Genomic DNA, 144179 nt, shown 5'->3' with positions numbered 1-144179 from the left:
TATCTCTCCTAGTTGTGTGTTTAAAGATGCTTGGAAAGCTACGCAAAACGTAAGTTATTCCAAGTTGTGTGAGTAGTGGTGTGAGTCTCTAGTGATCCATTCTTGCAGTCCCAAAGTAGGATTGCCTTTTAGTTGACTTAATAAACTTTGAGTAAAGATTTTCTTTTCTCAGTTTAAGGCCAAAAGGGTTGATCTAGGAATGATTGTGGGCAGGCTTTGGTTTTATAAGTACTTCCGACCCAAATAAGGAATGCCTGATTTGACATCTAAAGCCAGGCCTTGTTTAGTTTCATACGTTGGGTGTAGGTGAAATAATGCATTATTTTAGCTATTTCTATCATAATGCAAACCAATATTTCTAACTCCCTCTGTCATGCATAGGTGCTTTGGATAATAGCAGTGTATGGTTATCTGCAAGTCTTTTGTCTGGCCAACCCCATACTGAACTGAGAGCAAAAACACTTTGCCATTTAGAGGCAGTGTGTTTGGTGTAAGAGTTTTCCTATACTGTGTTAGGAGCAGAGATGGTTGAAACAGAAATTTGGTCCCCTACAGCTGTTAATATAGCACTTGGTATTTAATGACAAGCTTGGTCCTGTGTCAGAGAAATGAATTATTACATCTTCTTGGCAACTTTTCACTAGATTGTTCTCCATTTCCTCTTTATCCCAACCTTTCTACCAGGTGTCAGCCTAACGCAGGAATAACAATCCCTGCTGGTGAGACTCAGGGTGATAAATGTTTCCAAGAGCAGAAGCGGTGCTTTCCTCTAATTGTGCATAAAGAGGAGCATCGTTTCTTGGGCTAGGTTCCAGGTACTTTTTTTTTTTTTTTTCTGTGGCATTTGGAGTAGTTAAAGAAACAGCTCCTTCTTGCTGACCCACACTTCGGACCAACACGTGGTTTCTAGTCTTAAAGTAATGGGAATTCTTAGTAGTAGCTGTGAGGAGCAGAATTGAGGCAATGAGAGAGCAAGTGTGCAGGCATTAAGCTTTTGATCACTGTAAAGGCATGGAAGCAACAGCCACTTGGAAGARTAAGGAGGCAGTGCATTGCTGTCTGTGTTCAGGTTTCAGTTCAYGAACAGCAGGAGGAGGTTTGCTTATCACAAATGTTCAGTTCACACCAGACTCTTAGATTTCCCAGCAGAAATGATATGAGGCGAACTGAGCCAGCGTTTCCGCAGTGTAGCAACGTGATGAGCCTAAATGGCAAAACACTTGCACTGTTGAATATTTAAATGGGTTTCAACTACTTGTTACTTTGGGAAAGGGGGGGGGCGAAATCCCTCAGCATGTTTTATGTTGTTTTTCTCATGACTGTGAAACAAACTAATCAGTGGGTGACACACAGGAAATCCGAGCAGAAAGAGGATTTGGTCAAGGGCTCTTTGTAGGATTATTTTGCCTGTGTCACTAGCTAAAATCTAGTCCAATTGCTTATGTATAACCTGTTTTGTCACAGATGATTGGTGGCTTGTAGTAAATTAGTTTGTGGGAAGCAGGTCTCAGTACAGTTTTCTTGGATCAGATCTGTCAGGTTCATTGGTAGTCCCTGCAACAGAGCTAGGAACAGAATGAGCTTCAGAGCTTGAAATGACTTCTTTTTTGTCAGTCCACTGAACCTTAACTGAGGAAATCTTATACTGTCATTGCTTAGGCTGGTTCTTCTCTGTGTAGATAGGACTGTAGTCCTAACTGTCTGTCATGAATCTCATTTAAAACTGGCTTGCAGAATCACAGCCTTATTAGCAGAATTGTCAGAAGCATAAATGCACAGTTCCTACAGCACATCTAAAGATCTTTTGTCTACAAGAAATGTAATGTAACAGGCGTATCAGGATAGTCACAAGTGCCTTTTGCATACATGTGTGAAGGCATAGAGCTGATTACTGACTTAGGCCATTAAGCTTAGACTTTAAGCTTTTTGGGCGGGAGGAAAGTGTGAGATCACTTAGCTGAGCTAGAATCTGCCCCAATGAAAAAGAATTTGCATATACAGACATGTCTTATGGTATGCCATTTCAATTAGGAAAATAAGGAAAGTCCCAGTAAGTGGGAGGCAAAGTTTCCTGTTTACACAATGCCATAAGAGGAATAGCTGTATCTGTCGTTTCACCACTAGAACAGATGGACCCAAACTCTTTCCATTCCCTGAACACCACTGAATTTGGGGATAGTTCAGATTTGGATTGGGACCCAAAGGCTGAAATGTGGACCCTGTTGCTAATCAACAGTAGCCTGATTAAAAGGAGATCAGGAGAAATAGTTTGTACTCAGCAGGCCCTTTGTCGTTCACATTTAAAACTTCACTTTTGAGTGCTTCTTATAATAGGTTTTTATTACTATTTTCATTCATAATAACCCTTTTGAAAGCTTCAATAAATACATTAATTGAAACATAGTAACAACTCAGTCACTTGCATTAAGGGTTAGCAGCAGCTTCCAGCACAGCAAAGAGATGCACAGAGGTTGTAAGGTTATCTCTGAACAGTTTAGCTGATGACCTAAGGTCAACACAAAGTAACTTTTAAAAGTTTACAACAGGTAATGGTTCTGGGCTTCTTTACCAACAGTGTAAGTTAACATAATGCAAGGAACTTTTGTAGAGACAACATCTAGTGGGTAAATGAGGTTGATTGCAGTGGTATTCAAATCAAATATATTCTCATTTTATTTTCTTTCTAGAAAGCAATGTTGCCTTCATAACATTTGTCAGGATAATAGTAGGAGTTGGACTCTAGATGCTACCTCTGACTGGGTTTTACTATTTATTATTAAAATGCTATGAATGAAAGATGTAGGGCATGTATTTAACTACACAGGAATTTTGAAGCCAGACTGAAAAATCTAGTGCTATCTCAAATACTTATCTGCTTAAGCTGCTTTAGAAAAAGATGAAAAGCTCTAGTAAAATGTAAATATTAAAGAATCTGCTCTGAAAGAGTTCATCCTGTAATACAGAAACTGGTACCTGCCCAGCAATATGGCAGCTAACATTTTGTTTAAAACCCAACTTTAGAAAAAGCAGGGGGCTTTGCAGTGTTAATTTTCCAAAAAAAAAAATCAATTTCTCATGAAGAAATGAGTGATTGAAAACTGGACTTTTTAAAATTTGAGTTTCAGTTAAAATAATGCTTGTGGAAAACTTAATTCTTTCTTATTTTCACTGAAATTTTCTAAATAAGAAAAGCATTTTAAACCACTTTTAACTGGAATGAAGATTTTTGTAGAGGAATGGGACTTTGTGTTCTCCAGAACTCAAATGCAAGCATCTAATAAAGCTTCTCTAATGGTTCAAATCCAGCCCATCTTCTTTTGCATACCTTTCTTCATCCTTCCAACAAAACCTACAAAACCAAACCAAGGAGATGTATTTCTGGTCTCTCTGGTTTTGATAAAGGTATATTATGTTAAAAGCAAAGTCCCTTTCAAAGTTCTTCTCAGTGTGCGTGAAAAAAACAAATGAACGGAAAACCCTCTAGTTTTGTTGCCAACTGTTAACAAGAAAATTGCAGAGAGATACCATGCCCTTAGCTCTTAAATGGAATCATATGAGATTATTCTTCTTTCTTTAACCTGACTCCAGCTCATCCCCCAAGATCAGGCGTTTGACAGATGATATTTCAGTTACTCCAAATTTCTCTGCTGCTCCTAGTCTTTGACTGTCAGTTCTGGACTTTCTTCAAGAGGTAAACTTCTTCTCAGTGACAGATTAAAAGTGTATCATCTTATTCTTGTTCTTCTTTTCAATTTAAGGTATAGTCTGTGGGCTCTAGCTGAAAGTACTGTCTTTGAGTAAAGCCAGGAGTCATTTCAAAAGTACCAGCTTTCCTATTTGCTGGGAGGGGCAATGTAAGTGATTTTAATAACCACTGAATAAATTAATTAAAATAAAAAGCAAGTGAAACCTTCCACATTTTGAGTGACAGAAGAAAATACTGATAGCAAACTTTGTTTGACATCTGCTGAACAATTGGTAGATCTCTTCACAGGTGACTTGAGGGAATCAAGTTTGATCTCTTGTGGTATCCATAATATATTTTACATTGGCCAAGATCCTTGCAAACACAGACCCAAAGTGTGAATGTGAGTGTGCACATGTACATGCAAGGAGTGGAGAAATTAGGTTTAAACAATAATCTGCTACCACCTTAAAGATAACAGCAGAAATAAGCAGATGCAATTTGTTACTCTTGCATTGCTGACACGATTATCATGGAATGCTATGGGCAAAGACAGCAACGAGCTCAATTCCTCTGCCAACTGTTTTGTGTCTTGAGGGAATGTGTTGTTTCACTGAGTTGACTGAGCTAAGCCATTTTGCAGTATATATGATACTTCCCTCAGATCTGAGCACTTAATGACCACATTGGAGGTTATGTTTTTGCTGTTGTGCTCATTCTGTAGCATCATAACCACGCTTCCCTGTGTAGGGAAATAATTCTGAATCTTCACCCACAGCAATACCATGGATTTGTATGTTCCATATGTTCAGCTACCATACAATTCAGAAACAGAGACAAGAAGAGCTCTGAGCAGCAGTGGTATTTGGAGATTGCCGACAGGAAAATGAGAGATGCTGGAACATGAGAATGCTGACAAATTATAATTCAAAGAATTTTTTTAACTCATGGGTTGTTAACATTTATAAAAGGAACTTGACACCTACGGTTTTAGTTGTTAGAGTAGTCACACAGACTAATGTATAGATAGTCTCATTTATTTAGATGTCTAGATAAACCACTCAGGAGAAAGATGATAGTCTGTAACCTCTGCTGTCTCCTTCAGATTCCTTTATATTTGTACTCTTTTTCTGTCCTCCCTCTGTGATCTGTCTACTACTGCTGGCACAGAAGTCGTACTAGCTCAGCATGAGTGTGATGTTCCTTCCTGAAGCTGGTCCAAGTCAGAAAAAAAAGATCTCATGATACCAGTGTGAGATTTATCTCTTTTAGCTAAACTCTGCTCTGCTAGTTCAAAAACCCTGTGGTTCTTCTGAGGTTAAGCTCTAACATTAAGGACAGTTGGCTACCAACAGCTTATTGCGGTGAAGGTACCTAATACTCAAGACTATTTAAAAAGGGGCAGGGGGAGGGTGTGGCTGTGCAGAGAGACATAGGTTGTACATAGCATATGGCTTGCATGTGCATATAGACAGAGAACTTTGTCTTTGAATTATACTTCCCAAGTTTTTGTCGCTTTTGTTAAAAATATCATCTTTAACTTCTGAGCAGCCTGTTTTCTAAGCTCTGCTTCTCTTTTTCATCTCCCCCAAAAGGAGATAAAATAGTTTGCAGTTTAGAAGAATATTTTTACATGTAGGGGTGTGCAGACAGGCCTCTGACTTCTAACCTCTGTTTTTTTTTGAAGATTGTACTATTGACTCTAGGCTGAAAGACTTTTCTTTGTGTATAGCATACTATTAAATGATATGCTTGCTAACTGTGGTAAATATGATAGTGAGAACACACTGACTTTGTTAAAGTTAATGACCTAAGTCATTACCACTTAACATACCTTTTGAAGTTCACTCAATTGAATTAACTGTGATGTTGAAGAATGCTGAGTGCATTGGTTCTAGATGTCCTGCAGCAGTCTTAACCTGGGCTGGAATGATGAAACAGTATCTTCTGAGACAGCTTGAATTTGCTAGGGGGTATCTGATGCTTTTCGATATCTTTTGTAGTTTGCTAGTGCACTATTTAATTAAGAGATACTTCTAAAAATGATGAGAAGAAGTTGTATATTTTCCATGCCATAAAGTTTGTGAATTTGTGTGTTGTTTTGGGGGAGGATTTTTTGGTTTGGTTGTTTTTTTTGTTGTTTTTGTTACAGAAACATACATACTTTTCCCCCTGAAACATGTGCTATTTTATTTGTTTTGTTTTAGTCATACCAGGTACTTCCTGTGTGACCTTCAGCAAATCATTTTAATAGCTTCCTGTTTGAGATCATTGTCTGTAAAGAAGCATGTAATAAATAGCTGTCTGAAATATTTAAAGGACCTTTGATATCACCTACGCTGAGTAACTCTGAAGGCCTCATCTCATTTAAAGTATTTATCTTGGAAGCTCACCTGTGATGGAGAATAGTGGTGGTGTTCCTGTTTTACAGAGCTAATGAAAGGCCATGTAACTTGATTAGGGTTTAATAAGACATTCATAAGACAAGAGGGAGCAAGGACATGAAAACAGATTATCCAAGTCTCAGATTAGCACTCTAACCATTGGATCATCCATCTGGCGTCCCTACCTTCCAGGTTAGCAAGGTTCAATGAACTAATATTTGTGATGTGTTTATGATAGGATGTAATAAAAGTGCAGAGATAGAAAGTGTACATAATATGCCAGCAGCCAGTGAATAATGTGCAGCCCTGTGCTAATAAACTGTGCCCAGAATTCACAAGAAGTCCCTGTAGTATTTTAATGTGTTCAGTGGATAGTGCACCAAGCAGACAAAGTGTGTTTTAAGTCTGTCTTAATCTAAGAAGAAAATGCTGAGAAAACGCCCTAGCGCAATTAACAATGTTAACATATTGTAAGCCTCTTTTTTTTTTTAATGCTTGTCTGAAATTTCTTCCCTTGATGCCTGTTGTTCAGTGCTCAGGTTCAATAATCAGAGTGCCAGCTTCCTCCACAGCCTGACAACTTGGAGTGCAACTCAGAGATTTATCTTCATAGTGCAGTCTTTTCCCCTGCAATGAGATACATGCTAAATAATGTAGGACTGTGCAATTTATTTATATTCTCTCAGTGAAATCAGAACTGTACCATAATCAGGACTTTCAAGTGTCAATTCATTTCTCATTGTAGAAGTTCAGGGCTTCACAGCTCCCCTGGAAATGAAATTTTATGCATGAGTAATTCGGAGGTGGAAAGTATCCCTGTTTATTTATTCACCCAAAAGGAAATGTTCTGGTCCAGGTTGAAAAGTTACAATGTGTGATTTAAAATGGAAAGGGAAAAAAATAAAAATCATTGGATCTGTTTGCATTCATCTGCATTTCAGAATGTCAAAGCTGACAGGTTGGGAACAATACCTAGCTTAACCCTCTCCTGAAACCTGAGGGCTTCTATTGATAAAATTAGAACACAGCAATCAATCTTCTGAATATAGATTGATTTCCTGCACAAAGTTCAATATAAGTCTTGCAAGTAAAGCTGGAGTACTGTAGGCTCCATGTTTCATCAGCATCCTTGGTTAATTGCTGAGAGTGGGTTTTTTTTCCAAGTTGATTGAACCATTAGAATTACACATGCAGGAATATGGCCAACTTTAGATTTTGAATGTTAATGATACTTTGGCTACTGGGAAAATCTTGAGTATGATCAGGAGACAGTATTGTCTTGCGATCAAGTTTTTCAGTGCTCCAAGCAACTGCAGATAGCTCAAGAGCTGCTAAAAGCAGCAGATCAAAAGTCGACCTCTTTCCCATCCCTAATAAGTAATGTTTTGCATGTCCTTAAGACTGCAAAACTTTTCCAGTGAAAGTTGCTCTCCTCATGCCCCTTACCTCAAAGAGAARTAGACAAGAAGAGGAAAATGGGCAAGAGCTAGAACTTAGGAGACCATCGTTCTAGACCTCTTTCTATAACAGATTTTTTTGTTTAATCTTGGCAAGTATACTTCATGTCTCCATGACTCTTATTTCGCCTTTATATAAATGAGTATCAGAGAGCTTTCTTTCTGTCCTTTCTGGGTACAGTTGTTGTGGCCCCAGAGATTAAATGGGGAGGGTAGCAACTTATGTTGAGACTGAGCCTCCTTCTCTCCCRCAACACAGGAAGGCAGTGCTCAGTTTGCATGGAGCTTGTTGCAGAACAGGGTCTTTGCTTTCAAGCTCTTTGGAAAAGAACAATCTGTTATTATATACAGAAGCCATCTCACTGTGACCTTTAGGGACCTATAGTAATATAAATATTGTTCTTTCAAAGGACGAGTTACGCAATCTGAAATGAGATTGAACTGTTCTTTGAAAGAAAAAAAGTGGAGAGCAAGCTACAGAGAGATGAGAAAAGGAAGCTATAAATATAGTGTGGAGAGATTCTGATTTTTCTGCCATAGGGTAAATTGGAATTAGAGCAGAAGCAAAAAGACTTGACCACTGTTCTTCATTTGATTTATTAATTTTTCCACTTGGTGACAGGGAAGCACCTGCAGTCCTGGTGCAAAGCACCTGGAAGCTTTGAACCTAGTTTTTTGGCTTCTTGTCTTAAAGTGGGTGCTTGTTATTTAATCCTTTTGAAAGGTGAAAGTGGGTAGAAAAATCTCACCCCTGCTGTCTGTAGCTACTGCAGGTGAGCACACTAGCATACGAAGTTTCCCAAATGGTTGTCAAGCCATCTGGCATATCTTTAATAGATAAGGCTGAATATGAGGACAAGTCTGGATTCTTGACAGAATTGCATTAAAGCATTACTTTAAGTAAATAAAAGACTTTTAAGCTGGTAACACCTTTCCCCCTCTCACTTCCTCCCTCCCTTCCTCCCTGCCTTTAACCCCACTTAATGACCAAGGGTCATAAGTAATGATCATTTGGATTTAGAGTCCTGATAGTGTTTTTATATAAATTAGCAATTGCCCCATCAATGGTGAAATATGATGTTCAGAACTGAGCAATAACAGATTAATTTGTAGTTTATACATCCTCTTTGGATACTTCACACAAATTATAAATATGACGCTGAGTACCCTAAATGGAACTCATAGTTGTGTTACTGATATGAAATAAAAAGAGGAATCAGTTGATGATCATAGATGTGTCCTAATAGATCATAATATACCCAAGAGAATATGTTTAGATAAATACGTTGCTGAGGCTTGTCTTTGAGGTATGCACATATTCTTAGGGTAACAGCACCAGAGCTGTTTGAAAAAGGAAAACGTACTGCAAAAGTAGAGCCAACATGTTATAAAGTACAAAAGACATTAATGTGAAGAGGCAGCCCTTTGCTGTCATAGTGCTTATGATCAGCTAAATGATTTATTTATATAGCATAATACAAATTGGAAGACAGATTCCCTGGCCTGAGAAGCTTACAGACTTGATAGTCTCCTGTTGGCCTTTTCTTTTTTCTTTCTTTTCCTTTTCTTTTTTTTTCCCCACTGCAACAAATTTACCTCTGGAAATAATTTCACCCATGCTCCTGGATCAAATTGCAACAACTTAAAATGCTGAAATGCATGAACCACCAGATAAGAACAGAAACTGCTGTTAAAAACCAGCTCTTAAAAAGGATCCACCTGTACAGCTTCCAGTTGCTAATCTTGTGTCTCTGGCTGATTCAATGGCAAAGATGCGTTTTTCTAGCAGTATGGTTAACTAAGCTATCCAGACAACACAGCGGGTGGCAGCTAATGACTCAGCCACATCTCTTGGGTGCCCAAACATCTAACTAGTTGCTGTTTAGTATTCCAAAACCAAATTTTGACAAGAGACCTCCAAGGAACTCAACTTGCCTGTTTTAATTTAAAGACCATTAAAGACCTCAGTTTGGTTCTGAATGTGAAAATTTGATTACCTTTAATTTCTACTGTGATGTATCACTTTAAGCCAGCAGTATAGCTTCTCTTTTCCGTGAGGACTCTGTGTTTCAGTAGCCTATAATAGTAACAATTAATACTCAGATTCCTAGGATGGGTTTGCTCTAATTTTAATAAAAGGCCTCAAAGGAAGGGTCAATGAACTGTAAGAAATCAATCTTTCATAAGCAGTCTTTGGTTCTCATTGAAATATTTATGAACGATAAAGCTATCTTGACAAGGCAGAGTTTGGCACGGAGGCCACTTGTGACAGCATGACAAGGTTTCATAACAGACTGTGTATAATTAAAGCAAGACTGTAGAATGAAAGCAGAAGGAGATGTGTCCATTTCATTACATAAGTCTTCAAGGAGCAGTAATCTGATATGACTGCGTATTGCAAGAGGCTTTTCTGCAGTTAAGTCTAATAAAGACTTCCCAAAGAACGTAACCACGAGCAAGTGCATAAAAACTACTCATTTAAATTTGTCTCTAGTATTTCTTAGTTTAATGGATGAGCAGAAAAGTTCCGAAGTAATAAGTGTATTTAACTTAATTTAAGCTTTGCATGAAGGGAGGGATGTATAGTTAGTTATTCTTTTACTTTTATTTGGTATAAAGTAAAATAGCTATCTTGTCTAGTTAAACTTCTGTGATATAGGGAAATGTTCCCTCTTTTAGAAGAAAGTTGCTCAAGTCACTCACTTGTTTTGTGGCTGAACTGGAGTTAGAAATCATGTTTTTTGGCCTCAGCTCTTGTAAATTCTCGTCGTGTGTTTTTTACAGACTTGTCCAGCTGTGTAAATGTGTATAATGAGATAGGCCAACAATTCTTCCTGTTGCAGCCCATAATCACTTATGCCCTGAAATTAAATGTATTTTGTCTTGTAAAAAGAAAGAAAAATATGGTTAATGGCTTTAAAATTTCCGTTCTCTTTAAAAATGTTACTCATCTACTGAGTTTCACAGACTAAATACAAACTGCATAAGGTATTCAGCTTAAATGTTGGAAAATGCTTGCCAGGCAAGTAAATAAGTAAAAGCCAACTACTCTTAACTACTTACTGGGAAAACCAATACTGCTCTGTAGTATGATTGCTGTACTTAGAGCTTCCTGAAAATATCTCTTCTTGTATGACATTTTGCACAGGATTCTTTTCCTGTGAAAGTCTGTTCAGTTTAATCTCAGATGTTAGATTCTCAAAGTAGCCATCTCTCAGCTCAAGAATTTCCCCAGTTGGCACCGGCAGCAGGCATTAAAAGATCTGGCTAACATCAGAGTGCCACACTGGGAGTCCAGGGAAAAAAAGGAAAGTTTAGGAAAGGTCTAATGCATATCTAATTATTTAGAGTTGCCCCAGTTGTGATCTTAAGAGTCATTACCAGCAGATAGATGGCCTGAGTGTTTGTATTGCCCACAGCAACTGTTTTGGTGCGTTAACTTTTATTTGCAATGAGATTTTGCATCTGATTTAGCATTTAATTTACTGGGAAAATCCTGGGAAAGTGCTTGTCATTTAAAAAAAAGCAATCTCCTGCCTTTGTCAACTCATCCACTGGATGGTATGTCTGAAGCGGGAGGTTGTTTTTTTCCTCTTGTCAGGCAATCAGGCGAAATGGTACTATGACTATACTTAATATTTAGCATTTCTATTTCTGTCATAAGGGAGGAGAACATCAACAGTATACATCAGAAAGTTAAGGGTATTTGTTAGGGAGGAAGGAGGTAACTGGCAAGATTGGGTAATACATAAAGGCAAGGTCCAGAATCATGTTTTGTCCCTAGGTTCACATCTGTTCCACAAAGCAGGGCACTGTTTTATTTTTAAACCTTTTTAAGTTGTTGCAACAGCTGTTTGTTTGCTCTGTATTCTCTTAGATCAATCCTGTCCTTGCACCATAAGGAAGCCCTTCTTCTACTTCATCAGCTTTCTCCCCTGCTCTGTACTCATCTTCTCCAAGTCAAACATTCCCTGAACCACTGTTTCTCTCCCTGRTTTCTGCTCCCACTCAGCACTGCACTCAGGCAAATGGATTGTTCCTCTCTCATAAGCATTGTGGGAAGTATGGCTTTGATCCAGGTTTAAATTGTAGTATTATTGATTAGAGGAATTGTATTAGCAACTAAAAAGCCTCACTTAAGTGGGCTTGGCTATCATGTAGTGTTTTTATTCCAGTGTTTCAGACTGATCTGTTCATCAGGAATTAATAAGATATGTGTTGTTTTACTTTGTTATTTTACTACTGAGTTTATATAAAAACAGCATTTCCAGAGCAGCTTTCTCATTACAAAAGTGATGTGTTGGTAGACCCTTAAATTTCTGAAGTTTCACTCTAACTTTTCTTCTTCCTTCACTCCCTCTTTAAGTATGCTGTTGGAGCCAGAAGATACCACCTAATCCCTCCTTCAGGAGGGGCTATTGCAAGCCATTAAGTTACAGTGGCTTTGCAAGTTACCACTTGCAAGCTGACCCACACTAACTGACCACAGTCATGTTTTCTGTACATTATAATGTGAGGTAAAATGCTTTAGGACAAACCACCACAAAAGTGAGACTGTGCCATTCATTTTCAGTGAAGACACTTGGTGCTCTGAGAAAGTCTGCTCAATAAGAGTCCTGTTGAGAAGTTGACTGGTTGATACAGTGTATATTTCTGGAGCTGATAAACAGAAAGCATTTTCGCACTCTTTGCCGCTGTAAATTTTGATTGATGCTAACAAGATTTTAAAATTCTTATTACTAGATTGACAGTTGTGGTTTTTCCTTGTGTCTCAAACACCAGACAGCCAGTGTTTGCAGCTACTTCACATTGATAGAAAACCTGAAAAGGTTTTAGGTCTGGAGAACTGAATCCTATATTTAAGCTTTGTCATTCTGGTTGCTAATGAGAGAAGACATAATGATAAATTTTGGTCAGAAGGGAGATGTGCATATCTTCAGTTGCAAGTTCTTACCATTTATTACTTAATTGAATGACATTATCCACAAAGGCTGTTGAAATCAATGCACAAAGGAGGGAAGGAGAAAGCTAGCTAAATTGCATTATAAAACACAATCTACATCACAACAGGAATACATTAATTCAGAGGAAAATTAGCAACCTTCTACTAACAGAATAATGAATAGTTGTAAAGGTTTATCATATTAAAAAAAATAGGAGAAGCCCTAATTGTGTTCATTAATTCACAACCTTACCACTGTTGTAAGAAAAAAATAAATGTGAACAAAGCAATAATCTGCCTTGTGTTCTTGGAAACGAGTGAAAATTCTGGTTATTCATTGCCATTATTTCAATGCATTCCATCTTAATTACAATGAGAAACACACAGAGAATAAAAGAGCCATTTCAGACTAGATAAAACTATTGCCTCCCTAAGCTTCTTAAACTTTATTCTTTCTGAGGTTTATTTTGTTCTTTTTCTTCCCTCTCCTCTTCATGTGTGGATGAATAAACTGCTAGGAATGTCCAGTACTCGGTCAGTTAGCAGTACCTTATATTTGACCTAGCTTTGCAGGGTTATAATCTAGCAAGAAGGTTTCTCCAAGTCTAAGTAGTATTTTAGTCTAAACTCACAGTACTTTATTGCTTGCTTCTTTTTTTGGTCATAATATGTAGCTGTAGGGCAGAGTTGATCTATAAAGTATTTATTTCTCTTTTTTTTTTTAAATTAAAATGTTATCATTTTCTGGTGAGTTCTAGTCAATGTATACCTCAAAATGTCTGTCTAGTATTTAGTCCTTATTCTATTATTTAATGTAATGATCTACTGGAGGACAACCAGTAACAATATTTTCTTTGTCTTTTGATGATCACAAAAGGTTAATTTACAATTAGATCTAGCCCGCTGCAGATAGTGTTGCGTGGTAATGCTGTACCAATGAGAAGGTGAGCTGCTGTAAGTCTCTATCCATTTTCAAAACAGTGCATCTGACTTGCCATTGCCATGCTGCAGGACATAATGAAGAGAGCCAGAGTCGAACTGCTACCTTTTCTCCCAACTGTTACAAGAAGACAATATCTCCAAATCCTAAAGCAAGAAAGAATCACTGCAGAGCATTTCTGAAATTCCACCTTATGAGTTAGGAATGAATCAGCTGAGTTGTTCTACTTTTCATCCTGCCTATCCAAAGGAACTCTGTTCTTCCTTATCCAGACAGACACTACCGTAATCCTCATATAACTGGGCCTCATGCCAGTAAATTCTTTAAGTGCACTGCTCCTGACTTGTGTGTTCATCACCCTTGTAACATGATTGATTTCAGTCATTGGCTCAGAAATGCTCTTTAAAATTGTCGTTGCTTAAGGGCACCGCTCAGGGAAAATAAAGGTGCAAATCATCCCCCAAAATAAAAAGGTCAACTAGTATTGAATTAGTTCATTTACAGAACTCAGTGGAATTAGCAATGTACTCTTAAATTGCTTCTTGATTGAGGACTTTTGCCTTATTAATTCTAAACAACCTGTGAACACCATTTAAGTCTAATAGAATAATGAGTGAGACTTCAGAGAGCATGCGCACATACTGTCCTACAGAAGGCAACAGGCTACTTGGTAATTTTGAAATGTACACGCACCAAGGGAGTGTCTGTAAAGCAGCAAGCACTTCGCTGTCTATAATGAGAATGTTTGTCCTGCTTTTGCCATGATAATGATTCAGAGGCTCAAGCTGATGAATTATCCTCAAATAGCCACAACCCAGATTTTTGTCATTATAATACTGTCAGTTCATGTTAGAARTAGAACATTTTAGTGCAGGCACAGCTATGCTCAACTTTGAGACCAGTCTGACCAGTGCAAGGGAAGGAAGGGTATGCCCATAGATTTCTTCCAAAAGAAAACCGATAGGATGTAATGTACCTTCTCCATGTGATTCCCTCCTCCTCCCACTAATGCAGTAGTTTTTCATCTAGTTTTCTCCTGGCTTGTTCCATTTGCTCCAGTGACTAAATCCTTAACTGTATCACAGTCTCCTGATATTCTCTGAGTTGTTCTTTGTCTTGTTTCTTGTTCTCCTTTCTTTCCTTTAGAAAGAAAGAAAAAAAGCTGTTTCCGTTTTGCTAATATTTAGCAAAAGTCTTTGTCCTTGCTGATCTCTGTGCACTGTCTCATCCCAGCTCTCACTGAACAGATAAAGGGCGCTGAGTAAACATATGGATTTTGCAAGTGTTGGCCAATTTAGGAGCCCTGCCAGCTTGCAGTATTATTTAATTTCTTCATGTTGTTTATTAATATATTGCTGCTGCTCTTTCTTCTTCCCCTCTCCTCCCCTTTCCTTACCCATCTTTCAAAGAAGAGAGGTCTGTCATCTTGGGTGTCTGGATCTCACTAGTTCAACCAAACATTGCATCTAGCTTTGCACACAGAAACGGTGAATTAACTGTGTGATATTGTTACTCTAATTTTTGTCTTTCCTCTGCTATCTTTGGAGACACTATTTGTCTCTCTGATCTAGAGTTGCATGTCTAAATTAGACTGTAAACTTCAGCTCTCGGAGCAGGACTTTTTTTTTTTTAATCTGCTCTGTAAAATACCTCAGAAAATTTCTGGTGCTRTTATGAATAGTAATGAGGATAATGAGGCAGTTTCCCCCTTTAGTGATAAAAAAGATCCTGAAAGTGTTGGGAAGCAATCAGAGGAGTTATTAGCTTCCTCTTGCAACTTATCCACAGTCAGCAAGAACATTCACTTGGCTCGTCAAGCAGTTGTGGAAGGGCACTGTCTCATTCCATTTGTTTCCCACCTCCCACATTTCTGTGGCATCAACACAACTGAGAGGATTGCCTCTCTATATGTCTTCACAGGTAACAACCCCCCCCTTTTTTTGATTTGATTTTATTTTTTCCCATAATGTCAAAAGACGTTTTCAGCCCTGCAGGGGACAGACAGCGTTACTGTCAGGTCTCATGTTGAGTTATTAATTTAACCAAAAATTTCAATTTCAGATAGCCTGAGGTTAGTCTTTTTCATTGGCAGCCCTCTCATCATTCCAAAAGTGTCCCTAGTAATAACCTTTGCCTGCCTCGTTACTTTTTTACATGCGTAATAGCACTGTGTACTGTAGGGTTAAAATAAGCATGGATAAAAATGGTGCACAGTTGTCTAGGATATTTTATAATGGTTCCTTCACCTGTTGAAAAAAAATGAACAGTAGTTTGTTCAGCATGCTACATATTCCTCAAGGAGTATTGGGAAAAAAAGCACTTTTTTCAAGACTACCATCCACTTTCTATACGTATCTATAATCTCTGTAAAATACTGTGTTGTGGGGTTTTAATGAGGCTGCTGTTGGCAAAGATCTTTTTCCAAGTGTGTTAGATGGCAGAGAGTGCTCAAAGGAAAAAAATAATCTGTGAAAGAAGAAATGCCAGGAAAAATCACTGCGCCTTCTTGTAAGTTAAATTTTAATTGAATTTATACGCAGCAAAACTGTTTTGCRCTCTTTCCCTCAGAATAAGGTTGGGAAAATGTACAGGGGCTTCATGACTCTGTATGACAGCCCCATATATTAGTTTGATCATAGCACATTCTTTAAACATCAACTGTTGCTTTCTAGAAAAGTTTGTAAATCAAGACTAAACTTAATGTATTTTTTTCCCTTGAATTTTAATRTTATTGGTGTTTTCATAACACCAGGATCTCTGTTGCTTATTGCCTACTCTGTCCTAGTTCCCTGAATCTGACCTCTGTAGATCGCCGTGATAGGCAGAAGGTTATGATAATGAGTAGCAAATAATTGCTAGAAGCGGACAAACTTCCAAGAAGCAAAACCAAATGTTTCCAGGTAATGAGAGGGGAAATACACGTATATATTTGAAATGGGGATAAAGAAACTGAGGGTCCCACTTTCAAAGGTGCTCATCATCCACAAATGGGATGACTCTTAAAAGACCTCAGCTTCTAATTAGCATCCTAAAAAAGTCAGATTTTTTAAAAAAGCTGTGTGCATCCCAACAACTCTCATTACTCACAAGAATGATAATAATTGTTCATATATTTTTTGGTGATGTGTCTCATGGGGAAGAGACTTGGATGCTGTGCTTTGGAAGGCGTGTAATATGTACTTCATGGGTTGTTAGTGAAAGTTGTGTTATCATATGGGGGAAAAACAGGTGTGGCTTTAAGGTGTGTTTATACCTTCCTAGTTGTGAGTTGCTTCAGGAGCTGCAAATGTAGATTTGACAACACGATAGGTTAAAATAAAAGCAGTTACAGCAGCCTGGTTTTGATTGCTTGAAAGAGGAAGAAAAAGAAGACATCTGTTTGTGGGGATGGCAATGCGGGGGGAAAAGTGTAAAACATTTTTTGTTTTTATTTTGTTTTAATGGAGTGTGACCACTCTGGATGCATCAAAGAGTAAATAGAAAAGACTGAGCATTTGCCGTTCTTCTTGAAAGAAGTTTGCTTTGGGGGAAAGGGTAAAATCAAAGCACAGCTAGTCAGGAAAGATAATGCCTGACTGATCAAGGAAATAGAGAAAACAGGAGGAGGGAAGTAGTGGTATGATGGTGAGAATAAAAATGTCATATTTGCTTTTCTCTTTCTAGGATGTCTCTGTCTGCATTAGGAAAATATTATATACGTATATAAATCATATAAAATATAAACATATATAAAACATAAGGAAAGAATGTGTGAGGAAGCTGTGACTACTCTAAATGTCATAGGTTTGAGAATTGATTTGATCTTCAAATTTCTAGGTCAATAACTTCAGTACAAAATCCTCTTCCTCCTCCTCCCTCTGTTGGAGCTGTATAGTTTATGTACTCTGTTTATCTTTATGTGCTGTTTTATAGAATCACAATTTATCATTTATATTTTATTTACAAGTGGTCAGTTGCTTTTTATATTTGTACTTGATTGCAACCAGTATGATATGAAATTAAATTCATGTTTTTACTTCTCCTTTCAATAATGGGTCTTCTCAGATCTCACTTTTCTAGCAATAGACCACAATTTTTATGAAAATATTCTTCAGAAATAATAAAAACAATAGTGAAGATAGAAGAGGAAACAACCCTGAAATAGGAACAATGGAGAAATGTTTCTAAATAGAATTCTATTTGATCAAAGATTGTCAGGGGTTACTTGGAACTCATTCAAACAGCAGAAAAGCTGAAAAGGTTTGTTTAGTTTTAAAGGTCTTCATTCTATCTTGTGAAAAGTCTTCATTCTATCTTGTGAACATGTGAACATACAACATGAGACTAAAGGGCTTAATTTCATCTCCACAAATTACTTTTTTTTAATCTCTCAGATTTTTTTAAAAGCTGCTATGAAAATCTGTCAGTCAATTTCACAAAAACTTGTTTTGTTTTTTTGATTTTTGGCTGTCCAGCTTTCTCCCTAGGAAAAGCATAGACAGTCCAGACTGTGTAACAAAAGACACCAGATAGCTGGGAGAGAATAAAGACTCCTTGTCTGCCTGATGAGACAATGATTTAGCCTGAGGTATTTTTAGATCAAGATTTCCGTATGCTTTTCTGAATTTATCTTCAAACAATCCACCTTAGTTCATTCGACTTGAACAGAAATAAGCTATATGTTGCTTGTTCTTAATGTCTTCTGTGACATTTTCTCATGTCACTTGGATGACTAATTCATTAGTTCCTCATGTAGCTTGCTTAATTGTTTACACTGCAGAGTCATGTGTGTTCACTCTTACGCTAAAGATCAAGTTTGACAAATTAGGCAGGTCTGTCTTGGCTTAGAAATGGCAGAACTCTTTCCAGGCAGCAATGTTCTGCATGACTTTGGCTCCAGTATTAAACTCAGCTGGTAGCGTGAAAGCAGGTAATTTCAAAATCATTCTAAGAGGATAAATTTCCAGAGAGATTTTCTGTCTTGGGAAAGATAAAAGCAAGAATAAAGGGCTTTACAAGACACACTTGCAAAACAAGCAAGAAAATCAAAATATTTCCATTAGAATCTGAAAGATTATTTTAATTCTCAYGTACTTTAGTAATTCCCATGCATTTTACATTCCTTATATCACTAGTTCTTACATTCACTATCCAAACAGGAATGAGATACTGCCACAGGTTARTGTAACACTGGATTAAACCCTATTTTTCAATAGGATGCTAGCATTTCAATTTCTTAATGACCCTTTGAGAATTTTACTGTGTGTACATTGTGTTAGGGAATCAAGAAAAGGAGAATGCTGTCTTGATTAAAAGTGTATTCATTCACATGTTAATCTTTTTTTTCAAATCAGCATTTTCATTTTTATGATACACTATGATTAAGAAACACTTATTTCTTCTGTTTTTTCCAAAACCTTAATATGTTTAATTCAGTGATCATTCTATTTAGCTACATGATAGACAACATACCAAAAGATGCAGGGCATTATTTCCTTAAATTGCTTGCTGCTTTGTTTTCTTTGCCAGCATTAGTTCAGCTGATGTGTTATTTAGGTTTTGAATTTTGTATTGAAAATATTTGCAGTGTCGTTGTGTACTGTCTCTCTCCATTTCCTTGGCTCAAGCAATCTCAGCATACTATCGGAAATGTTACCTAAAGCCTGCCAGGCTCCCTGTATCACAGTTAAAGGCCTCCCTTCTGTAGATTGGTAAACTTAGAAAATGTCTGGTACTTGCCCAAGGTAATACAGAAAATCCCTAGTGTGAGTACAAGACTAGGAACTCTGGCAGTGTGTGTGTCCACACTCTCCCTGACAGTTTACTGTTGCCAGCCTGTCTAATTGCATTTAATTCGTGAGTGATGCTAAAGCAGGCAGTTTGGATTACTTTCTTTTATTTGCTCGTGATGATCACCTGGTAAGATCTGAAAGACTGATGCCATTTGTTGCGTGTAGCACCAAGGCAGAGCTCTCTTCACCGTCTTCAAGCAATGACAAGAAGGACCTTTGAAGGAGCTTTACTAGAGCGGCAGATCTGTCTGAACTAGCTGCAGTGCAACTCCAGTTGTAGAAGTTTTAAGCCAGATGTGCTTTTGCTCTGTGTTTAGAATAAACCTTGTTATCTTCTGTTCTCTCCAGCTGACTCCCAAGGCCAGACTTTCAGTAAGGGTAGCCCTCTAGAAGAGCCTACAGGAGGAAAAGACTTTGTTTATCTGTTAAACCTTTTGGGAATGAAGTGCCACATGTCTAAAAGAGATTTTAGTGCTGTATTTATGTGTGTGCTGTTTTCCACTGCTGCCCGCTAGGGAACCTGATCTAGGAAGAAAATCAGTACTCAAGCTTGACAGGATATTGGGAAGAGGTTCATTCAGTTTTTAAAAAGAATCTCTGGGCTGAGCTAGCTTTCTAATTTTATCTTTATCTTTTCTTATGAAAAGGAACTGTAAAAAACCTCCAGCAATGTGAGCTAAAAGCAGATGAAAAAACAAACACAGCTTTTTGGGGGGGCTCTGGCTGCACTTTTCAAAAGGCTCGGACAATCTAGGTAGTCTGTGAACTTTCTTCTCACAGTGGCCTATGTGAGATGCTTCAAATAAAGGCAAAATACATGATACCAACATAGTTCACTTCTGCTAACTGTGCAGTTCTATATGGCAGGGAAAGATTTCCTCCATTTACCTCACTCTCAGCACCAGTTTGGGTAAGTCTCCTTACTGGAAAAAAACCTTGAAGGCCTTTTCAGTAGATTAAGTAGTGGGTAGGAGCATATTTTAATCTTTTAATGCCCATAAATATAAGGAGGAAAAATATTCCAAGTTCTGAATTAGTACTTTTGAAAGCATGTGAAAATATAGCTAATGTAGAATGACACAAGCTTTTCAAATGCAGCCCACAGTGTGTGTATATCATAAAGCTACAAAACTCAATGCCAGTGTTACCAACACTGAAAAACAGGAAAGAATGAGAAAAGGAAAGAAGAGCTAGAAATGAAGCCTTAGGACCAACTAAATCTCTATAATTTGTATTTTAACAAGAGTCTTCATAGTCTTTTTTAGAATGGAATAGAAGTTTTTCTACCCTGCCTTACAATTTATGCTTTACCGTCTCACATGAAAGTGTTTCAACTAATATGATTCATTCTTTTGAGCTGGACCTTGAATGTAAGTCTCTGGATTCTGTCCCTATCCATTTATAAATGTCTCGGGTTTCCTTGAACTTAGTTAGGTATGATGACTTCTTTTGTCCTTATTTTGTAAAAATTCATTTATCATTTGTTGCCTGGAATTGCTTTTACAATTTTGAACCGTAGCAGTTGCTCTGTCTCTCTCCAGTTAGCTATTGCCTTTTGTTATGCCTTTCTTAAAATGGTTACTTGATTCAGCAAAATTTGGGGAGGGGAGTATTTCAGCACTTTGTAACCAAAATGGTACTTTGCAGCTGCTTCTGTGTGTGGTGGTGTACTTTCAACTTGGTGTCTTTCACATGGCAATAGGAAATTTATGCTAGAGCCTAAGATAGCATCTTGGGATCTGTATGTGTGTGCGCTCTGGGCTGCTTCTGGTTTATTTTTTTGTCCAACCACAGAACTGTTTAGTGGAGCTACAGTGTTGGAATAGCATAGACTTAAACTTCTGACCAAGTCTGCAAGGCTATCCATACGTTGCTTTGAAACAGAGAAAACTCAGTTTCTGACTGGGTGCAGGAAGACTGTTAGCTGAAGAAATGTGTTCAGGAGTTGGGAAGTGATTCAGCAGAGCTGCCTAATGAATTCAAAAGTTAATTTGTAGCTGCCGGCTGCTGAAATAAAAGTTACAATGCACTAGATTCAGGGAAGAAGGGAGCTGAGTGACACCATGCAGCGCAAACACTCAGAGGACTTTGAATAAACATGATCAGTGTGGCCAGCAGAGGAAGCTAGACAGCCTCTAGAAGAAGTGGTAATGGACAATAACAGATTTAGGTGATTCTGCTTGGGCGTTTTCTGTGTGTCTATCCCATGTGTTTCAGCCTCTTTTCTGCTTTGGCTAAGAATTTGTAACTCCAATCTTACAACCTCCAGCACTGGTAGGTGGGAGTCTTTAAGAGCTGGAAATGGATGAAAGGAGAAAACTGCTTAGTTCTCATTATTTTTCTTTTTTTCATTTTATCCTACTGTTGATTTAAGCACCTACACTGGAAACTTGCCCTAACCCCATAGTCTGTAGCCAATACTCAGTGCTTGAATGCCAGTGTACGTCATGGTTTATAGAAACTCTGTCTTCAGTGAGCATTTTCAATGAAAAGAAAGATTTTATGTGGTTTCAACAGTTGGGGAATCAGATGTGGTTGTACATAAGGTCTTCAGTGCTTTTTATCTACTCAGTAGTCAGTCACTCCTTCATTAGCTCCTTTTTGCTTTTACCTTAGGATATAGAAAGGGGTAGTGAGTAGCAGACAAATCATGCATCTTATTCAGCAAAAAAGGATTTAAGTTTGCCCAAGCCCAGGAGAAAAAATTATTATTCCCACCCTTAAAATCACATTGCAGTCCTCACTGACACTATAATTACACTTAGCACTTTTACAGCCTTCACAATCTCTTAATAATCATTGCATTGCACCAGTGAGGTAGCTAAGTTATTAACCACAAGCTCAAGGTCACTCATTCAGTCAATAATGAAACCAGAACAAGCAATCAGCAATCCTTACATCAGAGAAGGGTTTTAAGAGTCATTTGATGGCCTTGGTACTAACCCTGGGTTTTTTCCTCAGCTCAGTCTTTGACCTGCTGGGTGACCTCAGGTGACCTATTTTGTGTGCAGCCACTGTTTCTCCTGTTTGCCTGGTCCATTTAAGAACAGTTACAGCGGGGACCATGCAACGTTTTTTCCACTGTGCCATCCCCAAATGGCTTTAATCTGGGCTGCATTACACAATGTTCTTGTTCTGGTTTTGTTTTGATTAGAGAAAAAAAAACAACCAACCAAAAAAAAAAAAAAACCCCCAAAACCCCACAGCCTTCAAACCCTTATAAGAAAGTAAGAAAATCAAGAGGCATTTGAGGCTGGGGGAAGTCAGGAAACTTCCTGGCTTCTTGCTGTGCAAAGAGCTACGTTGGTAGCTTTGGGCCCTGAGCTTAAATCACTGTCCCACTCCCCCCACACCATTTATTGCCTCATATTGTCCTCCACCAGTTGCGTTCTTCCTTAAGTGTACAGTAAGTAATTTGGATATATATTTCTGCATTTGCCTACATGCGGTCTCTTTGGTTTTAGGCTACAATGTAGGATTAAATGCCATTTTATGTTAGGGAAGTGGTGTGCTTCTGGGATTACTGAGGACTATGCCAGATGCTGACTCTTGTTTGTTTCCTTTTCCTCCCATTCCTTTCTTCCCCCCCTTTTAATAGCCCTCATGGCTGATGACCACTTTCTTTGTGGAACAGTTAAGTCACATTGTAGAGTGGTCGTGATAGCTGTTGGTGAACACTCCCTCTGTATATGGGTGCTAGCTCAAGTCTTGCAAATCAGTGAAGTCTTCTGACATAGAAGATTTTCTGGAGGGTGGGTTTTAATGAAATAGTGTTTTTATGTTATGTTTTAGGAGCTGTCTAGACGTATTTGCATGAGGCTTTTATAAATCATCTTCTGATTAATAACAATTAGAGATAAGCTAGCCTATAACTGGTTTATTACAGTGTTTCTTCTGACTTCCTTTAAAGCAGCTTAGTACCAATTCTTGCAGAACCTTTGGTCTGTTTGAATGCAGAGGTTCATATATCTATAAAATAGAATTTAAATGGTATCATAGTCCCCGGTTTTGTCCTCTGCATAAGGTATTATTTTTTACATTCAAAACCCCAAACTAGTTAGACTCTGAATTTTCTAATGTTTTACAGTACGATTCCTAGTACTTGAAGTCAACAAGGCAGCTTGGTGACATAGGGAACAATGGTTGTAACAACACCCAATATATTTGTTCATGCTGTACTGATGGTAGAGGTGCTCCTAGCCCTGCTGCTTTCCCTAGTCTTTTGGAAAATGTCGAATAATCAAATGGGCCATTTCTGTTCAATTGCTATAATTTATTGTCCCACTGAATCCAGATTTTCTGAATGCTGATGAAAAAAATACCTATCATACCAGCTCATGTCATTCTATTTTATGACCTTATTAAGCCTCATACTTTCTTAGCATGCAGTGACAATTACTGAGGTCTAGGACAGAACTTCTCTGCATCGACTGTGGCATGTGCACTTTCTCCTGTCATCTGTACAGGCTGAATGATTTAGGCCAAATGAGCAGTCCTGAGAGATATTTTTATACTCCTGACAGGATTATATAACAAGAGAAAGACCATTAACGAATACAAAGGAATAAGCAGAAGGGAGAAAGCAGGTGAAGAATGGGAAAGTAAATCTTTAGATCTGTCACTTCATAATAAAATACCTTCATGTTAAGATTTAATGAGCTGGTTATCCCACTAAAGAAGGAGGAAAATGCTGTCATCCTGCATTTCCCAGGGATTTTTGGCACAATACATATCTGCTTACCAAGGCCGGACTAGGAATACACACACACACAGAACAGTCTTTCTCATTAGTGTGGTGTTTCTGCCTCTAAAATCAACCTAGTACAGAAATGTTTGTGTCTGCAGGCAGAACAAAACTTGTGCTCTCTCTGCAGTGGTATAGTGAGAGTAAAAGACAAAGTTTTATTTTTATATACTCCCAGAAAGCTAATATTGCTTTCTCTATCATGAGAATTTCTTAGCTGTTGCATTCATTTCCGTACTAGAGCTACCCTTCTCATTAATTCTCTGGAAGAATTATCCTAGTAGCAGCATGCATAATTAAGAAGCAAGACTTGCCCTCATTCACAGGGAAGTTTGCTTTAATACTAGATTATTCAAAGTGCTTTAATATTTCTGCTATAAGGAGCTGAACTTTTTAAAGGACCTGCTTTAAAACTTATTTTGAACTCTGCATTCGTCAAGAAGCTTTTCTGTACTTACTAAATTTGGAATTTTTGAAGTGCTAATGTTTTATTCATATGTAAAAAAAGTTTATAGTGTGTTTGCCTATTATACATAAATGTAAGCCACACTGTTGAGGCAGCTGTCATGTGGTCATAGCCTATAAATACAGCCAGAACACACTGTTTTAGCCATATTATTTTTTTCAGCCTTTTCAGCTTCTTCTGTAAGTAAAATATGGCTTATTGCTTTATGATGTGCCTGGTAAAACTTTGTTGGTAAAGGTGTGTAGTGTAGATTGGGCAGAAWATGAACTTTTAAATGTAAAACCCAATTAAACTTCAGCAGTGAGTGGAAACTTGATAATTACAGTTACAGTTCCAAACCTTGTCCTACTAGTCACCATATGAGAAAGGTGGTCCTTGCTCTGAAGAGTTAAAATACTAAGAGATACACACACACGCGCACACACACACACGTACACTTACTTTTTGGAGGGTAGAGGAGATGGAAGTATTGCTGTATTCATCTTATTCAGCTGAGGCTCAAAAATATCAAATGACTCAATGTCACACAGAAAACATGGTGTAGCATTACGTCCGGCTGTCCTGAGTTCAATGTGCTAGCGCTGTTCTTCTCTTACTCTCTCTTTTTCAGTAGGTTTTACTTCCTTGAGCACAGGTATTCTACTCTCTGGGCTAGCCCGATAATACCTTTACACCCAGGAATTATTGGTGGATGCAAAGTGTCAAATCCTGTAAAATACTGTATTCAGTAAAGACAAATTCTGTAAAGTGTTGTATTCCGTAAAGATATCTCTCAGAAATTCTCCACAAAAAACCAACAGAGAGTGCAGAGTTCAGCAGGCCCAGGGCATGTCATCTGAACTGCTGCTAGGTCCYTCCTCTCTGATCTTTAAGTTGCTGCATGGGATGCTTTAAAGGGAGGTGAGGAGATGGTAGAGAAAGTTTTGTTTTCTTTATATTATGCATCACATATTTTGAAGCTAAGGATAGGAATGAAACTGATTGCAGCTGGGGGTTCATGCCTGACCATTTCGTACTTTTTCCTTTGAGAGGACAGAGTAGCTTGATCAAGCGCTAATGAGCATGTTCAGTTTTTTTCGGTGTGGCTTTTGCTCTTAGAGTAAGATTTGTGGATGTGATAGTGGTGGGGCTTGCATCATTTTTAAAACCTATCTTATATCCTAACACTCATGAGAGATTCTCCCATAGTGGAGAAAAAAAAAAGCAGCCAAGCTACTTCAGGGCAGATGATTTCAATGACATTGTCATAGCCACCTTAAATATGAAGTTCATTGTAGCAATTCCTAGCCAGCAGGTTGCTTTTTTTTATAAAAGAAGTCCCATAGAATCTTTTATTTTGGGGTGAAGCAAAGTGACAGGACTTCACAGCCCTCTGACAGCTTGCCTGGATTTCTGGAAGGCTGGAGCTTTCAAGTACATTAAGTTCCTGATGGTTTTAATTAAAACAGATAAAAGTCTGTAGTAATACTTTCCTTCCTTTCTGTAGAGGGGAAGAACCTAGCAATACAAATGCTTCAGCTATGGGAATTGCTAGGTTGTCAAATTGCTGGGTGTCAAACATAGTTAATCTCTGCAAAATCGAGCAGAACCTCATAAACTGGGCTTGGTTAGTTTCTTTGCTAACAAAGCTTTCCGTAGGAGTTAGGGTTGGCCACTGTTTGAGGTTTGAATCTGATAGTGGCTGCTGTTATTTGTTAAATAAAGCTGAAAGGATAAAAAATAAACCAAAATAAAGGCAAATAGCCTTGAAACTGAGGTAGATATTAGAGGGAATATTAACTATATAAAATCAAATCAGTATCTTACAGCTAAAACAGCGGGGAAAAAAAAAACAAAAAAAAGCACAAACCTTTTTAGCATAAGACAGATTGGGATTTATTGAGTTTAGTTTAAATTAGTCTGTGRTGTTTGTAACCAGGAGTAGTTCTCCCCAGTGCTGCCTCCTGTCACAACAGAAGGGTTTGAAGATTTGAGTAAGCAACCAAATGGCCGTAAAAGAAAACAGAAAACAAGCACATGCAGAGAGAGAATCTATTTCTCTCCTTATCTYTTCTCTATCCACCAACCAAAGCCACCCCTCCTACCACAAATTCTGTATTTGCTCCATTAACAGCTATTGGGAACATACTGTAACAGAATCTTCTGGTCTGTACAACAGGACCGTGGGGAAGTTTAATGTCACTGAACGAGTCAGTGGCCTGTGCAAGTGACCATCCATGACTGTAGCTGTGAAAGCAGCTCACTGCTTCATTGTTCCTTGTAGACTCTGAGATTCTTCCTTCTAAATTCTGTGAGGATAGAGAACAGGACTGGAAACAGGAAAATTGTATGCATTGAATATTCAGTTAAAACACTTCAGCTGCCCTGTAGATGAGTTATCCTTCCTTAGATGAGCATATGCTTATTTTACTAGATACTTGCTTTTCAGCCAGCCTTAAGTCTGTAGGAGGATAGGGGAAATTGTTATAAGCTATAGGAAATTATGCATTTTTACAATGATATTAAACTTCATAATGCTACAAAAATTCAATTTCTGTTGAACCTAGAAAATTGTTTTTGAACCTAGAAAATTATTTTGGGGCGGAAGATTTATAACCATTAACAAAATATTTCACTCAGCAGGAATTAAAAAAAATACATTTTTCCATAGTTGTAGGTGAATTTTTGGGACTGAACAGCTACTTTCTTTGTTTGACTTTCAGGATCTCATTTAAATGCTGTCAGTTTTTCAATTATTGCTGGTATGTTCAGGATGAAGAAGAAAAGCCTTTTAAAGTGATACTTGGTTAAATGCAGTCTTTTGGAATCGTTTACAAAATTGTTTGAAAATTGAATCCATGTTGCCTAGTAATTTCTGATATGCTTGACARTAGGTGAGTTTTGGTCTTTCCCTTGTGTTGAAAATATTAACTTAGTTTTTTTCATTTTCAGAATGGCTTCCCTTCCCTTAACTTCTTTCAGTGTTTCGTCAGTAGCAGAAATGTGAGAACTAGGCTGGTAAAATTAGACTCTTCCGCTATGTGACTGTCTCTCTCTGCAGAAGGGAATAGCTTTTTTCTGTTCTGATTTTCTTAGTAAACAAATGGATGCAGTGAAAGAAGGAAAGCAGGGTTAAGAGATTGTTCTTAATAAACTGTGATAGCATGTGTGCTTGGAGAAACAGTTCTTATAAGACCAGGTTTTAGACCAATCCAATGGTTCTGGCTAGGTTCTGCAGTCTTCTTGAGATGAATATTCTGTCTAAATTCATCCGTTATGTAGCTTTAGAAAAAGGAACCTCTCTACTATCAATACTAGCTACACAAATTCCTCTCTTCCTTTTTGCCTCTGCCATCTGAACTTGAGAGCTCCGTGTTTCTGACTGAATGTTCTCGAAGCATGTCTCTCCACAGGGCATTATAAAATTCAGTCTAAGTCACACTCTTTGTTTTCAGAGACCAGAAGGGATGTACTAGTCAGAACAGAAGGCTGTTGGTTGTTTGCATTCCAGTCTAGACCTCCCCCCTTCAGTTTTAGGTTTTCATCTCCCAGCAGTGTCCGAGGGTGACCCTGCCTTCGCTATCTTCATAGACAGGTCAGTGCTTTATTATACTTGAGCTTGTGTGTTGACATTCTACCTATGTTCAAAAGGGGTATCTACTAGCAACGTATGTTTTAATCGGTCTTAATTCTCAAAAAATCCCTAAGTATGTACAAGATGAGGGGACAAGAGTAATTACAAATTTAATTGCATCAGCAAAGATTACCTCCTGACTCTGGTGGGGGGAAGATACTGATTCTAGTACTGGCTTAGATAGTGACTGTTTAAAAGAAGAAAAAATAGCCTCCAAATGATAACAGATTTAAGCAGTAATATTAAGGTTCTTTCTTAATCTCAGGGTTCATCAAGAAGGTGTGGCAGGGGAGGAAGGAGCTTAGTGAAGGGTTGGGGGGGTGAGATCTGCAGTTATGCRGTGAGCTAAGTAGTCATTTGCACTAATGTGAAGGTGTATTTTTATTTTGTATCCTAGTAAGGAATAAGGGCTCTGCCAAGCTCAATGCTCCCTTGTGCCATGTACTGTAGCTTTTGCCCTAAGGCACCTACAGACAAGACAGACAAAACGTAGGAGGAGAAAGTGGAGCAGAGAAGCTTGTCTGAAGTTGTGCAGCTGAGTGCAGAGTTGGGAGGAGAAGCTGTATTGGAATACCAGTGTAGTCTCCCAGTCACTTTAGTAATAGCTGTTTTAGACTGCTTTGCAGTGTTATAAATAAAGGGTAGTAGGTAAATAAATAGGCTTTATTTTTACAGGAATAGGWAAGGGGGAAGGCATCTAAGCCACAACCTTTTCTCAATTCTCAAATGGTCATTCTTTGACAAGTTATAGTATGGGGGATGTATAGTTGGGTGCAATGTGAATTTAAAATGATCAAACATGCATCCCAGCTGTTAGAGTGTTGACATCTGTGTATATCAGAAGAGATAGGGTGAGGAATTTAAAGAATTTTTCATTGAAGGGTTCCACTGATACCGGTTTGGCTAGAAAGAGGGGAACCTTTCTTATACAGTAGTCTGTGTAGTACCAAAAATAGATTATAGAAGGGGAGCTGGGGCTTTTTAGAAAGTGATAATCTGCTTCCCAAACAGTCAAGCTTTGTGAGAGAAGGAAAGCAAATTTTATTTTTCCTAAAAAGAGTACTGAATTATCATCAAGAGAGCCATATCCTATTAGAGCAATTTTGCAGACTGAGAGTAAACAGGCAAATTCATTTTATTATTGCAAAACACCCTTGTGTTTTGGGGTTCTGCCTCTGCTTCCAATGTGATGACAGTCTTGCCTTATGAATAGCTAGCTAGACTAGGATTTAAGAAGCTAGAACTGAATGGTTGGCACTCGAGTTCCCTTTGTGAAACAATGGGGCTGTGATTGGGGAACATGTGGCTTTCAATCCTTTTCTTGTTTTTGTACCTCCTTCCTCCATCACCTTTCAGAAAAAGTACCTCTCAGGTCATCCTGATGTTCTGTTTATTAAATAGTACAGGGCCTTCTTTTCATGAATTTTTAAAAATAACTATTTTCAGCTTCATTGAACCAAGCATGTCTGCTGTTGATCTTGTGGGTGCTAGTGCACGTTTCAAGCCCATCACAGAATGCAAATAGAACAAGCAGAGCTTATACTTGAAAAATCTGCGTATTTATTTAGCAACTGAAATGGGAAAAGGTGGTGGATGCTGTGAGCTCTCTCGAGTATCTGAGCGTGGTGCAGTAGACATGGGCTAATGAGCTAGACATGTGCAAGGGAATGTGGCATGTAAATAATGAGAATGTCACCCTAGTTCTTTGTTCAGCAGAGCCCATCATTCTGTTTTGAAATAATTTGACAGCAACCTCTACTTGCAGTATAATTTCTAAGTAGCTGTTCATTAAATCACAATACATTAAATTTCTTATAATATCATACATTATTTCTCTGCAAACATAACTAATCATGAGTAATTCTACAATGAATTCCAAGGGCAGTTATGACAGTCCTATTTATTATAAAGGGTGGCCATTACTTTATATGGCATATGATATCATTGTTGACGGTAACTTAAATGTATGTAATAAAACGTTGGAAGGATATCTTGATTTTTTTACAGCTTTTCATAGCATCTTCTGCTATGTATGTATTAATGATACATTTTATAACATCTCGCTTGGGATGAATGCCATATCCAGATACTCATTTTGTCAGGCTAACATCTTTGTGAATGATGCTTAATTGTATGTTAATGTGACAGTCATACCTGAAGCGTAGATCAAATCCATCTGGAAAAGGGCTGTCCATCTACTGGGTCTAGCAGATACCTGAAGTTTTTTTTGTCCTTTTACACTTTATATAAACATGCTGTCTGTCTAGGATGACTATGATTGGGATTTAAGGGGGTATGTATCACCATTCCTGACAAAGTGAGGTACGGCTGGGAGTAGCTAAATTCTAGAAGCAAAAGAAAGGCCATACTGGCTTAAACCAAGGGTCCATCATTCCCAGGTTCTTATCCCCAACACTGGTATGCATAAGAGGAGGATAAACATAGATGATGCTTGTATTCATTTCCCACCTTCCTTGTCAGATTACCATGTATAAGTAATAGTTGCTTTGTAAACAGTGGCTTTCTGATTACACCTCTGGGCACTATATTTGCTGACAGGGTATTTCTGTTCTTTGAAGTGGGATATACCTTTATGAGCTCATCTATATAGCAAGGATAATCAAGACAATGAATTCTTATCCAGTGGGTCTCAGTAAAAGTTCCTAAGGATTACATTTACCTGGTAAATGGAACAGAACTCATAGCTTTGTTGCCAGTGATACAGGATTCAAGATATTGAATTTAGCAAAGAAACTCTGGATTTTGTAGAGAATTGTCTATATATAATACATATGTAGAGAAGTTTTGCATCTTCCATGTCACAGAAAGAAGATGAATATATGTTTTTTTACAGTRATAAGGACAAAAGTGTCCTAGTCCAGAAGTAGGCATCGTAGACATGTTCACACAAATAAGGTATTTAAGTGGAACATCTTAATGTAAACTAAAGCTAACTTAAAATTTGAGATTTATTTTGTTGTAGTTCAGACCAGTATGAAAGCAGGGTGGTGTTCTAGAATTGTTTTAATGTTGTCAGTAAAGGGTAAACTTGAGTTCTGGTTCTATTCCTGTAGGCTTTGCAGTTTTTCTAGAAAAAGCTGCCCAGCACACAGTTTTCCAGTAGCAAAAATTCCTGTACAAGGCTCACTGCAAAACCAGTGAAGCATTACAAAGCACTTGGATCAGAACATCTTGTTTTATCACATAAATTTATGTGCCACTCATAATCTAAGATGTCAGTAAAAGACTCTTTATTCATAAATAACTGATATGCAGTAATTTATGTCTGTACATTTATCTTCAAAAGGCTATAGCCATACAATTTTTGCAAACTCTACATAAAACATCCAAACTGTCCATTATTATTTTTTTCAGTACAATATAACACAGCTGTTTGGCATTACCAAATATATATGTATATATATTTATATATGTACATGTGCTGAAAAAAGAAGCCAGTGCAGCCTTTTCCAAGGAGTCTTTCCCAAGTATTTTACTGTACAACATTCAGAATTTACATTGATAGAACAAGGCACAGAAAGTGTGGTATGAAGCCAAGGCCATGCTTTTTATTTAATGTTCTTCTGTCTCTCTTCCTTGCTTCTTCAGCTTCATACTAAAGAAAGCATTCAAACCTCTGCTCTTTTTTCAGTTCTAAACACACTGAAACCACGAGGAGAAGTGGGGGGAGGGAAGAATGCTTAGTCCACTGAGCAAGAACCAAAATTTCAGAACCTGTTCATTGCAAAAATAAAGGAGTAGAAAAGTCTTAGAAATAGGTCTCAGTAGAGGAATACTTTTATAGTAGTGCTGTGTATAGACTGTTTTTTGTTGTTTTTTTTTTAATCAGCATTTCAATGGAAAAGTATTTGATTAAGTTAAAGTTTCCCCCTCCCCTTTTCAGCATAAAGGCTGGTTAAAAGCTTTGAAAGTTGAAAATGCAATGGAAAATTTTCAGGTAGGTCTACTCATGCATAACATTGATTTAGGACTCAACAGACTGACCAGCACCACATTTTACCTCATCCAAATTATCAAAGGTGTATACTTAACATTTTTGTACCCAGATATAAAATGAGATCAGCAAAGTTACAATGGGAATGAATTTGATTAAGAAATGGGAAGAGGCAGCTGCATCTCCCAAGTGTCAAATTATATGATGTCAAAGTTTGCCGTTTCCAAATGTATGCTAGAAGTATATTTATGCCACTTCCCCAATGAGGCATCTGTATACTGCTTACTGAGGCATCAGGGAACTTCATGAGTTTCAGTAATGGTATCTGTTTTTCAGTTGGAAAGTGGGGAGAATACAGAAGGCTATAGTTTAATGTGAATATTCCCTTCCCTCCACCCCAACTTCAGTGTACTGGGGGAAAATTGAAGGAATTTTGAAAAGATATCATCACCATAAAGTTAATATTCCAAATTTCAATATAGGAGATATCAGGTCTTAAATTTTTTGACTGCAAAAACAAAGCTTTAACCAGTTCTAAGTGAGGATTTGTTAGGCAACAATCTTGTTCTCTGTAGCAAATATACTTGCTGTTACATCCATGTCTTCCCCATCCCTCCATATCAGAAAAAACTTAAACCAGGCTTGGTGCACAGCACCCTTAACTTCATTTTGTGCTACACATTTCCTTTTGGGATTAGACAATAGGATATATATACAGAGACCAGATAACACATAGGGGCTGACATCATCTTAAATCTGTGGAAGGACATTCTTAACCAAGGTCATCACACCAGGGGGCAGACAAACTAAGCAGCTGCTGACGAAACCACAGTTCTACAGTAGGTGAGTGTCTACTCTCATTAGGTTACAGCACACTACATTACAGATCAGGTATGGGTCATCTAATCTCCCTATCCCTAAACTAAATCTTCACAAGTGACTTCAGCTCTTGTTACCCTGTAACAGCAAGGCAAGGAGGCTTCCCACTGAATCTGGGGTCACCTGGATTCCCTTGTAAAGCACAAACCAGTTATTCAACATGACTGAACAACTTATTTAAAAGCAGCTTCTGCAATAGCTTGAAAATTACAATACAACCCTACCCACCCCAGCCCCAGACAAGAAACACTATTAGAATCTGTACTATTCACCTCCAATACAAAAAATATAGTGGCAAATTCCTAGACATATATTTTATTTTTGGACAGAACAGTGAACATGGATACTGACAGCTTTTTTATTTTACTTGTGCCAATGAGTAGAACATCAGTCCTGTTTTCTGCATTACAGATACTGCTACTATTAAATGATTCTCTAAGGGATTCTTTAATCTTAGAGTGATTTATTTTTTGTTCATGTTGGAAAGGAGATTTTTGAGACCATTAATATTAGTATTGGTAATGTGAAGAGCTAGATTGTTCATTTTTAGGAAATGATTCATGATCTTTTGCCAATGTATGGAGTTTGATTTGTCACTGCACGTATTAAGTGTGTTATATACCTAGTGTTTTAGCTTACTGTATTTGTCCAGGAATCCCTTAAGTTTTAACTAATTTTAACTAGATAATCATTATCTATCAAAGAAAAGGGTACACGTGCCATTTGACATGCTGCTGCAGAAAAACAGATAACCTCTCCTATAGCAGGAATAATGTCAGGGGAGTAATTTTGTTAAAAGCATACACCAGGAATGGACAATCCATAGAAAACTCTCTTCAGCAGGTTTAACGTGAAAAAGGTTCTCAATGAATAATGTAACCATCTCTACTACTGTGTAAAAAGTGTATATAATTCAAATTAGTAAAACAAAAGCTAGAAAGACAAATTTTCAGATCATTCACAGTTGTTGAGGACTTTGAAATATCTTCCTTTTTTCATTCAGTTAATTACCATCCAAGACATAATGCAGTTCTTTGCTTAAAAGTAAGTCTGTGTTTTGTAGGCAGAAACAGACTGAAAACTCAAATCACTAACAGAAATCCACAACTGTTTCTTACTTGTTTTAGCTTCACTGTATACCTAAGCTATTATTTTCATAGTGGGAAATATTATCTGGTATTGAACAATTACTGAATGTTTAAAACTCCCATATAGCACTGTCTTTCAAGGGAAAAATTATGAATGGACCTCTTGTATGATGCCAATACCTTGTAGGCCTAAAAAGATCCTTTTTTTTCTCTCTCAACTTGCACAGCAAACTGTGCACAGGCCATAGAGGAGGAGACCAGCTGTTGCCAGAGATAAAAATAATAATAAAAACAATAATAATAATAGCTGTCTTTTAAGAAAATTGTGTTGGTACCTTTTCATCTATTACAAAAAGCCCAATAAAATATTTGTGAGGGTATATCTTGGCTTTATGGGACTTGCACTGGTAAATGAAGTTTGCATTTAAATCTACAGAGCAGGCATCCTTTCTGTGTGGCTTAAAGGATTTTAATGTAAACTACTAAGATTGCAAAAGCAATGTTGTAAAAACTGTAAATTAACTTTATGATGCTGCTGTCTGGTGAAGCTGTGAAGTGCACCATTTTGGTGACAAAATTGTAAGTCATTTTTAAAACATACCTATTAGTCTTAAATGACTCACAGCAGCAGAAATATCAAGAAAAAATGCTTTGGAAGATGAAAATATGTTCAAGCAGATTCTTAGGTGATGTAAAATCAACCTGGCTATTTCACTGTCAGACTCAGGGCAGCTAGATGGAATCTTAAGTGTGCAACGTAGGATTTCTCTTCCTTTTACTTTTTTGTTTGCAAAGAGATTTTTCTTTATTTTTCAAAAGTCATAATTTATAAAATAGAGGAAGGGAATCAATTTTGAATTTTTGGCATCTACTCCTGGTTCAGAAGCTGACTAACATCTGTGTTTTGGATCAAATCATGTATGTCCAGATTTTCAAAAAAAAAATCTACATAACATAGATGCTGAAAATGTGCTTCTGGAATTTTAAGAGTGCTAATCATTTTCAACATATCTATTTATATAGTATTTGCATAAAATTCTGAATTATCATTCTGAGAGAATATTATATTGCAAAGCATCCTTACTGCAGACTTTGTGGAAAAAAAGCTGTCTAAAATCAGCTGCATCCTGCTGTGGAAAAGAGGAGGAACCATTTAACAACTTTACTTAAATTATATGGCTCTTTGTTAATGGTAGCACAAAATCCATTTGTGGCTGCCTCGTTTACATGAAACACTTCCAAAAAAATCCTTTTTAAATCCTCCATCTCTAAAACTGGGACAGTACATAAGAGGGGAGGAGAACTGACATTAGCCTCTATGAGTAAAAGTGTTAAGTATTATTACCATCCCATGATGCTAACATAAAACAGGGCATCAGAAAACAAGCATATCTGTACCAGATATATCAGGTAATCAACAGATGCAAATTTCCCATGAGTAGGGGAAAGGAGAATAGAAGAAATTTGTAGCCTATTTTTCCACTCAAAAATCTAACTTAAGTTCTTTTTGTCCCATTACTTCCTCCCTTCTGTCACGAAGAACRTATTTTTCCTTTTTGTGGTAACATTTTATGATTCTGAAATCTTCTTTGTCACTTTTCAGTCTTATCTTTAAGCTGCACAGTTTTTCCTCACAGGTTTTATTTTCTGGATGTTCAAGCAGCTAAATCCACTCTTGATGGTGCATTAGTTTGAGTAATTTAATTAGCAGAGTAAAGTCAGTTCCTGCATTCTCAGGGGTCCTACACTCTCATGGGCATTTTTCATGTCTATATGCTATATATGATATAGAAAGATCCTCATCCTTTGTGATGCTTGGTACTGAATTTGGAACTGTGACAAACTGAGAAACTGGAGGAATTGAGTGATTTAGCCTGCATATTTGTTGCTGCAAAGCAGACAGGTCACTGGTCACTCAATTTCCAAAAAGATAGATAACTAGAGAGGATACAGAGAATAACAAGGATGTTCAGAGAGACAGAACAGACTAGGGTTCTTCAGCCTAAAAAAACAGGGTGTGAGGGGAAATGACATGCAAGAGAAGTCTAAAATAATGAATGATGTGGAAAAGGTGACTTGGTAACAGTTAATTACTCAGTATTCCTTATTGCTATAGAGCTAGGGAAACCCAGTGAAATTGTGAGGCAGTAGATTTTAAACAAAAGGAAAGCTGGGGGGAAAGGGAGGGCTGGTTAAACAAAGGCAAAAGAAAATTGTAGGCTTGTTTCCCCTGGATATTTTATCAATGGGTTCAAAAGGGATTAGTCAAATTCTTGAAGGATAGTAGCATCAGTGGTTATTAAACACAACCGTACGGATGCAACCCCCTGCTGAGGAAGTCCTTTACTGCAGGGCTTATTTCATATACTGTTTCCCTAAGCTTTCAATACTGGTCACTATTAGAGATATACTATACAAGGCTAAAAGTTTCATCTGACCTCGTTTGACAGTTCTTACAAGACTCAGATGTACGGCTAGACAAGCTCTAAGGCTAGAAATCTGGTTAGCGTTTCAACCCCCTTTCTAATGGTGGAAAGGTAAGTAAGTATTATGATGTGGCAGTTCCAGTCCACAAGGGCATCAAAACAGTAATAGGTTAGAAAAAGTCCTAAGTAAGTAAGTTCGTTCTTGATTCAGAGTCACAAAAAAGTATGGACAAAGAAGCTGCTTTGGCAAAACTGAACAAAAACAGGAAACAAAACCTAAAGGGAAAACTACAACACACTATTGAGCAATGTAACACAAAAATCTTACCTCAGGCCCAACACTGAACAATTTCCTTTTAGCAGAAAGAATCAGTCATTGTAAGAAACTAACTTTGACAGCTATGCCTTTTCAATACCTTAACTCAGAGACCAGACTTCAGTGGGTTTTGGATCTAACCTGGATTTTGGTATACATCCCATATCCCTTCAGTCTGAAGGCCCTTTCGGATGCACTTTTGAGGAGGTCGGTCTAGACAGCTTCTGGTTTCTCTCTAGGCTTTACAGAGCATTTGGTAGGCAGAGCTGGGTGTCACTGTACAAAGAGTTTTTTCAAAGCTACTAGACTCTTAGAAGTAAACACTGTGCCTTTCCTGAGAAAAAGCTTTAAGATGTGAACTCTACATAGCAGCAGTTTTCAACCCTATATGCTATGTTTAGCTCAAGTATATTTGGAAAACAAGAGGAGAAAACATGTATAGATCTTCACAATGACATGAACATGTTACAGAACCTGTATGGTAGTATTTAGATATTTTTATTGTGGTAACTAACTTAAGCTAGTTTGAAAAAGCGACAACCAAATTAAAACTGCATCCGAGTAGAAGCTAAGAACAAATTAACTGCTGGATAGTCACTGGAGCAGGTTTCCCAGACAACGGCAGCTCACTAAAACTGCACAGTGCTCTGCTGTGGATGCCATTGCCTATTTTTCATTTTTTAATTCATGACATTTTGTCCAATGCAGAACAGGTTTTGGATGAGGAGGAGTGGAAGTCACTAGAAATAAAATGCAAACAAAAAGAACCACGTGCTGCTGATAAAAATGACCGCTTGCTGCTGAATAAGCTGGTATTTTTGTCTTGGTCCTAAATACACTTGCAGCCATTATGATTTCCCATTGCAAACAGGAAATCTCATATCAGGTGGCATGAAATACTAAATGCAAAAAATGTTTGGGGGAGTCTAAGTATTTATAAGTAAGCCTAAGAATCTATTCTAGACTGCTAAGCTGGAAAAGCAATGAACGTTGCAATTTCAGATCAGTGAGAACAAGCAAAGTCTGACATCAAGAGTTGTTAATTTTACTTTCAGAACTGGAATCTTGGGTGGAAAAAATAGTTTCAAATAATTACGGATGTGCACACTGAGTATAGGTACCCTATGGATTGTCATGGTCCTCTCAGCCAAATCATGGGGTAAAAAAAAAATGAATTCTGGTTTTCAGTTTCTTGCATTTTCATAAAGCTCTTAAAATCCTATTCACGTTCCTGCTCTATACTGGTTTTGTTCACATCACCAAAGCTCTGATAGCCTAGGGCCAGAGCTAACAAGCACCTTGGCTAATTTAAAGAATATATTATACGAGTTAAAATACTGGTTAAATCTGGCTTAGTACCAATCTCACTAGGACACTCACAGTGACAGCTTTTTTTTGGTTCAGTTGAAGTAATAAATTATTCTAGTATGAGATGGATGAAAAATAAGAATTCTCTAGCTAAATTCTGGTTTTGGTGGTAAATACAAAATTTTTGTAACTAAACCAAGTGCAACACAGCTAGCTTTATTATATTCTATTGAAACTGTGAAAATTCTGCTAAACTGGCAAATTCTTGAACGAACCCTAGCCAATTTTTGGGAGTACTATGTGGGGTTTATTGTTTCAATCTGAAACCAAACCAAAATTAAGCTGTGCTGATTGAATTCACCTTCACTTTTTAATTTAGTCCCAAAATATGGAGTAATACAAAAAAGTGCAACTTGCTAAAATTGGGCTTGCAATTTCCTGTGTTTCATTTGGTTGTTTAAACCCCCTTACCCCCTGCCCCACCCTGGCCCAACCAATATTTTGACTAAGTCTGCAAACTGAGAACTTCAGAAAATTTCACATGTTGCACACATCCTCACGGGCACGCATGCACGCGCGTGCACACACACGCACACACTTTCATAGAGGAAGATTTTGTTGTGTTACTTAGTTAGCAGAATAGCCAGGAAAACTGCAAAAAAGGTACATTCATTATGTGATTGAATTTTAAGGTGAATTGTTTGGATTATATAGTTAGGAGATCTTCTACTTCCTCAAATGTCTGAATAGGATAATGCCTGATTTTCAGTTGTCCTGCAGCTAGATTACAGCAAATACAAAGTGACTCCATGATGGTATCAAAGGGTGTTTTAAATCCACTCTTGAAGCGTGGTAAGTTAGAGAGATGCAGGACAAAAGGGACTCAAGGCCCCACCAAGACAAACCTTTAACTAGAAGTAACCTCTCATAGCTTTATATATTCAATATCATATTCACTGATTATCAGTAGGCATTTTTTCTTCTGATTGGCATTATTTCTTCCTAAATATATATTACATCATAGTGTTTACCTTTCATAGCTCTATTTATCTCATCCCTTCCTGCCCCTGGGAATGGTAGGTGTGTAGCTTTGCTTTTGACACTGAAACATATTTTAAAATTTAAAATGAGAGAGCGCTGTGGAATAGGGAGAAGCTTAAATTTTCCTTATTACTGAGATGATTTGTAATGGGACTTCTTCTGCTCCTCCAAATGAAAACTGCATTGTGGAAATTAATGTCTGTTTCCTTATACAAAATGTGCACAAACCCTTATTTCCTCCCTGCCAAAGAGATTCTCTAGTGTAAAAGTCAAAGCTGGCCATCGGTTCTTGAATGGAGAAGAGATGACTAAAGTCCATTTTGTCTACTGTAGTTGAAGTCAGGCTCCTCAATCTCAGTTTCTGTTATGTCTGAGATTTTGGAGTGCGTCCTTCCTATTTCTTCCAGAGCACACGCTAGGGAGTCAAGGTCACCATCATGCTGATGTCGGGCTTCCCAGAGGTCCAAAATGACAGCAGATGGACTGCTCTGTGTAGCAAAATAAGAGAGATTCCTAAAAGGAGGAGAGAAAAGATGACATAAAAGGATTAGAAAAATGTACACTGTGACTACCATGAATGTGAACCTGACACTACAGATGTGTTTAAAAAGGAAAAAAAGCCCTTCAGCAAGACCTAAATTAGGTAAGTGGAGGCAGCCATCTAAAGGAGACACACTGCTGAATCTGTTCTTCAAATGTCACATGCTCAATTTAGCAGAGGTAGGATGAACAAGGATTCGTATGTTCTGAGGTACATAAATGCTGGCCAGCACCACCATTCTATACAATTCAGATGATCAGTCAGTTCTAGAAAGCATTATCAGTAAACTTATCGTGTATTTGTCAGGAAGAGAAATTATATAATTTTAATTGATGTTTGTGATTATATTGAAGATATGATGCATCTTTTCATTTGTAAATTTAGGTTTTATTAAAATGTAGATGCCTGTGGCTTTTAGAATCTTGGAGGAATAATATTTGCAAAGAATTTGGTGAATCAGAATGTTTTTCTTAAACACACATTACCTTAAATCACCTTCTGTAGTTGGACATAATAATCCAAATAAATCTATTGCCTTCATGTACATAAGCATAAATATTATATACAGCATTTACTTAGTTAATCCTGAGATGCCAAATCCTGATTTGATACTCCCAAAATCATGACCCCATTACCATTCATAGACAGAGGAACAAGTTGTCAAGCACATCATGTGTTTAAATGAGTAAAACAGATAAATGTCAGCTATGTATTTTTTTGACTGCTCTGAATAGGCTTAGCTCATAATTGTCATGCTGTCTCCTCAGAGGAGGTACATAAAAATGACAGCGTGGTCACTAATGCATTGCCCCTTACTTGTTCTCTAGTGAATTCCAGACAGTAAAGTATCGTGCCCTGTCTTAACTCAAGTCTTCCCTCATCTAAACAGAAACACTACCTAAATGCTGGTAGTTAACTTACCATGAAAAATCAAGGGAGATYTGTAACAGGCTTAAAAATCTCAAACCTAAAAACCTAACCATACTGTAAGTAAAATCCCAGTGCAAAAGTTTGAAAACAGAGGCATTTTCAAAGAAGGGGCAGTTCACGCAGAACTGAGCCTTACTGTGTCATGGGAAGATGAAAGCATGTCTAGAAAACGTAAGTGTAAGCTAGATGTGGTAGGTGGGAAGCAAGGGTGGGGAAAATACTATCATGATGACACTAATGGATTATGCTCTACATGAGCTACATGGAAATCTGTAAAGTCTTCTACTGTGTGGTTTTACAGCTACATTTAGGGTCATTTAAACTGTTCAACAACTTTCTGTTTATACCTATGAATTCTGGTTTTATAATTAATAGATACTGCAAAGACCCTACCAGGTCTTTGCACAGAAACAAAAGTTAAAGGGATGTCACAAAAACTTGGTCTTAGTCAAAGTAATCTTCTTAGTACACTGCCTCTCAGTTTCCTCTGAGAGTAGAAATTTTTCTCAGGCTTACTTTACACACGAGGAATGGAAGCAAAGAGAGATTTAAGTGCCTAACAACAGGCAGTAAAAGCCTGTCACTGAACCAAAATTTTATGACTTTCTCTCTGCTGCCAGACTATAAATTACTCTCTTTTTTGGTTCAGATTTGGCTTATCGAGATTCCCATGAAAAGCAGTAGGTCAAGCATGTTTGCTTAAGTATCCCTCTACCCCACTGGAAACATGCTGGTGGAGTTCATGAGAATCAGAAAGTATTTCTGTGAGTAAACTGCCTTTGCCAAATTAATTTAGCATAGTGGAAAAAGCAAAATGAGCAAATTAGTTTTTACAGTGTCTTTCATTTTTAATAATGGTAATATTACTGTTGATAGTAGAGCAAGACTTTAAATATGCCTTTTCCTTTAAAAAAAATTAAGAAATGTGTAATTCTTTTTGAAATAGAAAACATGAGGATAAAAGCCATGAAAACAAGCCATATGATTTTTCTGAGAGAACATGCAACCTTAGAAGTCCTTTAATTCACTGTTTTCCTAATACAGTTTAGTACCAAAATCTTTCTATAGCCACATACTTTACCAAGACCCCACTCTTGTGGATGTACAAGGAAAAGGTCCAGGCTATAATAAAGAAACTGAATTTAGACGTTAACGTCAGGTAGGATTGGACACACAGGTTTATTCAGAGGAGAAAGCCATTCCTATTTTCTGTAGTTAGTCATATATAAAAGAGTGTATGAACTGTAGTTTACCCTTGAGAGTAAGTACGGTAATTACTATTCACACATCTTTAATACCAGCAAACAAAAAAATACTGTAATAGCAGCAAATTATTCCCATTGCATATGTAAATGTTCACCTTTCAAAATTGCCTTCCATTACCTGTTGATGCTGTTTTTTTGTGCTAACATCTGCCAGTCTTTGCCTTTGGCACTAGGTGTGTCAAATGTTGCACATATTCTTTGTCTGATAGAGTAGGGGATTTTGAAGGCTTTTGGGCCCATCTGTGCAGGGAAGTTGCTGTCATCATGTGCAAAGAAAGTGATGGTTTCCCTTTCATTCTATGCAGGGAAAAAAAAAAGGCAGTTAGTAGGGCATCAAGCTTTCTGTCCATCTTGGGTATGTAGGTGTCTCTCTTCAGCATGGTAACAGTGACATCAGAATCTTGTGACACACTCCTGTGAGGTAAGGAACAGATACCAATCCATTTTAGAGGAGGGGAACTGAGACAAGGAGATTTTTGTACAGCCTCTTGAGAATGAAAACAGCTGTGAACGCACAGGGTTCTGTATTCTTTCTGCCTTCTTGTATGCAGTTGCCTTGCAAAGAGTCCACACAACAACCTACCTACCTGCAGCAAGGCTGTCTACATATGTCTATTGGTGTATCGAGTCTACTTTTGGAGGATGAAAGAATCAAACCTGAGTCTGAGATTCTAGCTATAGTTTGTAGAACTGGTAACAGAAAAGAAAGAGCTAAGAAGTTTTTTAGATTTTGAACTCTTAGAAGATCAGGAGCATCTATGTATAAAAACACTTTAAAATAGTGTCCTTTTCCTTCCACAAGTTTCCTATTTTCATTTTTTGGGAGGTTACAGATGAAGTCCAATAGAGCAGTGATTGGTAGGTTAAAGCCATGAAAGGACATGGGTGCATAAATCTTTAATTGCTTTAGCCTAAAATATAGACACTTAAACCTCCCATTCATTTCTTTAAAAAGCACCTAAATTCTGTAAACACCTCTGTTCTGCCACACTAAAAATCCCTTTGGAATCCAACTCTATTTTGTAGCTCTGGTCCATTCTTTTTCTATGAAATTGTACTAGTCTTGTGTTGGAGAGTTCCATTCCCATGTATTATTCGTTTCAGTGCAAAGCAGCATAAATATTAAATAACAATGATGCTGTAGTCTTTTCATAGAACATTTATGACACATCCCAAAAGTCATCCATGCAAAGTAATAGCAATGTTGTAGATAGATCACACTGTCTGACTGTTTAAATTAAATATGCAGAACAATAGTAGATTTTCATACCCTGCACATGAGAGATAAGCTACTGCTATCTGGTTAGTTCAGGGAATTGTAAAGTAATGAATAGTTCAAGTTATATATTTATTTATTTTACAGTCAAATTATCCTCACCCTTCCATCACTTTTTGAGATAGGGATGAGAAAGTCTTCCATATTAGGGAATGTTTGAAGACAGAATCATAACATGCTCTGGGGGCTTGTGGACAGATAGGTCCCTTAATAAAAATAAACAAATAGCAGCAATATTGTATTCAGATACAGAGAATGACAGAAGCTTTTAAAGAAATTACAGTGAAGAACTGAAAAAAAACTTGGCCATATTCTGAGCATGCTTTTATACTSAATGACTGTGGTTTTCTTATTTAGTTCCCCTGTTCTCTGCACAGTGCATTTAGTTATGGATCTTTGCAAATGGGTATATATCTTTAATCCAGAAGTATCTGGATACTTTTGAAACCTTAATAAAGGAAGATGCCCAATAATCTAAAAAAGGTAGCTGAAGTTTTCATTGCTGTGGCACACATCACCAGCTTGCTTGACTACAACAGTTATTTATTTCTGTGTGAGTAAAGCTACAGTCTTGGAAGCCATTCTGTATATTCAGAAATACTCTAATAAGTGAATAGCTGGTGCCCAAATAGCGTACAGGCACTCAATCTATTCTCAACCCTCAGCTCTCCGCAAACTATTCAAAAGCTTTTTGCAAGAAAACTATTACCACTGACTCAACTATAAGTTGTTTTTTTATGTTGTGGAATCTCTGTAAATACATACTTTGATTTCTGCTGGAAATTGAATCTGTAAGGCCTTGTATACTTGCTACAGATTTGAACAAGGCATAAGAAACTAACAGAGGCAGAGGACAAAAATGGGGAGGGGGGTCATGTCTCTTGTACTACAGCTTGACAATACAAAAAAGAGAGCAAACCCTACCTCCAGAATGGATGTCTGGATCTGTAGAATTTGCTCATGACCTTTGACTTGTCGGACGCAGATCTTGCAGGACAGCTGCGTAGTTGCCGGAGTATAGCGCTCCAGTGAAAAGGCACAGTGCAGTGGCTGCTGGTTACTGCACCACACACGAGAGAATGGGACTTCCTGTGAACGAAATGTATCCCACAAGAATGGGGAAGCAGGAGAGAGAAAGAGAAAAAGAAGCTGTGTCAAAGAAAGGGAAGCTGTTGCAAAAAAATCCATGATTTTTGTCTGCAATTGCTTTTGTACTAACATCCCTGCAAATACAAAGTAGCACAAAACTAATTAATGGCAGTTCAATTGATAACACCAGGCTGTTAAAATTACTGCAAGCTTAAATTTCATAAAGTGACAAATGATGCAGGAGGCTCATCTAAAATGAAACTTCAGAAAAATGTACTTCACTTATTCCTTTGCCTAAGCAGAGATCAGAATTCTTATTCTTATCTGTGTCTCTTTGCCATCACCTTGTATTACAGAACCAAAGAAAAGAACAACCGTCCATCAAATAGAACGTGATAGCATATTTTCTAATGTTTTGCTCCATCCAGTTTTAAAAACAGCCACCTCCCTGGTTAGAGTTCTGTGCAGCCCACGACACTTCACTGGTCAGGTTTTACTTCTTAGTTTCATCCTACTGTATTCTGTGACTGCTTTCAGCGAGTTCTCTACTTCAGCCATGGACAGTTCATGGGCTGAATACCCTCATCAAATGCTGTATAGAGAACTGCAGCAAGCAGTTAATCATCAGAGATTTCTGGCATCTCTGGTCGCTCAGAGTTCCTAAAAATGTATGGAAATAGCCAAGAGAATTACACAGGGGGCAGCTAACTTCTGTTTTAGGATTATTTTCTAAATACCAAAGTTTTATTACTGGTCTCTTCTCTTTACGCTTTCAAACAGTGTATTTATTACATTTCCAAGCTAACAAAAGATATAACCCCACTATGATGTTCTGCATTGTAGCCTTGAAGGCATGTAAATAGTGAAAGTAATTAAACCAAAGACACTCTCCATTAATTTCAAAATATTGGAAAATATGGTAAAATTGGCAACCTGGAGAATAAAGCAAAGGGGAAAAAGGGCTGATACTAATATTTCATTCTTTTGTATCTCAGCATTCGTCCATGTGACTATAGGACAGCATTAAACAGCATCAATGAGCAATTATCCTAAAATGAGAGGACTAGTTTAAAATGAAGATTTTTACATTAGTTTTTTTGGAAGCAATTGTATAAATTTTCAGATTACTCTGTTCCTTTTTCCCCACACAATTTGTAAATTTTAGCTGAGTGTATTTAAGAGAAGTGATTTGAATGGCATGTGAAGCTGATCCTTCAAAGAAAACACAGAAATCACTATAATCAAATTTAATCTGGGCATATATTTTACTTGCATTTTTCATAGCCTTATAAAAGATTAATAAATGACACATACACATGCATATAATACTGTGTTGTGTATAGGCAGTTATAACTAAGTGACCTACCAACTAATCGCTTGTCCTAATTAGCTGTTTAAATATCAGTAAATCATGCATTTAACTCTTATAAGCAATTTACATATGGAAGTCTAGTGAGACCTTCAGTCTTTACCCCACAGAAAACATGCTCTTCTTCATTCTTGCCTTCCTCTAAGCAATTTCTGGGTCTTTTTCTTGTGTGGGTTTTTTTGGGGTGTGTGTGTGGGGTTGTTTGTTTTGTTTTGTTTTGTGGGTTTTTTTTGCAATGTAGGAGGTAGCAAATTTGCCACAAGATCACAACCTATGTTCCTGAAGAAATTAGGTACACAGTGGCAATCTGAGAATATAGGCTTAGAAATCTTCAGAGCAGCCTCACTCTAGTCTATGCTGTAAAAGGCAATAAAGACTAAAATAAGGAGAATTGTTTTACTCATGGCTGAAATCTAGCTAACTTTGCATCTTCTCAAGAGTGTCTCAAACAATCCATAATGATGCAGTAAGTAATAATTATAAGCTCTGTGTTTAAATCCTCAGTTGGTAGCAGTACAAGCTACCAACAGTGATAAAACATGGGAAGGTATTAGAAGTAGAGCAACTATAATTAGATTTTTCCAGAGTAATCATCTTTGCTTTCATTCAAGGTGGAAGAATCATTCAGCTGAAAAGAATTACATGAAATGTAATATAGGGGGACAAAGTATGGTGGACAATGAGTGTTTAAAGTATTCCAGAAATGCTTTCAGTTTGATTCTCCCATTATAATTAAGTTCCTAACAGAGAGAACGTAAATCATTTTGTAGGTGCAGACAGACCGAGGGGGAAATACAAAGCCAGCAGAAGTTGTGCTGCAGTTCCTATTAAAATAATTATTATAGTTTTCAGTTAAGTCATTCAAATTATAATCAATTATAAAAGGCAAATACGTATTTGTTTTCAGTATTAGCATCCTGTCAGACCATTCTGTCAGCAGAGAGAGAAATTTTGCATGTGCTTCATTTTAGCCCTGAGCAGCTGCAGAGAGCATGGGTAATCTGCCCGCTATGAGCAGTATCTTCAGCAGGTTCCATTCTGTGCTTTTCTTAAGGCAGACACAGCRCTCCCCATTACTTAAGCATTCTTCTGTGGGTTATGGCTCCCTCATCAGACTTTTTATTTTCTGTTTTTATCTTGTGGCAATAAATTTAATAGCTACTTTGGACTGTGCCACTTGCATTAGCTTCAGCAAAGCGAGGTCCTTACAACACGTAAAGATTAATACAGAGAAATTTGCATGGCTATCAGGACTTGTTTTAACAGCACCCTGCAGTTCAATTTTGACTGGAAACTCTAGACTATTACTTGCCAACAGAGAACAAAAATACCTGAGTTTAATATGCCATAAACAATATATTTATTCATAGATGCGTACATAGCATCAGGAAAAGTGCTGAACCAGGCACAAAATATTTTGGGGCCTCTGAGTCACTCTCAGCACTTTGCATGCACCAGGGACTCGCATCCAGCAAAGGAGATAATGCCCCAGAGAAATAACAACTTTGCAGAAATAAGCAGGCAGAAATAATCCTCCCCAAATTCTTACCTACAAAGAAACAAGGAGGCTAGAATAGCAGAAACTCTTACTTAGGTTATCAGTAAGATGATTTGCAGGCAGCACAGTAAGTATTGTTTTCTGCAGGCTGTTTTTCTAATTTAACACAGTGTTATTTAGGTTCTTAGGTTCTATTCCTTCTTATATAATTGCAACCCTTTTTTTGCAAGTCTTTTCAAACAACATGAACTACAGGCATTTCTGCTGTGGATCCAATATAAAGGAGTGAAAGCGTTTACTTCTCTGAACAGCTGCATATTCTATTACTCTAGTTATTTAAAAGAGTTTCTTTGCTGCTAGAAAAGTCTAGAGAATTTTTCAGCAATGTAATGTGTTGCTTCTGAAGCAGTCATCATGGTGAGGGAAATTCAGTTAAACTTTTGAGATTATTTTTCTCCTGAATATTGGCTATTTAACCAATAAACATTGTTTACGATGGGCCAGTGGAAGGTGTTCTGTCTGCCTTTTAAAGCAGTCAGAAGAGATCTACACAAGATACTGCTAAAGGCATTTACTTCACATCTATTGAATGTTTATTAGAAAGCAGTTACCGGAAAACAAAATCTTTCTAATGGTGCTTTGAGGTTGAATTTGAGTTTATCATACAGTTTTATTCTCTAGGATTAGACAATCAAGAGAGAATTAATTAACCAAAGCACAGAGCTTTTTTTTATAACTTGGGGTAAGGCAACACCTAATTTATTGTATTAAGAGAAAACCTGCATGATTTTTATTACTGCTCAGGAATCTGCCAGCTTTAACTGTGTTTAACATAGTAGTGGGGCATCCTAATACTGATTGGTTTATCTTTTAAGCTATAAAATAAGTGAACAGAAGAAAACAAAACACTTAAAAGCAAGTTTTCTTTATATAAGGTTGAGAGCGATGCTGTTTCTTTCTTTCATTCCTTAAATTGTGGCATAAATTACCTCATATTCTCATATTTAGATTACCGTTTATAACTTTCAAGACCCATTATACTAATATTTTGGAAAATACAGCTATACATTTAAAACAGGTTTTTTGCCATATTCCATGACACACAACTGTCTTCACTATCAACATGCTTCTGCAAAAAGGGAGATTATAGCCTAATTAAGTCTATATTTTAAAAGACCAGCCCTCTTTATCTGCCAGTACACTGCTTATAATTTCCAGTAACCAATACACTTAGAAAGTCTTCCTTTTTTTTGATTTATACTTTCCTATGCTCAAAAGCCTCTTTAATTAATGCACTACAGGAAAAATAATTTCTTCTTAATCAGTTCTAATTCTAAGTATATACAGGCCATAGTTTGAACTCATGACATGTACATGCTTACATACATCCTTGCATTTTCAACTATATATTCATAGTATATCAAAATCAGAATGACAAGGATATCAAAAACATCTTAATGAGAGTAAATGAGATAAATTTTAACAAGAATATAGGCCCTCTGTTAGAGGTAATTACAATGAGGAAAAATACATGCTTGCTTTTTTGTAAGATGAAAAAATTAAAGCATTCTGCTATATAATGAAATGTTTCATTCTGTATTTGCCAAAATTATAAGACAACGCATTTTTGTTGCATACTTAGAGATTAAAACCACACCTTTCAAAAATAAAAAGGACTTATTTGTCTGTCCTTTCACTAGGATAAGCTTAAATAAGCTTATGAGTTAATAAGTGAATAAGTGAAAATTCTCACTGCTTCTGAATTAAAATGTAAACAAAACTACCAAGTACCTGACATGCAGTAAATGGTTTAATTCTCCAGAGGAAAGGAGGGATATCAAGGACAGATATCTGAAGACTGAAGGTATTCCCTTTGAAATGCAGAAGTTTTGGTTCCTCCAGTAATTGTCCTCCTTGGAGCTTTTCATCTGAAACCACTTCCTGCAATGGCAGATGAGAAAAACATTTTTTAATTGATAGAAAAAACCACCAAATTTAATGAAAGTTACCAGGTTATTCTGCAGCAGACCAGGAGGCAATGGTGGGGTACTTCTCATATGGGACAGGTGATGGGCACTGGCATTTATAGTTTAGCACTGGAGTTAAAAGCATGGTATAGGCTTTGTCAGCTCTCTTTGTCTCCCTGCTCTGATGATGGTACTTAGGACACATTTGTTTTTGCCTACCTCAGTATCAATAAGAATTTCAGAGCAGGCATGTAATGCTTCAGAAGGAAACTTTCGTAAGGGTTTTGCAATACAATAGTGGCTGTCTTCACATTGGATTTTCAAGTCAAAGCCAGCCAGTTTTCTTTTAACTGAAAATTACTCATGTGTGATTGTTACTATTTTATTGCATCTCACAGGATCACTATTAGAAAGGTGAAGTTTACCAGCAGTTCACTATGCAGACCTATCACTAACACCAGCATGGAGAGGGAAGCAAGACTGTGTCAGCCCATTTCCAGGTAAAGCTATTTCCTTTCAAAGAGGAAAATAAAAACTGTGGTTAAGCTGTGACATCACTTCAGGTTAGTCCCTTATCTTTCCAAGAATACTACTACTGTTCTTGGTATGTTAATTAGGCTTTTGAGTAACTCCTACAGGCTGTTTCTACTAGTCATAATACACTTGACGTACAAAGTACTGTAAGATATTTAGTTAACAGACTAAAAGGAATATAAACAACATAAGACATAATTGGTGAATAGTCCACTTAGTTCTCCAGATTAAACAGACAACAGTTTGGTGAGAAGGTATGCTCAGAACTTTAAAGAGCACTGAAACAAACACACTAAGTGTACACATCACACAAAAAGCTTTCATTTCTCCACTCTTGGAGATTTTCAGAATTACTGGACAAGATGCTGAGCAATCTTGCAAGGGCTAGCTTGGAAGTCAGCCCTGCTTTGAGCAGGAGTTTGGACTACAGATCAGATATCAGTTCCAACATAAATTTTTCTAAGAGTGTGTGAGTTTAAGATGTCGTAGTAAAAAAAAAAAAAAAAAAAAAAAAAAAAAAAAAACCCTGCCTGTACTTAAGCAATGTTTCTCATGGTTACATTATAAAGATGAGCAAAGAAGAAAAGCTTGCAGAAGCATTTTAAAATTAGCTAGCAGAAGTCTTTGAAGTCTTTCAAAATTACCTTTTTTGTCCACATAAATTATATAAAATCTGTGTTTATCAAAGGGGTTCAGTGCTCATCAGTAGCCCAAAATTATTCCTAGAAGAGCTACCAGAACTGTTGTGATTTTCTGAAAAAATAATAAATGCTAAAGCTTCCTGAAACTATAATCATGGATGTTTACTATAAAGCTATTTATAGGTGTTCAGTTTGTTTCAAGTCCTGATGGTTGGGTTTATATGAAAGAACAGGGAAGCTTTGTCTTAAAAAAGAATAAGAATCGACACTTCAGCTTTTGAATTTCAACTGCAAAGGAAGTATCTGGATTTTGTAATTATTTTTAAAATTCCCTGAAGGCATTGGATATTTTTATAAATGTACTGTAGATGTATAAAATACTGCTCCACCTTTAATCATGCATATAGTCTTTAGTTCCACAAGCATCAAAAGGATTATGGCAAAATATAAAATATAAAAGGCTTGGTTGTTGCATAGTTTTCCTATCTTTTGAGAGCCATGAGTTTTGTGTACACTTGGAATTGCCTAAAGGGCAAAAGCAGCTGTTAGAAAAGTAATATCTGTTTTCACATATGGACAAAGTGAGGCATTGAGGAGCTTCACATCTCATACAGGACTGCACTGTAAAGGAATGATGGCGTCAAAACAAAACCTGGTAGGCCCAACTCTTGATACTGTTTCCAAAGGTCTGTATTTTCCATGGTCACTACTCAATATAAATATTTACACTAGCATTGAACTGATGCAACATATTTATGAAGAAAGGAGAATTTCATCAATATACAGTTGTCTCATTATGTACAAAGATTCCATTCTAATTTCTGCAAGTGGGGAGCACTGGTAATTATTCTTTTAACAATTTTCTACAGAAAAAAAACCAAGTAACTTGGAAATCTTACTTATTTTAATTCTCATTAAGAAAAAATAATCCAGCCTCCTTCATTGTTTTGCTGAATGTCACAATAATTTGCAAAACAAGACTCTACAATTAAATCAGGCTGCACTGGGTGAGGGTTTTTATGTTGTTGGGTTTTTTTTTTTTTTAATATACTGAAGGTAAAATTCAGTATGAATGAATCATTGAAAGAGATTGCACCATGCTGTATGAAGTAGTATGAAAAAAATAAATGGTTGCTCTGAATAAGATGAATCTCATTTCCCTGTTGTGAACCTCTTTCATAGCTGCATTGCAGAATAGAGTTTTCGGGAGGTTTTTTCCCTCTATATTTAAATGTTCCTAGGACTTCTGTACAACTTGTATAAACCTGCTGCGCAATACTGCATGAATACACAGAGGATGTATTCATAACCAATGCAGAGTCACACAATTTCACTAAAGGCAACAGGCAATAAAGGTTTATATTAACTGAATGTATGACTCAAAGCTACTTGTATGTGTTTGTGGCATATACATACACAAATATCTGAAGATGGAATTTGGGCCTCCAAATTTGGGGCCCAGAAAAGTACTAATAGCCACAAATTGTGCAAGTGTTACAAAGGGTAATTGCAAAGCTATTTTAAGTCTTTAACAACCCTTTCAGTGGCTTTGCTTTTATTAGAAGCACATGGATATTAGTGTGTGCTTCATTAAGATTCATGTTTCTATTCTGCAAGATAGGAAAAGGAAGCAAAAATTCATCTGTCACAACTGTCTTCATCTCAGTTCCCAAAAGAAAAGTATTTCATTAAAGCTTCTGGTTTACCAAGGCTGCAAAAGCCAGTGAATTTTGTTGTTTTGTCTTGATATATCATGTAGAAAAGTCATGCTAATTTTGATTAATTGCCACTTGAGGGTTGTTTTGTTTTGTTAAAGGGGAAAGAAATGCGCAATTATAATTTAATTCTTGTAGAAAGAGATTGAGAGAGAATCTTTCTTCTTTCTCAGATTATACAAAGGAGAGGAAATCCTGAACTGACTAATGACAGTGTATGGGTAATGACCGTGATAAATATATACATCAAATGATAATGACTTACATTTTCTGCTTCTGTTGGAGTAGCACTCAGCTGCAGATGCAGGCAAGCTCTGCCTGCGCTCATGCAGCCAAGGCACTGAGCCCAACCTAACATTTTTTTGCATCTCTTCTGTAGTTGTATGCTGTATTAACCACGGCTATGTGATTTCTGGTCAATCTAGAATGTGGGCAGAGTGGGTTTGCATCTGCCTGGCAAAAAATGAGTAGACAGTTTGGCTGTTCTAAACCTCTTGCACTGTAAATCCACAGGAGAAAAAACAGTGCAGAGAAATTAAAGGATTTGCATAAAGTCATGCAGCAGTGACAGAATGAATTACAGTATTCTCATTCTTTTGAGTTCCGGACTCTTGCCTTAACCCAGGGACTATCCCCAGGAAAAAGGAACCTCAGTATTCTGTGGAAAAATAACTAAAAACAAATAAAGTGAAACCATTTACCTGAAATGCACAAGGTGTGTTATCCATACAATATACTCTCAGATTGTAATCCAGAGAATTGCAAGACATGCATCCAAAAACCGCTACTTTCAGCTGTCGAACGGCACAGTCAGAGATGGGCTCTCCAATAAGAGCATAAGTTCCAAAGCTGTTTAAGAGAATGTGACAGGCATAAGGATCCAACAGGCAGTAGCAAGAAGTAGTTTCCTCTTCCACAGACATCACTTCCTGCAAAATGAAACTCAGGTTAAAAAAATATCAGTAGGCTKTGAGAATAGGAGTCACGACACTATTTTTATTTATTTTTTATTCAAGTGGAGTATAAAGTACATCTGAGTGCCAGTCTGCACATTCTTTACTTGTGCTGACCTCAGGGAAGGGAGACTACCTATATGAGTAAATAGTCACTATTTAGCCCCGAGACATAAATAGGGCTTATGACAATATATTGTGCAGAATTCAATGTGTACAGCATATAATAATGAGGCATAAAAAAAATTTAGCATTTTTTCAAGTGTTCTTGGCTTTCTAGCTGATTTTTTCCCAATGTCAAGTTAAGAAATTACCTTGAAGATTAAAGTCAATAAACAAACCTTGAGCAATAGTAGGTATTTGACATGCTTTCACAACAACCATTACAATTATGTTTACCCTCATCAAAAAAACACCTACCCCACTGTTTTGTCTTTCATGCCCAGTTCTGCATTATAACATCATTAGATGAAGTATTTGAGCAGTCTGCAGTCTGATGTTACACTCCTCCTCATTAGTCCCAGGGTGTCTGTAACCAACACTGATGGAGCTGACTATTGAGTGCATCTAAGGTAGGAGAACTAAACTGAATTTGAAATGGATTAAAGGAGGGCAACGAACAACATAGCAGCTTAGAGGAGGAAAAGGACAGAGTGAGTTATGATGACCAGGAATGTTTTAACTACTGTTTGTTTCCTCACAATGCAAGGAACCAAATAGTTCCATCAGCAGCAGTGGAATAAAGCTTGACTGGCTGTGGATTTGGGTGTGGACTCTATGGTTTTAAAAATGTGTACAATGAACACATTTTTTAATGTTGGGAAATTCAAAACCTCTCTGTTGAATAAAGGCTCTGTTTAGGTGCTAGCCTTCTCTTCAGGAGTGTTATTAGTAGGATCTCTCCCCAAAAGAGGCAAGAAGTTTAACATGTTTGAGGCTGCTGCCTGCATGCCGATTTTGGTTGAAAATAGCCAGTGGGCTTAAAAAATATGGAAGAGGGCAAGATGGACAGACACAAATACTCAAACGTACGTCATGAATGCACAAAGCTTTATTTCCCCAGTAAATCAGGATAAGAAAATGTATTTTGAACTAAGGGAAATATTTTAGGTAATATACACTAACTTCAAAGGTGACTAGCACAGGACAATCACTGAATGCTCATTGAAATGATGGGTGAAGAGACAAGATTTTTAAATCAGCAGGACCTTTCTAGGTTAAAAAAAAAAGTTAAATTTGAAGCGTATATTTTTACCAATTCCATAAATTAATTTATATTGTGATAAAATCTTGCTTAGATATAATACTCTGTCCTGAGTTTCTTCAGGAGCTAAGACCTATAAAAACTTGATGTTTTCAAAAATAAATGGATCCTGGCTGCATTATTAAGTGCTATCTGATAAAATGAGTACCTTCTCATGTAACAGGGGCTAGATCATAAAAAGTCCCTTTTTTGCACATTTTAGTATAGCACTTGAAGATAGTTTAATTGCTTCTTGACAAAATGCACAGTCCTTTTTTTTTAAGGAAAAAGAGCACTTTAAAAATCCTGGTTCTAGCCCTTATGTCATCTTTGACCAGCTCCTGACTGAATAAGGGTGATCATGCTTCCATCGGTTAGTACAGCATTCTGAACGGGAGCAGAAGTCTAAACTTACCTCCCATTTYCCTTGTTGTGTCCTTTTTTTCAAGTGAATATTCCAGTGCTCTGAATTTAATTCTGCGCAGTGTGGTATAGTCAAGGCAAATGGAGTGCTGACAGACACATCCAAGGGACCACAACTTACTTCTGGACCTAGAAGAACATCTGTGCCATCTGGCTGTAGGCTTTGTGTGAAAAGAAGAAGATGATAAAAATCTTTCAGGATTTTTCTTTAATAGGGAGTGAAAATGTACTTACAATACCTGCATTACACAAACATTTAAAGTATTTTTGTCAAAAAAAGCTCTGTTTCATTCATCTGTTAAAGAAAAAATAAGCAACCCAACTTCTGTGCTAATTTCCATATGGAATCAGTGGCTGGAGGTGAAGCAGACCTGTTAGGCTACATCTACTCAAATCCTTGGCTGGTCAGTTTAGGCTTTTGATCTTCAAAATACATTTCAATTTGTTTAAACCAAATGCAACACTAGAATTACTCTATGAAAGTAAGTGTTACTTTAAGGACCAGCTGGTTATACTACCACCTACTTCTGCCTGCAAAGAATTTCATCAACAATATTTTTATGGTAGTAAAGCATAGTTTAAAAACAGTCTCTCATAAATTTCCTCAGATTGAGTGTGATCTTCCTGGTTTGAAACCACATTCACATTCTGCCAGATGAACAAGACGATAGGTAATTTACAGCAGATGTTAGGGATAGAATCTTTTTGCCTAAATACGTGAGCTCCATTATAGTCAATGGAGATCCAGTCAACACAACTGAGGAATTCTAAGGATTCATCTAATCTGAATGTAATCATCTGTGTTTGGTTAGATTAACTGCTTTTTAAATTATAAATATGAAGTCTCTGACATGAATTCTTTCTGCCTCCTTCCTCATTCAAACCTGAATTTAACTCTGTCCCCCATAAACTGTTTTTCCTTACCTTTTGTAACATAAACAAACACCCATGCAGAGTAAGTGACAAAGTGTATCAGACTAGTTTGTTTGTTAGACATAAATGCTGGAATTTGAACCATCTTGCCCTAGCTTTTTGCACTGTAGTCTTTCCTTAGAGTTCTAAGACCCAATTTTTGTGGCTTGTTAATTACTGGATGCATAGTTCACTCTTAAAATTGTAGAGAATGGTGTTTGAAGATACAAATGAGGGGAAAACCTTGTCCTTGGCCCTGCTTAAAAATCAGGATACATTTTTCATTGCCATGTCACAAGCTAATGGAAACATTGCCCTTAAGAGTTTTGTAACAGCAGCACAGCAACAACCAAACCCTCCCATACTGCCTATGCTGAGTCCAGCTGTACTGCTAATTTACAAGCTACCCAAGCTATCCAAGCCAACTTGTATACTACAATTAAGTGAATGTAGTGCTCATGTAGGCAACACTTGACTGCACTTAGTCAGTTATATTCCAGTCCTGCAAATACCTTTGCATCTACCTAACATTACTTAGGAGTAGTACTCTCAGTATAACTGTAGTATTAGGTGCTCTAAAAATGCAGTAAAAAAGACCATTTCTCCTAAAGACTTGACAACTTCAGTGACATAACTCATGTGAATAACAATAAGTACATGTACAAGTATCTGTGAGATGAAGATCAGAGCAAACAAAACAAAACAGACTCAACATAACATATTAACAAAAAAGGCCAATTCTGCTTTTTTCTTTTTCATAACAATAACTCTTCTCTAAGTCTCACTGTTCATAAGTGTTTGTAGGACTTTCAGGTTAAAAAAAAAAAAAATCAAAGCACAAATGCAGAATTTACTATAGCTGCCATTCTTCTCCTTGAACAGTGAGTATGCATGCCCAAGAGGGGGAGGGAAGAGAAAGGAGCACCAAGCAGTGTTTATGATCATACAGTGCTTGCAGCCCTTCCTGCAGGAAAGCATTTACACCCAAGCTCTGCAGTAAGTAAGCAATGCCAGTAAGCCTATCGCATTTAGAGACACCTGAGATGATTGTTATTCATACGCATAAGCAAGTAGTTTTGTTTGAATTGTTTGCCTGAAATACTCATTCTGACATCAGTTCAATGAAATGCACAGTTTTCCACAAATCATTCACTGCTAGGAAACACTGTTTTTGCACAAAATAACATCACTTAACATCAACCATTGCTACCTTTTGCAAATGACATTTGATTTCCTTAAAAATAAAATCTTCCAGCAGTTTTCCCAAATCACATCTCTTTCCAGCTAATTAAAGAAATCATCCCAAGTTTCTTACCAATACAAAGAAAAATGTCAGAATGATTAGAAACCCTCAAGCCAACTTTTTACATACTTATTTCAGTAGTTATTCCATTCGTATGATTTCTCTCTCTGCAGTACCTCAGCAAAAGCTGGTGCATTCTATTTCCTTATCTCTATTTTGATGCAGCTGCAGGAAGGGGCAACAAAAGCATATTTCCAGAAAACGAGTCAAACGTTAGTTATTTAACTTGGTAGATGCATCTCAATCCTATCTCTCTCTCACAACAGACACGTCTTTCACCAAGTGGCTGCTGCTGACAAATGCATAAATGCGAGAGGGTGGGGGCAGGAATTTTCCAAAGTTACCTCTAGTACAGAATTTGACAATTCATCTTCACTAGCAGGAGCAATATATAGGTTATTTTGAAAACAACGCTGTATTTATCCTAAGGGCTGTGCAGCCAGAGTTTTAGTCATGCTATTGCTGATGATTCCCATCAGAAAGAGCTCAAATTTTTCAGGTCTCAAGAATGAAACAAAACACTGCAGATAGATACAAAAAGAAATTTTATATATATATATATATATATGTACACACACATATATACATATACATATATATACACAGAAATAAAATAGTGGTGGGAGAGTTCTGGTAGCAGCCTAGCAAAAGACTGCTATGGAAGATGGGGGCAATAAAATTGTAGCATACTAACTCCCCTTGCCCCAAGCTACAGTCACTGAAAAGGTGTACACTCTGTCACGGCCCTTGGCAGCTTTCCACAGTCGCTCTCTATAATTGCTGATGGAGAAGAATAATAGCAGGGATGTGTGTGAATGCCCAGTGACAAGCTATTCTGAAAGGAGCCGTTTAGTGGCTTTTAGAGAATCATTCCCCCTGTAGAACACAGTGGACAGACATGGGAATTCTGGGAATTATTTAATGGCAAATGAACTGAAATCAGCTAATTAGATGAACTCTCACACGTTGCAAGTAGCAAGAGTATTTTGCATAATAACTGACATGGTATTAAGAATCTGATGCAGTTCAGAGCCATTTATTGGGCAAGGCAGGAAAGGGAAGCATTACAGGATGCAAGTATTTAATATTCCCATAGTCGCAAGSTAAATAGATCAGTAACCAGATCTAATCCCCTCAAATCCATCAAAATCAAGCGCCTGTAAGACTTTCAGTAAATGAAAAACAAAGAATCACTACAGCTGAGCAAAAATTAAAATGTTTTTTTTCTAAAAATAATATACTAGAAAGAAGCAGTAAGCATTTCATCTCACAATATTCTTCTGCCTTCAACAGAGTAGAAAGTAATAAACAGATTTCTTGCATTTAGAATTTTAAAAAATTAATAAAATTAATAAAACTTAGAATGTTGTTTCAAGGTTTGATCATCAATATTTTTGAAAATATTCTTTCAACAGGATTTGTATGGTGATGCTCTTTTTATGCAAAAATCTGCTTTCTGTCTCTCCTCCCTGCAAGAATGCATTACATGACCAAATTCCGTGAAACAAATTACAAATTACTGCCTTGACAGCATATACTTTTTTTCTACATGAAGGCTACATAGCATGAATGAGAGATGTCTTATAAAATCAAAAGCTTTACAAGCATTCAGGAGTGAAGCTTAACAAAATCTTCAGAAGGTGAATGCTCCTTCCCATTTTCACAGACATACAGATATGTTAAGGCTTAAAAAAATTGGGGTACTTTTTTTTTATTTGCAAAATAAGCCATTAGAGACCTGATTTTTCACAGGATCTTTCATACCCACACTCCCAAAGTCAGTCAGCCAGCCTCGACAGTTGTGAAAAATCAAACAGATTTTGCAAAGCAATATCCTTATATATAAGGGATTCTGTGTTTTCATCCAGTTATATTAGCATAAATGTTAACTAATTGTTCAAGGCAATAATCAGCATAGCTCTAAAATACTACTGGTGTATTACTGGTGTAAAATACTACTGTCTTACCTGGTGACTTCTACCACTCATTTCATACTGCTGTAAAGAACTACTGAATGATGCAGGAAAGCAGGGAATTATGGCACAAATGCCTTACCTAAGATCAAAGAGCAGTCTGTATTCGTACAGAAAACAAAATTTTTAGAATCCTCAATCACAATTCCAGCCTGAACATTACACTGTACAATACTTTCTGAGCTTCATAATAGCCCATAATACCTGATATTTCTTCTTATACTAATAAAGTACAACTTCAAGATAATCTTACTTTTTTCTGTGTCTTTCTATGCTGCAGTAGATAACTGTAGGCACAATTTTCATCTTATTCTAACATTTTTGAATGACAGGAATGTAGGAGTGATTACCTGTAAAGTCTTGATTTTTGAAAGATGTCTGCCCATACGCAAAATAAAGCAAAGTAGTTCTAATACTTGAATATTGGCTTGATAGCAGTATAATAGTCTACAAAAGTAGGTAGATCAGAAGCATGGCGGAGTGGGGCCCTGAGTACTACAACTGAAAGAAAAGCTAACTCCACAGAGAGTGAAATCTGGAAGTCTACCTAGAGAAGGAGTAGGTATAAAAATTAGCTGGATGATGTCCCTGCTGCTTTTCTTTGACCCTGCAACAATTTCACATAAGTAAGTCAGTGGCTTGTGGTCACATTTAACCTTGAACAATATAAAGAAAACCCAAACCACAAAGCTTTAGGCTGAAGTTTCTGAACCTAATGGCCAGAAGCAAAACAGCTCTGAACTCATTTGAGATAGTCTGCATTGCAGCAGCTCAGGATCAAGCATTTAATTTGTCTGACCGGTACCCATCTCAGTCACTCTACTGTACCTACTGTCAAGTTACTTTCAGTGTTTCTGCTGACTTGAATCCCACTCATGCTTTGGCCTGCTCACCCTCATGTTTGTGCTGACTTTGCTGTTACAGTGTTCTGAATGTGCACCATTAAAAGGCAGTGGGTTAAGGTACAGCCCAGTCTAAGTTTCCGTTTCCTAGCTGTATGTCTGTCATACTGTTAGAGGGAGATTGGTATCCACAAACTTACCTGTACCTGAAGCCAGAGAGCCGAGAAAACTTCATGGGGAGGATCTAGTCCCTCAAGAGGAGGCCTCTTGCCACTCAAAGCCCTTTTCATGTCAGCTGTCAAAACAACTGTGCGTCTGTTAGCCTAACCTAAAGGAGAAGCAGCAAAAGAAGCTGCAAATGCCATTCTTTTCACTTTTTGCAGTGCAAAGGCCCTGAGACACAGGTGTGGTGATACAAAAGTGTGTATTCCACCCCCAAATCACCTCTCCATTAAAATTACATATTGGAATACTGGCAGGGTTAACTGGGGAAGCCAAGAAGTGGATAGGAAAAAATGCTGACATAATGAGTTTCTCAGCAGAAATTCACATTTACCTTTCAACATGAACTCCCTCAGTGGCTCATCGTAAGCATCTGCAACAGAGAACCTGACAGTGTCACAGGCTCCTAGACATACCATGATACCTGGGAAGTGAAGTCTGTCTAGTAATGAGCACATCTGTGCCTTCAGTCTAGATTTCTAACTGTAGTTCACTCCTTGGATGGCACAAATATTTGGTCTTGGATTGCTACAGACACCCAGATGCTGTTTTTACCTCCCCTTTGCACCCATACACATACAAATAAACTTGGAAAAAAGCAAAATAAATTCATAGTTAAAAAAAAATCAATTTAAAAAAGAAACAACATCAAATTTAAACACTACTCATCAACCCTGCAGTTTACAGCACAAATGGATTCTATTACTGTGGGCTGCTTTTGCAAGATGAGAAAATTTTCCCTTTGGAAGGTAAAGGTACATTATTTGTCACATTTTTATATTTAGTTATAACTTTGCTTATAAATGCTTTGTTATGTGCATACAGTTATGAAGGTCTGATTTTTCAAATTATACAGTTACAAAATATGTTTAAATCTGAGCAGCACTGGCTAGTTTCATTCTGTATATGTAAATTACAATATGTGAATACTATGTGTAGGTGTTGGACACAAAGTTAAGTGCACACCAGAAATGCGTTCCAGTTTGCATATTGTTCAAATTTGTTATCATTGAACATTCATGTTTCTACTAGAATCATAAAAACGAAAAGACAAAACAAGGGGAGTAAAAGCGTGAGTTCTTGCCTTCTCTGTCCTCTTAGTCTCCTTTACTTCTTTTGTTTTTCCCCACTTTAATCCTCCCACTCTTATATTCACCATATGTGTGTAGTATTTTCAGAATTATTGCAGCTTCAGAATTAATTAAGCTTTTTCTAATATTTAGAATGTAGAGGTATATTCACAATTTAAGAAGTTTATTCAATCTAAACTCGGTTTTGTATGATACTAGCTAAAAACACTCATATACTTGTACAACTCCCATTATGTTTTACGTTATGGAAGAATACATGTGAGGGTTTCAATAAACTTATTCAGGGACTCAAATCTTTAGAGTTAGTACTGGCACAAGTCAAGAAAAACAATTTGTTTACGCTGTAGGCTAATAAATGTTTATATAGTCCTGGCTTTTAAAATCCTGCTACCCCTTGCCAAAGAGTTGCAAGGTTTTCTAGAAGAAGTCTGTTAACCCTTAACACAAGTAGGAAGGGTATGCCTAGGGACTGTATAGTGAGTTATATACTGTTACCACCTTAGATTTGTGATCTCACCATCTAATCTCAGCACACAGCAAGGAATTCATTTATATGCTTTGTTTTCATTGTGGAACCAGCCATGTAACATGTGGTTTTGTGAAAATTTAAACAAACCCCAATAACACACAATACTCCAAAGACGGCAGACAGTGCATTCATTATCAGATCCCCTAGGCTACTCTATGTTCTCCTGAAGCAGGCTCAACTTGTGATGATTCTTATGGGTAGTATCCTCACTRCATGGTAATTAACTAGATTGGAAATGATGTTTATGATAAATCCTTCTAATAGGGCTTGATAGTTCTTCCAGAACAACTGGCAATAAAAGAAATGACACACATAAATAAAGTGTCATCATACAATGTGGGACATCTTTTCAGCGTGCAATCAGATGTACAGACAAGTGACTTTCTTCCTTGCTGAAGGAAAGTTTGTTTTTCAGACTTTTTAAACAAGCACAGGCTACTGTTATCTTTTCAACTTCATCTTAATTAAGACTCACTTTGGCTATTCTCATCTTTTCTCAAACTGCAACCAGTGTGGTATTAAAACATAATATTAAAATGACAGCAGTGTATGGTGAAGTGTAGGAAGGTTAAGGTTTGCAAGAAAGGAGAAAGAAAAACAGTGATCAGGAAAAACAAATATTTCAGGGCAGATTCTGCCCTCTGTTATGGCTTATTTAATGTTATTTACGTGTGGAATACAGATCACATTCAACAAGGATACTCTGTTGGCTGAATAACTGTAGACTGATAATATGTTTCTCTTTGATAGAGTTTTTTCAAAGTGAATCAATCACAGAATTGGGAACAGAACCCAACAGCCCAAATGCTTGCTCCTGCCCCGTAGCCCTCCACTGTGACAGTAGGTTCTATCAACAGATGATTGGAATATCAGCCCTTTCTGACTGCAATTTTAAACCTTTCACTGTGTTCAATAGCACTTACTTTTTCATTAGCAAATACCTACAGCATGCAAAAGCCACACATAAAAAACCCCCAACCCACTAAGTACACGACAAGGTTGCCTCTCTACTTAAAAAGTGTCAGGTAGTGGCAATTTCTAGAGGTAAGACATCATCCTCATCATAATTTGCAGCTTCTCCTGCCCACATCTTTTTCTTACAATTTTTTTTTTCCAAATCAGAGCATTATGCTTTCCCTATACAAAAGGAAAGCTTGAAAGCCAAAGCATCAAGCTATGTAAAAGGCATCAGTGCTTCTCACAATTTTGCTACAGCTGTTCTATTATTTCTAGACCCCAGTAAGACAGGGTACTCTGGAGGACCCACAGCTGGCCAATATTTCTCTCCTCCATAACAATCTAATTGAATTGCAGCATGTAATTTTTATTTTTGCCTTTTAAAAACCTCTTCAAGCATGTGTGCTGGCAGCAGGTGGTTGTGGAGCATTAGCATTTTAGAGACAATAGCCACACACTAGACCCCATGCTAGCTCTTCTGTGATGAGTCTGGGGGGTTCATCGGCTACTGTGAGTGGTCAAGCGACCTCTAGTTACAATCTTGCAGCTGGATCAGGGGATCCTAAATTATTTCTGTGCTATCATCTACAGAGCGCTGCTCTCATACCTACTGAAATATTGTTTTGCTTTTTTTGAAGAAACAGTCTGCCCTCTTCTTGGGAAGGGTTTTTTGAGGGGAGAGGTTGGTCTTTTTTAGTTTTGTTTTAAATGATGTCCTAGAGGTGACTGGGTTTGTCAATCTTGATGAATGGTGAACAGATCATGCTAAATTCAAGTTATATAGTTGCATTTAAGCACTCATGGAACAATATTTGCAACAAAGGGTTGTTGACTATTCTCTTTCCAAAATAATACTGCATTTTCATGCAGCCTGGACTGTCCCACTGTGTCTAGATTCCAATCCTTCAGCAGTATACTGCCCATCTCACATTATTGTTAGTATGCACTGGCACATCATTTGCCATTGCAAAAGCAGGGATAAAGGAAGCTTAGCTTTCTCATGAAGTATCTACTCCTTCACACAAGTAAGCTTTTAGAAACTATATAGAAAAAGAAATTATCTGTTAACTGAACAGCTTTCACTTTGTGAGTGCAACTTCATTGCAATGGTGCTTAGACACTGGAAGTGATAGTTGAATCGTCTTCTGCTAGACTGTGTATCAAATCATTGCTGAAGAAAATCACTGCCCCTAAAAATTAACATGTAAATGGACAGGCATCATTTTCTTCCTATTGTAAACCAGGTATAGAAACGTAAGAAGGGTAAGCCATTTGCCTAAGGTCACAAGAGAATTGGGAACAAAGCCAGCAGTGGAATGAGCCAAGATTTTCTGATTCTCCATACAACACCTAAACCACAAGCTCATCTTTCTTAAGCTCTTTCATATAAGTTACCTACAGATTCTGGCTGATTCTTGGTTGAATACAGCTAGCAAGATGATCATCTGGCCAACAGTACTGAGACTTATGCATCCCAGTACTGTTAACCAAGTGACACTGTTCCGAGCTGCACTGAACCACTCACTAGCTCTAATTCCCTGTAGCCTGTAAGTAACTTCAGTGACACAGCTTGAGGCGTTCTGGTTCAAGGAACAAACTAGCAGATGGCTGTCTCCATTCCAGTGTGGCTCTGCTCAGCCTTTCTGGCTTAAGCGTGAAGACAAAATTAAGCGAGGAGACAAGAGAATATTTCACTCTAATTCTCACTTGGGCCAGAATCAATAGCTTTGTTGTTTCTTTCACAGACATCAATAACCTGTGCTTTCTGCCAGCATCAAAGCATGTATGGTGTTTGGAGGTTTAGCTTGACTATTTTTCTCTGTTAGGAGTCCCTCAATGCTTTTTAGGAAGTCCCAACTGCCAGAAGCATCACTGAGGATCTAGGCAGCAAAGCCCATATGTGTGTCCAAAAGACTTTTTGTTCTGTTGCCTTTCCAGAGAGACCACCAGTTCCATCACTGATTTGTTCAGTTATGTGAAACACTGAAGAATTTTCAAACCTGAATTTGTTCTCTATTTAAGACACAATGAAATTCCCATTCCACAGAGGATTGTATCAATTTACAGCAGAAACAGCTGGTATCTCATGATCGTACCTGTAGTGCACAGATGATAGGGATTTTTTTTTTTTAATTACAAAATGATAGTGCAATCTGATAGAGCTATTCTGAATTCACTATCTGCTCTGTTTCTATCACTGTGTTGTTTAACATACATCTCATACCAACCTACCTCACCAGCTAAATGAAGATTACAATAGAAGTGACAGCTAACCCTGCTAGTCCTTAAAAATCTAAATCTGAACAATATGAACCTTGTTCTCCCAGACACATTTAAGATGGAGGTTTGGTGTTGACAGTAGAGAGCATGACTAGTCATTAGATAACACTAACAAGTGTTGTAATTCAAGAGGGACCTTAAATATTATTTAGTGTCTAGACAGTAACTTAAGATCAGGTTCCTGTTTTTCTCCCCTGTTCTTCTGCTACTGTAATTTCAGGCAAGATAGTTAACACTTAATTTAAAATGCATTTTAGTTCTTCATGTGCAACTTGTGGCATCCTGACCCAGTACTGGCATTGTGGGCCACTCCAGTATCTCAATCTGGCAACTAATAAAACTGGACACATTGGAAAAGTGGAAGCTTATATTCTTGCCATCATTTGCCTGCCTGCAAAGTAGATATAAACTCATCTGACCTCCTGTGAAGTTCTAATTAATGAATGTTTGCACTTTTCATCCCAAGCTCTTCTAACACTTTTCACCTCAGTTCTTAAGACAGTGCAAACCCAAGTATCTGTCAAGTTCCTTCAATTCACAGACAAGAGTTAACCTGCCAAGAACCAAATGTAATAATCATCAAATGTTTTCATTTTAGAATAAACTTACTCTGGAAACTAAGTAATATAAACTTTTACCTCATGGGAAACACACACACACACACACACACACACTTGTCAGGAGTAAGTCAGGAAAAAATAACCTTAATTCTAAAAATGAAGAATCTGTCCTCACAATCTTGACAGTTGATCAATATGGCTAGTATCTCTTCCAGGTTTTAACCTTCCCTCCGAATCCAGGTATTAGTCTAGTAAGAATGCTACTGTCAGATTTAAACAAGCTAGGTTCGTTTGCTGAATTGCAGTTAATTATATTTTGTTTTGATAATTTTACCCTCCTGTAGGGTTTCTTCAAAATTTCAAGCTGAAGCCTAGTGAATCAAGGAAAAAAAAGGTGACTCAGACTTGGGTTCTGCTCATGTGTGGTGCTGTCAGGCTCAAAGAAATGAGAGAGTAGCAGAGCACTTTGATTCTTTATAACCCGTGTTGTGTGAAAATTAAAGCCAAGAAATGTTTTTATGGGAACAGCTATCAAAATCTGTTAAAACCATCTGTTTCTCTGGCTGTTTTTCTTCATAAAAATAAAGGGGAAAAAATCCATTCTAAAGCAAGTGACTTTGGGCCAAATTCCAGTCCCTCCAATGCAGAACATAAACAACTCCAGTGAAAACATCCACATGTGGAACTCGCAAGAGTATTTAACACCCTGTATCTAACAGAGCAACTAGGTTTTAAAAGCACCTAGAAATGAGCTAGGTGCCTTTTGTATAACAGACATTTGCAACATGCATTGACACCAACATTAAAAAAAAAAAAAAAGAAAGAAAGAAAGAGAAGACCTGCATTTACCAAAAACCTGTTTCTTCTTCCTTCTCTTTTTCTTGTCTTTGCAGTGAATATGATAGTGTTGAACTGGAAATTCTGGAGAACTCACTCATTCATTTGTGAAATAAGAGCAATATTTCAAAGACCACCTTCCTGTCCCACCAGACAGAATGTAGAAAAAACTACTTAGAGAACAAAGTGCAGTTTAATTGGCACCGTTCATCAGCTGTTGCTGGCAAATCCAACTAGGGAACACATTGCAATGGTGACTTATAAAACAAACAAAATTTAAAAAATGGTCTTGTGCACTCATTTATTCACATCATCTTGGTTACCAAATGTCTGTCATGAAGTAAAACGCTTCTGTACCTACCTGCCATAGGGTCATTCAAACTGATGACCTAGATGGTAAATTTTAACCTGTGGTCTGCAGTTTATGAGAGTCTCTGGATCTAAAGTTTCCATTAAAGGTAATTAATAAAGTAGCTGTATTGTAAGTAGGCTTGTGTGATATAAGAAGTCTGCAAATCAGAAATGATACATCACCAAAACCGATTTCAACAATCTGTCATACACTGGTTTCCTTGAGGTATCCCTTCCTTAACAGCATTTGCAATAATTACATGTGATTTCACAGGAGCATTACATAAAAAGCCTGCTTTTTGTGTCATTTATATGGATATGGCTTATGCCACAACAGCATGGTCACACCAGCAACAGTGAAGATGGAACGACTCTTGCATATTCCATTCCTTGAGACAGCATGGACAAGAAATCAATGAAATGAGACAGTTCCACAGATTTTGGATGGTATTACTGTGTGTTTTTTATGTACTTTTTACCTGGACTCCCTTTGACTGATGGCAAGATAGATTTCCCATGAACTCTCTTCAGGAATAGCTCCATGTGGTATCAACAAACTGACTCCTACAAAAGAGCAAAGGCAGAGCTTATCTTTTGGAAAAGTACTGGAAATGAAGAAAAACCTCAAAATTGGCCTCTGATTTACAGCACCTAGAAAGGCTATCTACCAGAACAGAAGAATGCTCCTCTAAAACAGTGGTTCCAAAAGTACATGTTATTAATATGATTCACATAGTTATTAATATTTCATTGTCTTCCAAAGATATAGATCAAAATAAGGTCCTTCTAGAGCCAGAAACTGTAAACTCAAATGACTAAAAACTTCTTGCCCCAACAAAGCTTTTAAAGAATGGACTTCCTATAGTTTTGTGCCACTGAATGACACTGGATTCATAGTCTTCATGTGACTGAAGGTCTCTCTTCTTCCCTGGGTATAGGCAAACTCTTTGTCTACTTCACCACTTAAACAAAAGGAAATAATTTATGGAAACAAAAGGGACCTTCAGTCTTTAGCTCTTTCAGAGAGGCTGCGAGCAAGAACAGTATATAAACACAGTTGTTTTGATTGTCTCAACCCATATAATAAAGTACTTGCTTCCCTAAAACAACCATCTCATTTCATTCACTATTGAGCTAAATCTGCACGCAGCCCCGGTCTCACAGGATTGAAAAAGTCTTTGTTCTGTAAACAGTATTCAGAGTCATCTTGTCCCTGTAGGGAATATTCTGTGTCACTGATGCTTGGACCTACAAGCAATTTTTTGGCAGCCAGAGAATACAGCAATTAAATTTCAAGGATAAACATACTATTGCAAAACTCTCAGTAGCCTTTTTCAAGGCATGCATGGTACACAGCAAAGCCATAGAAGCCCATCCCTGACGTTCACACAGAGCTCTTGCTCCTCTGTAGCAAGTACTTTGAAGTAAATCTTTTACATTAGCTAACGGATAAGAGACCACAGAGTACAGTTCTCCTCTTTAATGTATCTTCTTGTTTATGATAAAAAAATGAACTGGGTATATTGGGAATGGGGAAAACCTCCTTACCCCCCTTTCATCAGAAGCAGCAATGCTGGAATACAAAAACATTCAATTAGCTTATTATAATTTCAGTGGAAAAAAGGCTTCCTTTCATTCCATTACTGATGCAGCCTGGGCAGTACATTTTTCAGCTCTAGATATGCTGTACAGTTGTACAGGCCAGAACTCCTTACAAATCAAGATTATTTGTGTTTCAAATGTATGAACGCTTTCAGTAGCAATACTGATAACTGTCAGTCTTTTTCATTTGTGCTAAGAATGAGGCTCATGTTCTCTGTCTCCTCACAATGAAATGTCTTATCAACTATGATCTTACTATGAATATTAGAGAGACTCAGCCATTGTTACACTTGTTTGGAGCCTTGTTTGTAAAAATCCCTTACATACTGTTCTTCCATTACTATTATAGACAAACATTTTCATATTGAAAGCTGGAATCAGTGCAACCATTTCCCATCCTATGAACAGGAAAAAGGTCAATTCTCCTATGCTTTTGGTAAAACCCACAAATGCTTACATTTTATCTGGATTTTTTTCAGATCTTCAAGCATAAAATCCAGGTAGACACTATTATTGCTTTCAAATAACCCCCTGAATATAGAAAAATACAGCAGGGTTGGTACCTAGTAGTGAGGTCTTCACCCAGTCATGGAACCTGGCTACTTAAAACCTCTGCTCCTTATGGAGTCAACTTTCAACCTGATCAGTGAATGCGGAAGCCTGGACTTTTTCCTCTCCTTCCCCCATACCTTCTCCTCCCCAAAAGCAAAAACAAGCATCTTTACCTTCTTGCAGGGTAGTCAGGAATGTTAAAGTATCAGGGACTGTGCAGCTACACAAGTTACTGTAACCCTAGCTTGTGCATAAACAAACTTTAATGAGCTTTCAACAATAAGTTCTACTTAATCAAACCGAATCTAAAATGCAGCCTCAGCCTGTAGACCTCAGAGACAGACTGAAATTATCTCAGCCGCACCTCAATGACCTATAGTCTTCCAGACCAAAAGCAGGCACATACTCCGACTGAATGTATCTCAACATCTGCATCATCAGAAGGGGAGCTTCACTTTATGGAGTAAAACTTAAATGTCTACTAGCTTCATGCACAAGGACCCAGAAGATCCTCTTCCTGACAAGTCACTACAGCAGAGAGCCTTGATTAAGGAAGAGGGGGGAAAAAAACCTGTTACCTTGACAGGCTTTTATCTGATGCAGCAACAGAACAAACTGTTGAGTTCTCTATTTGATTTTTCTGTTCCTTTTTTGCCCATAATAAATACATTAAAAAGCATGTGCACCCTCGGTAAATTTTAGGTTAGGCGTTTGCTAATTTCTAGAAGGCAGCAAGGGCAAGCCAGTTATAAAAGATTTCATAATCAGTTGTTGACTCTCTTTCACTCTTGGCCTATTTGTTGAAATGCCTATTAGTGGCACAAATGTTGTCATCTGCATAGCTCCTTGCTTTACATGACATGATCATGGTTTAAACTTTTCTTGAACTGCTTTGTCTATTTCTGACCTTGAAGTAAAATCTGGTAATTCTAGGATCACAAGGAATCTATCTCATAATAGAGAGGTCACCTAACCAAATGAAACTAAATTGGTATGGAAATCACTGTACCTTTTAGTTCACATAACTAGTGAATCTAAGTTATACAATTTTCCTTTTACTCAACTAGTATAAATTAGAAATGAACAAGGATGCTCTCAGCTGGATACCACTGAAATCACACTGTTGTATAGCATACTCAGGGTGGAAAAAGCAGGTATCAAATATTTTGAATACGTCACACTTGTAGAACCTCAGCTAAATAGTAACACGATGGAATGTAACTATAATTTACAATGGACTGGCAAATTTGATCTTACATAAACGGAGAGAGAGAAATACATAAACTGCATGCCGACCAAATAAGCATTTAAATCATCTGATAGATGGGGCTAACATTATTTAAAGTAGCTAAATATATAGTATGAGGGACTTCTTCATTTCTGACTGTTATACTGACTTAGTGCATCTGCCTTTGTAATATTCATTCCTGAACAAAAAAAGCCTGTGAAGAAATGAATACATTCTATATGTTATGCATGATTGTGCATTAAATATTATATCCCTTAGTTATATACTGATATCAATCTTCTTTAAATACAGACCGTGTTTTTTTATGCTTTTAAAATCCTGGTTTTATGGAACATGAAGGATAAGRCTGTGCAGTAGCTTTAAAGCATTCAGTTCAACCAGATAGTATGAGACAAGCTTGGAAACACTAACCAACTATCAAAGTTGAGTTTAAAGGAGACTTTGAACAATAGAGCACAGGAGTCCAAAAGATACCCTGTTAGTTGGCAGTAGTGGCATCAAGCTAATTCTATTTGCCATTTTGAACAAGAAAGCATTCAACATAAGGAATTTTATTCAGCATGACACAAACATGCTACAGTGCAACATGTTGCAGAGTATGACCTATTAACATCACTTATTTGATTCTAATTTGGTTGTCATATATTTTCTGCAAATTTTACAAACTCAATTACCTAAGTCCAGAATCTCATGCTGCTTCACAAAGCTCTGAAGTCACACAACAAACTTTTCATTTTAAGCAATGCAAATTCAGTATCTCTACTGCAATGTTTCAGTGCACAGCCCAATCTTGAAATGCCAGTTAACTTTGAAGTGCCCTACTATGGGAATCTGTCAAGCAAGATTTAAGCTGAAGAAAAAGAAAATGAGAAAGTCAAAAGTAAAAGCTAACAAAAGCCACACTAGAGTTTTCATTATGAGTGGAAGCTGTTCTCCAGAGGCATCCACTTGTGGTACGCCATAGATTTTCTTTAATAACATAATGAACTGACAATGTTAATGCAGTCAGACACTAATGTCTTTAGATTCCCCTTTGAATATGACCTCATAATCTTAGATGCTGTTCCAATGACAGCCTCCTTCCTGAGGAGCCCTTCTTTTGGATCAGGAACTGAGTAAGCAACAGGGAGCTCTGATTAATATGACTTTCATGCTGAAGACATCAAGAGAGGCAATGATTTACAGCAGTTCAAATAGGCATAATGCAGATTTACTGCTCACCCCAAACTTTGTCCTGACCATAATCATCGATGTAGGCAACTTGCACTACTTTACAACTTTGTATTAAGGAAGTCTCTCCTTTTTTCTTTTTCTTTTTTTTCATAAAATACTACACCAGGCAAAACCAGTTGCATCTAAACTTATTTTATAGGCTTTTAATAAATAATAAAAAAAAAAAAAGGAATCTACTCACCTGTGTTTGGAATCACTAAACGGCCACCCAGGTGTCCAAAAATGGCAGTTGTCTTCAGCTCACTTTTTGTTGAAATAGAAGAAAGGTTCTGAATGTATGCAGCCTTGTTTCTAGCATGTATTGTGCCAAAACCCCTGTTATTCCCATGAGGAAAAGTTCCAGAATGTGCCTTTCCATGATATTCAGCCCTCTCTGTCACCCCTAGGGAAACCATGAATGAACTCTGAACTTTGACTTTGATGTCTGACAGTGGGTTAAACAGTGAAGACTCTGTCATTAGCTCCTTATCCATGGGATCCTGCAGGCAGATTGGTCCACTGTATGTTCTGCTCACTGTCAAGTCAGGCTGCATGGATGAGTTCAAAAGCAGGGAGTTACCTGATGGAATGAAGTGGATCAGAGAGTTAGTTACTGTTTTATACACTGCATTTTATAATGGTTTGCAGTGGTGCTGAATAAAGCATCTGGATAGCAGGCAAATGGAGAAATGGTATGGATAGGGGATGTTTCATCCATTTTATGGAGATCTCCACAGAGCAGAGGAGTAGGAATTAGGAATCCTGGATTGTCTTTCTGGTCATGCAGTGATTTGGTTTACAATCTTGAAATGCATAAAACCCTTTGATTCTACGTTCTGAAGTCTCATGAGCTACGTCTACACTGAGAAATGAAAAACATCATGCATATGGGCTTAAGCATGCTAAGATCCATGACTCATGTCCTATACATGAGTCACAATTGCTAATATTTTATAAAAATGCCAAATTTTGGGTAACTGTTAGTAGACCCTATGATAGATAGCATGTCTGCCTTTCTCTGTGTCTCATCTGTCCAGACTCAGTTTCAGCCTGTACTGTGGTACTAAGCATGCTACAGCTAGTTCCTCCTTAGCGAGATCTGGAGCTTGAATCACTCTATGCCCAAAGGTTGCCCGCAAATAAAAAAATCTAAGTGGGAAAAAAGAGATTAGACCCGTATTTAATTGCCAGTTTCAGTAAAACATTACATGCACTTGTAAATCCTATGCAGCACCCAGCTGCACTTTGATTTTCCCATGTATAAATTGGAGCTAGACAGGCTAGACTTAAAAGATCTGGTTCATGTGCATCTAATACTAATTTGCTCAATGTACTCAGGACATATTGCAGTCATAAAAAAAAAAAAAGCATTTAGAGGATAAAAGCTCTCCCTATTCTCTTCTTGGAATGAATTTTAGAAAATTCAATCTATGCAGTATAAAAGAAAAATATCATGGTAGACATTGGAAATTTACATCACTGAAGTTTAAGATGTTAAATCAGAAACTCTCTTTTTTAAATATAAAAATCTGGTGAGTTAGATCTCAGTATTTTCCACATAAACAGGCCAGTCTGACTCTTCTTCTCAGCTCATGAGGAAGGAAGTCCATGTGGYATACATGAATATTGCACAATAGGATTCAGTATTGGCCTACTCCACTGAAAGATAACAGCTTTCTCAGTAAATCTAATTCATTTATGTAAGTCAACTGCACAGCTCCTCCTCCACTTCTGTTCTGCTCTTCCTCTACTTCTATTCTGTTCAATCTTACAAAAGCTTAAATTTAAACAAAGGCATCCACAGAGACTGTGACATTACTACAGTACTACTTTTTGAAAACGCATTCTGATTCTGTGATGGAAAGTGCCATCCTTGTTATTTGGATAATTCCTAGTGAAATCAGCATGAATTCTTCACCCTAGTATTCCCTTTCTGACCTCTCCACCATTTCATTTTTGGCTTGCTCTTCCTTCCTGATACTCTCAGAACTCAAAATCACATAGGGTCATGTTCAAAAAACAGATGAAACGATGCAATAGATCTAAAGGGTACTTGATCACTATGTTTTCTATGCTTCAGGCAGTTCCACAGAACATGAATCCAAGAAGGAACTTCAGTTTTGTTTTTGGATTTTTTTTTCTGTATATGCCTTTTTTTTCCTTTTCCTTTTTTTTAATTAAAACCCACTGGGTGAAAACACATCCTCCTGCAGACCTTTTCAGTGAGCTTACACGAAAGGATAGTTTCATGCCTGAGGGAAACTGGGTTGAATAGGAAGTGGGACAATAGTAATGCAGGAAAGAATGTAAAGAATGTAATAAATGTAAAATGTCTCAAGTAACTAACTTTATGGAAATAAGAGGTGGGTAGCTAACATTATAAATACATTTCTCCAAAGAATAAAATTTGGATCATTCTAAAGCTCCTTAGCACAAACAAGCCTCTTTCATTTTCAACCTGTGTAGCTGCATGTAATTTAGCACAGAATCTCAGATTACAGACAAATGACCTGAAATAGTTTCAGCATCCACTAAATATTTTATTAATAACTTTGATAAGCAAGGCTTTTGATATCTAAGCATCTTATTGACTRTGGATTACAACTGTTTTAATGCATTTCCACTTTTTTAGCAAGAAGCTACAATCTGTATTTCTCCTCAGATGAAAATAAGTATAATTCTGATAAGCACAACTGTGAAGCAAGCTTTTTTTTTTTTAAGTGTCATTTCAAAGACCCACTTTAAAAATACTTTTGGTAGTTTTGCTCTCAATGTAAAACAGAAGGGGAGATTTTCCAGTTCAGACAGTTTCAGAAAAAACAGACTATATCTGGCTGTTTGTACACTGTTGATACATCAGCATATTTACAAATAAGAGTAAGCTACCGATGGGAAGCTGCGGGTGAGGGAAGGATCAGCTACCTTTCAGCAGATTGGTCTCCAGGAGGAGAAAGCCATTCATTTATTTGTTTCACTCCTCACATAAATTTAAAAATAATGATCATATTTTTATCTTTTTAGTCAATAGGATTCTCTAGGAAAAATAAACTATTTAGATCCTATTTGCTGATAAAATTCCATCTGCCAGAGAAGTATTCCCTGACTTGGAAAGAATCTTCATCTTTTTCTCTAAGTGAAATTGCCAAAAATGCAAATTATTGAAGAGATGCTTCTAAACAGACACATTTGGGCCTATCACATGAAGCAGCCTGCAGAGTACTGAAGCAAGCAATACTTAGGTCAGAACGATTCTCCAGGCTGCCTACCCTAACTTATGCTGGTGCAACAGTAGATCGAACAATTTATCTAGTGGCCCTAAAGATCCAGCTAAAAAGTGCCCTAGTAGAATTATCCAGAGGCTTCAGTATCTACTGTCCTTTACACCTTGTGTGGGAAATGAAACTGTTGTCCTTAGGTCAGTATTGTGCTCTCTTAGCAAACTGGATGCTGGAGAAGAACTGGCCTCTTTTCTTCATGGCAGCTGAATTGTTTAGTTTACAAATACTCATATTTAAAAACCCATGGACAGAGCACCCAAAGTAGCTGAAACTGAACTAATGGCATCCTGGCATAAGAGGAATTGCCTGTTTCAGCATTAAATCAATGAAGAAGTTTCCCAGCCCCAAAACAAGATTTTCCTGGCAAACGGAACAACAAAGGAAAGGGTTACTATTTGAGCTGGTCACTGAGAATTATGAGACTCTAATTTAAGGCTTGAATATTTAAATGAATGAGTAAACATCCTTCAAACCTCCTAGTCTACCAAGCCTCTTCCAATTTCTTGCCATTTATGCTTCATGAGGAATGTCTCTCAGCAAATAATCATAAAAACAAAAAAACAACTCTGCAACACATTTCATTTTCATAAAGACAGAGGAAACATGGGGACACTTTCACACCCCACCAACACACCCACCCACCCACAATAAGGCAGGCATCTACGTTAGAATGTCAGTACCGAAATAAATAAATATACTCTTTTAAAGTAATCAACATTTTGATTCAAAAATCACCACTTTTTGTCCAAAGGAAATATTATTCCAGAAAACATCTGAGTGCTGCTTTTAGTAAAAGGTTTTATTTCTTCCATATTTTATTGTATTGGTGACTTTCTGAAGTCTTAATTAAAAAAAAAGGAGAATATATACATGTTTACACACATTTATCTTGTTCTGTTCCAGAGACCTCAGAATATGGATGTTTGCATGCAAAGAACAGTTTATAAAATACTGAAAGGTGGATTGCTCAAATTAACAATAAAAATCCAATCACTTTTAATGAAGAAAATAGATATATAACTGAGTAGGAAGGCACTACAGACGGATACTTTCTGTATTTTTTTTTGTTTTCTAAGTCACAAATGCCATGTTAGAATCTAGTGACAGTATTTCTGCAGTGCTAAAGGGAGAAGGTGCAGTCAACAGAGGTTATTTATTTGTTCAAGTTCCCGTGACAAATCAGTAGCAGAGACAGGAAAAGACAGCACAGTTCTAACAGCCCTGATCTCCTGTTCCTTGGGTTTAAGCTACCCTCACCTGGCTCTGGTCCAGTCTGCTTAGCATTAAGCTAGGATACCCCCCCAACAGCCAGTCATTGCATATGAACTTAGTATCTCTTTGCAGTAGGAGCTCTGGAGAAAAGAAAATGAAATCACAACACTAACCTTGTCTGACTGTTTTAAAATTAAATGTCTGGAAGCCTCCTGTCAGTGCAGACGAATCAATCACATCCACGCCGTACTCACTCTGACTCCGTCTGTAAAGGGTAACACCAACCACCAGCACAGCTACAGCAATGACTGCTGCTCCCAGGCCAGAGTATAAGGCAATGTCACTGGCATTCTCAATATCTGAAAGGAGAGGAAGCGGGTACCAAGTCAGCAACACTCATGAAAGTGCCCTGACTGAAGACCATGAGCAAAGGGATTATATGAGGCCACAGACATGTGGCCAAGGAGGTACGGCTTGGGGCATAAATGTGGAGCAGATCACAGCAGGACAGCGGTGCACAAATGAACACAGAAAAGCAAGCATTTGAAAGCATGAGAAAATTTTCCTGATACCTCACTCCATAGAGGTAGGGTTACATTGTTTTAGGGATTGCATCATGGTATTTGCCGTTTTTTAAAAATGGGAGAATTTGACTTGTAGCAATCAATGCATAGTCAAAAGCAGAGAGCTGACTACTCAACAGCCTTCTTTCTCATCAGCACACACTGCTAGCCTGGGCTCCTTGCTGGGGTATGCCTTCATCTCCCATTCTAGCCCAGTGGAGATCATTAAGATATGGTAATGCAACCCTGAAATGAGAGAATGTGGAACAACTGCAGCTACAGAGGGCTGTTACAAGTATCAGCATGATTCTCATCTACTGCTAGCTTCCAGGGGAAGTTTTAGGTTTGAGTTCTGGAACTAATGCAGGAGGTCATGAATCCTCTGAAAAAAAGTTCTTCATCAGTCTTAGGGAAGATTTCTCCTACTCCCCCAAGCCCTTCTCCACTCTTCATTCTCTGTGTGAGTTTTATTACAAGAAGGAGCAGTCCATCCTCTCAAAGTCAGAGAGGGGCTGAAGAAATCCCGCATATCATCTTGGATTCCTGCAAGCATCCTCAGTCTTTAAAATCAAGTTAGAAACTGAACCTTCCTGTGATCACACCTGTGTGCTAAACTTACAACCAAGTTTTCTAAGATTTCAGTCTTGTAAAGCAAAGAAGAGGAATTTGTTTCTTTAAAAGAATGAATTCAAATGAAACATGCTATATTATGTAATTTAATTATACAATGGCACTTTTCTAGATCTTTTGGGATTTGGGACCACGTACCATGAAATTAAATTACTTAGCAAGTACACTTAGTGGGTCCTTAGATAGTTCCCTTAAYGCCAAACTCCAGTTTAGAGGAAGAGATAATCATGTATTCACAGTGTATATCATCTGCTATCCCACTATGTGGTACTTCTGCTATCAAGTGGGAAGCACTAAGTATATAAAGAAGGTGCATTTATTTATAATAAAGAACAGTGACATAAAATGACTGGGAAATCCAGACTACACAATATCAGTAAATAAACTGCAATGTACAGAAACAGGACAGGAAGTCAAAATTAGCATTGAATAAATAGCCAATTACTGACATTCCTTAGCTTGTTTTGGGGAGGGGGCTTCTGTAGTGCATAGGTATTCTGCAGAAGGTCAGATAACTTTATTTTAGCTGAATTTTTACAATTAACATGAAACTTCAGAGTACTGAGATGAAGGAAATGACTACCTGTGAGCAGGATCAGAAAAGTTCATTTTCTTGGCTTGCTAAATGTCTGACAACTAACAGTACAAGCGGCGGAAGCTCCTGGGAAGGCACAGCAGCTGCCAAGTGCAATAGCTGAGTACTGACCGTTCTCTAACATAAGTGAAGCTGCCATATGAGTTGCAGCAGCAAAAAAACTGAGTAGGGAAACACTGCTTTAAGTAGGTTGAAGCACATGGGATAGCTGCTATGAATAGGGCAATGTGAGTAACTGATTTTTTTAGCTAGGCAGTTGAACCAAAAGTAAAATAAACAGTTTGGATCAAACTTCATTAACAGAAAACACTTCTTACTTCCCTATTCTCAACCATTTATTACGAGAAGTAATACGAGTATTACAAGTATTAAAATAATACCATAAATATCCCATTCAACCCAAAATAAACATTTTGAAATCAGTTTTACTAGCACCATCTATGTAGCCCTGAAAATACTTTTGCAGCTGTTGAATTTTCAAATAATCTCACATTGAAAAAAACTTCAGTTTTTTAAAAAAATAACAACTTCCTGAAAAACAAAACCAAAAAATTCACCAGGCTCTAGGTTCTGTGCAAATACCAGCTTTCAGAACAAAATCCTCTTCTATGGCATGCCACATGACAAGTACTCATGACTGAATAAACAGAATTTCTTGTAAGTAAATAGATCTTATCCAAATTCTTAGAAAACTACAATTCCCGCTCATTTCTACTAGAACAGAATTTTCAATAACATTTACTAAAGATTTTTTTTTCTGAATCCTTTTTTCCATTTTTTCCATGAGATGCAAAATGTTGTGAACATAATTTTGAATGGTTCAGGTTTAAAGTTTGGAATTCTAGAAAATAAGCTGCTAAACTGGCTTAAAAACGCATTAGACTAACAAAGGGAGATGTCCATATTCTCAGCCCCGAGGTGGAAAATGCAAACACAACGATAAATGATTTCAAAAGGTCACAAAGGATGACTCAGGAAATACCTCAAACCAGACTGAAACTACCTGAATCCCAGTGCAATGCCTTAATCACAGAGCTACTGTTTTACCTCCATTTCAATTCCCTAGTATCAGGTACAGAAAAGGAAGTATAGAAACCAATCACATTTCTGTTTCTTCTAATTTCTATACTCCAAAGCTATTTTGTTGTTACAGGGAATTATGAAGCTCTATCGTGACTTAATTTTTGTGGGTAATTAGTACAATGAATAAGCCAAGAGAGGAGTGCTATATATTTCCAGCAGCAGAAGAAATCTGATAGCAAGTGGGTTCTTTTCCTTTCTAGAGAACTGGAGTGAGCTGGTAGTTATTTCACCATAAAACTTCCATAAGTTTTCAATTTTGATCATAACAAAACAGAAAAATGCTGAAAATTTGAATTATGTTTCACCTACTTGGTGTAATACATTATGAAGTCTGAAACATGCATAAATAATTACAAATAATTACAAACATTAAAAAATGTTTGTCACCATAACGACAATGGGTAGAAGATAGACGATTAGAGATCCTATCTTCCACCATCAAAAACTGAGAATATACAACACACCTCAAGTTCTCACACTTGATCAACAGTGATTTATTATTCTAAATCTACATAGTTTAGCTTATTATTTTCAGTTGATTCAGATGTTAGATAATGTACATTTTAGACTCTTATAAACTGCACAAGACTATTGTACATGAGTTAAAGATGAAAGCAAGAATATACAATTAAAAAAAAACACAGAAGTTTTACCCAAGCAAAATTCTTCTGATGATGCAAGAATTTTATTTTCAGGGAATTCTTTTAACTATCCCTAGGAGCTGAATTTGATTGTTTTCTATAAACGGTATGATTAAAAACTCATATATTCTTCTCTGAATTTCCTTAACTTTAATAAGATGTTCACTGCTCTATTTCATAGGAATCCTGAAAGAGTTATTCATGTGTTAACATACCTATTCCTTAGGCAGGGGAAGAAAAACCCACAACCCCAAAGTAACTAATACTTAGAGTTCAGGAAAATTTTTGAAATCCATCAGAATTTAGTAGACTTTTAAAATAGCCTTATCTTAAATGAGTAAACCAACTGTGACATGGTATTCCTTCTTATTGATCCCAAGGAATAGAGCTGCTTAAGAAAGGTGACTTTCATTTCTATTTAGGACATTGTTATTACTTCTTTGGAAACATATACTGTATTTTTAAAGCAACTTCAATCTCTTCTCCTTTCTATCTTTGTATAGAGAATTCCCTTTCCTTTGGAGACTAGAAGTTAAAAAAAAAACAAAACAAAAAACAAAAAACATGGCAACTTTGGCATAGGGCGTAATTTTTGTTTTTACTTTTTCTCAGAAGGGAGCAAAGGGGCAAACAAACAGAAAAAGAAAACATTGACAGTCAACCAATTACTATTTAATGAGCTGCGTCCTCCCAACCCAGAGGAGGTAGTGACTCTCATAAAGCACCAAGGTTTCCACATTTCAGTTACAAGGGTACATGTTTGTCCTAATTTTAGCCTATATTTCACTCCACCTCTTGACACTGTTACACAACATTTATTGAAAGCACATTTGATGGTAATGAAGTTTCTATTAACTATGATTAAGTTTCATAAAGCACCTGAAGATAATTTAAGATGTGCAGGAGCAGAAAATGAAACATTTGGTTTAGTACATTAGGAAACGTAATTGATTAAATTATCTCATTTACAATAAGTGCTTTCCAGGAGCTATGCAGGGCATACATTTCCCCCAGTCTCCCATCGGTGTGCTACGAGATAGAAAAGATTTTTCTAGCTTCCCCTCTTCCTCCAATTTCCATCTCTCTGACGGTACCCCTCAGCAAAACTTGAAGCCCATTTCTTCATATAGCCATTCTTAGAGAACACATCCTTACACAAGGAACACAAATCCTAATAGATATGATATGCGACCAAAAGCCAGAGAATCGTGAATAAGGCTATTTAGTAGAACAGGTTGTTTCTCAATTATCTTCATAATTGACTTTGATTTTGCATCAATGATGATTCATGTAGTCTTAAACTAAGCTCCTGTTTCACTGAATAGCAACAAGCTGTATTATATATTTCTAACTTCACAGCTTAAAGAAACCCTTTAATTCTCCTAGGAACCTTACATGTTAAAATCAATTCCATTATAGTTTCTAAGAAATCAGAAATTAAAGCAATTTGACTGATGCTCCTTCAAACCCTGTAATTAAACAGGAACTGCACAGATAAACAAAAAGGCATCAATTGCCTGAGCTATGACACAGCCCAACAGTACGTGACCAGTCAGGAGACGATTCCAGTGCAACAAAGGTGAGACAAAATTAAAAAGGCTGAAGCAACCAAGCCAACCACAGCCCATTTCTGAGCTACCTAAATTTAATTTTGAGCATCCATGGAAATGCTTCAGAATTGGAAAAGGTGAAGGTGAAATACTGTCATGGGAGCTCCCTGCACATTCAGAACTACGTAATGGACCAAACTGGGTGGGTATGATAGACTCTACTTAACTCCAGCATAGTAAGAGCTGAGCTAGCAGCCAAACACCTTTCACCCACCCCGAGTTGCAGCAGTCTCGGCCAATAACTGTGCTCCTCTATAATTCCTACTGTTATCACATCACATTTTTGCTGCAATTTAGTTATGTTCCTGACCAGTGAAGTCATCTGTGGATGTCTCAGCTTTAAAACAGATAGGTCTCATGGAAACTGTGGTTTTGAGGAAAARTGAAGTGTGCCAGGTCTTTTTTCTTTTTTCTTTTTTTTAAGCAGTGTTTCAATTAGTCAATTTACTCCGAATGTTTATATAAAACTAAAATTCCACTGAAATCAATGGAAGACTGAGAAATAAAAAGATTGCATGATAGAAGCCCCCTAAAGCAGTATATAAATGTTATACAGGGTAAAGCATATAAACACTCTTTACCAGGCAATAAATTAAGGCTGAAGCAAGCTGACCAAGATCAGACATAAAGCCAGCAGCAGAACCAGATTTAAACCAAGGCAGCCAAACTCCTATTTTTTTTTTAATTTATTTTTTAATCACAGGATGAGAGGACCTTAGCGGTATTCAAGAGATCACTTTCCAGATAAGCATTCCTGTAGAATGAGCTCCCAGTCAGATGCACAATTACTGAAGAATGATCACATTTTTTATTTCTAGTCTAAAACCTACGATCACAAAGTCACTAAGAAGATGCTTTCAGTAGATTCAAAAGCCTTTCATATAACTTTCAGTTTTATTTAGCTTCTAAACAAATAAAACAGAATTACAGAGAAGATGAGAAGAATCATATTTACAAGAGAAAAAAACAACTTACTTTGGGATTTTATTTCATGAAGAGGTTTTTTTTTATCTAAAAAAGAGGAGTAGGGGGAAAGAGGGAGAGAGACAAAATTGCACTTAATAAATTTACATGGAGCATATCTATTTCCTATATTGCTCCTGTCTAGCTCTATAAATGAAACATTTTCTCCTTGTTTGCTGACAGTATGAATATTTTATGCTGTCCATATTTTTCCCTTCCTTTCTTTTTTGTTAATCTCTTTCCGGATGTTTCTTTACAGTCATTTCTCACTTGGTTAGTTCAAGGATTTGCTAGCTTTCTTTGTTGCTTTTATTTATAATATATATCTCAGCAATAAGGAAGTTCAATACTTTGAAGTGTATCTCTTTACAAACAAAGTTAAGAATGAATTAATTCTCTATATGTTTGAAGCAAGGAAAGTTTAGTGACAGATATTTACAGAAAAAATATTTATAAACTATCCATATGTATAATATGGATACATTTATGTATCTAAATATACACAAATGACATCTATGTGTATATAAAGAACATAATGAATATACTATTCATACATATGCAAATATATTAATTACAATACAGGTTTTATACATTAGTGCATCTCTTAAGAATGAGGCTTTTCTCTCTCTCCTCCTGATAAGCATTTGAGTTACCTTTTATAAGCTCTACCTGATAAAGTAATCTTTGGACAACTTGAGACCAGGCTTGTTCACTGCCCGCACGAGTACAGACTCTACAGGTGCCCGTGGCATCACCCCAACCTATGGGGCACGCCAGTCCCAACGTGGTGGTCCGGGGGGGGGCATGCTCTCGGTGCTTCCAAGGTCACTGCTTATAAATCTGCACTCTGCATGGGGTAATTGCCAGCACTGTCTCAAGGCTCTGCACGCTCTATAAAATATAGCCTTAGCATCGGTTCTACCATCCCTTAATTTCTTGGGCAGTCTAACTTAAGCAACTATTCAAATAACTTTTGTTGATAGGCTGCTTGAAGAAAATACAAACAAAAAATCCCCACTTACAACTAATCTGTACAGATTACAGTTATAAAATCTCACTGAGGCCAGGATTTTATTAGAATTAAAGTTTTAAAATAATTAAATAGAATAAAGGATATAAATCCTTATACAGATAAGGCTATATTCATTTTATAGGTGCTTTGCCTTGCAAGAAATTCCCTCTGTGACTGAGCTTTTTCATAATTTACCTTTTGGATTTGTTTTCTTCCTACGAAGGATCTGGCACTGATCACTACTAGAGGTAGGTTATTGGCATAATCACTCAAAGAATATAATTGCAATCCTGACCTACAGTGGGAATTAGGAGGCTTACTGGAAGCCACAGTAACATATACCATGTTCAGCTCAGTGTTTTGGTACATGATAATATAAGCAAATGGATTATGAGATGTCTTCTGTTATTTTTACTATTTATGAAAATGAACAGTTTATAATAGTCAACCAAAAAGCTTCTTGGGTATTGGCCTTGCCAAAAAGCTAGGTATGTTTTTTTTTTCTCCCTCTGAACTTTGCAATGGAAATAAACATTTGCATGCTGTTGACATAGACTGTTGTCTCCAGAAAACTACAATAGAAATGAAATGTTTGCCGTATAAACTGGTGAGATTGCTAGATACAGAAGCCTCTTGGCAATATTCAGTATGGGGGCTGGTTGAAAAACGGAAAAAAAAAAGAATTCTGATTTATGATGCATTAGTAAAAGCATGCTTGTAGTTCATCTGCTTATAGCCTACACGGTTCTTTACTTTTTGGGGGCACAAGGAAAAGAAATCAATAGTTTTTTTCAAATTAATTATAACTTTAAAGCAAATAAAAAAACTAAAATAAAAAACCTAAAAACCCCTCTTTTATTAAGCAAAGAAAACACTTTCACCCCCTCTAGATAGAAAGAGAGAAAGATAGGAAGCAATCCACCATGGAAAACCATACAACTGAGAATACTGGTATGGAATAAACAATGAACTAACATATATGCAAGAAACTAATAAAATATTAGGACTGTCTTTAATCAAAGTGACCTTTGCTTTCAGACTGAGTCATTCTCTGTTTTTTTCCCAGTTTAGCAGGCCTGGCAATCTTTGACATAGGCCTGGCAATCTTTGACATTTATCTAAAATAAAAATAATATTGCCCTTATCCTACATATAATTTAGATCTATTCAATTGTTGCAGGCCAAAAGAACAGCTTCTCAATTTTTAATGGCAATCAAAGAATGCTCGTAATGTTGTGTGCACAGTAAAATAAAGTAAAATCCTTATGGGCAAGAAGCTTAGGAAAAAGCTGGGAACCAATCTGTATTTAGCTGGTTTAAAACTTCACTTGCTCCTGGTGAACTGAAGTCTCATTTTAAAGGTCATTTCGTGAATGCAGGACCTCTGACTTAGACATGTTTGTAATCTAAAATAACACTGGTCTGGTCTATTTTTCTGAGTCCTAATTTAATTTGCATATATTTGCCATAAATATGTTTTTTACAGCACATTCTACAATAGAAAACTTTTTATTTTTGGAATTTGACTGTGTGACTGACAAGTCTGTGAATACAGTAGTAGTATCACCCCACATAGTGTACTGCTGTCTAGCTCTATGTTCTGTAAGGCAACTTGCTAACAGCATTTGCTGAGATATCTAGCAGTGGAGATTAGTCCAAACATCTGTGGGTTTACTTGAAGAAACACAGCATGTATATCATCCTTTCCTGATACAGCTTCCCAGCTTCTGCTAATCAGAGACTTTAGCCAGAGGCTGAATCTGGACCACTGTGTTTAATAGCCACAATGGATCTAGCTTCTGTGAATTCATCTAAATCCTTTTTCAATAATTTTGGCTTCTAAACATCCTTTGACAGGAAGTTCCACAGACTTAATTATTGTGTTGTGTGATAACATTTTCTTTTGCTTTGATGCCTAAAAAACTTCACTATGTTCTGTAATGAAAATCAGGGAGAAAGGAATTAATGGAGCTTATCCATCTCACTTGTCCCTCCTTCCAAGTTGAGGAGTTATAGTCTACTTAGGAACTCCTGTGGGGAAGCTGTTCAATGCTTCTTCCTTCTCTCTTTTTTCAATCTGTTATATTCTTTTTGAAATTATGTGACTACAACTGCATAAAGAATTCAAAACTTGAGCATGCCATGGATTTATGAGCATAAGATGCTTTCTGTTTTGTTCTCATTTCATTTTCTAGTAAGTTTTGCCAAMTGGCTTTCCTTTTTTGACTACCCTGAACTGGATTAATATCTTCAAGGAATTATGTTAAGATCTCTTTCTAATGATCTTTGAACATCATTTAAAGACTATCATTGGCCATTTTTCCTTTTCCCCCATGTGTATCACTTTGTACATTTAACTATATGACTGTTTTCTTCAATTTTATCACCCAGTCATTCTGTATCATGAGATCCGTTGCAACTCTTTTGCAAGTCACCCTCTGTTTAGACTACTTTGAATAATTCTGGGTGATCAGTAAGCTTTATCAGCTCACAGTACATCTGTCTTTTTCCAGATTATGATCATGTTGAACAGTGCAAGTCCTAGTATAATTCTTGCTCCCCCTCAAAGAAAAGCTGCTCTTCAGTTAAGGGCTGTATTATCCAGAGCCAGTCAAAAACCAAATCAAAGCTGAGGAAAAAGGATGCTCCTGGGAAAGAATGGATGACTCGTGTCATTCCTAACCTGTCCTGTCAGGGACTGAATCAAGGACTTGAGAGTAGACCCTGTTTGATCACCATTTCATTCAGTGACTCCAAGTTTGAAAATTCATGCTAAGGACTACAACTTTTTCTACCAGGTCAGAATCAGACCATGTATTTCTGGCATCTTATGTTCTCAGACTTGCTTTCCTAAGATTTTTTATTTGTTAACCAAAGAAATGTTTCATTTCTATTTTTGCCTCATGAAAGGAACAAAGTTAACATGTTCTACCTCGGATAAATAACCTCCAAGAGATTAGTTTTCTGTAGCACAGTACTGCATTTCCTTCACAATTCCCCATGGGATGAAAAGCAGAGCTGGAAAGACACATATTGCAACATGAACACCAGAAAAAGAGAAAACCAAAGAGAAAAGGATAATTGCATCAATTCCTATCACCTGAGAAAGCAATTATGATCCTAAAAATAATTTGGCATAACTACATACATACATATACCGCAACCCAAAAACAAGTAATAGCATCCCACTCCAATATGAAAGAAACAGAGAGACACTTAATACTTCAGTCTAATTGAATGCATATCAAAATTCAGCTTTCAGAACCAACACATCCTCCCCTAGCAATACTCATCACAGCAAAAGAAAGAAAAAAAGCTTATTTAAAACAAAGAACACATGGGCCAGAGCTGATCTCACTTCCATGTGTTATCTAGAGCCATAGCTTTTATATCTGTGGGCTTTAGCTTCCTTTCTCACAAATTAGCTTACTCGGACTCTGTGAAGTACTGTTATATGTAAAAGATAATACTGAGAACATAGTCAACTCCAGATTATACTGAAGTAGTCTTTTTCCCGCAAAATACCAGTTTTTGATCCCAGCATTAGATGACAAATTGCTGGTGTGTACAGCAAAAAGAGATCTTCAGTTATATTTGCCTTTGAATGAATTTTAGAGAACTGTTAGTTCACAGTTTCCCTAGCTCCCTTCTTGTCTTATAAAAGGAGTGGAAATATCTGACACAGGGAGATTTCTGAATGGAAAATCCATCAGCAGCACATTTTTTTTCTAGGCTTGGTATTCAGCTCAGATTTGGGGGGGGCTGTTTTTGTTTTCTCCCCAGACTAGGTATTCAGCACAGGCTTAGAATTTAATTTTATTTTAAATATTATTGCTTTGATGTCAACAAGTGCATCCCGGGTAGCCTTAGATTTTAAATGGCTTTTCATTTCCATCATAAAATTTGCTTTTTACTATTTGTGCCTTTGTAAAGTCATTTTAATAGTTCATTTTCAACATTCAAGTTATATTTCACAGACTTTGTTTACATTAGATTTCACTTCCTTCTGCTCCTTCAAATAAATGAAGTAGAAATGGATGCTGTTGTTTTTCACTGCTGGCAGCTGATTAAATCTCTACAAAAAGAGATTTAAAAATCCTTTTTGTTTCCATCGTCATCCAGTTATTCATTTTAAATCAGGCAAGTACTTTGTGCATTGTATATTAAGGACATTTTAAGTCCCATGTGTGGAAAAGGGAATTGCTTCTGAGAGAGAAAGCTTCTGCTATGCTCCAAACATTTGTTCTAGGACGTACCCTGTTTACTTCATGTCTGGTTGCACCTTCTGCACTTTTGTGACACCTGAGACAGACTCATACCAATCTTAGTGATAATTCACTACAAAACAGAAAGTGACAGGGGCATTCTAAAATCTGCCTATTAATAGCATCTAGATGAACTCCTCAGAAACAGAGTGCCTAAGAAAGGAGAAATTCAGAGCCAGCAGACAGCTGGAAAACCACCAACAGAAGCCTATGAGATGCAACACCTTGTTCTTGATAGAGCAATGCTCAGAGGTCCAATCTGTACTTGATACTGGCTGTGCTACAAGCACTCGGGGAGTTTTGGAGATTGCCCCCATGGAACGAAGCTATTGCCAGCAAGTGAAATCAGTTTCTCCAAAATGTGTATCATCCATCTCAGTGCTTAATAAAAATAGCTTTTCCCCAGGCCACAGGCTTCTTTCAGACTACCAAGATACACCTAGGAATCTTTGTTCTTCTACCTCTAAACCGTAAGCACAGCTGGAAGATGACACACAGGACTGACATTAACTATATGGTATAAGAAGATGTYATCCCCAAAGTAGGACAGGTAGTCTTTACCACCTTGCAGTGTCATTAGGTCTCTTCTTGGAAGTAGTGACCTGAACAGGGCCACCTTTTATTAACTCTGATGAAACTCAGGACTGTCACAACGATGAGCATACAGATCTCAGCTGCATCTTTTCATGCCCTTTCAGTGCATCTTTCTGACAGTTTTCCAATGGATATGCTAATCTGCACATATGAAAGGACTCTGGATTTAACAAGCCATCTGCAGAGAAGGGTATTCATTTAATGTATAGGAAGGAGAAAGACCTCAGAAAGCATCTTACTATCACTGTGTTGGTCCTCAAAGGCTGCAATGCTCACAAGTTTTCACTAGTTATTCTTTTTTAAAACACAAGGAAGGAAAAAATTTTAAATTTCATTCATGTCCTCTTAACAATAAAGCTTGACTGTGTAATGCCTTGGAGCTGGAGAGCTGTTTAAGGAGTTAGAGACATACAGCAAAACTGAAGATAATCCCTCCCTCAAAGAACAAATAAAATCTTATTTAAAGTCTCAGCTGAGATATACRTTTATGAAGCTTATATAATTATACAGGATGCTAGCTGCCATTAAGAAAATTATTAAAATCTTTGGACAAAAAAAGGAGTTCATTTCGTTTAGAAAATTATTTTCCTCTTTTCACCATACGTACTTCACTGAAGAACTGGCTGGGCATAATTGTTTCTTTTTCTCTAAAACTGCCAACTAGTATTAGGAAGGGACACGTGGAGGAAAGTTATAGGCACTTATACCAGTGTGAGCACACACGTGATGGTTAGGAGCACAAGGCAAGCTTAGGACTTACAGCCACACTCTTTCCATTGCGTGCGTCATAGTGGGTGAAGAAAATGGCTGCTAGCAATAATATAAACCCACACATATGCAAAAAAAAGCTTGCAACTCTTTAATGTCATGGAGAACCAGAAAAACTACTGCCAGTTCTCTAGGAAGCATGAGAATATGTAAGTCATGGAAATGCTCAATATTCCTTATTTTGGACCTGGGTGTAACTTTAGGACTCATTAAGTATAGGAGCCCTTTCATAATAATAGCAATAGATGTATACATCTCAAAGCACTTATCTAAAAACACTCATGTAATCAAGGAGGCCATTTGTAGACCCAGAACTAGAACCCAGGTCTCTCGATTCCCACTAGAGCATCTTCACTAGAGTTTGCTTCTGGGCCACACAGGATAGACTGGACTCCGACCTTAGTTTGTTAAGATCAAGAAGTAAGGGCAATACAGTGTAATGGAAACAAAGAAAGGGGACCATTTAAAAATAAAATAATTTTTAAAAAGGCTTTTTTCAGTTTGCTTGTTTCAGCCCTACCATTCCTCATTGTTCCCATGGCTGCCATTTCATTCCTAGAAAGCAATGAGATGACAGTATTACTTCATGGATATGGAGCAGCTTTCCGTGTAGGAATACGCTTGTTAGTTTCTCATTTGTTTCCACAATATGCAGCTGTCCCTGGTGTTCTGCAACTCTACACTGATATTTCAGCTGCAGGGCTGATTTTCTTGGCTCCTTAGTTGTTTATTGATAGTAGCAACAACTACACCAGATTCTTTCCAGACATTTAAGGACAAATCCTTTCACAAGGAACTCACAGTGAAGTAAATTTGCCTTTAACTTCTGTGTTAAAGGCAACAAATTGAAGTAAACTTTGACCTTAAATAGCTCTTGCACCAACTGTATTTATGTTGGTGCTTTGCCCATTTACTTGCAAGAAAAAGTAGAAGGCTAAGCAGTACTGTGAAATATGTTGTAGCAGGTGGTCATAATTATACATTGCAAAAACCTTTATTTCAATTTTTAGAATCACCTGGTAATGAATAGGTAAAGTATGTGCTACACAATTCCAGTGACATAGAAACCACTGTGGATTTCAAACTGCACATATGCAACTCCTTAAAAACATAATCTATTTTTTCATAGTAATATTTCAGCCACAGGAGTTCTACTGACATGGATGTGAGGCATGCATGCTACACTACCAAGATTATATCACCAATTCTAGGCAATACCTCCCACATCCCCTTCAGTGCAAACTGTTACCCACCTTGAATGCAAAGCCCTTCAGTGCAGTTCTCTGATTCTTGACTCAAGCCCTCGCAGTATTTTCCTCCATTTCTTGGAGGTGGAGCAACACATTCCCGAACTCTCAAGTGCTCACATTCTGGGCTGCAAACAGACCATTCACTCCACACCTCCCAGTTTCCATCCACTGAATGGGGAGGAAAAAAACAAACAAACATCATCACTGCATCTCAAACTAGTGTAGTTCAGAGATCCTACCAAGAAAACTTGCTCTCTATCTCTCCTCAGGTCACAGCTAGTAAAACATACAGTGCAAGTCACAAGAGACACAGATAGAGCCTCATGAGATGCAAAATTAAAATTCAGCATTAGAATGCTACCACCTCAAGTGTGGAATACAGAAGCTTTTTAAATAGCACCAGTATACAACACTGCAAATATAGTCAATTAAAATTGCAGGAGGAGACATTTTCTTTGCCACATAGCTATCAGCTTATAATATTTCAGGAAAAAAAATCTACCTTAAAACAGGTTGATATGTAGAGGCCACACATTACCCTACCAAAAAAGCGATGCTGACATTTACAAAAAGAGCATAGCTGGCCTTGCAGGCCTCTAGCTAATGCCCTGAGCAAGACAATGGATCAGTATGTTTCTTTGCTGACTGATTTATAGCTGCCTCTGACACTGTCCCAAATGAAAAGGGAGTCCACAATCACCATCATCTCATGCATAAATCAAATTGAAGAAAAGTCAAATGAACATAGAAACTAATATAAATAATATTAAATTCTTTAAATACAAGTTCAGGATGTTTTCCATCTAAAAAGTCATAAAGGCTAGAAAAGAGATTCCAAGAGAATCCAAGTAGGTTAGGTTTTGACCCCAGGCAAACAGAGTCATAAAACTTTCACATATTCAATCCCACTAACTTTCTCTAGCTGTACATGTGAAACACCAACTCCAAAATCAAATAAAGGAGGTTTCAGGTGAACAAATGAGGAAATGCACAGTGTCCAGGGATGTAACTGTGCTCCATGTATAACATAAGCTCAATTTAAAAAGGTTAATATATTTAAAAGCAAACATTTGCAAACCAAATAATCCTTTTAAGTGAAGTTCTGAGCTCAGGTCTGCAAACCAAATAATCCTTGTAAGTGAAGTCCTGAGCTCAGGTTTCTGCATGTCTCTTTCTAGCATTACCAACGTGACCACAACCTAAAGAATGGTTAGAATTCCCAGTGTGAAGTCTAGTCCTTGAAACTGAAGTGTCTTCCCTCCTTTCCCTATTCACCCACCCCCTTACATTATTCTTTATATTGAACCAGTTGCTATTTTGTGATTGAACATTTAGTTGGCTTCAGTGTAAGTTTAAGCACTGAGAAAACTGGCAGATCAGGCCATAGATGCTTGTGACTACTGCTCTTGTAAGAAAAGTAAAAAAGGCACAAGTCTCTGAATTGTACTCTAAACAAGCATGCAACTATCTCCAATTTCCTTTTTAGCTGTAACGGACTCTGCAAAGTATCATTGTTTACTGAGCATTTCAGGTGGGAAGAGCTCTCTTTAGTGTGACATTTAAAGTTAGTCCTGAAGAAACCATGTATATCTCACCAGGGCAAAGTGAAGTGCAGGTAATTTTCTGCACTGACATCCCTTCACAAAAAGCACCTCCGTTGAGTGGAGCAGGGTTGGTACAGGTTCGCGATCGCTTCTGCCAGCCTCGACCACACCGTGCATTACAGTTTGACCACTCAGTCCATGATGACCAGCCTCCATTTACTGCAAAACACACACATGCTTCAGATTGCTGTAGATGCATTAAGAGACATTAAACAAAAAATCTGTTCAGATCTCTTCACTCTAAGGCAGGATTTTGTTTTTTACATTCCGCAGGTAAATTCCAAGCTGAAGTAGGAGCATTGCCACCTACGAAGCATCAGAACAAAATGACATAAAGGTCAGGGTGTCAAAAAACACAAGCATTTGTTTTGGAAGAGTAATATGATAAAAGGTGCAATCACTGATGGAAAGACTCTGAGGAGGAGATAAAAGCAGGCACCTCAGTTTTTTAAAACATGCTTCGCTTAAATGGTAAAGAAGATTTTTTTTTCTTAACAAGGTGGTTTAGGAATGCTCTGCCTCCATCAATAAAATGTTACTCTCTAATGAACATGGAGATCAACAGGGAGTGGCGATAAGGGAAAGGTTCTGCTCCTTCCTCTATTGCTATGTAACATCTAATGCATTAGTGCTTGTACACTGCAGCACCCCAGATCCAGTTATGACAACCCTTTAAGCACCTCCCTAGGCATGTGCTTAAGTGTTTCTGATAACAGGCAAGGCTTATTTGCGTGGTTTAGCTTACAATGGGATCTTATTAATAAAACTGCAGCAAGGCTTGTTATTATTGACATAACTTAATGAAAACCTCATAATACTAATCACTGTAAAAAAGGCATCATCTCAGCCTTGAGCAACAGAACTAAAATTCATCATAACAGCAGTGAAGTTAGCCACTTGATTTATAAATAGTTGGATGTTGAAAATACGGGGCACTCAAGCAGTCAGCACACGCATTAAGTTTTTCCATAATTATTGAATATTTTTCACTGACCATATACCACAACTGTTGCGGACATGCTCCGTCTCTTGGCAACAATGTTAGCAGCCATGCAGGTATAGTTCCCAGAATCAGACAGACGTGCCTGACGAATGATGAGGTTGTGGTCTGCTCTGGTGTCAATGTTCTCATCCAGGTTGGAATCAATGGGCTCCTCATTCTTTAGCCATTCCACCTGCAGAGAGATGGAGAAGAGAAAATCATGAAATAAGAAAAGATGGAAGCAGGAAGTCTGCACAATTATTCCCGTATTTCAAGGAATTCATTAATAAATTTCATTTTGACCTTTATTACAATTATTAACAAAAACAAAGCTAGAATATAGTTCCCAACAAGGCAGATATTCACAAGCTCAGAGAAGAAACCATTCCTATCCTGAATGCCCTGGACCTTATGACAAAGGCACAACAAATGCAATGCTAGTTCGTATTGTAAAAGAGAAAAAAAAAATTTTTTTAAAGGGCAAAAAGTTCATCCAGAGTTGCAAGTAATGTGAATTACAAAGGAGGGGTTATTTTTGTTCTACTGGGGGGAAGGGAAGGTAAGATAAGGAAGAAGGGGATAGGAAAAAGAAAGGAGGAGAAGAATTAATCACTGTTCTCCTTGTGCTGTTAGGTAGTTGGGAAGCTTTAATATTTAATCCTAGGAATCAGGAAGCTAAGATAAAAAACATGGGGACATTCTAGTTGAGTATGTCATTTAACCCTGGTTCTCTTCACGTCTTCATAAGTAGTAAAGCTTGAACATGAAATCATTTTCTTAAATATTTGCATCTTATTATTTCCCCTATATTTCTTCTTGAATCTATATCCTGCATTTTGTTTTCTTTGCAACTATTCATTTATTCAAGTATTGTCATGTTTAGGAGAGTCCTTTTGGTTTCCTTAAGAGAATGAAAAATGGGAAAAATATCTGTAAACCTGTTAAGCCAAACCAAGGCACTTGATGCATTAGTCTAATGTCATTATTATTTTGATAGGAAAGTACTTGTTGGGACTCAAGGAGCAGASAGAGAGACATGACCAAATGAGATTAGCAGTCTAAGTGAAAGTCAACTAATGACCATCACATTTTTTTTTTAAACCTTGGAGGTAGTAGGTATGGGCCAGTAACTTAGCAAGACTGATTTTTATTCAAAGAAAATGGAAGAAAATCTTAACCTCTTAATTCCAAGAGAGAAAAATAAACGTTTAAGACGACTGACCTTGCTGTATGCTGCTTTATATGTTCGAACCATTGTACAATGAACAATTAAGCCTCATACTACCCAGGGATGATACATGGATAATTATTATTAACTCCACTTTTTTGAGGGAGAAACAGAGAAAGGATGAAATCACTTGCGCCACATCACACCCAGTGAGAGAGCAAAGTCTTCATAACAGACTCCCAATCTGAATAAACATTCTTAAACCAGGAAGCCATTAGTATTTGTTGCCAAGGAACATTAAAGTTGTATATAATATATTCCTATATATCTCCTCTAGTTTACCAACCAGTGTTTCTCTGAGTAGACCCAGGAATTATCTGCAAGGCATTTCTCTACTTGAAACATTTAAACAAAATACTTAAGGCAAGGTAAGCTGCTGTTATAGAACTGAAAAATTAAAAATAGAAGCAGAAAAAACAGATCCTATTAAAAGACTGAACAAATGTGACTCATTTTAATAGCTTTTCCAGACCTGAAGGAGGTATGGTTGTACCCTGAAGTCAAATACCTTTCTCATCTCAGTACAGACGAATAACCTCATTTGGGAACTTGTGGAAGGACTTGTAACTTTGAGGTAATGAGCTTATGGATTTGCTAGCTACAGGCATTCATTAGCACACTGTTCTGCACAGATGGTCTGCAATTTGTAGATTTTCCAGTGTATAAACAAATCTGCAAAAGCTGACCATCAAAGCCAATTAGATTTCATGCCAGACAGCAGGTTGCTCTTCCGGTGGCATCAGTCGTTTTGCTTAGCTGGGGACAGAAGGTGTGCGACTGACATATCCACAGCTTCCCACACCTCTGTGTCACAGCACGGTCAGCTGGGAACTTATCTTGAAAAGAATCTGGGTTTATGGCACTATTTTCTTACATGGTGACTCTGGGAGTAAATAAACAGATTGTTTTACAGGTCTGCTAAAAGAGGCATTAGCTGAGTATGAAATATATTATACATTTMATACAGAAAGTAGTCAAAAGATTTTAGTTCGATATATTCTTCTCCCCTGACTTTGTTAGCCAGCAATGATGATAACAAAGATAAAATGTCATCATTAAGGTTACTATTAAGCGTTCAAAACTTAATCTGTTTTTATTTCTACATCCTCATAAGGCTCTGTCATAACGCTGAGTTTTGTTGTGTTGTTATTTTGCTGCTCAAATTTTAACTTTTTTTTTTTAAAACAATCTCCCTTGCGAAATTTTAATGAGTTTTCTGGGGACTTGACCTTGTATGCTACAGTGCACATCAGAATGAGCATTTAGAGTGAAGTATCAAGACAGTGAATTACTAAGATAAGCTTCAGCACATCAAAGAAGCCAGTGCATGTCACGTACTCTGTTGTTCAGCCTCAGAGATGAACCATGGAATTGTTTAAGTAAACCTGGAGGAGACTTTGAGCCAAAAGTCCCACCCCCTGACTTTATTTTCCTTAGTATTGTCAGGAGATATCGATCAGTCAGTCATGGCCTGCATAAGCTTAACACCCCCAGTAGCTTAGGCACCCCAATTTCCACTGCTAAAAGCATCCCAGGAAATCACATGGCTATAGCATTCATACTCCTTTCCTTTCATTCCCCAGTCTAGATGACCTGGCAGACACTTTGATCTGTACTGACTGAAGATGGCCAGCTATAGCTCTGGAGTAGTAGCAAAACAATCTTATCAAATCCAGTAATCCTGAACTCTTCCTTAATAATATCTATTTGAATGTATTAACCCAGTTATATTACCTTTCCCTTTGGTCTGGGTAAAACAAGGAACAATCAAGTAATCCATCTACTATTCAGTTTCCCTTGTGCAGTTAACTTTAATACTAGTTATCGGAGTAGGTTTCAATAAAGAAACTAGGAATGCAATTTAAATCATGGAACAACAGCACCGGTGTAAATCAAGTGACAGAAATTCAATGGCTGCAGTCAGAATTGAACTCACTTTGTGTGCAGTGTAATGACAAATACAGCAATATTCAATGAAATGACAAACCTGACTAGTATTATTGGAGACTGCAGTTCATAATTTCACAAGTATATACATAAATTTTGCATTTTGGCTCTATCTTCATATCAGTTTTGGGGGGAGGGGGGGTTGTTTTGTTTTGTATTTTGATTGTTAGGCTGTTTTTGATGGTTCTGATTTCTGTTACACCAGCACTTTGGGACCTCAGGCTATTTTTCCTCTAGACAGCTCAGTATTTTCCAGGAAAGAGCACACTGATCCACTGTTTACTGAGCACAGGACTGCAAGGCGTGGTGAATGAAAAATGTTTACATTAAGGCAAAGCATTTAAAAGAATGATGATCAGTGTGAAGGGAGAACATTAAACAGGCCCCACATAAACGTGAGTGTTGAGATGTGTAATCAAAAGAAGATTTGTAAATGAAAGCATGCATTGCCTTTTTGCTTCTTATCTGGAGGCTTGATGACACTGCGAATACTCATCTCTAATTCCAGCCTCCCCCTTCCTTGAAGAAAAAAAAAGACTGCTTCAGACTCACTCACTGTCTTTACCTGAGCAGAGTAATGCTGTCAAAGAAGAACGAAGGGCTGAACTTAAAGGATAAACTGATAAATTTAAGGGAGTCCTGATGACAAAAGATTGTTGTTACCTGCAGTGATGCAAGCTTTCTTTTGAGAATTTCAGCACATACACCCACATCAACCAAACAAAACAAAGGCAACAAAGAAACCAACCATGTCTTCATACTGAAATGAGGCTTGCGTTTTGAATTTCCAACCTGGCATCTCTGAGGAGTGGACTCAAAACTCATGAGCATTTAACTTCCCTTGTTTTATCATCAGCGGAGGTCATACAATTGCTTGTAACACATTGAAAATACATTTCCTTCTTTAAGTCTGTCTGAAGATCTTAAATGTTTCATGAACTAAACCTAAAAATGACTGTCTGTAATATTCTGTAAGTTTATACATGGAAATCCAAGAGTTTTTCCCCAGAAATTAAACCTGCTCAGAATTAAAATACTCCCATCAGCTTCTAACAAAGGCTAATCACGTAATGATCTAGAAAAGTAATGCAGGGGCAGATATGGATTAACTCAGCTGCTACATATTGGGTGGCAGTAGGTGAATTAGCATAATCATAAATTTGTTCCAATTACAAAAAGCAATTATCAAAGACCAGCTTACAGCATTATCAGAATGAAATCAGTTAAGTATACCATATCCCAGGTAGATTATGATAGGGGTTAGAGAACTCTTTTCTTTAAAAATAAAGCTTATCCAAACTCAACCGTATTTCTGCCTACTGTATACAACATAAGAAAATTTGTCAGCTTCACACCACAGGAACACAACTACCATTTGAGTTGCTGCAGGTGATGAAGTCTCATATTGCGCAAAATAAATAATTTAAGCATATGAACCTTATTTAAGGTTTAACCTTATTTAAATATGTATCCATACAGATACTATGAACACACATCTTCCAATTGCCATATAACAAATTCACAAACTTTGGAGGCTTGCAAATATTGTGAGAATATCGATGGAGACAGGAACTAAGCTGAATTAGAGATTGCAGGAAGGTGCTGGCAAAGGTTGCTATGGTTCCTTTAAAACTCTCCTTGTTCTATGGGTTGCAGTCACAGTGTCTATGGGGACAGAATGTTATGCCCCCAAACCTCCGCTCTTTCTGAGCCTGATGGCACTGTCACCGGGGGCACRTCATTTCACTTTGAAGGGCACAGCATTAGGCCTTTACACAGACATGTCTGTGTAATTCAGTGAGAAAAGCTGACTGACTGCAGGCGAGGAAATAATATTCTTCTCGCTAAGCGTTATTTCTCCATTGCCAAATTTCATGGGAAGGCTCTACAGCTGTTAAAATTCATGTAAAAAGGCAACTTAAGAATATTCTTATTTACAGTAATAGAAATTTCTTTTTTTTTAATGCCAAAACTTATTACTTAAACCCTGAAGACAAGACAGTACATCAGTTATCAGTCACGGGCCTTAAATGATTTGGTGTACTAAGAGTTCTTCATCAATTGCTAGATCTTATTTAAACATCCTGAGAGCTGAATACCCATTACTAAATTTTCTATTCTTTCTAGTGTATTTTGTTTGAGAATATAAAGAGATAATACCCAACAGGAACAATACAACCCAGAAATCCTTTGGGCACACACAATAATTTTATAGGTCAGAAGACAAAAGACCTTAGTACTCCTGCTTTTAGATTATACTATCCTGCCCTTTAAATACAACATCCGACTTTCTCATGTGGCCAATAACCAGAGTACACATATATCAGAGATAATATAGCTAGAATGTCAGCTCTTCTTGAAGAGAGAATCAATTGCTTTCTGGATGCAAGATAAACGCTTCATGATTTTTAGACGGGAAAGGTCAACACCTGACTTAGGGCAGCACAAATATTTCTTACAGCATAGTCAATTTACAGATTTTAAATATTCTCCCTCTTAAATGGAGAAAGTAGTAAATACATCCCTACCCTTCTTTTAAGCCACTACCTCTGTTCATTAAGTTCTGAGAGAACAAGCCAATTATTTGTATCTTTTGGATAATACTGCTTTAAGTGTCCTTGATCCACTTCATATTCTAAATGTAAGTACAGAAGACCAGCATTTAGAAAGTACAGTAGAGAACGCAATGAATAAACAGGTATACTGCTGCTCATGAGATTGTAGATAATTGCACTAAACACAAATTGCTCTTCTCTGATATCTTAGGCTTCCCTTGCACTGAGGCAGAGAGTGTCTTTTTATGAACCAGACGAAACCAAAGGTAGCACAGCGAGGAGTTTGACCAAACAGCAAATTTACAAAAGACAATGACAGTAAAAACTTTTCAGATATTTGGCCACACCTGACTAGACATTAATTTAAAAACAATGACCTGTGGTGAAGAGCTTTGTAACCTGATGTTACGTCAGTGGCTCAAAAGAAAGTTCAGGACTTTTTTGTTCTCATTTCTTTATTCTCAAGCTTCTCCCTCTTGTCCATATATCCGCCTACTGTTGGGAAGACGCACATTGTCATGTCATTATTAACACTAGCCATAAATCTGCAAGGATCAGAACTCTGTATCTGGTATAAATATTATCAAAAAGCATGTTTAGTGAGGAATTGTTAAAATATCTACATATGGTAAAATTACATGTAACTATTCCTATGACACAGAGCACAAGAGTGTGTTGGGGGGGCAGAAAGGGGAAAAAAAAAGAGACAAATGTGAAACAGACCATTTGAAGAGCAATGCAACAAGAAATAATCTGAAATGCAGGTGCACATATGTCTGTGTCCCTTGTCAATAACGTTTGACATATCCATCATCTGTTTTTGAAATGAATAATCCTTCCCCACAACTTTCAACAGAGAGGAATAAAGTTTGCACATAAAATTTTGAACTAACAAAACCAAGCTATCCAAATTGACAAAACCTCATTAACAAAAGACTCTTGGAGGCACCTCTTTTTTGGCTCTTAATTCTTCTCACACCCCTATAGCGACAACTACAGAACAGAGAACATCTTAAAGCTGATTCCAATGCCATTTTCCCTGTTATATAACAATATACTTAATTAATTCAATATCAATAATACAAAAGGCATCTCCACTTTAGCTCTTAGCTCCCTAACAACAAATATTACGCTGCTAAATGTATGTACAAAGAACTAGGCAATATTATTTTCTTCTCTAAAATCTGACTTTTCATTAAAAAAGAAGGGAGAAAATGTCTGAGAACTTCCAAAACTTGAAATATCTCATCCTTAGCTGAAAGCTTTTCTTTTTTAACCAGAGAACAAAACATATTTGAAGGAAAGACTCCCCCCTCCCCCCCCCAAAAAAACGATTTTAACAGAAAATGTTGTTTGCAAGAAATGGGTTCTCCTTCACATCATGATTAAGAACAGGTATATTTGGCATCTGCTTCTAATCAGGCTGTGGAGAAGCCACTTTCCCCACTGACCACAGAGCAGGCCCAGGAAGACTGCATCACTAGGCTAATGTTACCTTTTGTGAATATTCTTCCCCATACTAATCAGCTCAGGCCCTTGCCTAAAAAAAGCTTTTTCTCCCTCATCATTGATTTAGGTCCCACATTCCCAAACCTTTAAAAAAGCCTTATTAAAAATGGCTTTTTGCAATGTCCTGTAATGTTTAGAGGAAGGGAGCAAGATACCTTCCCTTCAAGGCTGCACTCTACTACAAAACTCTTATCTCTAAGAATTCACGCGTGTGTAGCTTGAGAAACCCTCCTCATGGTAAGCTAGAATGGATGAGTAAAGGCTAAAGACAGGGCAGGTGCTCCAGTTACAGAGATGCATGAAGATGGCAACATATCTTTGTTACAGTTCTATTTTGCTTTCTACCTTAAAACCTGAACAAATATGTAGGAGAAGCTTCCCAACAGCATAAATCATCATGGGAGATTAACCAAAAACAACAACCAGTTTGCCAGATACAAACCATTTATATCTACCTTTATTATTACATAGTTATTTTATCAACACAATCAAAAACATTAATCTTCCTTGCAAGGAGCCTTTCACTAGCAACACACAGGACGCAGGTCAACTGTACCTGCTGCATTTTTTAAATTAATCCACTGAGGGAATACTGTTACAGAATCGTTTAATCATAGTGCTGTCATACTGTTCTGGTAAGCATATTTTTCCTTCATTAGATTGAATATATAATCTCATTATATAAATCTGACACACTGACTAACTCATAAATCAGCCTGGGCTTTTGTTGGCTGTACCGTGAAAAGCAGCACAGGAATCTTCTCTTTGAAAAGATGCACTCAGTCATTGCAAGAGGGATCATCTGAAAACTCAAGAGCTGTATGCTGTTAATGCACATTTTCTTTCTTATTGCTTTACTTTATGTGCCACACAGCTAATGTATTTATTACCTAAACCTCAAAAGCAAGGGAAGTCAAGAGAGGTCATATTCTCTTAAGCACAGTATATACCAATGCTGTATTTTCTTCTGTAACTCAGAGTCTGAGCTATGTCCGGTTTGTAATGAAACAAGCATTCTTCTGTGTGGGCTTTGAAATCACTACTAAAAATTGATTTTGCTGAATAATCCAGAGGAGGGGAAGAAGGCTAACATGGGAGGGATGAGTCACAAGGAAATTCATATATGCTCTTCAATAAGTACAACGACAAATGTGACAGGCTGTATGTTCATCTCCATTTGCAGTGGTAAAGACGAGGGTGCACACTGGGTTGACTCAGCCATGCTATTTTCAGACTGTTATAAAGATGCATTGCTAAATGTACCACTGCTAATCGTACACTGTCTGATTGTTAAAGATATAATCAGATCCCCAAATAAGTTTATCCTTCTTTCTCTTTTGGGAGGAATAAGATTCTAACATTAATTGAAATGCTATTCTTTATCTTCATGCAAAAATTTGTGAATGAATCAGCATTAATAAACCCAAAGGTTATTGTGTGGGCTTATATGGTACTTGTCCAGTGGGGTGGTGCTCAGAGATGACTTGACTTCAGCTCTTATCTGGTAAGCAAGAAATAAATGATCTGGTTGAAACTGAAATCCCAGTCCCTTTACTATAAAACTTCACAGGATAGGTGAGCAGATTAGCTGAGATTCATCTAGTGCTTTTCTTTTTCTAGATAACCCAGAATAATATGTGTATGATATGTAATACAGTATAGGATGTAATGTATAGGATATGTAATGACACACACATCTTGGTTTAACAGTATGCAATACACACTGTAAGTATATTTCTCAATACTCTGAATCAAGATGGTTAGAAAGAAACAAACAGCTAAAGGCTCTGGGGATGGTGTTCGTGGTGCCACTAGTCAGGTTTATTTGTTTTTCAGTGCACAAACGTTTGGCTAGTAATTATAAGTGCAGTTGACACTGAAAAAACATTTTCAGATAAGATTATTAGAAATGTTGTTTACAGTGTTTTGCTAACATGGCATCCTGATATGCAGTATCACATTTATAGCAAGTTTTTAGAGATTAGAAAATCATCACAGAAAGCTTACAGTAATTGAAAACAGAGGATACAAATAGAGAGATCTCTGCTCCTGCACTTTTATCTGCTTCTGATCAAACATCACTGCATGGTATTAAAAAAAAAAAAAAAAAAAAAAAAAAAAAAAAAAAAAAAAAAAAAAAAAAAAAAAAAAAAAAAAGCAAAGCAGTATCCCTACCCATGCTTCAGATTATTGCTCTCAAGAAAATTTAAAATAAAGGCCCAAGTCTTTGAAAACGCAGTGGTCAGCAGTCTTGCTTAGACCGCACACTAAGTAGGGAATATGATCCAGACTAGAACTATAGTCTCTATTATTTGCTTTCTATAATCATACCTGAGATTAGTTGCATCTCTGAACACACCTGGTCTCAGTCTTGATGCCTTCCCCTCATCCCAAGTGAATTCCGCAGTTCTCTTCCAGACCTGAGCAGGAGGCATCAGTCATGCTTGGCCAGCAAGGCTGACTACATCTAGCACTTCTGGTTCCTGTAGGAGGTTTGGGTGACTAGAATGACCAGGCTGCTTTCTTATGCCGATACACAGGGAGAAGGGGTGTTTTAAAACAATTACCTTCATATGAAAGTCTCTGTCACCTGAAGATTTATCAAATTTAAATAATAACTTAGGTAGGCCATATTTGAAGTGTCAGACTGGCCCCATCTGTAATCATCTTTCCCTCAAAAGTGCGCGTTTATTTTAAAGAGTGTTCTTCTGAACTTACAAGCGTTGGTCTTGCACATAACCTGGGTGCAGCCAGGCGCTATAAGGTCTTCAAAGATAATCATTCAGGTATTTTTCTCTTTAAAAGCTGCAAGCTTTCTCACTTGGGAAGGTTAATTTTGAGGCACTGTTTCCCTTCCTCCTCTGTTTCCTGATAACTAACAACTTCTCTCATTAAACTAATATATTACAGTAAACACCTTAATAACCAGGTCAGCATACAGTATTCATAAACTATTGCAGAGCTGTTCCAATTCTGTCAGAGTAACTACTGTGCTTAACTGTCCTTGCAAGATCAGGTATTGTAGCACTCTGGTCATTATAATAATATATATGGATCTAAATTTAATTGAAAAATATCACTAATCAGACTGTAGTTATGATGTCAAACACATCAGTAATAGGAACTACTAACCATATTAAACTTGCAAGGAAAAAAGAGCAAAAAACATTAGTAGAAAATGGGAGTATCATCAAAAGAGAAATGATCAGAAGTGACAGTTTGATTTTATAGATCATGATACTTGGATGATTAAGGGAAAAAGTTTCCAGAATCAACAGAGGAAATAAATATATTCATAATGTCACTTTGCCAGTGAATAGTGATTTTAGTAGTAATCCTTTACAAAATTCTTTCCAGCAACCTAATTTTTCTTCATATTGCTAAGCATACATAGCATAAACAATTTAAAAAAAGAATATACGAGGAATTGTTGTTTTAACTATTCATCATTATTATTTGGCATTTTTCCAAAGTGGTTAAGTATTAAAATCTGCATTTGRCTCGAGATTTCCCTGCTTTGTAGTTTGTGCCTTCATCAAGCTTTTACAGAGTGCAAGACATTCTGATTAATTAGCATTTCGCACCCAGCTTTTCACACACTTACAAAAATGGAAATGGAGTAAGGCAGTGAAGATCCATGCCTCTTAACCAGATCACGTCATTATTGATTTAAAAACTGCATGGATCGGGAGACAAAACCATGTTTTTATCAATTACCAGTAGACTCAACTTAACAGTGAAACTTTAGCACTGCAAATAAAGCAGTGACTGTCTTTACCCTGACTGCACTTCACAGATGCAGGATCACAAGGAGTATTCTATTGGAGTTGCTTCACCCTCCAGGTCAGTGTCAATGTYAACAGCGTTCACTTTCATATGTATCTTTGATTCAGACATTTTCAGAGCAGTGGATATTATTAATCCGAGTTTGCAGGTGGGAAATACTTTCCAGCTATGAACTCTCAGAACTTCAGTTACTTATGTCTGAACCAAATAGTATCTACACCAGACCACAGTTTCTCACTTAGCTATTTATCTCAAAGGAAATGAACTTCAGCTGAGTATTCACTATTAGTCATTTACCGAATTCAGTTCCCCCTCCCATATTCTTTATTTGAGGTAACTACAGGTTATTTCATTTCAATTTATTTTACTGTGCTGTGTTAAAAAATGGCAGTATTTTTGGTAACTTTTCTACCAATATGTCAAGCTCATTAACAAGTAGTATATGTTCCAGGAATTGACCTACCAGAATCCACAATTCAGAAACAAGAGTATTGGCTATTGCATTCTGTAGCATCAGGATAAATATTCTAAGACTATAAGCAATAAATTACTTCCCTTTGGTTGTTTGTGTGGTCTCCTAGTCTTGATTACCGCAGCAACTTCTGCACTCCTGTACTGCGCATTACAGAACCCAAGGCTATACTGTTCTCAAGAGTTACGGTGAATCATTAATACATAACATTGCTCTCCTTTGTAAATAGTAGTCTTCAGATATGAGAATTTCAAGATAGTAACTGTGAGATCTTACTGAAGTGAAACATCCTTAAGATCTATTAATGAATCATCCTTCTCTAACTCACGTACTTCTCACTGGAGGAAGTACTTAAACTCAAACGCTATGTCTACATTTGAAGAAATACAGTTATTAGTTAACAGATGTGTTACATTAGGCTGTGTTACTGGATGCATACTAAATGCAGCTGAGCACCAGATTCGCAACTTTAATAACTTACTGCTTTCTCTTATAATATTCTGTTTGCAATTTAAATAGGTACAGATTTATGTTTGGAGAGGTAAAACATTCCCTAAACCTTTAATGTTACAGCATTTCAGTCTCACAGTAATTTAAATATATTTATTCCAGATTATAAAATGACCAGCAGAAGTATATTACTTCACCAGAATCAGAATAGAGAGAACCCTTTCTATATTAGACACGAAAGGCATGTAGTAAACAGCAATGCAAATAGAAAGTGCAATAACAAATGTGCCTACTAGTTAGAAGTTGTAAAGTGTCCTGAAATAGGTATCTACCAATGTGTTCCGGCTTTGCTTCCTCATACCAGCACGGTCGGATTGGTTGAAATGTTTCCCTAATCACCGTGCTATCACTGCTAACAACAATCTTTTCACCTCTGAAAAAGAATAAAGTGTGCTTTAAAAAAAAACAAAAAAAACAAAAAAACCACCAACAACAAATGCAAGTTTTCCCCTTCCCATGAAGTTAAGAAACCCATGTATAAGGGGGTAGATTTTTATCTTAAATTTTGTATCTTTAAGTGGAGCTCCCAATGACTACAGGAGGAGAAGACACCACAAATCGTCAGACTGCACTGCTCTCCCTTGGTCCCATTGTGACGTACATCAAGGTTAGTCCCACTGCATTGTAACTACATACATACATGTCTCTGCAGAGAGAAAGGAAAAATCTATTTATATTGAGTCCATTCAGCGTGGGTTGGTGACAAAAGATTCATGAGATGGACATGTTTGGAAATATGCAATTAGACAAAGATTTGGACAGGAACAGGGAATTCATCTATAAGGATCTTTGCTAAAAGAATTGAACATATGGTCATGTAAACATCTCCTTTGTTTGTGCAGAAGACAGCCCACGGGAAAAGATGGACATATTTGGGTATTCCTGATATCAAGAGGGAGACAGAGTTGGTAGAGGAGCTTAGATGTAAAAGGAAACTTCAGCTGCACAGAAGTCACAAAAATAATAAGGAAGAGTAAGAACAGCATCAAAGGCAGTTAACAGGCTAAGAAAACAAAATTACTGTGAGGACATGGGTTGCCATTCATCACAAGATAGTCACTTTCTAGTAACAACATTTGAATCTGCAGTGAAATGCAATAGATATGGAAATGCTCTACTCCAAGGACATCTTGCTTTTTCCCCTCACTTTTCCTCTTCTAGATTAGAGCTAGACACAACTGACATTAAAACAGCTGCTCCTGTTATGATTGTGAGAGTGCAATTTAGAGAAATGGGCACTAATGTGAGAGGATCAAAAACTGATAGTCTGTTTTACTTCATTTACTTCACTTCAAGTCAGGATATGTCACTTTGTTAACACTGATGTTGAAAAAAGATAAAGTGTTTTCAAGACCTTTTTCTATGGGAAGGCTCAGTAGCCATGTGTGACTCATGCAGCATACCTGGCTGACCTTGTTTGCCCATTCAGGTATGTTTTAAAAGGGATCTTTGTTTGCTGGTCAACTGTCTGCAGCGGAAACAAGGATAAACATTAGAGGACAACGAGATGACAAACATGAGAAAAAAAGCATTGAGTTGACAACGTGGGCTCTCCATAACATTTCAGAGTTGCCAATGTCAAAAAAGAGCATCCAAAATACATCGCAGAGCAACATTAAATAGTTTAGCAAACAAATCTTGAAAAATGCAATTGTAACAAAGCAAACAGGAAAAAAAAACAACTGACCATTAGCTTAAGCTGCACAAGCGGGTATCTCAATTTACGTAATTGGTTGTGTTGCTCTGAAATATATACAGCTATGCAGCTAACAAAATATGCTAAAATATTTGCAACATTTTAAAAAGACTACCAGTTCTATGCAAAGGCATATCCTTTTTATAGACAATCCCCAATTATATAGAATCACAGTGAAATCTAAGGCTTTTTACTTTATCATATTGAGCAACAGCATTAAAATGGTTTTTACAAGCACTGATAATCACAAGCCTTTTACTCTGAAACCTGTTCTTTGTTTGAACCTCTACAGAATATTACTCCAGGCTCTGTGCCCTGTGCATTACAGCTGCTGTTGTAATATCTAATACATGATCTAGGCCAAGTAAAAAAGGTACTCAGGGTATTAAAGATGAAGTACTTCAGGAAAGACGGACAGAAAGATAACACTGAAGCACCCATTTCTTTCAACAGAGAGAGGTGATGAAGGGCAAGGGTTTTGCCCTACAGTCACAGGCATAAACAAAAGGCTTTAACTGCAGATGTTTTACAGAACAAAGGCCTACATAGTATTAAATGATTGTGGTGCCCTGAACCCAAGCAGTCCAGACCAGCCCATAATGCATTATCCAAAATAACTGTACATTTCACAATCTCTGTTAGATGTAAAGACAAGTATGAAAAATGAAAATGATGAAGTTGCTCTTAAAAGCAGCTAAAAGTCCAAACTGAACAGGGTCCATTTGTGTTTGTCTGTGTCTGTGTGTGTGCAAGAGAAAGAAATGGCAGCATTTTAAAATGCAGAACAAAGAAAATTGGAGTAGAAATTACCAGAATAATTAAACTGAGCAATTACAAGTAAGCTGCTGTATGGTTTCAGTAAAATAGAATCGACATTTAGAGGTTGCTCAGTTTCATTCAGTAGGGTGTGTTGAGAGCTGATAAAAAGAGATTAAAGGAAAGGTAATTTGATACTTCCAAAAATATGTAAAGACTCTTCAGTAGAATTTTATGTTCTAAATGGTTTCAAAACTGCCTTGTCCACATAAGAAGCCATTTAGTTTTATTAGGCTAGTAACTGCTGCTTTAATCTGTGGCCTTTTTCACTATAGGTACAGTGCTGGATAGGGTCTAATAAAAAATTTTGAATTTCTTTGAATTCTTTGAAGAAGAAGAAAAAAAAAAGTCATATACTCCTTGGAGAAATACCTCTTTTCCCCAACTAAATGAATAATTGCTGCTCACTCTGCAAGTGGTGCTGTAGTTAACAGAACCTGATCTCCCAAAAGACAGACTGAATTATGAAATATCAAATTATAAAAAAGAAGAAACCACAAGGCTTTCACAATTGAGTCCATGAAAAATCATGAGCTGCTCAAGAATTCAAATGACRTAACTTTAGATACAAATATGCATAGTGACTTCCAAAGTGATATATGTACTTTACAACTCTTTACTACTTTATGCCAAAAGCGATCTTATATACAATACCGCATGGAGAATATTCATAAATTAGGTATTTGTGTGATTCTTATTATCTCCAGAAGATGCTGTGGAATGTGTATGAACTGTCATTAAAACATTGCTTTCTAGAATAGTGATTTTTTTCTAAAACGTAAGTATTTTTAAAGTATAACTCATGAGTAGTAATTCCATAGAGTACACATACCAGAACAAAAGGGAAGACCTTCGACCATAATTTTAATTTTATTTGTCAGCTGGCTTTGCACCCAAATGAGCTGAAGGCTATCTATGCCCTACTGTAAGTGTAGCACCTCAGAAGACCGAATTCATCATTTTAATACCTTTTTTATACCTTAGAAGTCTGACCTGCTAACCATCATAATACAGCATGGACTACTTCAAGGTGAGCGTGTCTCTTTAGTGAAATTAGCAACTACAATTAAACCTGAATTTGCAATGTGACCAAATTTCTTTTCAGAAACAATACTCTTTGTTAACAGTTGGAAGCAATACTTCAGTAGCAAGCTGAAGATCTAAAATGCAAGACGGCCCTCTTGTGCAGAGGGGCTGATATATGTATGGACTGATGCATCTACTAAACCCTCAGAGCGTTCAAGGCATATACGACACCAGCCAACTACAGAGGAAAGTTAGAGGCTCTGAAATGCTAAAACCTACTTCTCATTAGTAACAATAAGAATTTCCTTAATTCCTTCACATGGAAAGAGGAATCGACTTTCATTGTTCCTAATGCAATGTGATCCAATTTTGTCATGTGCAAGTTGATTATTAAATTTCTTACAACTTCCATTGATTTTATAAGTTTAAAAAAAGTCACTGTTGGCTGCAGTAGTTGCTTAAGTAAAACCAGTCTTTAGGAAGAGCCTACATTTAGACAAATAATCATTTAGACATATTGCACATACTGAGCTCAGACTTGGAAGTGAAATGTCTTTGGTGAAAAATGAAACACACTTATTGTATTTGTAACTAATGTACCTTAGAAGTAAAGCAAATATTGATATTCCAGACACAAGACACAAGATCTATAACTAACTGCATAAAATGCATGCTGTTTGCATTTAGTAATCATACTGTTTTCTATAACTAGAAACAAGATTCATTGAAGACTATAATTCACCAGCCTTTTTTGCTAGTGGTTTATTACAATACAGTTATCCTGCTATATTACATTTTACAGTATGTGTACAAGTCCCATAAATATACAAGCCTATGTAAAATACCAGCAATGACTCTCACTACTTTTGGAATACTTGCAGCTTTTGAATTTTATGTGGGTTTCACACTTTGTTGATGTATTTGGAATGGAATATGTACTGCCCAGAAGAGAAATTATTTTACATTTCCATTAAAACCCATAGCGGTAAATAAACCATCAGAACTCATGCAGATATTCACTGGAACATCCACAGCAGTCCATTAAAATGTCAAAATCTATGTTAAACATTTGAAAAAGTAGCACCAGATACAGCACATTTAAATCTTTAAAAAATACATTAAATGATAAAGATATTTTAGAGTATTCTACAAACCTCAGCAGGTCAACACAAGCTTACACTCGTCACTAATACAGTTTAGCACAACAACTGCCCTTTTATTATAAAAAAACTCAGTAGTTGTAGAAAAATCTGCAAGTTGCTGCTAATGCTCATAAATATCGCAAGCTTTTCAGAAGTTTAGTCTCAAAGAGTATTTATTTATAATAAAAGGGGTTTAGAATAAATTTTAAGGTCAACTTCTGCTCAGATTTGCACTTCATGCATTGCAATGGGCTTCAACAGAGTTTCCCATCTGGCATTTCAAGTCGGGATTTGGCTCCCCTGAACTAATACCACATTCGACCACAAAACCGCAGGCCTCACGTTTAGTAGCATAATCACTGCAGCACTGTTCTTGCAAAGGCAAGCACAGTCTAGTAAGTTAAAGATTTTTAGTTTTTGTTTATTTATTTATTGAAAATTAGAGGTTTATAAATGCTAATCTCAAATACCATGGCTTAAATGCAGCTTCAATAGGAAGAGCTTGATTTTTCTAAGGAACAGTATATATCAATAGTAACTACTGAAGGTGATAGAATTTACTAAATTCACCACAAGCTAACCGCATTTATTTCAATGACAGTTATAGGAATTGCTCCATTTTCACAGGAGTACCAGTTCCACATCACTCTTTAAATTTACGACACACTAAATTTACTTTTAATCCAGGTCTCAAGAAGGTCACAGAAACTCCTTTTGATGGTTAATTTGAATATGGAAGCTGGCTGTCCAATTAAAACAGCATTTAAAAACCTGATTATCAAGCCCATTGAATTAAACAGGAACAACCTATGACACCCTGAGAATTTCAAAGCCCTTGTGTCAGTGATGGAAAACACATTTCTAATATGCCCCCAACATATCACAACACCTGCCCCAAACAGTGAAAGGAACTAAAGTTGTTTAAGGAGATGACTAGCTACAAAAGTAAGCACTTATTTTTGCTCCCATACCCAAAAGAAGTAATATTTTACTCTCTGAAGCAGTAATAAAGTGAAACATACAGAACACGTTATCCCAAACTTAACTAAATGGGTATTGACTGAGTACTTTCCAGGCAATGGCTCAAGATTGGTTTGACAACAGTCACGGAGTACAACATCATGGCTATCAAGAATCAGACAGCAAGAAGGAATTACCATCAATGAACCAGAAAGGATGTTATAATTTATCCTGTTTGCTGACTCTATCCCAGAGCACCAGGATCTATTAATCATATTGATTCCAGATGCTACATTTAAGCTGGTACAGAGCTGCACAAATGACAGAATCAAGCTGTCCACATTCTTCATTGTTTTACTTTGAAGGTAATTGAGTTTGTCACTGAGAGATAGCAACTGCAGCACTCAGTATGTTCTTAAAATTAATAGAAAAGAAAATATCCTCTGGCAAGAGTACAGGAAAACACTAAGGTATGATTAGGGTGACCAACCTGCCAGCATTATGGATATGAAATCTTTCCAAAGTTGCTTTATATAGTAAAGATAATAGGTATGAACAGCACTATATCATGTTAATGGCAGAACTGTAATACACAGAAAAAAAGCAGTACATGTATTTTTCAAGGATGAGCCTGATACATGTTCAGAAACTCACAGGTTGCATCTCCACCTCTTTCGACTTTGTGTATCAATTTAAAGCTGAGATTTCCAAAAAAGAGAGTAACAGTGCTTAGGGACCCAGATGTGTTTAACTGCTTTAGACACCTCTGTGAATCTACATGTAAAAGGTTATGGAACCTTTCTTTTAGAATGCAGCAGCATCTAGAAGTTATTTTACTGGACTGTACCTGACATCAAGTGCAATATCACACCTTAGCTCCCCGGTCCTGCAATCTGAGCCACACAGATGCTGTGTTACACCAAGAGAGGCCCTAGGGGAAACCAGCTGTGTGCTGGAGGGGAACAAGAAGGAAAAGGACCTCAAAGAGTACACGTTTTAAAGAAGAATTATTTCAAGTGGGAAGGGGGAAGGAGAAGAAAGTAGTAAACAATGGAGAAGAGACAGAAAATGCTAATATTCAAACTACACACGGAGAGCAGCAGGATTGTCAAATGCAGCAAAAGGGAGGATCTATTTTTTATACCCCTCCCTGCCAAATACGAAGCTTGTCAGCTTCAAAAAACCGAACAGAACAGACTAGAGAGCAACCATTTAGAGAAAAAATTCAAAGTAAAGGGTAGCTGAGAAGGAAAGAATGCATCAGGAAATTCACTTGAGTAGATGTATAGGAGAAGAAACAAAAGGTCTCATTATATATTTTACTCTGAAAAATGGAGCACTTCTTAAAGAACATCTGAACTACTTGAACGGAAAGCAAAATCAGTTTGTACCACTTCTTGACAGAACTACACTGTAGCTCTGACTTTAGCAGATTACTGCTTGAGCAATCTCAAGATGGCMTGCACAACTGTTTCTTGATAAACCTTTTTCCAGGTTTAGGATGAACCGAGAGAAGATGCCCAAGAATTTGGAAAGCAGGAGGGGGGAAATCAGGAGAGACTAACAAAATCCATTAGGCACCATACAACCACCTTCTCTCTTTTTTGTTTTTAAATACGGTTTTCCTTTCAAACAGGTTTTCCTCTATAATACTTCATTTCTTGCTCTTTCTTTGGTAACAACATGCTAGCTAAGTTATTTACAAACTGTTGGCTGACAGATATTAAATGAGCCCTTCTTTTCTAAAAGACAGTGCGTTGAGTCCATCAATCTTCCTAGCTGTTGCATACAACTTCTCTGGAGTACTTGAGATCTTCTGTCATTGTGTCTTATGTATAATTTCTCAATTTCTTCCATTCATTTCAATTGACTCAGAAGGTGAGGAGGCATCTGCATGCGAGTTCTGTCAATGTTCACTCTTGGAGCATCTGTTTTGCCAACACCACCTTGCAGCTATTGTTTTCAAGAGCACCCTTCTAATTCACTGCTTTCTCGTGCATTCAAAATTATCAGAAAGACAAGCAGAGCAGGCACAATTGTGAAAATGCCTGAAGCATGCACTTTATCAGCACTGCATGCCGAATCTGATGACTTAGAAGTTAGCTGGGTTCAGAGTGGGGAAGCAGTGTAATCAGATTCAGAGCTTTTCTGCTAAAAAATACTGTCAAAACCATGAATTCGGAAACAACTAGTCAACAGACAAACTGAAAAATGCCCAGAGTTGTTTTGAAACAGACAAACATGATCTCCCATACATGGACAGGGCAGCCCTCCATATTTGCTTTTTTTGTTTTTGCAACCATATTTTAGGACTGTTCTAACTTCTGCTTTCCACTTCAACATTTCCCTTACATTTYTGACCTAAGCTATACCTCATCTGCTCCAGGCAGCCTTGGTTTCACATTTTCAAGGCTGAACTGTAGCCATTTGTAAGCCACACACAGGACTTAAGAGCTTGGCTAAAGTTGAATGCAGGGTGTATTTTATGCAAGACAACAGATAATGAACATACTCTAAAAGTCATCTTTTAGATGACCATTGTAATGCTTTCTTGGTGAGAGACAAAGTGCAGCATGAATAACTCCTGGATCTTCCTGGGAATAAAGCAAAGTAATAAAATAAATTTACAGAATAATAAGTGCCGCACACACAAACATAGAAAATGTAGCACTATGCACTGGATAAAAAAAATACAGCCCAAGTACGAGAAGCACATTACCTCAACAACACGATGCATTTCTAATAGCCGCCGAGGCTAGTCACACATAGCATTGACTGCCCACTAACAGAAGAATCTGTGGGTATATCTGATATATTTTTACAGATGAACTGACGGGCTATCTGAGGTCATGGAGCCTGGCATGTAGCTGTAAGCCAACCCAAGGTGCCGCAATGACTGAGCAGGCAAGAAATATCTCAGATAAGACACCCCTTCAGAGCTCAGTGAAGATTCTTTGAATATATCCAGAGCCAATATCATTTAGGTTTTCCAGAGCCAAAAGTGATACCAGCTTAAAAATCAATCTACCAATTTACTGGTTAGACCAGGTTTTCTTTCTTTCTTTATCTGTGAACAGAAAAGCTATCAGACCTTGCCTATCGAGTGATTCAAACTGTTCTCCTATGCGTTCTGCTGAGGCTTTTTTTCAATATTAACTTCATAGCAGGCTCTGTTTCAGAAATAGTAAGAAACTACATGTGAGTTTTTGGAATTAGTTTCATATGTAAGGCTTTCAGTTTTGGCAAAGAGGCTACCTGAAGCCTCTTCTAGGTTCATCTCCAGCTACAAGCCATGTCCCATCCTAGCAATGATAAGAGCTACAGGGTTTACACAAGAAAACTGGATTGAAATTCTACTTTAACAAAGTACTTTGTATTGTTTATGGTGATCTCCTGTAACTGACTGACACTTATTCTGCCTTAGCAGCCCAGGATGTTTCCTTTCTCTTCCATCAGAGGTTGTTCATGGTTTGGGCATTAATGCTGGCTGTGACAATGAGTGCACAAGCTTCCTCGACTGCACCAGACCCAGTATTCATTCAGGAAGCTGAGGTAAAGCTTGCTTTCTAATAACAGAATAGTGTATGTGGGACAGGAGGAGGAAGCAGTTGTAAGTTCCAGATTAGTCAGACGAGCGGGTATCACAGCTCCAAGGAACACATCATGTACTACAACATTGCAAACAGCACTTTTTAATGGAGCGAAGCTCTTCCTCCCCGGGTTGCTGATGCCTTCCTCACAAAAGTTCCCAAAACAAGCTTTACAGAATCAGCAAGGTTGGCCTTGTAAAGAGATGCAGATAACCAACAATGGCAAGGATAAAGATGTTGCTCTGGCAAACTCAATACTCAACTCTGCTTTTTTAGAGAGAGGAGAACTTAGCCCCACTTCCCTCATTTTCATCCCGCCAATATAAATCAGAAATAGCTCCACTGATGTCCATGGAGACAAACAGTCTCAGCAAGAAGAGAATCAGGCCCAGAGATCTGAGCCCAAGGTACCCACCTGGCAGTCTAACAAAACATGTTGACATGGATTCAACAGAGAATTTAGCTGACTCCTATGCTATATCACAACTGCCTTTTTGCATACGCTCCAAGCTAAATGAGACCCCTATTGCACACAATTAATAAACATATCTATGGGGAAAATCTGTTGTGGGGATTGAAAGCCAGAACTGTCTCTTCCCTAGGCCAACTCTGCATCAACAGTGAAAGAAATGGCTCTGGTCCCACCAAGCCTTTGCCAGCAGAGACTCTGTTATATTTAAATCAACACTTGCCACAGCAGGGGATTATCAGATGCTCAGCTTAAATGCTGGATTTTCTTTTTTGTTGTGATGTTTAGCTCATAAAAACTGAATTTATTTGGGTTGGTGCTGATGCCTATAAGCACAGCTGCTCACTAGCTCTGTTTTGCTTCCCATGTCAATGCATGAGAATTTAAAACCTCTTCTGAATCTGCCTAGTGTCAGGATTTGGGTTTTCTTACTCTTACTACAGTGGCAATGCACCCAAAATGCTCCAAATCCCCAGCAACTTCCCAAAGTGGAGATGTGCAGAATTTCCTTATGTTCCTTTCTTCATAGAGGCAAACTACAGAGATTGGAAACCTGCTAATGAAGGCAGCAGAGACAGAAAGAGTGTGGACTAGAGGGTTGGAGACAGCTAATTGCTGGACCTGCATTAAACCTGAAAGGCAGCACRTCCTAGGAGCAGAGGTAAGGTGTTCCAAAACAAATGGTACGTGGTATCTCTTGTCAGACTTAGAGGTAAGGGCCTATCCTGCCTCTGCTTACTGCTACAGAATTCAAAATGTTTTCATAATTCACTAGGGTAAAACAATAGGTAACACATCACTTACTCAGTTTTTGTGACTGCTGTTGCCACATGAGGATTTATCAGTAGTAAAATCAGACACGTTTAATAGTATTTCATGCACAAGAAATGGACTTTGGTTCCATGAAGACTGTAATCAAAKTCTTGGAAAGGGATTGCAGATTTAGAGAGATACTGCTTACATGTATCTGTTACTTAAGACCTAGCTGACACGAGCAATTGAAATTTGCTGCTAAATGAATCAAGACAGTAGAGTGCATTTCAAAGCAACATTAAAATCAGTGCTTGCCTCCGCAGGATTTGGCGCTCTATATAACATTAAAGCTGAATTAGAATACTGCAGTTCTTTATTTGTAGTCCTCCTTGATTGTTTGCTTTTACTAATGTATTATTCAGATTAAAAACTATTTACTAAAACTGAACTGTGTGAGCATGTAGAGCATTGACAATGTTACATTAGCTTCCATTATTCGTAAATTAATTTATACAAGCAAAGCTTTAAACCATATAAAGTTTGGATACATTTAAAMCAACAATCCAAACCTTTAATCCATATTCTCCTAACTTCTTTTAATATATATATTGTGTGTAGAAATTAATACATAAAGCAAACTTAATCCAGATACTTTCATCACCACTGATATCATGGGATACTGAAGCATTACTCATCCTAGAACAGGTGGTAGAAAAAGATCTGGAGGAATTCTCTCTAGAGAATATCTCTCGGTGAGGTTTGCTTGGTCTTGATCACTACATGACTCTGGCCCCCCAAAAGATTAGTACCAAGAGGACCTTCGGCAGAGATGCTGACTACGATGACATCTCAGGAATTCTCAAGTGTGGACCCCTAATGTTGCTGCTCAGTCAAACACTTTCTCCTGCAGAAAGCACAGTAAGAGGTTGCCATAGCTGGCACATAGTGGCATATATATGCCTGGGAACCCTTGATTTATTTAGTAACAAGTACTTCTGCTCACTAAGAACTAAGCTGAAATCCACTGATTTTTAAAGAAGGAAAAGTTCGCAGGGGTTAAAATCATTTAGGTGAGAATATYTGAAAAGTGACTAGAAATGTGGAAAGGAATATTGGGAAATAAAGCCTTTCACTCCTGATATTTCAAAGAAACCCTGCTTTCCACTTCTTTTAAGACCAATGACTTTAGATTTTTAGGATTAAGTGCTGATTTAGGTCATTTATATAAAGAACATTTATTTTTAATGTTTCTACCCTTAGATTTAACAAACCTTCAGCACCTTTAAGGTGCAGAAAAACAATTCCAGAGATGAAGATTTATATTGTTGTTAATGGGGGCAGGCTCACATAAATAATTGAGCTGAACTTAAATTTCCTTTCAGTTGTAAAGTGTCTGCCTCTTATTAAACTGTACTGCATTATTAGAGGTTTGACTATATCAGTCATTCATAGCCATTGTCAGAAATAAATCACTAGATTAGCTTGTGACTATGGCAAGCACAGGAAATGTGAGCTCTTTGGGAAAATAATGTCTCTGAACTTGATGGAATAAAATGATCAGAATCTTTTCCAAGGCATCCAGACAGATATTGGCATGATGACATGAAAGGCGCATGCATCTCCTCTCTAGCCTGCAAATAGAAAAGTTTGCATTTCTAGGTCCATGCAGAGTATGGATAAAACAAACAAAACAAAGCAACCAAAAAACCCCAACAATGCCACATTGAACATCTATTTAGCATCTAATGAAACAGAAGATAAGCTTCCATAGTTACTTTAAGCCTTATGTTTTCATCTAGGGTTTCATCCAAACTCTAATGATATCAGTTCTCAGATCAGAGCCATAGACAGGTTGCCAGCACTGGGTTTTCAAACCTTCTTCACTTCTCAGTACCCCCATGTGCTCCACATAACAATTATTGATACAGAACAAGACTCACTGGCTGTCTCAGTTATTTCCCATTCAAGTGTTGAACAGGGCTGGTCTTCCTTAACTTGAAAAATGAAAAGAACTTATAACCTCAAACTTACTGCCACAGACCAGACCCACTATTCTGATACCCAGTTTCTAAAGACATTGAATTATTCTGAGTAGACTGTTTACCTTGACAAGCATAGAACTGGCCTTGCATACTGAGCCTTTATGTGAAATTTCATTGTCCAAAGCAGTATGACCTGTTAAGATTTACAGGCTTTATTAGCAGCAATAACAATTTTATAATCAACATCAGTAAATCAGGGTTTATTGAGAACTCTACAACTCTAATCTGTAGAAAACAATTAAAATGTCAGCTTTTCATCAGATATAATTCCTAACCTTCATAAAAGAAAAATATTCTGTTTAATTGTTGAGTGTAAAGCAGTGCAGTTCAGAATGATAAATTTTTCTGAAAACACATTGGCTTTTTGCTAAACAATGAGTACCAAGCAATGCAATCATCTTCAATTAGGACCATGCTCATAAATAATAGGGTAAGCAAAAATGAACATACATAATATAGAAGTATAAATTCTGTTTTGTGCATTGGTTCCACAGGACCTCTGAACTGTAAGATTGCTAACTCTAAAAACTTTGACTCAAGTCTCATGATCCTTGATGTTTTCTTTAAGTCCTAGCCTCTGGAACCAAGTAATAACTTGAAAGTCTCAGATTTGATTAAAAACATGGATAAATTTTCAGTTTACAATCGTAGAAAAAATCTGAAAATGTGAATAATTCAAATACTACTGTTTTTAATCTTTTGTCAATTAAGCAACTCTTACAGGTTTTGGAGCTTTACAAGAGAGCTACAAACATGTAGTTAGGCTGCCAGTTCTGCTTCAGGCACCTGTGACTTGTAGAGCTGCTCTGTCCTTCACACCAAGGCCCACCTCCCCCCATCACCCTTCTCTGACATTTTAGTAATTGGTTTTATGAAATGAACACATTCTTCACCAATATCTCAGGGCCCTAACACCAGTTTTTATAACAGTGATACACACCAACAGCACTGAATCTTTACACTTGGAATAAATGTTGTGTAACCTGCAGTGACATCAGTTACTCCATTTGCTAAGCTTCACTTAAGCACTTGCAGCTGCCCACAAAACAGACTCCCTTCCTTCCACACGCAGCGAAAAGGAGCACAGTTGCTGTCTCCCAACAAAACAAAACCTTGCGTCACATTAAAGCTAACTGCTTCATACAGCTGTACAAGATGTCTGTCTTTCTTCAGATGTGCTAATTCAAATTCAATAAAAGCTTAATACAGAACCTTCCGTAATCTGAAACAAATTTCCAGTCTTCTTAGAAAGAGCTATATTCAACAACAGTAACGAAAGGGTTATCACTTAGAGTTTTACTTACAACACAGCACACAGGCATGCACAATAGTCCTACTACAAGCTTTCACAACATATACAGAGGAATATACTGATCTATTGGGATGAATTTGGTCCTGGTTATTTTAAAAGGCAGTAAAAAAAATAAATAAATAAAAATAAAACCAAAGCAAACAAACAAAAACCAGTTACTGAATTACTGACCATTATTGTTCAGTTCGGAATTAGGTATCAACTTCTAATTGTAAAAATCACCCTCTTTCCCAGATGACTGAATTACAGCATGGAAAGTATTATTTGACTATTTAACTATACAGAAATTGGAAAAGAGCCAAATGTGTGTAATCACTCAGTTCAACAAACCATGCCTGCTAGGTTGAAGTGTATCTATTTACCCAGCAGGTCATAATTTGCTTATTTGGGTTTCAAAGAAAATGCATGAGATTTGTAAAATTTTTCAATTGAAAACTTTTTGCTAACCCTTTAAACACTAATTTTGAGAATTAGTAGCAAAAACAGAGGCACATGCATGGCAGCATACTATTCACTTTGTAACTGCTTGTTTCCAGCCATTTTCTTGTAAATCAGAACTTTATTTTAGGCATCTTATTAATAAATACTCACTTTATTTTACTATAAAGTCTGTCTAGTTTTAAGGCATGAGGTGAACAGGGGTGAAAAGTGCAAACTAAAGCAGAAATTCTTACCACACAGACAGTGAATCTATCTAAGACAGGATACACTGGCAATTTGGAGGGATACGTACTCAGAAAACCTGCTTAAGCAGTGCACATTTTTCTGCAAGAAAAAAATCATTGAGGTTGCCAACTGGTGGTCCAGGGGAAACTTTGCAGGCACTGATTAGCATCCCTTCCACGGAGAGCAGGGGCAACGAATCTCTCACAGGCCAGGGATGTTTAGGCAATTACATCTTTGTCCATTTTGTTTACCAAATAGATATCCTTACCAGAACAGATATTTCAACAATTTGGGCAATTCTCTGCAATACAGTAACAGTTGTTTTAGTAACACTAAACATGAGTAAAAATAATGTACAGCTGATGTGAATGTAACAGCAGAAAGTTGTTTGACAGATTAATGAACATTAGATATCTAGATACAAGTTGATCTACTACCCATCCTTATCTTTAACCTATTTTGCTTTTGGTCATTAACACTTCTATCTGATCTTCAGTCTTTTGCATCCCAAATTGCTGCACTTCTCCCCTCTTTCTGAATTTTCAATTGCATCTGCTCAGTATGCYTCTTGTTAACTAACAGGACACGTTTCTTTGCCTGGAGTGTATTTTTCCTTGCTTCTTTTGTACCTTGAATTAGAACCTAACATAGTGATAATGGAGATAAGAGGCAAAAATAACTTCTGACTGGTAATTTGTCCCCCGTTTATCAAAAGATGCTGAAGACCACACTGCAGAGTTTGGGAGTGTAAATACAGCACAGTATTGCTGCGGCTGCACCACAGCTCCAGCCCTACAGGCGTGCCTACAGTGCAGCCTGAAAGTGGTGACTTGCTCATGCAGACAGACATACGGGAGAGATTTAAACTACTGATCTCTGTCTTGCCATGGCAGCATTGGCTTCACAAATCTTCCCTGTAAGTACTTGTTGGCTGAAGCATATACTGTTATAGCAGTACTACCACTGATATCCAATTAGTTTAACATCAACCTAAATCAGGCATACGTGCACAAACGCAACTCCTCAATTAGGGCAGTAACAGTCTGTTGCCTAGAGAGACCACCTAGCTGCATAGCTGTTACTTCTGCAGCTGCACATCATCATCATTGGTAAATGATGGTGTGACAGTGCTGGTTTTGTTTCTTTAATTGCTATACTAGCTTGGCCTGTTCTCCATCTCTCCAAATCCTGCATATCCTTCTGTTTAGGCAGGCAACCTGCTTCACTGGTAAATACAACACCACAGGAGAGACCTCAAAGTTAGCAAAAAAAAAAAAAAAAAGGGGGGGGGGAGAAAAAGACAGAAAGTACATGTAGTATGCTTATCTTGTAACAGTCACTTCCTCTTACCCAACATGGAAAGGATTTGTGACCGAGAAACAACTTTACTCAAGAACAATGCTGGATATAGCTGATTAGCTGCAAAACACTTTCAACATGGAGAGCCCTGGAAGTATTGAGTATCACTGTTACTATCAGGCTAATAGTTCTTTACATTCACCTTTCATAATTTCAGAGCAGAAAGATACCACCTACCAGTCTGCTTTTTGATAGGTAAGAGTAGTTTGATGCCATGCTATCCCTCCACAACCGTATTTTTTTTAGTGTGTCAAGCGTATTTTTAAACACAACACATTTAGAGCATCTTCCCCCATAGAACAGTCTGGCTCCTACCATTTTGAAGCCTCTCCACTGGTTCTTGTTTAGATTCAGCTTTGTTGACAAAAAGCATATTTAAAGCTAAACGGAAAAATACAATTATTTGCAGTAGATTTTCTCTCTCCAGCAATCATCTATCAGAACTTTTTAATTTTGTTTTATTTTTCAATGAAAAAAGTCACTTATGACAAGATAAAACTAACAACCTGTTGTCATTTTTTTAAGCATAACACTTGAAAACCTGTATYAAAAATAGGAGTTCTTCAGCAAACATTCATGACTTCTGATAAAAACCCATATTTTTGTTAAACGTATTCAATCAAAAATACATATTTAAGCAGCCCAGGAAAGAAGAACAGTGTAACCAGCACTTGACCTTGAAAACCACATGCTACCTACACCATCTTTGGTTCTCTTTCCATTTCTAAATAGCCCAGGAGGTTATCGGTGAGCAGCAGTGACACAGTACAAAACCTCACCTCAGCTGCAGGAACTCCCTCAGGTGGCCGACAGTGGAGAACAATCATCCCTTCGATAGGAACCTCCTTCCCTTGTGGGTCTTGCTCAAAGTTTTTCCGTAAATCTGTGGAGAGTTTAATGCAATCATTCATTATATCTCCAGCGCAGCTTATCTGGATAAATATAGAGTTCAAATGCTGGGATATAGGTATTCTAAAAGCCATTCCTCCTTACACAATACTAGGCAGACCATAGAAGTCAGCAACAATATGGTTCTGTCACATTTTTCTCTTAAGAATGTATGTAAAGCACTGGACAACTGAAAGTTACTTCATCTTCCACAGAGGAAGAAAGCAGGGGAGATCCTATCATCTTTGGCTTTGTTTCTATATCTCAACCTTTAAGAAATCATCTGTTTGTGGCTCCACAGACAATCAATATTACAACCTACTAACCCCATGTTTTCAGTCCTACATGTAATCTCTCAAGCCACTGCTTTCCAAAATGAGAGAATTAAATGCTAGAAAAATCACACGGTGGTGTTACGGTTGTGCTGTTTGACTAGGGAGCATCGTTGCTTTGTACTTTAAACAGAGGGAGTAGCTATGGTATTGGAGGCTCTTGTAGGCTGGCAAAGTTAAATAAACTCTAGCAGAACGAATCCAAGACTGGGTGAATAATTTTCAGAGTGCAAGCTACTTCAGGCGAGTGGCATGCTACTTTAGGGGAGCAGCAGGGTATTTTATACAATGTTCTATGTTGCATGTTCTGTTTAGATCGTCTACATACTGCAAGCAGTAGAGAATGACAGTAAAGGATTGAAAACAATCTATCCACTTCCAAATATCAAAAGAAAAAATCTGATTGCTGGAAGGAGGCTATGCAATCTAGCATGAACGAAAGAGAGAGAAAATCAGTTTAAGGTTTGCCTAGAAGGATTCCAATAGATGTGCAAATTAGGACACCTACCATAAGCGGTATTCTACCATGGAGTTATCCATAAATATCCATTTACCTGCCATTTTGATGATGACATGATGCTGGACCCCTGCCCACATCTCGATTTCACTCAATTTTTCTATCCCATGTTGGGGATACAGAATTAGATATTTCAGTAGGTACTGACCTTAGACCAAATTGCATGTGAACAACTCCTGATCTTACCTCCGTGAGCAGAGCAGGGACTGCAGAGATGAGGACCTACTGAGCAAAGTGGAAGTTTACGTGCCTAAAGGACTCCCATCTCTGGCCTAAAATCCAGGCATAAGAGCAAGATCACAGGGTTTTGCTTTACAGGTGGTTGGGACACAAGAGAGAAAGCCAGTGAGGTGAGCTATTACCTTCAACACTTTAAAATAGTCTTGAAAAAACATTTTTTCCAAACTGTCTCCCCATGCAGCACATGAGGTGGTGCCTAAAAGACCCAGATCCTCATTTTCTTTTTTCCTATTAAGGAAAAACACTAGCACAGCAGAAACTACATATTTAGATTAGAACAAGCAGCCCTGTGGCTCCATCATAGCTAGGCACTAGAGAAATATGCAAACAGTGCATATATTTTCCTTTTTATGATTCTTTGTTGATTTTTTCATGTAGATAACCAATCCGTTTTTCAGTACTCTATTTAAAAATCATTCATTAAAACTTAGGGTACARTTGTGCCTAGAAATGTCTTTATTAGGACGAAAAATTGAGTAAGCTCCATCTTCTCCTTTTCTCTGCATTCTACACTCCCCTAAAGAAAGTTACTTCTTTTTTCAGAGAGATATAAAGTGTAGACTCACAATTCAGAATCTCTAGGCTCTAAGTGCAATAAATAAATAAATAAATAGATAAATAAAGCCATACTATGCAACATGGTAACAGGTGCTACAAAAAAGCTCTGAAATGAAATAGTTAAGGGTTCTGTATGCTATCACAAGTTAGATCTGCACATTCTCCTCTCCTCTCTAGGCCTCTGTGGGGTATTCCCTAAGTCAGAAATCCATTCCCCAAATTAAGTAGCTAGGTTGTTCACCAGAGACAGGATGACACGGGTCCATTAGAGGGTGAGCCTGGAAAATTCATGGTGGGGGATTTACAGACATCCATTGGCAGCTATTTATTTCTTTCTATCTGGACTACCAACAAATCCCATCATCTCTGCACTCAAGAAGTGCTGTTCTCTTTTCATAAAAACCACAGCTTTAAGTAAAAGTAGCATAGCAAATGGCCAGTACAGGAACTACATTCTCGGGTGCAACATTCAGCCACAGYCAGTACATTACATAAAGTAAAAAACGAAAAGCATTCTCTGGAGTGCCTGCTAGGTTAATAAGCTATCTGCAGTTATGGTTGGCAGCTGGGGATGTGGTTGCAAAAGATCTGGTACCACAGTGATGGGTTTAAAAGTCCCAACACACAGCTCCACCTGTTTCTGCTCATTCTGTTTCTTACTCATATTGCCATGTTATGGGGTTGGGAAATCACAGTGCAGAGAAAAGTCAATAAAAATTCAATTCAGAATAATAGTCCTTTGCAGCTCAGCAATATGGGGAATTATCAGCTCATTCAATGTTATGACAGTTAATGCAGTGAAATAAAAACTTGAATTTATACATATTTACACATTCAAATTAAATCAGCCAACAAAAAATCCGTCATTTATAAAATCAAGGGGTTGTTACATGGTCCTATTACTTAACCCAAGTGTTTTATTTTCAGTTATCCTGTTAAAAGAGCATAATTGTAGAAAAAAGATCTATCAATAATTGCTCGAACGGTATCCAGATTGCCATTCAGAGTTCCTTGCTTGATCACCCCCACTCCACCCCCAAAAAGTTCCTCTCCCATCTCTTTACAGTTTGTTCCCATCACTTCCTGGGACTAGGCCTTTAAAGACCCGAACTGTGATTTCAAGGAAAAGGGTTCATGAGAGTTTGGGGGAAAGTAATTTCCTGAATTCATGGCTAGCAGCACTGCTGCAAAAAGATGGTTCAGGCTCTGATTCTGTTAGAACAATGTGGCAGATCTAATTGCAAGATAAAAACTGGATGAGGCTTTGAGTATCTCCACAGTCTCACAAAACTGTATTATAACAATTCTATTTGGGTTCTGTCCTTTTGATGTCCCTCTTGCTAAGATGGCATTCTTGCATTTTCCATTTTTTCTTCTTTCAAACAATGATCTGTTGATTGTGAGTGATAACACTACAGCATCCTATTTCAGATATGAAGACCAGAGATGGACCGAGTCTGAACACTTTTTATCTGGGGACAAATGTCCTCTGCTCCCCACTATATTAAAAATTCTGGAATGATTCTTCTGTGCTAAAAGAGATGATCTTAAAAAACAACAACAACAACAAAAACCAAAACCCACAACCACACACAAACGCAATCCTCAAGTAATCTATAGTGTTATTTATTATTTAACATTTGTCACCCTACGAGAGCCTGCAATACCATAGCTACTCCTTCTGTTTAAAATACAAAGCAATGATGCTCCCTAGTCAAACAGTGATGGCAACTACCATAACCACATGGCCTTCATCAAAATTACCATTGATAATGAATCTGTCCCTGTCTGGTATGACTTGGAAAGAGAGACATTTTAACCAAGTAATTCACTACTCTGCGTAGTGGGATTCCTTTCTAATCCCATTAGGACAAGCAGCAGAGATATAGCATGGTTTGTAAGTAGTTTAAAAGCTCAGCACAACTATGTAGATCCAACTTTTAAATACCGGGTATCACACCAGGTGTTTGACACAACTCCATAGGCCATGTCACAGGCTCCAAGGACAAAGCATAAGGCCTTGCAGAAGGAATGAGAAAAAGCAGTTGTTAGCATCTGTGTAGCACACAAGCCTCACATCCATTCCCATCTGCCTCTAGTGACATTAGGTCACAGCCAGGATGGCAGTGAGACAGAATTATCCTAATAGCCAGAAGTCTGACAAAGAGGATTTTTATTAGCTTGCTTTCCCCACAAGGAGAGCCGATCCTCTGATGTAAATGGGAAGCATGTGCTGCACTTGTAACTTCTTCATTAAAACACATGCAGTACATGGCCTGACTTTGAGAAGCTTTTGTCCGAACTTCCAGTCCATCGATGAAATGCAGGAACAATAGTTTCCCCTTGTTACATAAAATAAATTATTTCTAATCCTCTTTATAACTTGTTTGGATGACAGATTCAACCACCTGATCTATGTTTCACAGCAACTGTACAGTAAAAAAGTGTGAGACCACCCACCTAGCTTATGAATAATTTTATGAGATTGACCTGACCTTTCAGTAATGGCTCTTATAAATGTCTTTATGAACAGCATTTGAACTTCTTTTTTTTCTAAACCATGTATGCTTAGTCCCATAAAGAAAAGACAGAACTTCCAGATACGTCTGTGTTCCACTAAGGGTGCTCGTATTTCATTTTTTCAAAGAGTGGAGGGAAGATATTTTTTCCTCTGTTGATTGGAATTATCCTATTTTTCTTATTTTCATTTCATTTTCCACTTACCTTATGACCCCTGAAAAACAATGATATGCTTCAATATTCAAAATCAGATTTAAAATGCCATAATACAAAAGCTTCTACAGTATTCTTGCAGTTTTTCTGTGAAGTGTACAAGACAGACAATGTTAAATGATTTTCCAGATGTTTTTAGACCCCTGTCATCAACATGGAGCAAAAGGGCACTTTCCAGGGGATTTTCAATTTGCGTTAACCTTTATTAATACATTGCATTGTTGCACATTGTGCATATGCATCCCAGRCAGAATCTCTGAGAAAAACAGACTTGCTGAGTGTAAATGCAAATCAATCAATCCACATTAAAATAAAAGGGAGCTCTGAAAAAAAATATGGTATGCTTTCTGTGACGTTCCTACAGTATCTCATAGTGAGAACTCGCAATGACAGCAGTGCCTCAGCTCTATCCATTTTTTATATATATAAATTAAATAAAACTCTAAAGAACAATATTTTCCATACCTTACAAAACCTAGAACAGCAGAACATTTGCTTTACTCACAAGCTATACGGACAGATGCCTTCCTACTCTTTGAGGTCCCTAGATGGCTCCATGCAACACACTGACACCAGTAATCTTCTGGCCCATGAAAATCTTCCACCTGCTGTCTTGTCACGTTGATGAACACCTCTCGAACTTTTAAGCCTGAAGTGGAAAGATACATAAAATTAGCTGATATAGGATGTTTTCTTTGGGCATAGAGCTAAGGTTAGCCAAATCTTTTCTTTTAATTAAACAATTCCATTTTTAATCAAGGAAAAGCTTTAATTACTTTGACAATACTATATTATCACTAATTAAATTCTAAAAGCCGACTAGGTCATAATGCATTGAGTTAAATGAATTATCCACCCACTGTGGTCTTTGGAAGAATATAACACCTCCTTCAGAAACCTTTTCTTTTGTGCCTTTTTCTCCCAGAATGTTTATCTGGAGTTTTATAATATACAATAAAACTGTATTCCCAGCAAATGCTCTCAGTGCCCTTGAAAACCTATTTGAAGTACCCTGATAGGCCTGTCAATTACCCCCAATCAAATCAAAACAGCCAGAACTATACAAGTATGACAGGAACTAATCAAATGACCCAGTGAATTCCAGCCTCAGTTCCAGCCATCACTGATGCAGTTCTACCCAAAAGCCATTTCCTCACATAGGAGACAAATGCTACGCCTCTGTATCACAGTATGGAGAAAGCTAAACTCAATCCATTACAGTTTGGAAGGAGGAGGAAATAAAGAGGAGGAATAAATTTCAAAGTCCACCAATGGAGATGGTCATTTTTGCCACTCTATCCTTCTAGGAAAAAAGTGAATCAACTGCAAAACTGAAGTCTTGCCTTTCTTTGCAGCTGTCACAAATGGAAAAGTTAAAAACATCGCAGAGACACCTTACTTATTTTATACGGTTTCTTTCCCAAAGTATAACCTCATTAAATTCATCTGCAGTGCAATGTTGTTGGTTGTCTACCGTAAATTTGCTTGTTGTTTCTAAAAACAAACGCATGTCTTCCCCTACATCTATGCCCACGTGTCTGCCCTTAGCTCCTCAGAGCTAGAACCATTCCTCTGGAAAGCCCCTATCTCACGGCAGTAATTCTAACCCATTCCAAATGGACCTGGAGCTCACCTTTTAGAGTATGCTAATGGAGAAGTAAATAGCATTGATAATTTTATGGTCCATAAAGATTTTCTATGTGCTTGCATTGCAGGAAGAACAATCCATGACCAACATTCTTTCCCCAGATGAAAAGTCTATCTAGTATTGGCTCTAGGTTTTTATGGACAAAGAAATTCTCCAGTTTAGGCAGCTAGACAATTAGATACTTTATGCCAATAATTCACAAAAGAAGYGTTTGGTTCAGACAAAGCTTGAAGACAAATACAAGACAACACTTTAGGCAGAAGGGTGATACTGCTAAATTTCACCTGTGCCCAGGAAGTTATGTAAATGAGAGCAGTCTAAGGAAATGCACAGGGCTTTTCCCATCTTTACTCCTGGCTAGCCTTGATTGAGAGGAGAGTCGTCACGTCTGAGACTTTGCTAATTCATCAGGCTTCTCCCAGCATTAGTGAAAAATATATGTCARCTTCTTTTTGTGAATTACTGGCATAAGGTACCTAAGCCTTTTAAGCTTGACTCCTAATTTTATATGTTTGGGATGCTGGCCATATCTGCAACTACCTTTGTATGACAATCTTGAGGAGAAAAAAATATAATCCAATCTGGGTTAAAAGGCATTAGGAATCATTTGAAAGAGATAGTCATAAAAACATTAATTTGAAAATGGAAAACATTCATGCCTACCACTTTCTTCCTTCTCTCCTGTGCAATCCCAAGATACTTATTTCCCCTTCACTGGAAATGAAAGAAAACTCAATCTGAAAATATTCCATGCCTGTGAAGTTTATAAAGCAGCAAGAAATTTCTAAACCTGAACTCCATAAATTGGCTTTCACTTAATCTCAGGCATCATTAACAGCTCAGTATTTCACTTCTGAAAGGCACTAGGAATTCAACCTGTTCCTTCAGTAAACAGAAGAGATAAGGCCCACTGGAGATGCTGACTGAGGAGGGGTGGGGAAGGTCAGATGAGCCTTAAGTACTATAAAGCAACACAAAATTTGTGCTACTTTTCCAGCAGTACGCAAAGGGCATTTTTATTTCTTTTCATTTACTGTTTGGCTTGTCACATTTCACAATGATACCTGAAGATATGGCCAAACCTGTGAAAGCTACCCAAGTTGTCTCAATAATCATTTCAGTCACTCAAATATTTATTCATTCTGTAATAAACAGATTTCCTGGTTGTTTCTATGTGTTGTTTTGTGTTTTAAATATGTCGATGTATTTCTCAACAAAACTGTTTATGAAAAATCCCTTTATTTTCTGCCACAGTGAAAACAAGCCATTATGAACTAAATAGAGCGCATGGAACTCAGCAGTTCCGTCAGAAACTCCTCTCCTCAGTGACACACTGACTGTAAATTGGATGATGAAAATGCACCATCTCAATTTAAACACCCAAGCTGCTCTGACAGAGGTGAATCCTTGAATTCTCAGTCATACAACCACTTTGTGCAGTGATCGTTATAGACTAAAGATAAGGGCACCTACAGTAAGTTCCATTAGAGTACATCTGAGTCCTGGTGCCTTGACACAGCAGGTCTTACCCGGGTAAAGTTTAAGCATCTCATCATGATGTATTATGACATTGAGAAACATACACTTTCCTGATGCTGTGCCTATGGCAAAGCTAGCTGTATGAGGTCCTTGAATGATCTCAACCAAAGCTACAGAACATCAAAACTACAGAGCTAATTTACAGCTRTGTCCAACAAGGCTGCAACTCATCTAGTTAACGCCTTCTTGGACAAGGACCCAAAAAAGTACTTGACAAATACTGACAATTTCTTAGAAGCGGGCCTGCCTGCAGYGCGGAACCACTCATCCAGCATTCAGTTAGTTGACAGGCACTTCTGTGCAACCATATGCATCATACCAGCCCTTACATCTATGCTGTCTGCAAACACAATGCTGCTCTGTACATTGCTGTAAAGGTGCTGCTGTCTGAACAGTTGCAAAGGTCAAAAGTTTACTTGGCCATTTTGGCTGCACCTGAGTATCTCTAGCTATTCTCCCATCCCAAGATCAGCTTAGTCCCACCATGACCACTAAGTGGCAACTTCCTGGGGAAGAGAATACTCCCTGTCATCAGCCAGTAACCACAGCATTGCTGGAAGTGCTAGCATCCACCTAGCTGGCTATGACACACTGTGTTCTGAACTCTCTCCATTTTTAAGAAATGCATAATATAGTGGATCATTCCCTTACCAAACTAGGTGTGTGGCTCAGCAAACCTTCCTGGTGCGTCCATGCTAGTAACAACAGCACCTTTACTGATACCAAGCAAAAAAGTTGTCACACATACAAGAGGAGCAGGAATCATTCCTACACACATTATTTACGTCAAATTCCGAGCAGTCATCATTCTGAATACAGACATCTACAGCTCCATGTTTGTTAAGGTAGAAAATCTCCAGTCTAGCTCTACCTTTCATTGATACATTATTTAATTAAAATATAGCAGCCTGTATTTTCTGAATCAACTAGCATTTCATGTGTCTTGAATCAGGCAACCAAAAAGTGCATGGTTTTCAGAGGCTGGGAGGTTCAGCACTTTGAGAATGAGAGGGGCAGGGATTCAGGTCCTTTTAAAGGTCTCCCAATTTGTCAATACACCAAATAGATGCATCTAAAATAACAAAAACACAGAATTGTTGAGGTTGGAATGGACCTCTGGAGTGTGTCTAGTCACTGGGGAAAGTTATGCTCTGTACACAAAAAGTACATCTATTTTCATTTCTTTTAGAAGCAACTACACAGAGCAAAACTATCGGGGACAGAGGTATATGTCCTCTGTTTATCATCRCTATAGTTCACCAAACAGATATATTCACTTACCCTCTGCATCTCAAGAAATGCCAGAAAAATTATTCGTAAAAATGACACAGAACAAAAAATCCATGCAAATAAAAACAGACATGTCATGAACAAGAGCAACACTGTACCTGTAACTTGTGTAACTCTAATAAGCACTGCAAGTCCAACCCTTTAAATTATTGTGCAAATTATAACCATCATCTTTTGTTATACAGTACAGCCTTACAGAACATAAAATTATGACTATGGTACTGATATGCTAATAAGCTTTCTGCACTGTTGGATGGTTTAGTTGCAGATAGACTAATGCTGGCAGCAGATGAATAATTGCTTTCTATGTACTAAACATAACAGAGCTGCACAGAACTTCAGCATTTGTCAGCTTTATTTGTTTAAATGAGAAAAATGCTGACAGCAGTTATTGCTGTAATCCTTTTATTTATCAGACAAGAAAATTCTAGTTACTCTTAGCAGGTCTGATCCTGTGGGAAAAGCAAAAGTTGAAATATTTTAAAACTAATTCTGAGGTGCAGGCTGCAATGTTCAGGCAAGAAAAATAAAGCAGAAGGAAATGAGTCAGACCATAACTATTTTATTTTTACCACAGTAGCATCCAGTAGCTGAGGCTCTCACTTTATGAGGCAGAGTGCATACAGAAAAGTTCCTGTCCCGTCACGTTTAGGGCATAAACAGAAAAGGCAGACTACAGATTATTATCTCCCTTCTGCAGCTCAGAAACTAAGGCGGGACAACATGAAATGATACGGTCACTAACAGACCAGTTGACTGCAGCAGCACAGAGGTGGGAACCTGTATCCGCGCTAGCTGCAGCRTGTGCTGGCTTGCCTGCACTGACTTTCTGCACAGAAAGCCCCAAAGCCACAAGAGCAAAGGCGTCAGCTCAACCTCTGCGAGCCCACCAGGACCTATGGTACATCCTCAGGCAGCCAGCATCAGTATTTAACTGCAAAGCCATCCTTCCTCTCATGCTGCTCCTGCTCTTCAAATTAATATATTGACTCCTATCTTACTCTAAGACTATTTCTGTTCTATAAAAACAAAATCTTGTAAAATGGCATTTCATATTCAGCACAATGACAAAATATACCCATTGCMTACTAACAGCTGTCCTTCCTGTCCTTTTATAGGTGCACAATACTGAGCTGTAGGTAAAATCCACCAGCGACACTGTGCCTTCATGTACCACTGCCAAATACTTCTGGCATACACCTGGCTAAGAGCTTGCTGGAAAAAATTTGTAGAGATGCTAAGATACATTTTTTGCATTGAGCCTTAAATTTTCTCTTGTTTTGGAGCTTTGTTGTTATTTTTAACCACTCATCTGTATATTCTCTCAGAATTTTCATTTCTTAACAAATAGTGGAAGCGTGGAAAAGGACAGACCCGTTCTCATTTAGTGTGACTCCCTTTCAATTAATGCACGATTATCACACTCTTGAACCAGGGGCACTATTCCTGGCATAAAATCTAATGCAGTTTTTCACAGATGGAGGCTACACAGTATCCAGAATACTGTGTATGCTTGGTAAGACATGTTTATGCTCCAGATTTGGCTCCAAAAAATTAGGACATTGTCATTATGCACATTAAAAAAAACAAAAACAAAAAACAATAGTCTGCTGTCCACAGAAGGCTGGGGAGGAGTTCCAAAATAATTTATGGATAAATCATGAGAGAGAATATGTCCATGCGTGTCCTTCAACATTTTATTGCATATGGACTTTACTTGCACTCTTATGTTCTCAGGACCATTACAGTAGTTTTCAGGACACACTAAGTGGTCTGGACCACACTTATTTTCAGGGAACAATACTTTTAGGACTATCTCTGACCATGGGCTAAAATCAAATCTGCAACCTTTACATTCCATACCCCGTTTTCTATGTGTGTCCCTCTATGTCTCAAGCCTCAATGTTACTGGTGCTACTAAAAAAGTCTAATGTTGCTTTATCTTTCTTTATTCTGCTATTAATCCAAGCCTTAGAAAATGTAATTGCAGTGTTCACAAGACAGATTTTCATTAACCATATGGAAGAAAAACATTTAGGGACGACATTTCTTATATATTGATTCAGCAATGCCTTTGGAAGTAAAGGTTATGCTTATTAAATTCTTTTCAAAAAGGTAACAGTAAAAATTAAAATTCATCCAGATTAGCATTTACAAAAAGCCTTTAGTATGAAATTTCTTCAGAATGTGTCACTTACAAAAGAATGCCAAATACCACTGCCACTTTAGGAAATGTAACTTCTTTTTAAATGGCATTTTTCCCCTAAAAAGGAATTTCTTGTAATGATAGAGAGGATGTTATGCCTACACCGCTATTTCCAAGACATGGAGTTGCCTAGCAATCTTTGAATTTAAAAGGAGGAACAAAGCAATAACAAAACAAAATTGTGAAATTACAAGACGGCACAGCATTAAATTGGTTTGCAATACTTATCAAGATGCTTCTAAATGAGAAAGGATATAGGGTGTGCTGGGAGCACAATAGAATCTGTTGATCATTTTTCAGCTTTCTCTCTTCTCATTCTCTCCTTTTAGATATGCACTTTTACACAATGGATTTCTCCCATTTAGCTTCACTACCTATCTAATACCTATCACTGCTGGGGTGAAGGGGAATTTCAAGTCATGCAGCATAGCAAAACCGCCATYGCTTTTCAAGCTTTGTCCTGGCTGAGGAGTTTCATAAAAGCATAGGTTTTCCATCTTTGTAGTTCCCACCACATATTATGCAATCAAAATATGCAAAACTACTGTTGCCCCCAAAACTATATATTTTTTTCAGAGAGCTCACCGTCTTTGGTTAATGTTGAATCAGGCCTCAAATCTCCACTCTGAAAAGTTGGTGGTGCATATGCAGTTTGTTACCCTCTCTGCATATTGCCTCCTGCATCTAGGTTCATTTTTCTTCCCACTCTTCCCTCCCCATTTGTACTATGCCTTTTCTGCCAGGATGCGTATTTGCCTTCTTTGCCTTTCAGCGCTGCCCTTTTCTTACTTCCTCCAAACCTCTGCTTTCCCCTTTTGCATTTTGGAAAACAGCATCTCCCAACTCTGTACAGCTGTGTCCATATGGTACATCACAAGCTGACGTGAGCTGGCTTTACCCGCCCATCAGGCCAACTAAAACATGTTGTTGCAGCACTGCAGCAACAAGCTTAGGCTGATACACCCTGCCCTCCTAGCAAGGCTTATTTGCTGTGCTCTGGGCAGAGCTGACATCACCATATGACTTAGGAATTAGAGCTGGCTCCCACTCCTCCACTAAGTCCAACTAAGTCACATCCACAGTTTTCCTGTTCGTTTATCTCTGAATGTGCTCTCCTCTTCCTTGTTCTGTTTTATATACTGCTGATAGACACTGCATTCAAATATATCTTCAAAAGGATACATCAGCCCTACCTGTAGTCTCATCCATGCTTTCCTCAGACACATGCTCGTTTTGATGGACCCATTCACCATTACACTTGAAGAAAATCTGCATAGCTGGCATAGCTTTGCAACGTAAGACGATGGGGTTGCTTTTTATAATGTAGGCATCGTCTGGTTCCTCCATAAAATGAGGCAGTGTTCCAGGAGCAGACGGGATAGACTCTGGAAGGGCTTCACTGTTATCATTTCCTGAAAGGGAAGGAAAGGAAAATATACATTTTTCATGTTATTCCACCCTATGTATCATCTCATTTATTTGACTAAATGCCATTTGGGATTTTATTATAAGCTAATAACACCTGAAGAAAGCAACAGTTGTCACGAATTTGTTTTACATGACATTAAACAGAGAGAGAGAGAGAAAGAGAGAGACAGAGACATATACACACACAATCACAATAATTTAAATGTAAGAGCTACCAAGAAAATTGAAGCATCAGAAAAATGCATCATCACTATACCCAATTTTATAGATGGGAACTGAGGCACAGAGAGATTAAATGGGTCACATAAGGTCAGACAGAAAGTCTGTGGAAGCAGCAGAAATTAAACCTTATTCTCTTGAGTGACAGTCCAGTGCCTTAACTACCAGACCTGCCTTTCTCTCAAACACTGAATTTAATTTCCTTTAGACAGTTGCTGTAGATTTAACAGGGATCAGAGCGTTAACCACAGAGAAATACATTGGTACGAACAGCATTACTGTAGCACTCCAGCAGTGGAATAAGCAAACTGCGATTTCATACCCACTTACAGGAAATTTTCAATATGCTTTTACGCTGATTCCATTTACTTCAGCCCCTTTAAGGTGATATAAAGGTGGAAAAATGGTTTCTGTAGGGCTAGAGCCTGCAAGACAGTGAGTTTTCTCAGCTTACATCGCAGACAGTAGGTTCCATGGGCATTCATTCAGCACCATATAAGCCTAGGTGTCTTATTTTCTGAATTCCTATACTCAAACATGAATATAGAAGCACTGAAATACAAGCTTCTCATTTACTGCAACTCTTTTTATTGAGTCAAATCCTAGTCCCTGCAGTTAAACTCAGAAAATTCCCATTGATTTTTAGCAAGAATGGGTTTGGTCCCAGTACATTTATTTCACTATATGGTCAGTTTTGTGAGAAAATTTGGAGAGCAACAACAAAAATAAGCCAGGAAGGATCAAATTATGAAGGAAGATTTAAAAGGACTGAACACATACAGTGTAGCCAAATTATAAGAGAGGAGATCGCAGTCTCTATGCAGATGAAGGAAATACACTATAACAGAGGAATAGCTGAGGGCAATATATATGTGATTTCACCGAAAATAACGAGATGAAGTTAGATGAAAGGTAAGTTATGATGAAATAAAATAAGTCTAAAAAAATCCACAGATCTAGCAGATTATGGAAAAAGAGAATATATTTTGTCATCATCTCTGTTAATAATACATATCTCTCACTTAGAACTCTGTTTATCTGTGCATGAACATATATATTGTATATGTGCTGTGAGATTATTATGATTTTCAAATGAGCTCAAAAGGGGCCTATTTTGCATATGGCCACAATATTTTAAATGACATTCACAACATACTTCATAAAATATTATCATAATTCTTAGTTTTTTACTGCTAGTCGTTTATGCCAATTTCCATCTTGTCAATCTTTAGTAACACTGTGTCCCCTGCAGGCTTTATTAAACCAAAGCTTTATAGGAAATAACAAAAAATGGCATTATAAGAATTTGGAGATGCACAGAAATCAATGCTTTGAATGCCTCACGAGGCAGCAACACCCTTGTATGGAGGAAGAACAGTGGACAGTTCAATAAGGAGCATTCAGCCAGAGAACTTCGAATCTCCCATTGTTATTCCACTAAATTTGCTATTTAGGGCCTGACACAAAGGACGAAATCCTGGCCCCACTGAATTTAAGAGAATAATTCTCCTTGCACATGGGATCAGGCCATGCTGTGGCTTCAGATCCTCGTTAACATGTTACCAATGAGCACCTAAAAGCAACAAATTCTACACTTCTTGCGGGACTCCTATCCAGCTCCTGTCCAGCTCACCTCACCAACAGATAAACTGAGTGAAGTACAAAATATTTTATGCTATCACCAGCAGAGTGACCTTGAGTTGTAGAAGTGGCTCATCCCTAAATAAAACATTTAACATAAAGAGATAAGTCAAGGTGCATCTTTTCACTTAAACRTAACTGGCACAATGTTAAGTGCCCTTAAAATCAGTTTGAAACAAAGATCACAGTACACCAAAAGAGCAATGATTCTCTATATCCTACCCCAGCTGACTCATAGATAGATATTATACTTTGGCAAGATGTACTACTAGAATTGCTTGAATTCGTTGTTGTACCACCTGTTACAATTCAGATGAAACTGGCATCTGGCAAGAACTTAACTTACGTCACTGAGTAGAAGTCCACACAATTCCTAGCAGAGGTAAGCAAGGCAACTCATCATCCTACACCGTGTGAGGTTAGGCTGCAAGGCAGTTCTGTGCCTCTGAGGTTACACAGTCTGAGAAAATTCACTATGGATTTGCATTCCTTGCTTTTTTTTAATGGAGATGTTACTTTTCTCCATATGGCTACCTAATTAGACAGGGACTGCAATCACACCCATTTAATGTGTTGCAGTAACTAGAGTTTTTGCATCTTAAATATTTAGTGTGATTTATGATACACAAGACTTTCTTTACTGGTCCCTTTATCATACTTAAACAGAAGAATCAAACAGCAGTATTTCAGATACATTAAAATAAATGTCCTTCTGCATATCAGTGTCTCACTCTAACCCCAATTAAAATGACATTTCCTGCCACACACACTAAAAGATCTCCCACAAACAGATGAGTAAAAACAGCAACAAGCAACCTCTTCATTTCAAACTATATTGCCTAGCTGAGTTCTCACCTTGATGCTATGTAAATCAGAGATCACGGAAGAGACTTATACAAGCTTCAGGAGAGGGTAAAAATTTTGGAACAAAAAGACTAMAGAAAGGAATATTTGGCCCAAATTTTTACTTCATGTTGAAGTCCTAAACAGTTTGGCTACTGCAATCAATAGCAAAGCAAGATTAGACAGACTATTATGAGACATTTCAACCCCCTTTTAAAACAATTTAGAAGTACTTAGCTGAAATAGGAAGTTGTATTTTACCAGCCAAATCTATATCGCACAACTCACCTCCCATACTGATCACCTGAACTAATGCAATTCACTGTTTCAGAAGCGGGCTTCTTGGAGGTATACTGCAGAACCCCAGCATTTCAGAATTTAAAATGATGACACAATATTTATGTCTCTATGAGACAAGATATATACATATACATATATATACACTCACAAGCAGTATTAAATATTCAACTAGCAGTAGCTGTCACAGACCTTTTTCTAATTAGTACTAAAGTGATTATCTTACAGGAAGATAATGCCTACACTGAAGTTCGGGCATTCTAAGAACCAGATGCTGCCCACTCTTAACCAGGCAGAACAACTTCCAGGGTCAAGCCCTAAGAAATCATATTTAGAAGGCCATTACCAATGTTATATAAATATACATCCATTTCAAGATAAACACTACTGTAGCTGAGATTACTAGAATAGCTGCTGACCAAAGCAAAACCTCTTCTAAAGGGTACTTAGTACATATATTTTTTGATTTAATGTATCTTTCTGTTGTGCACCATCTTTTTCAAGCCTTAACTTGTTTTCAAATCATCTGAAGCCTACTGGAATTTTGGAAGGGTTTTGATTTCAAATTATTATGGCTTTTCATTTATAACTGTCAGTTTTCAAGATTCAGGCCATTCATAGTTACAGAAAAATGGTTGTTTTAATGCAACAGTGAATGACAGAAGATCGAACAATCAAACACAATTCTTGTATTTTTCATTTCTGGAAAATTACCTTTCAGGAAGTGCTTTGTGTTTTATGTTCTGCACGCTAGTACAATAGGGATTTTAAATCTTTTTATGACAATAATAGAAACAAAAAAGAAAGGGGAAAAAAGAGTTAGGAGCAAACACTAAATTCTTCTATGGAATAAATATACTGCTGCTAGTGGTCAGCTCACATTTTAAAATCTTGATAGCACCAGAGATAAATCCTTCAATATTTCAAATCTGAATAAGATATAATTTAGATGTTAGAAAAACTTTAAAGTGAGATTTTAAAACAGAATGCAAAATGAGTTCTAAATTTTTTTTTTTTGAAAAGATTGTAATTTTTAAAGAAGTAAGTAATATTATTTTCTAGATTAAAAAAAAAAAGTGTCCCAAACAAACCAAATAACTTGCTGGGGATAAATATGGATATTCATTTTGTAACAATAATCACGATAAAACAACTACATCCTCTGATGCTACCTACCACAGAAGACTCCGTTACTTTCAGGTTATAAAACCAAGCATTTTCTGCTTTTCCTAACTGAATATTTTCATGTTATTGTATTTGAGTGCAAATACATCAGATCTAGGTGCTATTAAGCTTTCTATTCCAGAACGAGTCGAAGTACTCTCTATTCTCTTTATCTCTTTGACATCTTTCCAAGGCTAAGACTCTCTCTTAATAACTTCACAGTCTAAATAGGCACCAAAACAAAGAGATGCCTAACACCTGGAAGCAAAGACACAAAGACTTTTCATGAGTAAACACAGTCGTTTTTAAATTTTGATAGTATAAAACAAAGTTCTAGAAAAAGTAACAAATATGATCATTTCCCTACCTCAATTTCCTCCCACTCATAATTAAGTTTTCCTAAGATCCGAGTCTTCTCAGGATCCCCAATTTCCCTACCCTGCTCTTCGGGGGGGGGGGGGTGTTCTTTGTTTTCTTATTCAGGGAATCTCCTTCAAACTAGTTCCTTCCTATCTCACCTGTGCCAAGAGGGAGACATGAGTCACTCTGATACAAAGACATTCCCTCTTTAGATTCCTCCTCTTGCTCAAAAGTTCCTTCCCTTTTGTTTCCTTTTTCCAGGTCCTCTGAATTTATAAACCTTGGCATTAGCACTTGATTTCTTTATTAGGCTCTTGGAAATCTTCTGCACTCTAAGTTTTAGACCCCTGCAGGCAATTCAGAAAAATCTGCCTTTCCCTGATTAAACCATCCCACTGCTCCTTTTGGGCACATCTATTCGCTGTTTGAAAGAGACAATGAGCGATGATCAGAGTTGAACTTCTGTATGCCCACTTCCTACCGCCTTTTTCATACATCTGATACTAGTAATTCCTGTGGATCTTTGAACCACCTACAGTCCATTATTTGCTGAAAACTAAATAATGTCAACTGTCTTCTTCATGCAAATTCATTTTTACAGGAAAGTCAGAGGACAAAAAAATTCATGTTACAGAATACATAAATTCCTTATGTGCTTCACTAAAGAAAACGCTTAATGAACCAAACACAAAAATAATTAAGCCAGTCATTCTGTACTTGAGATGCACATGAACTAACAAAGTATTTTGGACTATGTTTGTATCAATTACTGTGACTCCAGGGCAGAGAGAACCTGAGAACTGTTAAACAGATGAACTTGCTTTTGAATAATAAATGCCTTTTGAAGTAACAAATATCAAAGAAATGTATATTTGCAATGGTTCTCTCTGTTTTTGAGTATTCTAAATGTAGTTTTCAAAGCTGTGAAACATAAATAAGATACCCTAAATCAAACAATTTCAAACCCAGAATYATCTTCAGGGATCATCTTTGCTTTATCGGGGGAAAAAAAAGGCTAATATCACAGTGAAGATTCTAGGCTGGTGAAATTATATTATACTCAAATTATTGCTATTCAATTTTCAAAATGGACTGAACCTCATAGCAAAACCCATGGCTTAAGTGTTAAGTACCTATCAAATAGGCTTGTGAGGAAAAATTCTCTTGTTAACAATGTTTGCATACCCAGGAGTAAGGAAGTCTAAGAACATCAATGTTATCAGTTTCAGAGCATTCTATAAAGAAACGAGTAGTTTAAGTGACTTCGATTATGCAACCAAAGAGTACATTTTTTTTTACTGTATTTCATCTAACCTGCAAGGAGGGAATATTTCTCCTGCTTTTAAGTTGTACATCTGAGGCAATTGCCATCTATGTTTTTAAGATACTCTCTTAAAACTGACATCTCATAGGATGCCACCTCGTGGGGAAGTAGAAATAAACCTTCCAACTCCTCTGGCTGTGCCGATAAAATCTGCTACACTAATAGCATCTGAGACTAACTAGTGTTTGGAAACCCCGATTGTGAAAGTGAAAACCCAGAAGCTTCAGTAATTAATTCAGGCACTTGACAAAGGACAGGTGGTCTTTGAACAAAATGGAGCACTGGTGGGAAATCAAGGATTGCTTAAAAAAATCCTCCACAACCACAATCACTTCTATATTTCACACCTTTGCAGCCAGGGTCTTCTAAATTTTCAGCACATGTTGAAAATCACAAGTGCAGCATACGCATCTCAGCAAGCCAACATTCGATATCAGTATGTTAGCTTCATCAGACCCTCTTGCTTCCTATGGACATAAAGTATAAACTTTCAGCAGCTGTACCATAATCCTTCTCATCAAATATTTGGGTGACAGGTGGAAAATTGTTCTGCCAGCTGAGGAAGACAAAATCCATTCCTCCTGGCAATTTTCTGCAATGAAAACTCCAAAAAATGAATGTGCAATAAGTTGTGGAAATAAATCTAAAATATTATCACACAAAWGCAGTGTGTTCAAAATCTTTAGCTGTAAAATAATCCCTCTTATCTGAATTTTAAAAAATTTGGTTTCTGTTTCTATGTGCATAGGACCAGATATTAGATATTAGGCTGGATGTTTCTACTTGAAACTATTAGCTATACACCTGTAGTTTTTTTTCCCCCCCCCCCCATTTTTCTTTGCTTTGAAATGCACTATGGTTTCTCTAATCACCGCTTTTAAAGCGTCTTGCATGTATCAAGCAAGTCTGACAACAAATCTGGGTAGTAAATATTATCAATTTCATGTTACAGAAGGCTAAGTAGTCAGTCTGAAACTGAATGGTGCGACTAAGTGCAAGTCATGACACTAGGAACCAAATGTGAGGGGTACTAAGTTCTAGTGCTTAGCAAAACCATGCTTAGTTGCATACACTATTCTTTGTTATTYAGAAGAGTTTGGATGACATAGTGTCCAGCTTATTAGCATGAAAGGAGAGTGAAATTTAGGATATAATCACGGAAACAAGCTGTCTTAATACGATTAAAAATCAAGRCAACTGTGAAGTATAACATACAAATTTTTAAATGCCTGTTTCTCTATCCACTTTAAAAATCCTTTCCTACATAACCTACTTTATGTCCACCAAGCTTTAACGGGCTCAATGCTTCTTCAACAGAGATAAAACAGACATGTAAGAGAAAGTCCTGGTGTACCCAAAAGACTACCCACAGGCTCACAAGCAGGTGAGTGGAACTGTCTGGAGAATGACAGAATGACCTGCCATGATTGTAAGCAACTGAGTGAGTCTGCTTCAATAATTCACTGCTCCTTGGCTAAAACACGAAAACTCACCGTGTGCGCACTATTAGGCCACTGAAAGGCAAATCAATGAGTCTGCTCGAACCACCTATTCTCCTCACTGACAAGCAGCACACACGAGTACCCTTAACCATGATTCAGATGAGCAATATTTTCCTAAAACATTCTGATCTGATCTCCTTCATTTCAACACTTGCTTTCATTTTTGACCAAACAGCAATAAAATCATCCAAATCTCTTCTCACACAGAATGCAACTGAGAAAGACACTATGATGTCCACATCTCAACAAAACTGATGGGACAGTATGCTTTAAGAATATAAGTATTACTGTTTGTGTGAGCAGCGTTTCTTCCATTGAAAAGATTTTTTTATGCTAATATGGGTGAGGCTATTTTCTCAATCTTTGTTTATTCCAGCTTTCTTTCCCTTAATACGTTATGAGATTTAGTTAGGGACTGTATACTTTCCTTAAAACTCATGGTGCTGGTTTAAATTCCATGCACATGACAGAAAGCACAAGTTAGACATATATATTTATATTTATTTATATAAAACACAATCATGTTTAAAAGCATCACACCTCTTATCCACAAATTCAGCCTCAATTTTTCTCTGACTCTTTACCAAACAATTTGAGTAAAAAGAAGTCCTAGTAGGGATTCCTGAAGACCAACAAATTCAGGCTACTGTGGATTTAGGAGTAAAGATTAAAGCTTGCAGCCAAAAGGAATTTCACAAGGAAGCACCCTGCTGGCAGGCACTTCTGTTTATAAAAAAGATGTTTCTGCTCAAGTACTTCTGCGGCTCTACAGAATGAGGCAGCGTGCCACTTTTCAGATGTTTAGGAGTCTGTAAGCCCAAACTGATACCAGCTCTACAATATCAAGTCACTGATCACATCACCTACACAGATGAAGAACGAAAGCAGTCACCTTTCACCATCTCCACCTTTTCTTACACTCGGCCAGAAACTATCAACTCACTTCACACTACCAAGTCTTGGTGAGACTGCACAGCAGTCTCAGCAAAGAGACCAAGGGATGAATGCTACATGGAGAGCAGCTGCTATTTATACAGCTAGAGCAGGTCTCTTTAAAGAAGAAAAAAAAAGCCGAGGAAAGAAAAAAAAAAAAGAATTTTTTTAGCTGAGGAACGTTTTTAGGGAGCAGAAAAAGGACAAGCTCCTTTTCTGTGTCTATATCATTTCAGCCCTTTACACTAGCACCACTTTTCCTCTCAAATTTAATATTCCACTGACTTTATTGTGTCCTCTCTTCAGCCATTTCATGAGAAATTTACAGTTTGCTGAAACTCCTTAGAATAACTTTGTATAAGCCACATTTTTAATGGGCTGCAGGAGGGTAGGGAATTTTTTTCCACCAGTGAGGCTTAGTATGTTCAACAAAACAGTGGTCTTTCCTATGCCAACAGAGATGAATGTGTTATCCTACTGTAATCCCTCATGTATTCTAAATCTATCTGTATCTTAGTTATACATATTTATAAAAATGATATATAGCATTTATTAAATATTAAGTGGATTACAAACTTGAAGAATATTTCATACTTTTCATACATTTATTTAACATCTAGATTTGTTTTCCTTTAAGCAGCATGCAAGGAATATAAATCCTTAAAGAAAAAAAGGATTCTCTAGCATTCTAAATAGACAAATCTGTAAAAAAGGCTTCCAAGCATGCAGTGTGTGAAGAGTATCAAACCAGAAGAAAAAAATTCAACTCCAAAGATGGTGAGAAAATATGCGATAATACTAGACTTGTACATTTAGACAGAACCATATAGATGAGGAAAATGGTTGTATATTTAGCTAACAAAACAGGATTCAGAAGATCAAGGCCTCACTAGCTTGTTAAATGACCTCAATATAACCCTAAAATTTTCCCTATATATCAAATATCTACTRTCACATGACTACCATACAGGGTTTGTCTTAAACGGCAATAGCATTAGTTAAAGAAATCTTAACAACATTTTCCTTGAAATAGGTCTTGTTAATGGTGGAGGGGCATGGAAGAGTGATGGGAGCAAGCCTTAGTATCTCACTGTGCAACCACAAATTTCCAGATGGTGCAGTAAGACCGCCAGATGTGTTACCGTTGGCGTTTAAGGACCAACCTACCTAGAATAAGTTGCAACAAATGCTTTGCTGTTGTCTAGGATACTTGGCCTGATTAAGGTGACAAGAAATGAACCCTAACTAAATTAACAACCAGTATCATTTGGATAACTGATGTTCCGTGCGTCTCAAAGGGCTGACAACTGTAACAGTTGCCATCGACAAGACCTTAGTTACCTACAGTTTCCATACTATGGAGCAGGTCTTGCAGGCACCTGGCAAAATCACTTCTACAATTTAACACAGAAGCACAAGATAAAATAGGAAATATAAAAGTGAAGGAAGGCTTCTCTGGAGTGCTCTGCTTGGATTTTTTTTATATTTAGATGATAGCTCAYATTTGCATTGAAAGCTATACATATTTCTTTATTAGATTGGTCTTTTGCTCCTGATATTAAGCTATGCCATAGCTGCACAGCAATAAAACTCAGACTTTCTGGATATGGTATGAAACATGCATGTTTTTCATGCTTCTGCCAAGGGCACACCAGGTGCAAAAAGCTTCAGAGATTTGTTGAGCAACTAGTAAAGGAGTTCCCTTTTGAATTTATAGCAAAGTGGCAGCCTGAGGTTGTCTATTTGCACCATCAAATGCTTGCCCAGCGTGGCTTATTTACTGTACTCAAGCATGCCCAGAGGCTGAAGAAACAGGGATTTCCTCTTCTGTATTAATGGAAATAAGCCCCTACACCTATACATATCTCCTACACCTGGCAACACAAGTTACACTGGCAGTAACAAGTTCCAAGAACTAAGCCCAGAGTTACACTGACTTAGCACTTAGCAGTCTTCACAGAATTTGAGAACAGACAGAATATCTTAATTTTTAGCACACTATTCAATCACAAAGCAATGGTATTTCTGCTCAGACCTTACCTCCTTTACTCATGACAGATTCACCAGACTTGACAGACATATCTTTATTAGATCAAAAGTTCAGGATCCATCTTGCCTAACTTTAACAGTTTAAAGCACGTTTAGTCAAACCTCATCATTCAGCCAAAGCCGAGTGTCACCAACTGAATGGTGACATCATTTAGAGCATTCAGCCTGAGCGTCTACAGGAACTTCTTGTGCTTGCCATCAGTAAGATAACTGGCACAAACTTATTCCTCCTTGATGGCGTATTTTAAGTGGTCAAAATGGTAAGAATACTACCCCCAGCACTTCTCAGAACACTGAACATCGCCACTTTGATATGGAGTACGTTGCTGGATTAAGACTTCATTACGGATTTCTGTATTTTCATTTCAGTCCTTGGATATGCCCCAGCATGTAAATCTGCATCAGTCAGTTTTGTATGGATGCTCAAGGCTGCAGGGTAACATCTGCTCTGAACTATTCAAACTTACAGCCACCTCATTCAAGATACCATAAAAGATTCCAATACTGATAATGAAGCTAAAAGAACAAAAAGTAAAATTAAAAAAACTGAAATAACATCGAGATAAATAAAATGCTGTAAGAAAGGAGTTTACAGGATTGCACTATTAGTTATCACCAGGCATTTTTTCTTCAATTTTGACTGAGATCT

The 144179-nt window shown here is 37.4% G+C and overlaps 1 protein-coding gene across 1 annotated transcript; it reads right to left on the bottom strand.

Annotated features, from left to right (window-relative positions):
* Nucleotides 1–39323: 39323 nt before the first annotated feature.
* Nucleotides 39324–140640, bottom strand: UNC5D (unc-5 netrin receptor D). Its single transcript, XM_026064485.1, has 18 exons — nucleotides 140540–140640; nucleotides 135838–135876; nucleotides 132964–133196; nucleotides 125593–125736; nucleotides 120599–120702; nucleotides 91994–92174; nucleotides 90991–91158; nucleotides 89399–89563; nucleotides 81519–81554; nucleotides 75595–75780; nucleotides 71134–71511; nucleotides 66796–66880; nucleotides 54452–54620; nucleotides 52542–52769; nucleotides 48775–48924; nucleotides 43952–44116; nucleotides 41870–42048; nucleotides 39324–39528 (listed from the first exon to the last, which is right to left on the bottom strand). Exons 1-18 carry the CDS (start codon nucleotides 140638–140640, stop codon nucleotides 39324–39326), a joined length of 2916 nt encoding a protein of 971 aa, XP_025920270.1.
* Between the last annotated feature and the right edge of the window lie 3539 nt (nucleotides 140641–144179).

This window comes from Apteryx rowi, unplaced genomic scaffold (assembly GCF_003343035.1).
Source record: "Apteryx rowi isolate R43461 unplaced genomic scaffold, aptRow1 scaffold_217, whole genome shotgun sequence".
Taxonomy (NCBI): domain Eukaryota; kingdom Metazoa; phylum Chordata; class Aves; order Apterygiformes; family Apterygidae; genus Apteryx; species Apteryx rowi.
Note: the sequence above shows the minus strand (reverse complement) of the source record. Positions and strands in the feature narration are given on the sequence as shown.